The sequence below is a fragment of the Phaenicophaeus curvirostris genome, chromosome 8 (genome assembly GCF_032191515.1).
Source record: "Phaenicophaeus curvirostris isolate KB17595 chromosome 8, BPBGC_Pcur_1.0, whole genome shotgun sequence".
NCBI classification, from domain to species: Eukaryota; Metazoa; Chordata; class Aves; order Cuculiformes; family Cuculidae; genus Phaenicophaeus; species Phaenicophaeus curvirostris.
In genome coordinates, this window is record NC_091399.1 from 19,884,173 (window position 1) to 19,996,201 (window position 112,029).

General features: G+C 48.4%; 5 protein-coding genes across 9 annotated transcripts; 2 read left to right on the forward strand and 3 right to left on the reverse strand.

Moving 5' to 3' along the window:
* Positions 1-9,201: 9,201 nt before the first annotated feature.
* Positions 9,202-25,840, reverse strand: DARS2 (aspartyl-tRNA synthetase 2, mitochondrial). 2 transcript variants are annotated; one of them, XM_069862694.1, is made up of 19 exons: positions 25,753-25,840; positions 24,541-24,642; positions 23,803-23,902; positions 22,392-22,458; positions 22,008-22,109; positions 20,876-20,971; positions 20,503-20,626; positions 19,820-19,866; positions 18,321-18,427; positions 17,503-17,572; positions 16,771-16,950; positions 15,859-15,966; positions 14,585-14,647; positions 14,253-14,405; positions 13,211-13,429; positions 12,634-12,744; positions 12,338-12,413; positions 9,968-11,201; positions 9,202-9,296 (listed from the first exon to the last, which is right to left on the reverse strand). In XM_069862694.1, exons 2-18 carry the CDS (start codon positions 24,632-24,634, stop codon positions 11,014-11,016), a joined length of 1,905 nt encoding a protein of 634 aa, XP_069718795.1. In that variant the 5' UTR covers positions 24,635-24,642; positions 25,753-25,840; the 3' UTR covers positions 9,202-9,296; positions 9,968-11,013. The 2 variants fall into 2 exon arrangements, with proteins under 2 accessions (XP_069718795.1, XP_069718796.1); XM_069862695.1 differs by having other exon boundaries at positions 25,827-25,836.
* Positions 25,841-26,051: 211 nt separating this feature from the next.
* CENPL (centromere protein L) lies at positions 26,052-31,471 on the forward strand. The gene is made up of 4 exons (XM_069862701.1): positions 26,052-26,232; positions 26,813-27,070; positions 27,786-28,328; positions 29,673-31,471. The coding sequence occupies exons 1-4, from the start codon at positions 26,125-26,127 to the stop codon at positions 29,742-29,744; spliced, it is 981 nt and encodes a 326-aa protein (XP_069718802.1). The 5' UTR covers positions 26,052-26,124; the 3' UTR covers positions 29,745-31,471.
* A 93-nt stretch (positions 31,472-31,564) lies between these two features.
* KLHL20 (kelch like family member 20) lies at positions 31,565-56,649 on the reverse strand. Of its 4 annotated transcripts, XM_069862698.1 has the most exons (13): positions 56,468-56,649; positions 55,284-55,344; positions 47,481-48,054; positions 42,403-42,561; positions 41,192-41,286; positions 39,864-39,979; positions 39,303-39,486; positions 38,059-38,202; positions 37,727-37,860; positions 36,918-37,126; positions 35,496-35,602; positions 33,391-33,471; positions 31,565-33,306 (listed from the first exon to the last, which is right to left on the reverse strand). In XM_069862698.1, the coding sequence occupies exons 2-13, from the start codon at positions 55,304-55,306 to the stop codon at positions 33,276-33,278; spliced, it is 1,857 nt and encodes a 618-aa protein (XP_069718799.1). In that variant the 5' UTR covers positions 55,307-55,344; positions 56,468-56,649; the 3' UTR covers positions 31,565-33,275. The 4 variants fall into 4 exon arrangements, with proteins under 4 accessions (XP_069718799.1, XP_069718801.1, XP_069718800.1 ...); XM_069862700.1 differs by having other exon boundaries at positions 31,565-33,471; positions 56,468-56,648; XM_069862699.1 differs by lacking the exon at positions 56,468-56,649 and having other exon boundaries at positions 55,284-56,382.
* A 6,565-nt stretch (positions 56,650-63,214) lies between these two features.
* UCK2 (uridine-cytidine kinase 2) lies at positions 63,215-82,867 on the reverse strand. The gene is made up of 7 exons (XM_069862721.1): positions 82,758-82,867; positions 71,628-71,787; positions 70,584-70,680; positions 69,626-69,768; positions 65,082-65,179; positions 64,162-64,210; positions 63,215-63,615 (listed from the first exon to the last, which is right to left on the reverse strand). The coding sequence occupies exons 1-7, from the start codon at positions 82,854-82,856 to the stop codon at positions 63,476-63,478; spliced, it is 786 nt and encodes a 261-aa protein (XP_069718822.1). The 5' UTR covers positions 82,857-82,867; the 3' UTR covers positions 63,215-63,475.
* Positions 82,868-90,376: 7,509 nt separating this feature from the next.
* On the forward strand, positions 90,377-110,209 carry TMCO1 (transmembrane and coiled-coil domains 1). Its single transcript, XM_069862728.1, has 7 exons — positions 90,377-90,525; positions 93,056-93,133; positions 96,522-96,581; positions 100,255-100,301; positions 100,902-100,969; positions 104,504-104,648; positions 109,876-110,209. The coding sequence occupies exons 1-7, from the start codon at positions 90,456-90,458 to the stop codon at positions 109,972-109,974; spliced, it is 567 nt and encodes a 188-aa protein (XP_069718829.1). The 5' UTR covers positions 90,377-90,455; the 3' UTR covers positions 109,975-110,209.
* Positions 110,210-112,029: the final 1,820 nt, after the last annotated feature.

Here is a 112,029-nt window from a genome sequence, read left to right on the forward strand (position 1 = left end):
GGAGAACATCAACACCTACAAAACAAGACAGAGTGGTTAAATGTAGAACTAACTGTCAAAGCACAGCGTGTCAGGCCAGGAATTAAACCTTGGGAGAGCACACGTGGTCTCTGGCATAAGTCTCTGCTTTCCCTGCTCGCAGACAGGATGAAACAGCTTTTCTGTACCAGAGAGAACCATTCGACACTCGAGTCGTGAGGCAGCAGGCGGGCAGCGCTGCTTCTGGCTCATCCAGAGGCTGGGAATTAACGGCAGCACGCAGGTTCTCTCCAAGGGCTCAGCTCCAAGCCCAAGACTCAGTTATTGTAGCCGAGACCACGTCACGCTGAGTGGAACGAAGAGGCAGCAAGGCGTGTTTTGCTGCCTGCATGCCTGTTTACACCCCAGCATGCTATTTGCTTTCTCACAATAAGACAAGTTTGTTGACTCGTGTTTAGCTTGTGACCCAGCATAAACACCAGCAGTCACCTGCTGCTGTCTACAGAGCAGCTTCTTTCTCCTAAATACAGTAACTTGCATTTATCTGTATCGCACAGCATCCTAGTTTTTCCACAACCATTTCTCCATTTGTCAAGGTTTGAATCCCAGCCACATCCCTCTCCCAGTAGCCTACAGATTCTCCAAATTTGCACTCATTTGTTAATAAACATATGAAACTAAATTTTCTATTCATAATCCAAGCCTGAAATAAATTACCTTGGGACAAGCACATGGAAATATGGATTTAAATGTTTTTTTTTTTTTTCTAGGTAGCGTTATCCCAGCTTCATCTAGAGTCACACTAGGTATGGCTGTGCCAAAAAGACTTGGTATGTCATCATGTGCCACCTCTCCCCTAGAACAAGACCTTTTTATCTCATCATACAATGATATTACTTCAGTTTGAGATGACTTTCCTCCCCAAAACCCACATGGTTTACTTGTCTGGCATCTTCCAGAGTACTTCAGTTTGAGATTTTTTAATTCTGTAAATGAAAATCAAGCTGACCTGTAACTACTTAGGTCCTGTTATTATTTCTTCTAGAGGTAGGTACTGCAGGACTTTTACAGCAGGCAGGTGCCTTGCCTATCCACCACAATTTCAAGGCAGGTGATTGTCCCCCTCTACTCTGCTCGCATGAGACCCACCTGGAGCAACGTGTCCAGTTCTGGAATCCCTCACATAAGAAGGATATGGAACTGTGGAAATGGGTCCGGAGGAGGCTGTGAAGATGATCAGAGGGCTGGAGGTTGGATGGGGCCTTGGGCATCCTGGTCCAGTGGGAGGGTTGGAACTGGATGGGCTTTGAGGTCCCTTCCAACCCAAACCATTCCATGATTCTATGAGTCTATAATTTATCAACAACTGCCATAAATTTTTCTGGTCCTGAAATCACTTCAGCTAACATTTTAATAAGATTCCCAACATCCAGATATTTGGAGACCACCCAATTTCCCAAGAGCTCTCTTGAACGTTTGGTTTTCTTCTGCATTCTAAGGCAACATCTCACTATCTGCAATTATCACCAGCAGTGCTAGTCAGCATTTCTTTCTCTTGAACTTTCTAAGAATTACTAACATGAAAAAATAAAGCATTAAACATTTTGGCCTCCTTGACATTTTTTCCATCAGTCTTTCTGTGCCCACGATTATCCCACACTCGCATTAATAGAACGAGGAGGACCAAGGAAAATGCTGACCTGCCCATTTGTCGTGCTTACCGGGGCTGCTGAAAGGAGGGGTTGTCACAGTCATAACAAGTATTTCTTACATTAAGAGATCACGACAAAGCGAAAAAGCATCTGTCCTGCAGGCTCGGAGCTATAAATTAATCGCGTGGTTACAAAGGGAGAATTGTGGTTGCTCGCTCCCCTTGCTCAAGAGGCAAACTCCAAGTCAGGCAGCCTGGAAGAAGCCAATTGCAGTATTGAAATAGAAACCTAGGGGGAAAAATTAAGTCTCATTTAGCCACGCAGGCTATGCAGCGCAACACACCATCCACCAAATATTACAGTAAATGTGATAAATTACAAACGCCAAAAATTAAGTGGTAACCATTTGTATAGGCTCAGACTGCCCTGGAAACAGATTTGGGTGAACTCATGGCATTGAATCATAGAATCACCAGGTTGGAAGAGACCCACCGGATCATCGAGTCCAACCATTCCCATCAAACACTAACCCATGTCCCTCAGCACCTCGTCCACCCGTCCCTTAAACCCCTCCAGGGAAGGGGACTCAACCCCCTCCCTGGGCAGCCTCTGCCAGGGACCAATGACCCTTTCCATGAAAAATTTTTTCCTAATGTCCAGCCTGAACCTCCCCTGGCGGAGCTTGAGGCCATTCCCTCTCGTCCTGTCCCCTGTCCCTTGGGAGAAGAGCCCAGCTCCCTCCTCTCCACAACCTCCTTTCAGGGAGTTGGAGAGAGCAATGAGGTCTCCCCTCAGCCTCCTCTTCTCCAGGATAAACACCCCCAGCTCTCTCAGATGCTCCTCTTGTTCTCCAGCCCCTTCCTCAGCTTCGTTGCTCTTCTCTGGACTCGCTCCAGAGCCTCAACATCCTTCTTGTGGTGAGGGGCCCAGAACTGAACACAGGATTCGAGGAGCAGCCTCCTGTAGTCCCTGCCTGTGCCTGCAACAGGGACCACAGTGGCGAAGGGCACTGGGGGAGTCATCCAGAGACAGAGAAGAAACCTGAGACACTAGCACAAGCAATCCTAGCTCCAGGGAGGGGGGAAAAAACCCAACAAAACAAACCTACAGCAGTTCAAAAGCAAGGTCAAGTGAGACGCAAGAGCAGCCAAAGAGGTCATAAAAGTATTAAGCTCAATTAAAAGCATCCCCTTGCTCAGTGTCAGCGCGTCCAAGTCCTGAATGTGGAGAGCAAGGCAAGTTAGGCAACTCGCCCTCCTCGGCGCCCTCGTTGTTTCTTCTTCTGTGACACCAGGGTCTGCCTTTGGCAGACTTCAGTGACACTTCTCCTCCTCAATTTTACTTATTCTCCAAGTACGTTTAATAAGTAAATGAACACTATAAACTGACTTCCATGTTAAGTGACATTTTCTATTTATGAGTTTGTTAAAATGCATAAAAATGTCTATAACTGCGCGCTACGTGATGTCTGTGCTCCGTAACGAGATGTGCAGTGTCACAGAGGATAAACACACACCGTACGCCCCAGCTTTCAGTTCACACTCCTGTGAAAGGTTAAAGAATAAACCAACTCCCTACTTAGCGATTTCAAAAGGAACAGTAACCCCTAGGAAAACAACACACAAATCTTCTGCCCGCGTGCTATTTAAAGAACAGCTTCAGTATTTCCTGCTGTTGCATGATAGATTCTGACTATTTTGACACTTTTCAGTATTTTTAAGCCTTTCTAAGCAGGAGCCGCAGGGTGGAAGCAAGAATTAACTGCCCGTTATTTTATTTTGGAGCCAGCTCATTCCTGTATTCCCCAAACCTCAGTCGGTCATTCCTCCTCCTCTCCTGGGCTGCAGCAGCTGCTCACAAGGCTCTGCTGGACCCAAAACCCGGTCCTAGTCGAGATAATGAAGGGCTGCTCACCAGGCATCCTGCAAACGCTTTGATTGACACTGTCAAGGAAACAGCAAGGAGCAGAAAGCAGGGATGGAAATGACCTTAGCATGAAGGAAAAGGTCTGCAGGCTCATAACTCGGATTTAATCTATAATAAATCTTTATTCTGCTATAAACTTGCAGAAATTGCCTTTCAGAGAGAATCATTCCTGCTGAATGTCATCCTGACTACAAAGTACCTCTTTGTATATTAATTTAGTCAGCACAGTTATTTAATTGGTGAGTCTACATTTAACGGGTGTTTATATTCATTATTATTCATCTTATCTTCCACAAATGAAATTAGTAACAGCATGTCAGATATTTTCTTCATGTGGCTCCTGCAACTGCATTAAAACCAGCAAGCGATCTCCAAAGGCAGCTCTGAGCAGAGCTCGGTCCTGTGCATTTCTGTGCTAAAATTATGACGTTCCCATTAAAGAATCGTTTTCCCCCACCCTCTCACACATTTTCCACAGATTTTCTGTATCTGCCTTTAGTTATAGAACATTAACAGTGAAAATACGAAATGAGAATTCATGTCTTTATATGCTTTCACTTTAAATTCTATTTAAAACATTGTTGGGATTTTTACACGATGTCCTAAACACCCAAATCAAGCTCTTGCCTTTCATAACTGATTTTTAAGCTTTCAATATAAATACAACATAGTGATTTTTATTTAAACCCAAGCCTCTTCTCCTTGTAAAGAAGCGTAAGAGGTTAGAATGAGTTAGCTTTTGATGTGAGCTGTTAGTATTCCTGGGATGCTCCCTCTGGATCCATACCCAGTGTGACCTTGAGCTACGGAGCCTGCCATCCACCCACCTCTCCTATTTGTTCTCCGCTGGGTTTGTACAGAGCCTCAAGAAATGGGATTCCGCAATTAGCGGCTGCATCACCCAGGAGAAAGTTCGCTCCAGACCCTGTTGTTCTATCACATAAAGCAAAGTGATGCTGCTTGAAAGGATCCCAGTCGCTCGGTACCACCCCAGTCAGAGCCTGGGTACCGTAATTGCTGCCTCATCAGTCCTGTTCGTGCTACAAAGCAAACAAATATTTAAGGCTTTTCTCTTACCAAACCGTACTGGATGTGTTTTCCTTTATACACGAATAAAGATCTAATGACAAGGAAAATCGAACAGATGACAGATGAGGAGCCTGCATTTCAAGAGGCCCCATTAAAGAGCTGAAGTCTTCATTCTCTTCAAATTGCTAAGCAAACAAGTAAGATCCTTGGGACAGCATCTTAAAGCTATCGCTCTCCAAATAGAGGATAATACAAGAAAATCCAATAGAACACTGTGATCATTGTTCTGGAGAAAACTGCCACTGTATGTGCCCCTTGTACTAACTCTTCCCAGAAATGTTTTTATCTTTCACTTTGGAACACACCTGCTTCTTGGGAAAGCGCGAAGCGTTGACAGAGCTCGCTGCTTTCTTTTGCAGTACTTTGTGATCTTCCTGACAACACGTCTTTTATAAAAAAGTAATTGAAGGACGCGGTTAATGCCAGCTTTTGCACCAAAAAAGTTATCATAGAATCACCAGGTTGGAAGAGACCCACCAGATCATCGAGTCCAACCACTCCTATCAAACACTAAACCATGTCCCTCAGCACCTCGTCCACCCATCCCTTAAACACCTCCCTGGGCAGCCTCTGCCAGTGCCCAGTGACCCTTTCTGGGAAAAATTTTTTCCTAATGTCCATCCTAAACCTCCCCTGGCGGAGCTTGAGGCCATTCCCTCTCGTCCTGTCCCCTGTCACTCGGGAGAAGAGCCCAGCTCCCTCCTCTCCACAACCTCCTTTCAGGGAGTTGGAGAGAGCAATGAGGTCTCCCCTCAGACTCCTCTTCTCCAGGATAAACACCCCCAGCTCTCTCAGCCGCTCCTCTTCTTCTCCAGCCCCCTCACCAGCTTCGTTGCTCTTCTCTGGACTCGCTCCAGAGCCTCAACATCCTTCTTGTGGTGAGGGGCCAGAACTGAACCCAGGATTCGAGGAGCGGTCTCACCAGGGCCGAGTCCAGAGGGAGAAGAACCTCCCTGGACCTGCTGGCCACGTCGTTTCTGATCCAAGCCAAGATGCCATTGGCCTTCTTGGCCACCTGGGCCCCTGCTGGCTCATGGTCAGTCGCTGTCAACCAACACCCCCAGGTCCCTCTCCTCCAGGCAGCTTTCCAGCCAGACTTCTAGTCTGTAGCTGCTCAGGGTTGTTGTGCCCCAAGTGCAGGACCTTCACGCAGTAAAGAGCAGAGAGCGAAGGTTGATAAATACAAACAGTAACACACGGTGGGAGGAAAGGCTCCAACCAGCATCAGCTGCGACGGGTGCATGGAAGGTCAGTGCTGGAGGGGCAGGGGGTGCACAGCGATTTCCACAGGAAGGCAGATGAGATAGCTTAAAACTCTGCAGCTTAAAGTTCACATGACTGGAAAACAGAGGTCATGAGATCGTGAAATAATGAGCAAAATGGAAAACAGAGAAGGAATTTCAGTATTAATTCCTTCTAATAAATTGAATGGGAAGGTACCTCATGCAATGATCAGATGAGAGGTTTAAATTAAGCAAGAGGAAGTACTTTGTAGAATAACACATGATTTAACAGTAGAACTCATGGCTATGGAAGTACAAATGCATTTAAAATATGACCAAATTAATGGTAAAACAGTCCATAACGTTTTTCTTCCACACTGCTTTAGCATTACATTAAACACAAAGGCTATCAGAACATAACAAGAGAGCTGGAGCCTGCTGGATTATTAGAGGCAAATGTGACCAATTCATCTGGATGGATCTGTCACGGAGCTCTGTTTGCTATAAAATCGTGCAGCTGGTGACTGCATATAATCAACATTTTTTAATTATGTATAACAATGCTTTGGAAAAAAAAAAAACAACAAACCAACAAGCCTTGAATAAGAGCCCGAACATTTAGAGGTGAATTCATATGAAGCTTACACGGGGATTTCCATCCAGTGCCGCTTGGGCATCGCTCACCCCTCTGCTTTTTACCATTATAGATGCTTTTTCTGAGGGTGCCTGCATTCACCAGATGCAGATTCACCACTGCAGGGGCATCCAGCACCATCCCTGCTCCGTTCCTCCCAGTGGGAAAGACACTAGGGAAATACCGGGCAGCATAGTCATGCCTTTCTGGGGCTGGAGGGTCACACAGAGGTGTACAAAGCACCTCACCTCCTGCTCACATGCCCCATCACTGAGGCCAGAACACACTGTAGCTCCAGGAGTGGCTTTGCACCCCCAAGTAATGTCCATCCAAATCTCCATCCGGCAGGCTCAGGTTACAGGAGAGTGATAATACAGAGCAGTAGCTCCCCACTTTTCCCTGTGAGGTAAAATACCAGGTACAAATCAAGCTGCAGCTGAAATGCTTTGAAAATGTCTGCTGACTTGTTACAAATTATAGTATTTTCTTATAGCAGTGGCTTGTTTTCAATAGAATGGGAAATTAATCAGCACCCCAAACCTCTGGATAACTGCAGCGTGGGATTACACAAAGCTGCTGTGAAGTTCTATTGTCATTTAGCTAACTCTATAGAGACAGATATCAGCACCATGTAGGATTACGCTGCAGCTTAAGGTCTGAAAACAGTTCTGTTTTTATGGCAGTTCATACAAAACCCTCGTAATATTCTGGATAGGCTTGGAAATTTATCAGAGAAACCCACACCATGACTGCTGAGAATCCCACCGCATGCTAAATTCCTGTTCTGGAAGGCAGAAAAGTACTGAAACACACCAGAAACTCATCTCCGATGTTACAAAAGGGCAGGATGAACTTCATAGAGTGTTGTTCCGGCCTAATCCACTGAAAGACGCACAGAGCCAACCCCCAACAGGTGGGGAATAAGATGTTTCTCCATTTTACCACAGTTTTGTTCAGACCTAACGGAAGATCAGCAAGCTGGAGGGGCTAAAGGAGTAACAAGGCCTTACAGAGACTGTCTCCTGCAGGACCAATCCTCATAAAACCCTATCACCCACCCCAATGTTCACATCCCACGTACATTAGTCATTTAAGTTGTCTGGAGTAGAACTCACCCAACCACCAGAAGTTGATTTGTACCAGCAAAGATCCAAAACAAATCCTCAGGCAGCCGCTGTGTCCAGGCTGGTGATTTCATTCCCAAAAGCCAACTGCTCCGGGCAGAGCAGCCAGAGGATGGACAGTTCTCTTGTCCACCACACATACACATTGAAAAGAGGTTGAAGAAAGAACAGCGGAGTCACAATGACACATGGAAATCACTGCAGGAATCTGTAGACAGTTACGATGTGGGGTTTGTTAGTAACTTTATGTGCTGCGGAGCATGTCTGGTAACAGCCGATCATTGTCCCACACAGGGAGGGGTTCGCAAGCACTAATGGTATGGCTGCTTCCTCTTCGGACAGAAAGGAATCGTATAAAGGCACCCTCAAAGCCTTTGGACTCTTGTTAAGTTGATGAACAGATTTACACTGCTAGTTTGGCTTGGTCTTAGAGACCTGCGCCGTGTGGGGAAGGGAAAACAACCCAGCCACCCCAAACCATGCAGCAATACAGATTCACCAACCTTTTCTGACACACCACACCTCTAACAGAAGATTCCTCAAGGATTAACTCCTAATAGAGGAGATACTGGTCTGCAGTATGACCCTTATTTCCATGGGCTTCTCTGTAATGCCTGCCTACTCTTGCTTCTGCCAAAACATGCAGCTAAATAAGCCAATTAGATTGTGGTTCAGAAGTGCCTTCCTGAACATCAGGCTTCCACAAGCCCAAACGAAACCTTACACAATGCTCTATAATAAAACTATTGTGTGAATATTGCCACAGGGAAGACAATCACTAGCAAATTCATGCACTTGTACCAGAAGCCACCTTCATTCACAAATCCAAGCACAGATGGCTTGCATAAACTTGAGATACATCTTTTCCATTGAATTAATTGTGGCAGGACTGCAGCAGCTCAGATGACGTGTTTTGTTCCTCATTGTTCACTGTAGCTAATTGTAGCTGTGTCCCACACCTAGAACTGCAGCGAGTCCTTAATATAGCAGTAGGTAAACAAACATCACCCAACACAGCCTGCACAAGAGGGATGTGGATGCCTTGGAGACAGCTTGCTCACGTTTTTACGAGTGCTCCAACATTCTAGGCAGTGTTACATTTCTGCCTAAGCCTTTCAGAGCATCAGTTACCCTTTACACACTTGGTAATAATCCTAATTTAAAGTACTAGGTCTCTCCAGTTGTAGACAGCATTTGCAGTTGCTAACCAAATGATACAGTACCCCTGTTTTCACAATTAAAATTAGTTCAGCACATTATGTTTACAATTGTAAACAACAGTCTGGGGAGAGTGAAGAGCTGCTGAGAAGAACTGTCATTTTCTGTGATTTCACATCCTCAAACAAACTTCTGACCTCCCTGCTTTAGGAGCATACATGACCCTCAAAAGCAAATGCCAGTAAAGAAACTAAAAAACAAAGTCCAGCATCCTCTAAAAAAGCAGTCCAAATACAATATACAGCCTTGTAACGGCTGTATTCTGTATCAGCACTTACAAGTCAAGGGAACAAAAGTATCTGGTATAACAATCACAAGGTGACACCTCTCCTGTGCTGCAAAAACGACAACTAAAATTTAAAAACTGTTTTTAATATGGAACTGCTTAGGGATCCAGTTGTCAGCTCAGCTTCTCTCTGAAAACTGATCCTCACTCCATTAGTGACAGCTTCTGCTCACGGGGGAAAAAAAGAAGTAAAACAAAGGCGAGTTAATTGTGAAATTAAAACGAATAGCTCACACAAGGAATAAATTAAGGATTTCACAGTGTTTGAATACAAATCCAGGATTGTGTTTCTTTTTTTTTTTTAAATAGTATTTAACTATGCTCCAAGACCGATGATAACAATCATAACATGGGACAAGGATTTGAGTTCTTTTACATGCATAACTCCACCATCTCATAATTTGCAAAGCAGCAGCAAGTCAGCTCCACTGTCACTTGTATAAAGTACTCAAAAAACCAACCCTAAGGAGAAGAGCCATCTCCTCTACTGTTTCTTGTCATCGAGACAGCCCAGTATTTAAAAAGACCAACAGTATGTGCCACCCATGCAATGTTATCCCACAATGTGGAGACTGAACTAGCTGGCAGCACTTGGAGCAATCCAGAATCTGTTGGAATCTGCAAGACAGGATCTCCTGAAGAAGGCTGAGTTTGTACAAGAATTGCAGTCTTCCTTATGTCCTCATGCACCTCCTCTGGCAGGTGGCACATCCTACCCAGGTGAGACACAGTGGCCCTCCCTTTCCACCCTTTGCACCATCTTCCTAGCTTATTCAGGTAATCTCTTCCTTCTCTTTTCCCTCCCGTTCTCCCACCAGCTCTCCGCATTGCCTCACCTAAACACGTAGCTCAGACCTGCAGTGCCTTGGTCTGGTGGGATGCTGCCAGAGCCTGTACTCTCCTCAGCACGGCCGCTCCTGCGCTGGGGTTGTTCTCGGAGGGGACAGTTGCTTGCAAGGAACTTGCTGCTGCATCACTCACTGCTGCAGCAACAGGTTTGCAGGATTTGGAGAAGACAGGTTTTCCTGCTATGCTGTCACAGAATTCTTGTCATCTCCTAGAGGAATACGGGGTCATAAAGAAGAACCGGTGGCGCTTACTTCTTGTAGGGAAAGCCCAAAGCCAAGTCCAGTCAGAAACATTTTGTCAGATAAACTTTATTTACAGACATATAAACTTCAGTACTGCTGTGCTAATAAGCACTAGGACCACGGGCCCCAAAGACAGATCATCTCCTGTTTGACAAGTAGTATGAGGAAGGCTGTTGTAAATGATAAAACACATTTTTTCCCAGCCTTTGAAGAAAGAACACAGCCAAATATGAACTCACCGTGGCAAGTTATAGATGATCTTGTAACCTCCAAAATGAGAAAAGCTGGTGGCTGCACTGAAGTTTTGCTGTGAAGTGTCCAGAGCTCTCGGCCCAGCACATCACTGCTCCACTGGAACAGTCCTCAGCTAACGGATTCAATGACCATCGGGATACAGACCATCAGCCTGGGAAGCTGACACCACCCCCTCCAGATGCGAGGAGAAATACTTTACTAGGGACATGTAAAATGTGGGGAGTGGAAAAAAAGATCCCATCTTCACTCCAATACAATTTCCCAAAGCCACCATTCTCAATATCCTATGCTAAAATTACGGGGTTTTTTTCCTTTTGCTTTTCTACTTCTCCTTTCCATTACGGACCTGAAGGTGAATTCCTGTCAGGGAGCCCTCACATCTCTTTCCTGTTCAGTCCTGAACCTGCCACGGTACAGTGGGGTTGCACTGCCCTCCACCTTCCCATAACAGGGTCTGTGTTCTGAACAGAATTCTAGTATTTAGAAGCTGTAACCATCTCTGGTTAAACAGATCAGCTTACATTAATGGCTTTAAATCAATTTTTCTTTGCCTCCTTTTCTGCAAAAGGCCAGGAAACCTGAATGTGATACGGCTCTAGCTCTTCTGGAGTGACATAGTCTGGAGCATTGCCCATCAGGTCTCGTCCCCTGAAGGACTTGGGGAAAGCAATGACATCTCGGATACTCGGAGCATCAACGATGAGAGAGATCAGCCTGTCAAGACCTAGAAGAAGTAAACGGACTGGTGAGCTACCTGAGTTATGGCCCTATATTACTTCCTCTGATTCAGAAAAATCAGAAAAATTGAGTAGATAACATTACTGAGTCTGAAGAAGAAAACTAAAGCAAGTAAGGGGAAAAAATTAATCACAAAATCACAGCAGCAGAGAAACGGACTTGCCTGAGCAGCACAGGAATGCCTAGCAAAATAAAGGGTTTCAATATTACAGAAGGTTCTGCAACACACTAAGGACTGCAAGATAAAGAGTGTCTTCGCAAAAACAGCATAACAAAACCAGGGCAGTTACATCACAGGAACGCTGTCAGGGCACTGTTTACCTGCTCAGAACTCCTGATCAACCATTTCTGAATGATTACAACAACTAGGAAGAGTTTAAAAATAACAAGAACTTCTGGGTAATTGGATAGAGGGAAAACACACTGGAAGACCACTGGTTAAAATGCTATCTTTGTTTTTTCAGTAAAGTTTTGTTTGTTTGTTTTGGTCTACGTTTTGTTTATTTTGTTTTGATTCATTGGTTTTTAAACCCACAAACTTGCAGGGGTTTAGGAAAAAAAGAAAACCTGACACAGTCTGAATTAGCATACAAAACAGATGGGGAACAAGGGAAGTGAGACTGAAGCATTGAGAGCAAGGCTGTGGCAGGGTGTGAAGCACCAAGTCCCATACTGTCCCAGGCCTCTAGGGGTGCAGTAAAGGCTGCACAGGTATGACAATAAAGATGATCTGATCTTAATGAACACACTGCTAGTAGAAGAGCAGATAAGGATCATCCTTAGAGACGATATGTGATTTGGTCCTTGCCTAAGAACTATGCATAATCCTTGTGATTAAGTTCTTGCGTAATCACACTATGCCACTGGGGAGGAACGTTGAAACATCCTGCACTTGTTGACAAGACCTCTGTTTCCTTCTACCAAGCAGTTAAGAGATGGAAGCACTGTGCAAGCCCATGGTGCTACCACGCTGGTGTGCCAAACAGCAACACCAGAACAGCCATCTCTGTCAGGAGGAGACGAGACTTCTGTAACAAGCAGGAAGCTTGTTCCTGGGATCTAATATGCCCCAAAAAAAAAGGTCACAGGACACCTGCATCTGGAGAGCTACAGAGCACTTACCTAAAGCAATTCCTCCATGTGGTGGAGCTCCAAATTCCAAAGCCTCAAGGAGATGGGAAAGCACCTCAGAATCCTCCTGCAAAATCACATAAGAAGTGTCACTGGACAAGCAATGATCTTCCTTCTAGCAATGTAAAATGAAGGTTTGGTGAAGCTATCCATTACCCAGGACCAGGAGGTACGTTTCTTTATCTGAGAAACACAAAGACTGCTTCTTTCTGAATTTGAAATGAATAGTTAAATTAATTAGTCCTTTCAATCTCCAAGAGAATGTTAGAATCGTCTGTAGGTGTTACCTTCAGCACTTTCTCCAGCACAAAACGCTGCTGTTCCGCGCTATGAATTCTGATGGAACCACCTCCAACTTCATTGCCATTCAGCACAAGGTCATAGTGCTGGCTACGGACCTGCAGAAAGAAATGAACAAGCACCTCAGCAAGGCCAGGGCAAAGCTGCATCTAACAACCTGCACGCAGACAGCAGAGACACTAGGAATGAAACCACGACATACTACAACACTGGTATCTCATTGGCACCTTGCAGCTCAGGTACCAGTCCTGCCAGAGGCATGGACTGCTGCCGACAGAGGTGTGAGTAGTATAAACCCTTTTGCAAAGCTGATCACAACCTGAAGCAACATGGGATGGGTCAGAATACAAGACCTGAGGCAACAGTCTCCTCTAAGCCTTTTTGGTCAGGGGCACACATGGATGTTTGCTACTTAGAGTAATCTGGAAGCCATCTCTCCCAAACAGATACATACAACATGCAGACAACTCCATGAAACGACATCCTTTTTTATGGTAAAAACAGATGCTGTTTTCCCAGTTCTCCAGGACACACAGCTGGCATGGCAGGCATGAAGTTAGTTACCTTTGTAGGATCAGTATAGAGGAGGCTGGTATCCAAAGGATGAGGAGCAGTGAAAGGGTGATGAGCAGATTCCAGTTCAGTGGGATTCTCTTCCTTGGGGAGAAAAAGTGGAAAATCCACCACCCACAGAAAGTGAAAAGTTGTAGGATCACGGAGTACCAGCCCAGCCGCCTCAAGGAGGTCAGCACTCTTCAACCGCAGGCCTCCTAACGCAGAGCACTGCAAAGAAGAAGGCAGTGAATGAGAAACAGCAATTTCGCTTACAGGGACATTACTCAAACAATGACCAAGGAAAGAGTGTTTTCAAGTGCTAAGATTGTTGCCTCAAACACTTTTCCTGTGTCTCCTAAAAGACACCATCCTTCCACTGAGGAAGCAGCAGCTCCAAGGCTTGACAAAGAAAGGTGAGTAAGGAGCTGGAAAGCGCATTTTCTTCCAAATGTTCCATCCTCAAAGAACTCTGCTAGACTAACTTCAAGCTCTACGCAACTGTGGATTAACTGGGGGGGACACAGATAAGATCTGCACTTTGCAGACAGAGAAATGAAGGCACAGAAAGATAATGACAAAATTTTGGCTCTCAAGTAAAGCATGACACCTCCAGTACTTGGAAAGCAACATCTGCTGGCAAGAACACAGAAGGGTTGGGACAAAATCTCCCATCACTGCTGCTATTAATAATAAGCAGCTGTGCTTCACTAATCACCTGCTTATGGGAGACAAAATTACCTTTATGACTTTGTTGTCCAATCTCTGTTTGATGCTTTAAAAATTAAGTTAACGCAAGAGAAAAGGAAGCACTGATTTATATTCCAGCCTTCATTTCTGTTACAAGTTATTCCTAGAATTTGACTGGGGGAAATAAAAGCAATAGGTGTATTTCATGCATTATTTGCTGTTGCTATAGCTTCAGCTCCAGAGAAACACAGAATTAGATGATGACCTATTTTAATAATAAAAAGAATTAGACTAAAGTCAGATAACATCAAAGTCATCATCAGCAACATTCAACTCACACAGCCGCACACGAAATGCTTCCTACCACTTGCTTGTGTTCACCAGCTGCCAGCAGTACCACATCATCCACCTGCACGTTCAGCACTTGGATAAGCTCTGACTGCTGCTTCTCACCAAGAAACTTTGTAAGCAGAGACTTCAGGCTGCCATCAGGCCTGCAGATAATTTCCATGATTTCCTAAAGAAAGATAAGAGTATGTTCAGTCCAGTGCTGCCCTCTCTTGTCTTGATGCGTCACATGCTCAAGCACTGATTCTCAGCCATAAAAACTGTTTTCCTACCCTTCTCAGCCTGCAAGCACCTTTATACACACTTTGTCATTCCGTTTCCAATGCCTCTGTAGTATTTCTCTCTCACCTGGTTAAACTGGGATTTTGTGAACTCCTTTAATGACTCCAAATCTTTATTTTTAAGATATCTCTGGGAAAAGAGCAAAAGAAGACACATTAAACATCAGCAAAATCTACTGAAAGCCTGAACAAGATTCAGATCTACTAACTGAGCTCTTTCTAAACTTCTCAAGTTCTTTTGTTTCTAGTACAGGTTCTTATGAGGGCTGTGGAGCAGGACAGAGCCCACAGCATCAGGCTGCAGTTGGGTGTCTTCTCCAAGGGCTTCTTTCAGGGAGAGGCCCCTCTAGGTTGTACATCTGGTTGCAGTTTTTCTCCCCGCTCACAGATGAGATGCAGCTGGTCAGCAGAGTCAAATCATGCCAGCTAACTGCCTCCACCGTGCAGGAACAAGGCTACACCCACCACACTGTTGATGGGGAAGGTACAACTCAATTTAGAGGAACAAAAGCAAATCATCTGGGCTGACTCGCATGCGAAAACATGACGCAGGTCCTCACATCGCTGCAAGACCTTGATTTTATTCAGCTACTCTTAATGTTTAGGGGCTAAAGATTCCACTTTTGTTTCTCTTAAACACACGTTAGTGCCCTCTCGTGGGAAGCTGGTAACTTGCACTTTGTGCCAAACCCAAGGAATTCCAAGAGAAACCATGGTCAGATAGTCCCATTCCCTAAATAAAACTCAGTGTTTAGTGGATTTATTTTCCATACTGCCCAAGCTGCCAAGACAACCACAGCCAGAACTAAATCTGCTTCCCTGCTAAAATACATGGCTGTGTCAAATAATCTTCCATATCTACTGTAAGCCTTGGATTTGGTTCATGACACAAGACATGACTTGCGCCCACAAAACCAGACATGAGAAGGGGTTGTAACCACTTATCTTCCTCTCACTACTCCAGAACAGAGTTGTGCAATACCTGGCTCTGAATCAAACTGTTGCTACAGGGCACAATTTATTACTGAGATGCAGATCAGAAGCCATCCTTAACCAAAGCAAGCTGAAAGCCCAAGGTTTCCCTATCCTCAAGGGACCTTGCAGCTCTGTTTTCTCCTTCCCGAGGACAATATATTCTTCCCATCCCCTGATCATCTCCAATCCCCTCTTCTAACACCACTCAGCCCAATCTGACATCAATCACAAGCAATTCCAAGTTCCCTATAGGGTGCTACTCCCCCAGTAATAGCAAGGAATTTTTCCATACCAACAAAGGAATTCAAATCGGCATTGTATTTATTTCCACATAAACCACAGGCAGTACGTAGAAGCATCACTTACCACTCCCTGAGAGATACGAATGGCTTTGACAGCACCATGTGGGTAACTGAGAGCATTCTGCACAAATGGAATGTCTGATCTTCGTAAGAAATCACTGATATCCACAATCTGAGAATGGAGAGATCACAGGAAAAAGCACTGGAGGTAAGAACATGAACTAAAAATCCTGCACCTGCATCTTCACACTTTTCAATACCATCTCCTGGGATCTCATTTCTTTCCTGAGAAATCAAATGGTTCACAGAAAGAAGCGAATGGGGAATAACCATTAGGAAGCTGAGCACTGCCAGAAAGATAGCCAGGAAAATCTAAGTTTGAAATGGCAACATCCTATCACAGTGAAAAGAGCTGGGTACTGAAACAGAATGCCCCAAAATTAATTCCTGAAGAAAGAGAAGATGCTTGCTTGCTTTTCAGCACCACTCTTAATACATTTGTCAGTATCCTCATTTCATACTTTAATACACTTATTTCATCTACAAACAGTGTAAGCACACAACCGTAGCTCGTTATCTTGAAAATACCTTCAGGCTATTAAAAGGCTGGAAGAGCCCAGCTCATGAAGCATGATCACCAGGAGTTGCTTTGGAGGGCAGCAGAGAACAGTACTTACGGTATCTGTGGATGCCTCATGCACTTCTGTTCCTAAGACAGTCACGATACATTGCTTCCTGACACTCCATCATATTTAAAGAAAAATGTTCTAAAAACATATATTTTGCCACAACCAAATAACCAAACCCTTTCTTCTTGAAGAGTTGACTACCTGTACAAAACAGCAATGATGGGATAGACACCTTGGGCATATTACAGTGTTAGGAACTCCAAATGATCACGTGTATGAAACAAAGAATATTTTTAAAATACCACCAGAAAGGAGAAGCTGCAAGTTTCCAGTGAGCAAACCCTCACCTTCATCCCAAAACGGGTGTCTGGTTTATCAGTCCCATATCCAGCCAGTGCCTCCTCATATGTCATGGATGGGAAAGGAGTCGTAATGGAGCCTCTTTCCTCAGGCCAGGAATATTGCAGGAGGCCTTCTATCAATCTCTGGATCCCAGCTTGATCTACAAATGACATCTCTATATCTATCTTAAAAGAGGAAACAAGAGGGGGAATTCCACATTACCTATGGGTTTTGCCTTTTCACTACTACGCACGGAAGCCAGCATAAAAAGAAACAATATATTACATGAAATCATAGCATGACTCCATTACACAGAGTACGTGCTGTGATCTCACTACAGCCTGATGACTCAGGCAATAATCTCATCAGGGAGCAGAATGAGGTAATGACGACAAGGACAGAGGGAGAAACCTTGAATGAACCAGGTTAGCCCGGAAACTCAAGGCTGAGGAATCGGATGCCCAACCTAGCAGGACAGGAGGTTGCATCATCAAGAACAATTACAGCTGCAACACAATTCCCTCAACTACAGCACTTGGGACTGCACTGTCAGCCAAGGACGGTAACCACTCTGTGCACATCCCATGCCAACTTCAAGGGGCTGCGTCTGCGAAATACGCAGCAAACAACGTTGTATCCCCTGAGCAGCACAAGAAACTAGGCCTTCAGAAGGAAAAACAGCTACAAGCAGTCTAGGGTGAGGAGGAGGAGGGTAAAAGGCAGCGCTAGCTGGTTACCTGAGTGAATTCAGGCTGCCTGTCAGGCCGTGAACCTTCATCTCGGTAGCAGCGAGCAACCTGAAAGTACCTGCAATAGTACTTTTATTTAGACAAGAATTTAAATTACTCTAAATTAAACTGCAGCTATAGAATTCTTTATTTAAAAAAAAAAAAAGGAAAAAGAGAGGTCTGCCTCCTTTGCAGAAGATGATCATAGCCTGGTTATTCCCTTCCCCTCAAAGGCCATGTGGAGGCTGCCAGGTGAGCTGCGTCCCAACGGGGCCATACGCAACCCCTTTCCCACATTATGCTCCGAACCTGGACTCTACTAAGAGCCACATAATAATAATCAAGACTTGCCCTGCAATTCACTGCATGAACAACTTTCCCTCATCTTCAACTTGATTTAGAGGTACAAGCCCAGTTAAAAGCTTAATTTTCATGCACCCTGAGAACATGCTTTCCTTGTCTCCATCCTGCTCAGCAGCCCAGCCTCATCTCCATTAGTTCTACAGGTCAGCCTTGAAGAGGCTTTTATCAGATTTTCTGTTCCTTGGGCAGACTATGCCTAAATTTAAACAGAATCAAGTTTCCATTTAAAACAGCAGTGAAGACTCCAACCTTCAAACAGGACACATCTCCTCTTAATAAGAAGCATTACTCCTGAGAGGAAAAGGACCTGGCCTTGCTGGGAAGTCCCAAGTATTTAAGGATCCCTCTTCAAAGCACAAAAACCTTGGCAGTAAGTTTTGGGGGAAGTATCTAAAAACTCACAGAACAAAGCAAACAAACCCTGGATGGGACATGTGGAGAATAGGAGTCTAGTAAACTCTGACCTGTCCAGGCTTCCAACCATGAGGAGCTGTTTGAACTGCTGAGGACTCTGTGGCAGAGAGTAGAACTTGCCTGCTTCCCTCGAGGGCACAACGAACTCCTTTGCTCCCTGGCATCAAAAAGAACAGAAAATCTTACACACTTCAAGAAATAAGTGGTCTGAATTCAACAGAGAAAGTCTGTCAATGTTAACAAATGAATTTTAAATAAAAGTTCACCTGAACTTTTCATCTGAGCACATGCACTAGAGATAAGCTGTTTCCTACGACTGCCCCACCAGGCAATCAACATGAATTCTTCAAACAAATCACTCTATCGTGGGTTTCCTCCCATAGATTCTTTTGTGTTTGATCGCATGAGTTCACACCATAGCCTTTCCCTCCACTATAGAATTACAACGCTTTGGGTTTCCAAACCTTTGTCCCAAGCCTAACACAAAGGGATTTAAAAGTTTTTGAGAAGACCAATGGAATTGCTGCCTCATCACCACAGGCAGCCAAGCTAAATACTACAGAATTCAGCAGCTGGTGTTCCAAGTTCAGACCTCTGCCCTAGAAACTGCAGACAAGCTAGACACGAGGTTGAACTTGTTGGTCATTTTGTTGAAATCAGCTCCAACACAGGCTCTGCTCAACTGTTGAATACAATCCAGTATCAATATCTTGGACCTTTTTGCAGGAATTAAGCATGTACAGGACTTAAGTCTCGGATCACATCCAATGTAGAAACGGGGTGGATCATTACTGGGAGACTGGATCTGTGGCAGGCAATCACACAGCCTCAGACACAGCTATTTTGCAGAATTAAATCTACCAATTCTAAACTAACACCACGGCCTAGAAGTGCAAGAGGAAAGGGCCTGTTTTCCTCACGATGAAATCCCACTTGTGGTGTTCAAACAGCTATTCCCTCCCACTTAGAAAAAACTGTTAACCAGCTTGGTCCAAAATATCCCAAAGGATTCTCCACCTCCTGCTCCAAGAAACTAACGCATAACAGTACACTATCCAAGACAGGGGTTTCAAAGCAAGAACTCCATGTTTTAGCTCTCAAGGCTCTCTTCTACAGCTCTCTTCTCTGTGATTATTTTTGAAATGAAAAGAACATAAACTCAGAAATTAAAATGAGTTAATTAAATGAGTTAATTAAAATGAATCTTGAGTAGTGCCACTGCAGTAATCCACTAGCTAAGAGATAAAACCAGGTGAAAGAGTGCTTGGAGGAAGTTTCGGGGATTTTATAATCTGGCTGTCCCAGGACAGGACTCATGTTCAACGTGCACTCTACAGAAGCTTTACTCATCTGAAGGTTCAAAAATATACCCAAAACGCCATCTCTCCCCTTTCACACTCTCTACTTCTAAAAGGATCATATCAGAAATTTGTACATGAGCTGTTACTTAAGGAAGGAAGAGCAATGAAGGCAGAGAGGCAAGTGACAGTAATCCAGTCACGAACTGCAACCACAGGAGGCTAAAATGCATTACTAACAGAATACGTACCCCTGGGGTTCTCTTAAAGAGCGTTGGAGTTTCTACATCCACAAACCCTGGGGAACAAACACATGCTTCAGACACAGAATCTGCCACGAGCAGGAAGAATAAGTATGAAAAAGAGTGGGCCAGAGCAGGGCTAGTCAGCAAAATAAGTAATTTAGCACAGCACATAGCCTCTCCACAACAGATTTTGCTGCTTCCAAGAATAACTTGTGCCATGACAGAATGAAAGGCTGCAAGCTACCCCGATGTCCTGCCAGAACTGCTGATGACAGAGTACTTCATTTAAGCTGAAAAACTGTTTATTCTCTATCCATTTTGAAATAGGCTTTGCTTTTCCAAAAAGAAAATCCTGATTTTAAGATAAGCGTAAATCCCTACAAGAAATCTACCTCTTTGATATGTCTCAAGTTGGGGGGGGACTGAAAGAGGAAAACCACCTGCAAAAGGCCTTTTCTCACTGAATTTTCTGGATATAGCTCATTTGAAACAACTGGTTTGCAGCAGGCTAAGAAATTTCAACATACTTTGTTCTTTGGGCCTGCCAACATCCCCACTGCAAGCAGACATTACTAAGTGGGTCCAGTTTGGAGGTGCAAGCTGATCGGCAGCCTCTCCCAGCAATAGGAAACAGAAGAGAGGGCTAAAATATTGATTGCTGCAGACTGTTCTTCAAGCACTTTTCTTACCATGGAGGTTACACAGATATTCCCGCATCTTCATCACCATCTGTGATCTCAGCCGCAGGTTATACTGCAGCTGGAAGCTACGCAAGTCCAAATAGCGATACTGCATCCGTAAGGCCTCTGATTTCTGGAGATAAAAGGTAAATAGGATTAAGAGACAGAATTCAAATTGCATGTCCAATGGAGCTGCTCCTAAAGCCATAGGACAAAAGGAGGAAGCTAAAAAAGGGTGCCACTCTATTGCAAATACCACCACTTCCCAACGCAGAGCTGGGAGAACCAGACAAAATGCTAAGAAGTTTTGCCATCACCCTGGGCAAATTCCCAATTTATTGAAAAGTCATCATTTTGATAAAAAAATAAAAACCACCAATACCTTGACAAAATCCTTGATTTCAAAAGGTAGCTTCTTGCAGGAGTTTAGGATCTCTGCAGTCTCCACTTTCACTTCAATATCCCCTGTTGGCATTTTCTGGAGAAAAAAGGCAAGGAAAAAAATTAGATCCAAAACTGAGGGAAAGCAATTGGACAAAAGTATTTCACAGATCACTAGGGGGAAAAGAAATCCATGTGATTATCCTCCCTGCCTCCTAACACAGGATAACTCAGAGCACTACTCTCAAGGACAGATTTCTCTCAGATTTCCCTTCTGTTCAGAAAAACCCAAATCACCTCAAAGATGGCATGTTCTTTCCCAGCAGCATACTGATCTCTACAACAAATATAATTACATTTCCTTTGCCTTCTCCTTGAAGGACACCCTGAACACAGGGGAACAGTCAGGCACAGACCCTTCCAGGGCACATACATTTGCACAAAATACTTATTCCATTAGCTTCAATGAAACCACGCAGCACTCTTTTTAGTGCCCATTAGCAGCATCAACACAAGTCCTTAATGCAAGATATAAAAGGCATGTTGTGAGGAATTTCTCAGAACTTCCAGTTCCGAACACCAGTTCTCAGAATCAGTCTTCCTAGATCCTGAGGGAGAACAGACAGCTTCGCCAACTTAGAACTGTGCCATGTCAAATATCGCTTGATCCTACAGAACTCTCTCAATTTATGAGAGGAAAGTAAATATAACCTTCCAGCAAAACATAAAAGACTGAAAGAATAAAAGCATGGCTAGAAGCCTGCACTCTTTATGGACATATCTGAGTGGCCAGAGTGAAGAAAAATCACATTCCTAAATCCAGGTTCTGTTTTCAGGCCTGCCAGTGATGGGATACACACAATCCTGACAATCTCACCTCAACTCTGAACGCCTGAAAAAGCCAGCCATTATCCTTTCAAAGGGCTGGAATAAAATCTAATTTGTGGATGTCTGTAATGGGCTTTGAGGTTCTGCTAAGTCACATGTCTGAGCAGTATTTCACCTCATATTATCTGAGCTATCACACACCCAGGGCCCACAGCAAAGTTGTGGCACAAAACACACCAAGATCCCACTATCCAGTGTGCTTTGCCATAAGGAATAAAAACCCTGAGAGACCTCATCTTCCTCACCGGATTCTCCTGCCCTGGGGGCCGAGGGGACACAATTCCAGTCACTCGCACAACAGACTCCACTGGAGCGTCAGATAAGAGCTTCTTCACATGGGAATGTGCCTGCAAGAAGACAATGACTCAGAGAAATTCAAGGACAAGGACACATGGTGCTCAAGAGTCTCGTTTCATAACAGCCCATTTGAATCCAGTATCACTCCTCGTAACCCAGAGAAAACAGCATTAACGTCTCCTGCTGCAGTGTCAGAAAAGGGCTCTCAAAATCATGCTTAAATCTATTTGTGGGTCAGAGCACTCCATCTGATCAAATACCTCATTCTGTTCTCTGAGTCTGCTGGACTCAAGCTACGAAAAACAAATAATGGAGACGCAGGTAGCACTTACCTCATCCTGTGGAATGACGATCTGGGTAAGTCCCTGGAAATCCCTCAAAACCAGAAACAGACCTTGTCTGATCCACAAAAAACATAAAAAGAAAAACATTTTTTAAGCATTCAGTAGCCTTCTGCTTTTTAAGCCAAAGCATATGGCAACTAGCTATTTTCTGGACCTTCTGACTAATCTCAAAGCACTTTGAAGACATGCATTTACAGATACTTCTACCACATTAGAATCTAATCTCAACAATTTGCTTCACATTTTGCCGAGGCACAAACAAACAATGTGCAAATAACCAGGAGAGGCAGGATTTTGATCTAAAGACTAATCCATGTAGCAACAGGGATTTTGAACACATGCCATTTCCTGCTGGGAAACATCATTCAGACAAACACATTTAGATGACCAATAAAACTAAAGTTCATGTGGACAGAAAAAAAAAATCCAACCATAAAACAAGGAGAACACTGGTCCCATAAAAAGTTTCACATGAACAATCCACACTCCAGACACAGAATCATAAAACTTGATGTCTTCAGCTACATTAGAGACAGCTCCCTTTATACTTAACTCATTGAGAAGCTGCCAAATGGAACATGCTCTGGCGGTCTTTAAAAACAAGAATACAACGATCACATTGCAATAGTCCTAACTCTGTTTCCTGGAACTCCACCCACGCCTGCTCAAAGACGAGATGCTCGGAACCTCCTACAAAACCCTTCCACGCAGACCATTGCTGCAGAACAATGCTGGATACAAAGCACTGTGTTGTCCCTGAATAACAAAAAGCAAAAAGGCAATTTTTTTATACTAATTAACTTCAAAGTCACAGGACCTATCTCCATTCCACGAGCACCTACCCAGGATAAGAGTATTTTGGAGCATGGTCTATGGTCTTTGCAGAGAAGCTTTTCGCTGCATATTTACAAAATCTTCAACTCCTTTAGAAGTGGTGGCAGGCTGTTAGAATTAACAATTCATCCCCTGCTTACTACCTCTGCTTAACATTTCGTTTTTAAGCACAAGTTGCATACTTTAAAATTATATCGTTAGATGCTGTACTTGAAAAGATAAACAATGTTGTTTGCTTAAAATTTAGCGATGCTTATATAATAGAAATTACTTGCTCATAGCTGTTAAAATTGCTATATATGTGCTATTAGTGGCTTTCTCTCCTACACAACGAGGGTAATAACATGTAACTGCACGACAGTGTTGCAATGAGGATCAATTAACACTTGTATGAAACTGAAATTTTAAATACTGATCTAGCGCAGCTCCCAGCTGTTTTACTCCTTTCAGAAGTAACTGCTGCAGGATATGAGAAGACAACCTGAAGCATCAAGTGTTTGAATTCAGGCCTAGAGCCTGGATTCGGCAAATAAGCATCTCAATTTTCACCTTGCTTTGCCTTTACCTTTGATACTGAATCCATCCATACAGTGTGACCTGCTGTCCCACGTGAGCAGAACGCAGCTCCCCGCAAGTGTTGGTACGAGGGACAAAACTATTGAAATCTGGAATAAAAATAATAGTCTTTTGTGACTTTTGCAGACAAGCAAGACAGAACAGTTACAGAATTCCACACACACACCACTTTAAACATACACAAATAAATTATTCCATATAACCCCAATATGCAGTAAGACGTTACGAAATAAAAATCTGACATGAAATTATTCTAAAGAAAAGGTTGGAAAAGACCTTTAAAATCAAGTCCAACTGTAAACCCAACGCTGCCAGGTTCACCACTGAACATGTCAAGAGTTTCAGCTCGCAAGCAGAAGTTTGAAGGATGCTGTTACCCACAAGCATATGTATAATTATATGAATTAATCTCCCTTGCCGTCTCCATAACCGCCTTCATGAATGAAAAGAATAAAGAGCATGAAGGCTTGTTTTCCAACTATCACACCACGCATTCAGCTGCCCTGTGTTTAGCTTGCGTGCTACAGAAGGAAGAGGGTCAAAAAGTAAAGTAAAAGCTCAGGAAAAAATAAAATTTTAAATTCTTTGAACCATAATTCACTGTGAGAAGCCACACAGCAAACAGAAACACGATTTGGAGGTGACATTTAAAGAGTGGAGAGTGGGAAATGAGCTGTTGTGCATGCTTTTACTCTCCTGTGCAGATGACTCTGACCCAGACCCTCACCTGGAGCCAGAGGAGCATGGACGGTGGCCGCCCGGTGCAGAGCTCGCCCGCAGCCCGGCCGGGCCAGTGCCCGCAAAAGGCAGGAAAGGGCCATGGCAGAGCCTGGAGGGAGAACAGAGGGGACTGTCACACTCCTGCTGAAATAAACACACAGGAGTGGAACCACAAGCCACAGCCCCAAGTCCCTCGGGCCCCCGCCTGAGTCTGAGTCCCCAGCTCCTCAGACTCACAAATCCCTGAGGTCCCCCAAACCCCTCGGGCCCTCTCAAGCAGCAAACCCCAGAGCTCTCAGGCTACACCCCTAGTCCCTCAGGCTTCAAACACCTCAGGCCCACAAACACCTCGGCCCCCCAAGCAGCAAATTCCCAGCCCTTCGGACCACCAAATCCCTCCACCCTCCCAAAACTCCTCACCCCCCAAGCAGCAAACCTCAGGGCCCTCAGACACACCACCCCCACAGCCCCTTAGGCCTGAAATCCCTCAGTCCCCCAAACCCCTTGGTTCCCTAAGCAAAAAATCCCCAGCCCCTTAACCCTCCAGCCCCTTGGAATCCCCAAGCCCTGAGGCCCCCAAAACCCCTTCCCCCAGCAGTAAATCCCAAGGCCCTCAGAGTGCCCCCCCAGCTCCTCAGGCCTCAAACCTCTCGGGCTCCCAAACCCTTAAGGTCCCCCAACTCCCTCAGGCCCCCCAAAACCCATCAGCCCACTCTAGCAGTAAATCCCAAAGCCTTCAGACACCCCCCCAACCCTCAGACCTCAAACCCTTCAGGTCCCCAGCTCTTCGCCCCCCCCGCAAACCCCTCGATTCCCCCACAAGCAGCAAACCCCAAGGCCCTCAGAACCTCACTCAGCCCCTCAGGCCTCGAATCCCTCAGTCCCCCGAGCCCCTCAGGCCTCGAATCCCTCAGTCCCCCGAGCCCCTCAGGCCTCGAATCCCTCAGTCCCCCGAGCCCCTCAGGCCTCGAATCCCTCAGTCCCCCGAGCCCCTCAGGCCTCGAATCCCTCAGTCCCCCGAGCCCCTCAGGCCTCGAATCCCTCAGTCCCCCGAACCCCTCAGGCCTCAAACCCCTCAGTCCCCCGAGCCCCTCAGGTCTCAAACCCCTCAGTTCCCCGAATCCCTCAGGCCCCCGAGCCCCTCAAGGCCCCCGAGCCCCTCAAGGCCCCCGAGCCCCTCAGGTCTCAAATCCCTCAGACCCCCCAGCCCGAACTCCACCTTTCGGGAGCCTGGGGCCCCGGTATGGAGCCGGCAGATCCCCCGGCGGCGAGGCCCACGACCCTCGGGCTCACCCGGAGCTCCCCGAGCGCCTCAGGGGAACCGGATGCCCGCGGCCGCCGCCACTCCCGCCGGCTCCTCCTCCCACTTCCGCCCGACACCAACATGGCGGCGGCGGCGCCGCAGGGGCTGACGGGAAGGGGTTCAAAAAAACCCGCCCGGCCGTGAGCGGCGCCGCCATTGGCTCCCCGCGACCTTCTCCTCGCCGCGCTTCCGCCAGGCACCAACATGGCGGCGGCGGCGGCGCCCGGCGCGCCGCGAGGGGTGTCGGGAAGGGGTTCGAATGCCGCCCGGCGGGGCGCGGCGCCCGCCATGGAGTCGGCGGCGTGGAGCCTGCCGGGCACCGCGGGGCTGAGCCGGGGGCCGCCGCTCGCCAGGCTCGGCCTCAGCCACAGCCGCCTCTTCCCGCCGCCGCCACAGGTACGGGCGGCGCGGCCCGAGCCGCCACCTCGGGGCGGGGAAACCGGGGGGGGGGGTCACTGCCTCCCCGGGGACACTGGAGAAAGAGGGGGGCCCCTGCCTGTCCCCTCCCCCTGGGACACCGAGGGGTGTTTTTGTCTCCTCCCCCTGGGGACACTGAGGGGGGTGTGGGGGTGTCTTTGTCCTCTCCCCCTGGGGACACCGAGGGGTGCGGGGGGGGGGTGTCTTTGTCCCCTTCCTCTAGGGACACCGAGAGGTGTCGGGGGGTGTCTTTGTCCCCTTCCTCTGGGGACACTGAGGGGTGCAGGGGTTGTGTTTGTCCCCTCCCCCTGGGGACACCGGGGGGTGTCTTTGTCTCCTTCCTCTGGGGACACCGAGGGGTGCGGTGGGGGGGTGTCTTTGTCCCCTGGGGACACCGAGCGGGGGTGGTCCCTGCCCATCCCAGCTCCCTCCCCACCACCTGGCAAGAACACTGGTCCCAGTCAGGCACAGGGCCCAGGGTGCCTCTGCCAGCCCTAGAAGGAAACCATGCTTTTTTTTTTGAGGCATTATTGGGTTTCCTAATTTTTTTTCCACCCAGGAAATCGCAGACCCCCAGAGAACAGCGTTTCTCCTGCGCAAGCAGTGGACCTTATACAGCGTGACCCCTCTGTACAGGTTCTCCGACGCTCACCTCAAGGATTACGCTCAGCTGCTCAGCGTTTCCATTGCTGCTGAGAAGCAGAAGGGGTTGGCGGTGGAGGTCGGGCTTGAGCTGGACCTGGACGTCAAGGTGGATGTCTCCAGCATCCCAGACCTGACAGGCAGCAACCAGGATCAGGCTGCGATCCTGGTGCAGGTAGGGAGCCTTCCTAGCACTGCTGTAATGGTAATCAAGACTGTGTTGTACAAGTTGCCTTTGCTATTATAAAACACCCTGTCTCTTAAAAAAAAATCCAACAAAAAAACCCAAACTAAACCTTACCTGTATGGAATAACTCCCGCAGTAGCTGTTGAGGTTCAACAAAAGTGAATTCTGTCTGTTCTTAACTGGGACAGAACATCTCACATGCAATGTTTAAATTTAATTGCAATTTTGAGTTCAGCTCCGATAAGATCAGAGCAAGACCATAGGGAGCAATCTCTTCCTAATTTTTTAGTTCGGCAATTAATTTGCTGCAAGAACTTGGACAGGTTATTTAGCTTCCTGGGTAAAGCTAGTATCAGCCTACCTCCTGGCCCTTGCTCGAGTCTAATTAATGTTTTTGGACTGCTTTACCTCAACTGAAAGATGCCGCTGAGACACCAAGTTCAGTACGGAGGTGGTTATAGGATGTACTGTGGATTGGCTCTTCAGCATAAACTGATTTCAGGACTGCTCCTAATGAAGTAAAAAGTGCTTTTGCTGCTGTTTTCAATGGGATTTTAGGGATGTAATGGATAGACTGAATAATTTTGAACTTTACAGAGAAGGATGTTGCATATGAGGTCCAGACTTTACCAAGCACTGAAAATTATAAAAGAAAAAACATATTTGGCTAAAAATACTTAAATGCTTCCTTTCCCCATCCCAGCTTTCTTCACGGTCATCAGCCTTCCCCCAAACTTCAGAAAGGAAACTGGTATGGTCGGGCTGTTTCTGCTCTGTGTCTGGAGACGACCTTTCCAAGAACTTGCCAAAGGACTTCACTTATTTACCTCTGTTTCTTGCTAACGGGGCAGAGAAGTACACATCTATTATTGGAAGCTGGTTTCAGACGACTTTTGACTGCTGCTTCCGCCGTTTAGCTATCAGCCCTTTCAATCTCAGTTGGATGGCAGCGATGTGGGCTGGATGCAAAGTGGACCAAAGCGCATCTGCCACAGAACTTGTCTTCTCTGTCCCCAGCCTGCCCCAGCCTCTGGATATTTCCTACGCCATTCATCCAGAAGATGCAAAAGCTCTGTGGGACACAGTCCAAAAAACTCCAGGAGAGATCACTCAAGAAGAGGTGGATGTCTTTATGGACTGCCTTTACTCTCACTTCCACAGACACTTCAAGATCCACTTGTCAGCCACAAAACTGGTGAAAGTGTCGACAGCAATTGCTTCAGCACACTGCAATGGGACTATAAAGGTGAGGTGTTAAGTATTGTGTTGTTCTAAGTAATGCTAGACTAATAGAATAGTTGTACTTCACTAGAAATATTTTACTTTTAAAAATGAAGGTTTTGCGTTTCTTGTGCATTATTTCCTACAAGAAATTAGTTAAACCCTCAACTTCTATTAGTTCTGGTGCTGGAGCAACTATCGCCAGTCTTTTACTGCTGTATTGTAGTAGAAGCTCATAAGCCTTGTTTTGGTCTTTAAGGAAGCGTATTAGCTGTGAAACGATCAGGAGAGTGTCTTTGCCTGTTGGCCAAAACTTAGGCTTAAAAAAAAAAATCTCCAAAACCTTAAAACTAAGTTGATTCATTTTCTGGTATTGCAGCTGTTAAGATACAGACAGAAGGCACTTAGAATTAACCAACTATATAAAAACTTGGTGTGGTGAAGGTGAGAGACAACAGCTGACCTTAAGGGTCACAAGATCTTGCTTGAAGCTTCTTCACTTGTAACCCTTTTATGGATAGAGCTGGGCTCCCTACAAGAGGTATTAATAACATGCTTTAAAACCGTAGAGGATTAATCCTTCCTGAAGTTGCAATATGGTCTTCTGAGATAAAGAACAGTTGGTATAAATGCAATCACTTAAGATTAGTCAGTCTGTGATGCGCTGACCGTGTTGTTCGGGGTACAGAGGGAACGTTAGGGGCTACATCAGGGACCACCCCCCTCATGCACCTCTTGCCTCGTGTGTGAGTTCATCAAAGGAAAGAAAACGAGCTTTGCTGGGAAGCATCTCTTAACAACTTAGGCCATTGGTAGGACAACTGCAGACCACTAAATGTTATTATGTTGCCTAGTTCTACCTGTAGTCATTTAAAAGTGGCTGAAACAACTGTACCTTGCAGGTAAGTAAACTTAACAGACACTCAACTGAATAAGCTTTCTGCAGAGGGGTTCTCTTCTGGAAGGTTTGTTGTGTAAACTCAGTTATAGCTCTTCCATAAAAGGGACAATGAGTTCAAGTGAGACATTTTCAGTACAGGAAAATACAGGTATTTAAGGAAACCGGCACAGACACCTGCCTACAGAAGGAGGGAGATAGCCAAAGGAGCAAAATGCTAGGATTCTCACCTTCCAAAAATCTGGAGTAGGAGCAGGGCATTTCTTAAGTACCACGCTTCACACAGGGCTCTGAAAAGAGCACTGTGTAGGCATTTGAGTGTTTTCCATACCCAGGGCTGAAGAGCAACAAAGGTACCTTGTAAACAACCACAGAGAAGCTGACTTGGAACTTGGTTTCCAACCATTTAAGAGTGTGGAAATCTGGCAACTGCAATTTTTGTTTTACTGTACTTTTTTTTCTTTCTTACAGTTTCTACAAAGCAAACACCTAATAGGAGTGCTGATGCTACTGACTGAACTAGCAGTCTCTCAGATAGAGTGACAGTCATTTCAGCAAATCTTCATGCTGAAAAGGCTCAGTGCTGGAAAATGTACACTGAGAAAACAACTAGGAACTCGCTCCTGCAGCATCTTCTTTCCTTTTGTGCTGACTGTCCAAAGCTGGACTCCTGCTTCGTGCGCTCAGCTCCATAACTACCTGTAATTCAATGTCACACGCAGCAAAAATCAATGGACATTTTGCCCTAAAGAAGAACTGCAGTACAAACTCCTCTTAGCTTCTTAAGCACCTTTGTTTTTATCATAGTCATGCTGTTCATTTATGTGTAGATTATCAGCCAGCAGCTAAGACAGAAACTTTGCAAATATTTGGATGTGACTTATTGGCAGGTGCTTCTGCCATTCCAAACAGCAGGTTGGTTTTTACTTTACTGGGTAGCCTCAGCTGTACAGACAGTCCAGGTTCCACGCTTTCTTCTAGCTTCCCAAGGTCATAAACCATTTGTCTGTATCCTGTCTGGGCTAAGGCAAAGAGCATGAGACTGACAACTGCCTTGTGGCTGCAGCCTGTTGGCCCTCTCAGGCAATTTAATAAGAAGAAAGTGAGGTGTATGTGTACAAGCTAGATATTTACCATTTTTTGCCTGATGGTTGTTGTCTTGGATTGTAATTTTGTAGGCCAGAGAGCTCTTGGGGTTGGAGCTATGAGTGCTACAGTTCTGTATTAGATCTCTCCATTCTGTAGCAGATAGGAGTTCAGAGAGCTGGTGCACAGCACCTGGCTAAAGGGTAAATGAGCAGAAAGGATGGAGAGTGTACTTTGTGTTGGTTTTTGTATTATAGTACCAAATAAAGAAAATATTTGCCATCTTTTGCCAATAGAGCAGTGTTTAGCAAAGTCAAGACCACCTCTGCCTGATTAAATATATACTTGGGTGGTGCTTCTTTCCAACCATAGCTCACCTGACTAAACAACTAATTGTTACCTATTAATTAATTCTGTGATAGCAGAATTCAAAGTCTAGTTTCCTATACAGTTCACTTTAATAGCTTTGCATAGCATCTCTAAGGTCTGATGAGCTTGTGCTCTAACCTTCCCCCTCAGCAGGGATGCAAGTTTTAGGATTTGTCAGCTGTCACTAAAACCATTTGTTTTCTCCTCAGCACTGTGCAAACATTTAACTGCCTAACATGACATAAGTGTATGCTTAACTCCTATTTTAATAATCTATTTCCAGAACTATACAAGAAACATGTTTACTAGTTGAAGATGGATTATTTTTGTTGTAAAGGTTGCAGTCTGCAAAGTGTGAACTCCTACCCTGCTAGGAGCAGTGAAGCAACCTCCTGCAGGTCTCAACAGTGGAGCAGCTGTTTAAGCTGAGTTCTAGTGCTTTAGTTTCCTCTTATGAAACATCTTACACAAAGTTTGCTATCTCAACTCACAGGAACAGTGTGTAAAGCATAAAAAATCTCACAGAGCCCCTTCTAACCTTTTCCTTGTGCCCACGAAGCTCCAGTGGAGGAGGTGTATGAATGACAGCCCTACTCAACTTTCCAGGGTGGTGCTTTGCTATACACGTGTGCTGTGTAGGGTATTGCTGAAATGAAAAGCTACTCCCTCCTCTTTTTTCACATGCTTGTCTTCAAACAGGGGTAGGTCATGTATGGGTAACTGCAGTTAAGTCAGAGCTAGGTTCAGCCAGCTAGCACAGATGCTTTCTTCCAGAAAAAACAGAGATTTAAGCCAGTTTTACTTGGACTGGAGCTAACCGCGCCCCCCCCCCCCCCCCGCCAGCATCTCTGTCACACAAACTATACACATTTATAGTTCACTGCTTTCACCTAGAGGAACAAACAAAGAACAGCATAGAAGAAATTTATTAACATAGCACTATTTATACAAGTTACTCATGCTAGAAAAAAGCATAAATGATACATGTAAACATATGTTTACAGAATACTTGTCTTCCTTGTAAAGGTGCAAATGATCTTCATATGTAAACACAAGAATACCAACCTTTAGGGGAAAGGGGCTTTTAAAAAAGTATTAATAACCCATTTATTACTGTAGTGTAATTTTTACTATATTCAAGCACATTAAAATGCTGAGTTACATTAACCAAACTATGAAGTTAAAGAACTTAAGATGTCAGCACTGCCTTTTTCATCTCAAGAATTTACAGTCCTTTTTACTCTTTCAAAATCTGATTTAGTAAGGTCCAGAGTTTTATCAGGTGCAAAAGGTCATCCTTTCATACTAGACAGACATGAGATAGAAACATATCAGAACCTTTGAGTCAACTGGAGTTCCTCCTTCCTCTCCCTCCCCCATCCCGGGTGCCCCCGCAGCCTCCGGAGCTCAGCAGTTCCAGTGCCAGCAAACAGTCCCTGCCCTTCAAGCTCTGTGAGCACCTCACCTTTTCTTGTTCTAAACAAACACAGGCAAAGTGCACAAAAAGCCCTAGAAGAGAGGGTACCGTCTCACCATGGCTGGTGCTCTACAACGGGAGTTCTGGAGACACAGGCAGCTAAGGTGACCCTGGTCTAAGCTTTTTTCAGCAGGAGCTGACTGTGGGTCTGCCTTTCAGCCAGAACCTGAGAAGTGAGGGTCGATCCAGGCCAGCCAGAACTAACAGCCAAGACCTGCATCTCAGGTTCAGACAAGAACCAATACCTAGCAGGCTACGCAAGAAAAAGGTTTTTATAAGTAACAACAACTAGCTGGTTCTAGGTTCATATTGAGAGGAGGGGAGAAACCAAAGCTGAACTTTCGTACCATACACTGCACAGTAAAAAGGCATTGTTGGAAGCCCTTTTCACTCTCACACTTCTGGGGCACCATTCAGTCCGTAGATGAGTTCCAGTTCTACTTCTTGCCCCCAACAAGACTGAACAGATACTCAGGGCACCCCTCCTTACAGCTCTCCTGTACTCTGAGAGACCCTAAAACACTACGAGAGTTGGAATCACAATAGCTGGCAGGACACAGCCCTGCCCTACCCACCAGCTTCTCAGAACTCCAATCGCACACGCCCATATACATATATATAAAACATATATATATGCACACATATATATATGTATATAAAAAGCTGGAATTATCACCGTGAGCAATACAAAGAAAATACTTGATACAAATTAAATGAAAAAATAAATATACTCTGTGCACAGAAAAGCTCCTGTGCAAAGGTGGCACCTTGCAGGTCAAGTACTTTTTTTGAAGCTCTCTGTAAATAAGGCAAAAGCAAAGTTTTCTGTATCCCATCCCTCTTTCGCCCGCCACACAGCTGCCACATCCACTGCCCGCAGCAAGAGGGAAAGCAGGAAACTCTCCTCCTTGCCAGACTCCCAGTATAGCATATGGTCTCTACATCAGCATTGCTTACGGTACAGTAACTTTTACAGTTTTGTTTATTCAAAAAATGTAGACTATTTAGAAAAAATATGGACATAAGCCACACTTCTACTTTTGTCCAGTGGTTCCGCAGAGTCTGACAATGTGGTCTCCCATTGGGCAGGCTCTCACAGAAGTAATTTTTATAATTCCATAGAAAGAGTCACCGGCAAAGATTTACATTGGATCTAGACCGTTCATACTAGAGCTGCAAAGAGGTCCAGTGTCAACAAGTCTCTTCAGTTTTTCTAGGAATGAGAACTAAGGGGTCTCCCTCCCTCCGGATGCTTACCATATATGGGATTCACAGTGCGTCATTTTGATAACACCTACGCCTCCTCCCAGCCGCCGATAGTTCATCCCACCGTACAACCTGCAAGGACAAGGGTTGGGTGGTCACATCATCCACATCAAGTCCTTCGTGGAGTTACCGCAGGAAAGACTGAACCAGCCCTTGTAAGCACAGTTACACCATTGTTAACCTCTGGTTAAAGCAGACCACGACATCTCACATCCTTCCAAGGTGAACGCCTGTATCTGCTCATGCCTTTCTCCCTCAAAGCAGTAACCGCTTCTTGGTTTGACACCACAGGTTTCTGTTGCTTGAGTAACCACTTGCTTTCTCCCTCTCTGGTGATTTGCAAGATAGGAAAGAACTTTGCAGGCTGTTCCTGATCTTGGGTTACATTTGGGGTAACACAAGAGCACGGATAGGTTTGCTAGTTAAAATTCAACTATTTTTTTTTGTATTTATAATACCCTAAATTCATCTGATCCATTGAAGATGTAACACATCCCAAGCACCATCTGTTTCTCCAAAATGCTACTGAAATGGTGCCTGCATCTCATATGGGAATCTGATCCCTGCAGGCTCCAGCATCCTACTTGCTTCAGCTGCATATTCCCCTCTCCGCCCCCAGAGCCGGCTGGCAGAAAGAGGAGAGGCAAGTTCTTCAAACAGTTCCTACCAATGCCATTTGTTAAACTCAAATTGCATCGGAAGCATTTCTCAGTCAGGCTACACAAATAAAAATATCCTTCGTGGAGGAAGAAGTACAGCAAACAAAACAAGACCACCGCAGATATTCATCAGCTACATTGAATTCAGAGGAAGAAAAAAAACCCAAGGTAGTCCCTTGAATAACCTCTTAAACTTCTGTGAATGTGAGCCCAGGCCGAAAAACTCCTAATTCTAGGCATCTTGTATTGTATTTATGCCACTAGATGCAGCTGAAAGCATTTAGCTACAGAATGTGAAGTACGTATTACTCTCCCCTCAACTGGTTTTCTCAGCAGTTCAGAGGGCATTGTCCATAACTCCGCAAACAAGAGGAAGTTCCTCCACTGCTTCTTGACATCTCAGCAGGAAAGGGTTAATTCACTAGTACTACTAGGCAGGAAGAAATAAGGACATGAATTTCTTTCTGTTCTGCACCCTTGCCAGATCTCTAAAGAAGCAAGAATACAGACTGGACATGAAGTTTTCTACTGATTAGATTTGGAAATAAATAAACAGGCAGTTGCTTTCAAGTGTAGTTAAGATTAGAAAAGAAACAAGAAAAATAGTCTTTCTGCTCAGTGTGCATTTTTTGATTGGTAATTCCATATTATTTCTCTACGCTTGTCAGTCAGATGAAATCCTAATTGCTGTCTTGGAGGTTTAAAGGGGAAGAACATCATATGCTTAAAGCTCCTCCACAAGGATCTGGAAACCAGAGCCTCAGCTTGAAAACAAAAAAATTAGTAGGCTGAGTTCTACATCATGACCGTGAGCTCCTTCTGCTAAGGACAAGCTTAGTTTTATTGGGAAGCAGAAGAGACTGTGCCCAAAATAAACGGAAGGGAGGTATCTTGATACAGTCCCTTGTTACCATGTTCAAAAGCAGCACTTAAAAATCAAACCAGGCTTTGATGTGAGCCTTTACTCGCTACCCAACAAGCCTACCAAATCAGTTATTTTCTCTGTGTCTCAATAACTCACTCATACATGGTTTTCCTGCCTGGAAAAGATGCAATGAGACTTCATTCATTATTGGTTAAATCTGCTGGGATACTCGAATGAGAAAAAATATGAAAAACTCAGATTTTACTTAAAAAGGAGTCAGTGGCTGGAATTCAAACAGAAGTCTGCAAGGAAACGCTTCTTAACTGCCTACTACTGTCAGCTATAGACACGGGGATGCCGTAGGTAAATGGCATATTGTTTCTCAAGTGATTCACTTCCTTACACTTTCCTGCAAGCCAAGAAGCCACGATGTGAACGTTACGCTGGCTAACACATGCAAGTGCCTCACTGTGGTGTACAACACATTTCTAATTTGGCTGGGACAGCTCCAGCTGGGTGGCAGTAGCTACAGCTGGAAAGCACTACTGGATTGTTTCAGAAACTAAAATTACCTCCACGTGTTAGCATCTGGATCAAACACCTCAATGGTCTTCAAGTACGTCGTGCCATCAAAACCCCCCACTGCCATCAGCTGCCCATTCACCACTGCAAGGCCAACCTGCAAACAACCATCACAGACAGAAGCTGTTTATTGCGGATGTCCTGGAAAAAAGGGTTGAAAAGAAAATACTAATAGAAGGATTTAATAGTCATGTTTGGGAAAAGGCAGTCTGCAATAGAGGGCGGGGGGTAGGATAAATAAAATAGCCTAAAAAATAACAAGACATGAAAAATTAAATACCTGTCTCAAAATGGAGAGCAAAGAAAATAGAGAAACAGAAAAAGCAGGTTCCCTTACTGCCAGCTACAAGAACCAGAACTGTTCGCATGGTAACAGATACGTAAGACCTTAAGCCTTTATCAGCCAAAACTTATGTCCTGGACTGAAATTCTTCACCAAGGGTGACATGCATGCAGCAGAATATCTACCAGGCTACTGCCTGGAACGGTTGCTTAAACGAGGAGAACAATACGCAAGCTCCTCTCCTGCACCTCTTGGGCTGGTGCCTTGGACCACTGGGAAGCACTTTGGCCTCCAGCCTATTTGTCTTTCTGCTAAACCACAAAATCACTGAAATCTCAAACAGTTATGTGGTATAGGAAGATCACTTCCAGTGAAAACATCTCGTGGCATAAACAAAACGATGCCAAGAACGCAACATAAAATGGTTCTTGCTTCAGCTTTGAGGAAGTGAGAAAACTCAGAAGACTTGCAGATACCAATGTGTCTATTCAGTAGTTTCTACAGAAAGCAAATACAGAAGCTCATGAGAAATCAATGCCTAATCAGTATCGAAAAAGAGTGTTGGACAGCCCTTGAGGACGGATATAAATACGTATTCCCTGCCTCCAAAACCAGTAGTTGCTCAGGTTATAATTCATACCTGCATCATTGGACACTGAAATACTAACAAACAGACAGAATGAATCCACCCTTTACTATATAATGAAGTATCCAATAAATATTCTTAACATTTGTATCTGCCCAAGCACAATGACTCCCTAAAACACTATGTTAATCTTTTCTTCACATCTACACAAAGCAGGGAACTTTAGCAGTTGATGGGAACGTGCTGTTATATCCTGTACTCACAGGATTCAGTGCAGAGAGGCAACATCCCAAATGAAAGCCCAGAAACCTCAAATGACTCCATTTCCCCATCCTCAGGCACGTCAGCCAGCTGTCTACGGCACGACACTACTACTGCTTCACTCTCTAGTCTTGCTAAAGAGCTTGGACTTCTTGCAAACCCTTCCTCTCGCAGAAGACAGGTGAAAAGTATAGAGGAAGCAAGAGGAAAACCTCACAAAAAGAACCCTCTGGCTCTCACCACGTGGTTATGTAGAGTATAGGCAAACCAAGCCAAACTCACTCCGCTCCGGCGGGATGTCATGGCCACAACAGGAGACCACTGGTTGGTTCGAGGGTTGTATCTCTCAGCACTACTGAGCTCTGTCGTATCATCTCTGCCTCCCACAGCATATATCATGTCTTGGTAAACTGCACAGCCCAGGTGCTTCCTCCTCGTCCCCATGGGTGCGATTGTGTGCCAGCGGTTCTCCTGGGGATTGTAGCGTTCCACTGCAGAGGAAATGACACATCTTTGGACAACGGGGCTGGCAGGCAGTGGGGGTTAGTACCTGTGAACCTGCATCCAGAGTACTGCTCAATCTGTAAAGACACTGCAATTTCCACACACCAAAAGCAGGATGAACCAGTTTGTTTCTACTCACTCTAATGCTTTTCTTCTACAGAAGGCTTTCTGTTCTCCTGTACAAAGTCAATCGCATTCAGCACCTTAAGAGTGAGCTGGCAGTGCTACAAACTGACCTGCATCACCATCTTGCGGTAGTTTTACCTACAGCACCTTCCTTCCTACAGCAGAAAAGGGCTACTGCAGGAAGAAAAAGATGTGCTTGCAACTCTTATGCAAACGAACAAAGTATTGTATTCAGGACACTGTCAAATGCAGCTTTGAGAAAGAAGAAAAAGACACAGAACCTGGCGGCAGGGTCTCTCTACTATCCCGGAGAGTCAACTACTGTGTGGCAAAAATCATATTTAAAGAAGAAAAGACACCACAAGCTGACCACTAAGATATTCAACAGCCATCTGGGGACACTAAGGACAAACAGGCTCATGCCAAGTTCTGACTGCCACAAGGGACAGCAAAAAACATACCAGTATTAAGAGGAGAAGTCCCATCAGAGCCTCCCACAGCATAGAGGAACCCCCCTAGCACAGCCACCGCAACTCCCAGGCGCCTGGTGCTCATGGAAGCCACTCGAGTCCACTTGTTTTCTTTGGGATCATACCTGGCACAAGAACAAACACCGAAGCTTAGTGAAGCGTCAAAATCATCAAAGGGGCAGGAAGACTGACCTTATTCTCTCCAAACAAAAAATCCCCATAAGATTTTTACGGTACTTACCTCCTCTCCAGCTCATCTGCACCAGATGCCCTTCCCAAGACCCTCCTCTCCCTGCACCTCCCTTTTTTAAATTAAAGGGTACCTTTCCACAATGTTGAGACAAGAGACGCCATCCTGGCCACCCACAGCGTAGAGGTAGCCTCCAAGAACTGCTACTCCAACACTGGTCCTGCAGGTGCTGGTGGGGGCCACATCACTGCTCCACTGATTTGTCTTTGGATCATACCTAGAAAAACAAGAATTGCTTGTCTAGGAAAGCTTCAGGCTCTCCCGTGCTTGGGAACTACTAAGGCAGTGAAACTGGCCTAGGCTGAGCTTAAAATGCAACACAGCTATTTGTAAGCTGGATAAGCATCCGATACATCCTCAGAACAACACGTTCAAACTGCAAATCAAAGGTTCAGGTTCATAAGGCAGAGGGTTGCCAGGGACAGGCTGACATGTGGAAATTTGCATCTCTGCAAAAAGCAGCAGCCAGAGTTCTCTGCAGTTCACACAAGAACTCAGCCAGCATTGAGATCTGTACTTTGAGATAAAATATGAAGGAACCAGATGGACTTGGCAATCCGGAGACAAAGGAATATGGTGCACAGCAGAAAAGTGCAGGAGATAGGAGATGTAAGGCTAGTGTCACAATGTGGGAACTATGAAAGGATACGCGTGGGAAGGAAGGGGAAGCTCAAGGTAAGAGCAGATATTTGGATAGCTTGTTGAATTTGTTACAGGGCCAAGATTTAGGGTAGCAAGAGCGGCTTTTAGGCTTGAGGATTGCCATATGCAGCTCCCAGAAACAGGAAGCTTGGCAATGCCTGTTTGATTTTCAGCTTTCACAGGTCAATAGGACTGACCTATTTTCTTTCTTCAAAGTGCCAAGGCTCCTTAATTCTCTAGTCACCACTCCACAATAAAATTCCTGGATCTCTCCCTCGACATCTAAGAAATGCTTACTGCAACCTCACCTTCCACAACAATGCTAAAAACAAACCAGCAATTGCAGAGGTTAACCAACATCATCGCTCCTCCCATCAATTATACCCAGACCCATCTCTTACACATGCCTTCCTTACACCAAAGGCCATGTCTTCTCTCATTAAACTGGGGATAATGTGACACAAGCTGTTACGCATGAGGCCCTAGTTCAGCAGTAAACAAACACAATATTGAAGGGGTACGCAAGGGAGGAGGAAACGTAGATAACATGCAATATAAATTTCAGGTTTTCAGCAGAACAACACAGCCAGAGAAATGAACTCATTTTTAAGAGGCTACATCCAGGTTTGAAAAGTCAGAGTTAACATTTTGCACACTGGCCTTATGGAGACTTACCTTTCTACACTGTTAAGATAAGAGGAACCATCGTGACCTCCCACAGCGTAGAGGAGATCATCCAGAACACTGACTCCAACGCCACAGCGCCTTTTGCTCATGGATGCCACCATCCGCCACTCGTTGGTTTGAGGATCATAGCGTTCGACACTGGAAATCGCGTCTCCGCTACACCAGCCTCCCACTGTAGGAACCAACATAAGAAATAGTGTCACAACAACACACTGAGCTCAGGTAGTGTATGTGTGCCGGGCACAAAAAAAAAAAAACAAAACCCTCTGGTCTTTGTCAATCTTAATCCAGTAGCCCCATTTCCAAGTTAATCATTTTGGGGATTATAATTAGAAGACAGAATGCTATTTTCAAGAGGATTAGCATAAGTTTGGAAGTACTGTGGCACCAAAGAAATCACACAAGTAAGAAAGGGTAAGTTAAATCTCAAACTATTAATGCACAGGTCACTTCAGAAACACGTTGTAAAGACTAGCCTTAGGGAAGCACTCTCACCAGATAAACCTAGATGTGAATCCCCTGCTCTAAACCAGCAGGAGCTATACATACCTGCAAAGAGCACTTCTCCACAGCGTATGGGTTTGCGTGGTCTAGTTCTTGGTCCTTGCATCAGTGGCCGCTCTTGGGGCAACAGCAGGTAGTTTTTGGCTTCATCCACTAGATCCCTGTGCAAGACAGGAAAATATCAAGCCCCAAATTTCCCCCGGTATCAGACTTGGAAGAAGGTACAAATCAAAACTGATAGCAAGAGCAGCTTGCACCAGTCATGCACTTCAGGTATTCACAGATCCTAAGTGCATGAACAGTTCCAGTTAAAACGTACACTGTCACCTGAATACTCACTGACTGCTTACAAGTCATTTTCACAGTGACAGCAGGAGACCAGTATCAATACCTGGACAGAGTTAATAACAGATATTTTTTGCTACAAAGACTGATAGACTGTGACAATAGATTTGTCAAGCTTACTCTCCAGAAAAGAAAAATCCAGACTGCCTCAAGCTAAAACTTGACAATCGGTTGTTTTGTCTAGGAAAAAAATCAGGAGCTGAAAAGCACACAAATACATAATACACACACAACCAATAGATGGAGATAGTACCCTTCTGATGAATATTTTTTCCATCAGCTCTGGCCAGCTCACACTGTCCATCCATTCATGACTTGCCACCTGGACTAATCCTAATATTCCAAACCCTTGAATAAAACAAAAAAAAGAAAAAAAAAAAGTCCTCCTTCCCTCTACAAACGTGGAATTTCCCCCACTATGAATGCTTATTCAGAAAGATAACAGTTTAGCATACTCCCTGAACTTTGGTACATTAAGCACAACAAGAAAAAGTGTGCTTCACGGATGATACAGAACTCCTTAGAATTAGAAAGGTGAAATTCATACCATAAGAGAAGGAACTAACAGTTTCCTTGCACCAGCACAGTGGGAAATAGTGGACTAATCCCACAGTACAATTCAGTTATCATCAAAGTACAGATTTTTCACAAAGAGGAACTACCCTAAGTCACAATGAGATCATGAATGCCATGCAAGCAGTAAACTGTAATGAATGGCCGTGACTAAAGAAAAAAGGTGAAATGAGAAAGAATACACTGAAGGGTATTTTATTAGTGGTCAAACTGTGCACTCAGAGTCTGCTATTTCACTGAAAACTTGAAAGAATAAAAACATTTCCAGGGCACGCTGACTATGACACAAGGAGAACACAGGCTTTCTTGCATTTCTTCTCCTCCCAGTTGCAAAAATGGAAACTGAGCGATCATGCATTTACCACTGACAAATCGGCACCGTTTTAGAGAACAGATGCAAATAAGGCACCCAAATACAGCAAAATCCAATTCTGAATATCAGCGAGGAGATTTACCGGCATTCCTCATCGCTCTTAATAAGTGGATCAGAGCCCACTGTACCCACAAGGAACTTGGGACTGAGCAGAGGCAGACGGACGTGCTGCAGGACCTAGAACACAAGAGAGAACACGGATGGTAACCACACGCACCTACAGGGGCATCACAAGCCAAATGGAAAACAACGGTGGCTAACAAGCTTTGATAACGAGTTAACAATTCCTCTGGCAAACCTACACGGTCATTTACACATCCAAAACCTGGCATTTCAGTGAAAAGCAGCTCCTCTTACAGCACCTTTGCCTTTCCCATCTATCCAGTTAGACACCCAGCAGAAAACCAGTATCGGAAAGGGGACAATCCACTGGATCCACTAGCAGAGGAAAACAAGTCACGGTAGAAAATCTTTACAAAATTAGATGTCAATACATCTCCTTGAAGCACTCATTTAGTTACAGGTTTTAGCAACCATTTAGCTCCCTTAACTGGGACCGGTACATTGTGCTATAAATGAACAGTAACAAATAACAAGCCTTTCACAACAACTTAGATTCAGAGGTGCAGGCAGGCGTAGACAGAGGGGCCTATAAAAGCAAACAATTCTAAGAGCATTAAAAGCTACCTTGACAACAACAGGTTTTTCTGGTTTGGTTTGTTTATTTAAAACAGTTTTCAAAAGCTTTCTGCTAAATAAAGTTGCATTTAATGTCTATTTCCAAAGCAGAAACACTGAGGCAGGCAGACTCGCACCTCTTTTGATCAGAAAGCCTGAGACTTCAGAGGCTTTCTGCCTGACAGCTCTGTCAGAAGGGATGCTTCTCCGTGAAATGGTTTGGCTTAGATGAAGCATCATATTTCAACAAAACCATTCTGACAAGCTCCAGTACAAGATCATGAGGGCTGAGGCATAAATTAAACAGAAGAGCTTAAAGATACATCGCCAATGAAGACAAGCTTTTTCTACAACACTCAAAGCAATGCTGGCAGGTTTGTCTGAACAGAGGACTGGAATGATCTAGTTTGGCACATCCCACCTGGAAACAACTCAACAAAGTCCCTACTGAAAGCTCCAACACATTCGGGTCTGGGTGAAAGGAAACTGCAAGCACCTAACACAGGTGGAAGTCAGGTACCGTGGCTTTGCACACATTCCAAACTCTGACACTACCGTAACAGCCCTCGTTACTCTTGCTGTAGATAAAGCCACCTCAAATGTCACCATGCCCACCTGTGGCAGCTGGGGTCTTCTTTCCTGAATACTGTATTTCACCCAGGCCATAACCGCGTTGAACACCTGCTCTTCACTGCGAACGTTTAACTCGTCACTGGATATAATGTCTATGAGCTGATTGGCAGGGAGCAGCATGAACTCTTCACTCTCCATCACCTGGTTAAATGGAAAGAGAAGAAAAACGGAAAAGGTAAGGACAGTGGCCAAAGTACCAGAGCCATTGAGTGCTCCAGAGCAACTCTGAAGTGTATATAGTCATAGAATAACAGAGTGGTTTGGGTTGGAAGGGACCATGAAGGTCATCCAGTCCTACTCCCCTGCAGTGACCAGGCACATCTTCAACTCAATCAGGTCACTCAAAACCCCATCCAACCTGACCTTGAATGTTTCCAGGAGTGGGGCATCCAACACCTCCCTGGGCAACCTGTGCCAGCGTCTCCCAGGAAAACATTTCTTCCTAATATCTAGTCTAAACCTCTCCTCTTTTAGTTTAAAACCATTACGCCTTGTCCTACTGCTACAGGCCCTGCTAAAAAGCTTTTCCTCATCTTTCTTATAAGCCCCCTCTCAGTACTGAAAGGCCCCAATAAGGTCTCCTTGGAGTCTTCTCCAATCTGAACAACCGCAGCTCTCAGCCTCTCTTCACAGAGGAGGCGTTCCAGGCCTCTGATCACTTTTGTGGCCTCCTCTGGACTTGTTCCAAAAGATCCACGTCTTCCCCATGCCGAGGGCTCCAGAGCTGGACAGAGTCCTCCAGGTGGGGTCTCAAAATAGCGGAGTGGAGGGGCAGAATCACCTCTCTCAACCTGCTGGCCGTGCTTGTCTTCTGGGCTGCGAGCACACGCTGCCGGCTCACGTCCAACTTCTCATCCACCAGGGCCCACCAGTCCACTTGAATTAGCAACCGATCCAGTCAAGTGCCAAATACCTACTGCTGTTTTGCCACCAACGCATGTGAAGGGTCTGTGGCACAGAGCAGAACACGGTCCCTAGCAGCACCAGACCTCTTTAGATGAGGATAGAAGTGAAAGGGAGTTCTTTTGTAGAACGCTTTTAAAAGTTTAAACCATAGAACACACTGATCAGGTTTCAAAATACAAGGAAAAAAAGTCCTCCTTCAAAATCAGCCTCCTGTTTGCCAATAAAGCAGAAATAAAAATATTTCACAGGTGATAAATAAGTGACTGAAAAGCAGTATTGGAATAGTGAGGCTCTACTCACAGTAAATCCAAACCAGCATAAAAATTAAAGGCTCAGAAACAAGTTGCCAGAGGCATTGTAGAGAACACAGAAAGTCTTCTTGAATGCTGATTTGTGGCACAACAGAAAACATTTCAGGAGATGGGAGTCCTTTGATCCCACCTCTTTCATTTGCTTTGAATATATACGTTGAATTTGCACAAGCCCAGATGGACTTTAGAGGGAATCGGAGCCTCCTAAGGCCCCAAGGACTGATCCCTCTTGAAACTCAGGCTGCTGACAATCTGCAAACGTGTCCATTCCCTCAATACTCAAGCCAGTGACAGTTTCTCAAGAGGCTTTAGCCCACGTGTGAGCCAGGCTGCACTGCCTGGGGCGGATACAGAGCTCAGGCACAACCTCAGCACTGATACCAGGGAGACAGAAAAGATGCAAGAATAAAAATGAAGAGAACTGCAGGAATGGTTTGATTGATAACTGCCAGCTTGGCTTCCCAGTCTGCAGCCCAGAACCTCCTAGAGGCTCAGTGACGGAAAATAATTGCATACTAGGTCGTCCTTATCACTTGCGACCACATTAGAATTCCAGGGCTTATTTTATGATCTGCAGCATAAATGAAAGAAAAATACATTCTTTGGCACAAACACCACAACAGCAATCAGCTGCACAGCCCTTTTGATTTCCTAAGGACATCAGGTGGGATGAGGCTACGAGAAACCAGATCCAGTGGGAGGTGTCCCTGCTCAAAGCAGGAGGGGTGGAACTGGACGAGCTTTGAGGTCACCTCCAACCCAAACCACTCCGTGACTCTAAGATTAACTAAAAGCACTGAAAGAAAATACAAAAACTGCCAAGTACAGGCAATGGCAAACACAGTTAAAAGGAACCCAACGGATACCAAGACCCTGAGATCCGCTGTCAGGCTTTGGTGTTGGATCCTGTGGGCAGGAACAGGCACAGCAAAGCCCCCCCATGCTTCTTCAGCCTCAAAGTACAACGTGGGCTGCCCATCAAAGACCTTCATCGGCATTTTGCCACAGACTCCCTCCCTTCCACACAGACCAGCTTACACTTCACTCTGACAGTTTGTAAGTGCAGCCTCAGACTCTGAAAACAGAGGCTCTGGGAATATGAGTTGAAGATGGTCATCCAGATTCTCCCTCACAGCCCCAGAAAGTCCAGCTGCATCGATGTCAAACCAAGCCATTACTACTGTGTAACTTGTTAGTTTACATAGTAAAACAAATAATTATTTTAAATGCTTTGGCTTATTTTGGCTTAATTATCAGGACACTAATAATTATCTGACTAATATTAATGGTCTATGCGACTGACCTGCTTACTTAACAAGAATTGGATGGGCTTCATTTCCTTCACAGTATTCACGTGCATACTGGATTTACATTTACAGACAGAATAAATGCCAGAGCACACAATACCAAGCCCAATTTTTGTCTGGATACCGAGTACAAGTTGTTCATCCGTAAGTGTATTTTTCCCTTCGCACAGATGCCAGACACCAAACAAAACCACCAAGGCTGTTCTCGTACAGCAGAGTTGTTAATAGAGCCATTTCACTTTACATGCACACAAGAATCACAAGGGGTTTTAGGCAACAAATTCAATTGAGGGGAATGGAAAACTTGGAAAAACATTTTACCGAGGAGTTAACAACGTAATGCAGCAATACACATAAAAAATAATAGAACTAGTGGTTAGCATAGCAGAGGAGGTGAAGCAATTCAGCATTCAAAGTAACTTCATGGCTTGGCCTGCTGCCTGGTGCTTAGCATTCAGCATCACCACTCAGGAAATTCTCATCTCGCGTTTCTTTTTGCCAGCTGAGAGGAACGATGACCACACAATGATGATGCAGAGTAGGGCACATTTTTTAGCAATTCTCAGCCTCCACAGGGGAGGATGGTTAAGCAGCCAAGTCCCTGGCTTCCATCAGGGATTACCAATCCACTCCCACATGAAAATAATGGCTGAGCAGAATACAATCCCACTGCCATTAAGATTGTCTGTAGAGAAACAGTGGAAGCAGAAGTAACAACCATGAAAGATGAAGACCTGCAAGGGCACTGAAAGGCCCACCGCAATCTGTCCAGGCCAAAGAAACAGTGCTCTCATCCAAGCAATTTTCCAGAGGCCAGGATTCAGTTAAGTCGATTATAATTTACAGAACCATGAGGAAAGTGTTTTCTCAAGTCCAAACCTTTTGCCTTTACGTGCTTTAATAAGGATAAGGAAGACAGGAAGCTGCCTTCAAGGGACTGCAAAAGAAAAGAACCCACAGCAGGCAGCTCTTAAAAGCCAGCTGCACGTATTAATGCTAAAACGTTTAAAACCAAAATTGTTACGCTGCTAAAAAGTTATTTAGAGGGTTGTAAGCACGCCCTACTCATGTAATAACGAGAAGAGCACAGATCTAACCATTAAAACAACCAAGCACTGAAAATAAACGACCATCTGGTTACCATCCTGCTCCCAAGAAAAACACAGAAGAAAAGAAATGCAGAGCAAGCACAGAGCACATGAAACAGCTGGCTAAAATGTAGGGGTTTGGGGAAATCACTGTGCCCTACAAAAAACAAGCTCTCACGTTAAACAGCAAATTCTATTTCCTATCTTCATGGTTAGGAAATACATATTTAATTGTAATTTTTAGAGCAAGCTGATGTCACATGTCTACAGTTAAATATCAAGTTCTATCTTCAACGTGCCCAACAGTCAAGTTCAACTGCGTTTGCCTCTTCTCATAATTTTCTTAAATACTGCCTGACATTATATAATACAATTCCAATCTGTTTCTTGCAGGAAAAAAAAGTTGGCAAGCTGCAATCAATCACAGCTCTTACACCCTGCCACTTCTCCGGGCAAACTAAATGAGTTGACACTGGAGTTACTCCCTTTGGAAAGGATCCTGTGAAGCAGGTGGAAAGAGATTTCTCCATAGCTGTGTACCTGTTCCAAGGGATGGGAGAGTGCAGTTTCTGCAAAAGGCGAGAGACAAATCTCTCTGGCACAGAACAGACCTTCATGCTGAGCACACTCCAAGAGAGCAGCTGCTTCCAAAACACAAGCCAACTCTTGCCCCTCCAACCAGGGCACAGGGAAGACACCACTTCAAAGCGCTGGGCTCCTTTCTGCATCTGGGTCTAACAGTTTAGTAAAGACTCCCTCTTCTCAGACTACTGCTCACAAAATCCTTACTTATTATGCTGACCCCTCCTCGAACCAGTTGCCAGCAATTTTTCTTCCCCCCAAAAAAATCATCTAGGCAAAATTAACAGAAACTTAGCTGACCTTAGAAAAGGTCAGCTACAATATTATACATTCCAATTACTGTCAGACAACTTCTGCTGAATAACAGATGCAAAACCATAGCTCTGCTACAGCTAGGGAGTTGAAGACTCCACTGAGGCAGCTGTATGCTCCCCCATACACCCAATTCTCCAATCAGTAAACTCAACATCAAGTTTTTGGGGTTCTCTTGACGTACTGACCTTACTTTAATGCCCATTTCCCCTCCAGCCACGTAGAATCCAGAACGTTTCGGGAAGTGGAGCACAATGTCAAACCTTGCCCAGCCGTGTTGGCTCTAATCCGAAAGTCCAACTATGCCTGTGACCCTGCCTCCCGCGTAGCACTTGCCACACACGTCTAAGAAACACTGCAGATCATTACAAACCATCAATACAACGCAGTAAGTCTTCCCTCTTTCTTCCCCAACTAACATCTTGCACCCATCGCTACTAGGGCACAGAGTGGATGTAAATGCACAGTTTGGAAAGTATAACATGAGATGTCCAGGCTCTGAAGGGACATGTTGACATGTTTTATACCATCATTCCAGCACACCAGCTTCTTACCTCCTGGAAGTTATGCTGTGTGAACTTGTCAGCAATCCTCAGCAGCTCACGGCACGAGTGAGTGTCAGCAAAAGCCCGGATGCCCAGGCAATTGGAAGGGTCCAACTGTCTCTTAAGGAACTCGCAACAGGCCTCCTGGATCTCGGCCAGCTGGAGAAGGCAAGCAGCAGGCAACAAGGTCTGGACATTTCCCTCTTCCACAGTGATCTGAGAGGTGTACGCAAAGTCAATCAGCAGTTCCATGGCCCTTTCATCGATGTCTCTGATCACCACTTCTGTCTGCCGACTCTCTGCAAGCTCCCCGGTGAACATGGCTCGGAAGTAAGGGCTGCAGGCTGACAGAATCACCCTGTGGGCGTAGATCTTCTTCGCACCGACTACTAGCACCACATCGCACAACTCCCGGTGCTTCCGGAGGAGATTGATGACTTCTAAAGTTTGTCGAGGGTGCTTGTCGGAGATGTAGGGCATGCGAGCAGGCTGCGGCACCCCTTCAGGCAGTTTGTTAGGATCTCCGAGTGTGCAGCGGCTGGTCACGTCCATTCCGGTCTCTCCTGGTCGAGTACTGGTACACCTGTAGCGGAGGAAGCCGTAAGAAAGCACCATCATCATCTCACCCATCACCAGCTGCCAGCCAAAGCTCTACGACTTGCAGTGATTACAAGCACAAAGCCAGCAGGGCCCGTAGCTTCATGCTGGAACGTGGAAACAACCAAGTGTTCATGTGAGAGAGGAATCTGTCTCAAACCAAAGTCTACCTGGAAGTAAACAAATACCAACTTGCGACACGCTTATATTTACATCTATTTTTATGCGCTTTCTATGACACACCACTGCAATATCCAACTACACAAATATTTATTAAGTGAACCTCATCACAGCCCAGCGTGGTGGAGGAATATTAGCCCCATTTCACAGAGAGTGACTCAAAGCAGAGATCAGCTGACTTGACCATTCTCACTTTAGCTTTCTTTTGCAGAGATGGATTTCCACTGCAAAGAATTCCAGCTGCGCGATTTCACCAAAATTCTTTGTTCTTCTACCTACATTTTTGATAGGGTTGTTCATCACTGTGATATCAGAACACACTAAACTGTCACGCATGCTTCAATAACTCAGTGACCAGCAGCCTACCAGGAGCATGTCTCAGGTTCACAGAATATCCATTTAATCGTAAAACCTCTTCAGTTATTTTTGAATTATGGAGGCTTTTGATTCAATCCTCATTCCCTGACATGCTTCAAAAGAAGGTTAATCTTTCCCAGGAATGGCAGACTGAAAACTGAAGGAGGCAATGGAGATTATCAGACCAAACAGTAAAATGTCAAGACAATCAAAGTATCCACAAGTGAGGGCCTACCAATAAAGGAAGAAGATAAAGTCAAGATGGTGACTTTAGAGATGAGGAACCACTTGAGAATATATAAACAGAGTTTCTGGCACAGAGTAGGGAAAACACTATCCTCCCAGCTCCACATGCAACGTTCTGGCTATCTGGTGCCCTCCTTTATGGAAGTTCAGGTACCTTTCCTTTATCCCCCACATCCCTGAGCAGATGCCAGCTCTGCCACGGCTTACGTGCGATACTTCTCTGCACAGCAGCGCTGCCAGATCACGCTGCGCACACTGTATGCTCCTAACTTGAAAGAACGGGAATGAATATTGCCCTGAGCAACTACAGGGATGAACTGGGATGACACATCTCATACCTCACTTTGCAGCCTACACCCCAGGCTTCACTATCACATTATGACTGAGATCAGTGTTAAACAAGAAGAATTAAACCCAGCAGTCAGACTAAGCAGATCAGTGCACGCTAAAGACACCACACACATAAGCAAGATGCCATTTAGCATGGCTGGAATGTACTCGAATTTCTGCCACATACCATATGAACAGTTATTAAAAAGATGCATCAGCACCAGTGACAGATCAATTATTACAAAAAGCCAGCAAACACACAAAACTACTATTGCCTTTTCCCACTTCAGAGGGAAACCATCACTTAGAGCAATGAAAGCACTCTGAGCAAAACAGCAGAACACCGATGGCTATGGATTAACTGGCGAGTGCACTGGCTGCTGGAGGTACCCTGAAAGACCCAACACATCTTAGCCACTACCAGCTTCACTGCCACACCAACACTGCTGAGCTGTCGCTTTGGTCATGCCAAGAGTTAAACAGAAATCTAACTTCACTTTGCCACTGCTCAGTGCATTTTGCAGCATGCTTAAAGGCAAGAATTAAAAATATAGCCCACATCTTTTCTTCTCATTATTATGTCACATGCACTTTGTAACCACAGGGAGACCAGTCTCTGCAGCAGTTCAAATTATTCACTTGCCTCTGAGCCTGTTTTCCCATTCCCCCCACATCCTCTCCTTGATCATCGTATTCAGATGTTTCAGACCATTACCTCTTCCTCATATCTCAGTGACACAGATCCAGCTGGGTCTCCCCTCCAAGTTCTCCTGCTCAGCCTCTGCACCTTAAATGTCTTGGTTTTCTTTATCCCTGCTCCATCTTTTTTTATATCCACCGTCGTTTTCCTTTCCTGACACCTCCAACAAATCCTTCTCTCGCTCTCCTCCACCCACTCTTGTCCCTCACAACCCAATTTCACCTTGTGGGGTTTGACAATCATTTTTAAAGCTCTGCCGAGTCCCTCACCAACAAGGCAGCTAAGCTCTGCTCACAGCAGCGTACACACACCAAGTTTAATGGCACCCCTGCAAAAATCCCAAGAAACCTTGGCTAAAGACTAATTTACCTAACTGGCTTACTTTCATAGTCCTTCGCAGCTAAGGCCAGAGGGTAAGCAATTTAATCCCTCCACTGAGGGATGGGGAAAGATGGTGACAAACATCCCCCTGTAGGGTCCAGCTCTTGCTAAGCAAGCCAAATGGATTTTATTGTGCATTAGTGGTTTCGAGCTATGTCAAACCAATCTTAGGAGAAAAAAAGAAGAAAATAAAAGCCCTATTAACACACACACTACTGTAACAATTTTGGACAGTTTGTCTTGACCAGGCTGTCAGTCAAAGAACCTAGGCACAGAACAAGCGTTCTTAAAATAAAAAATCCATTGCACATAACTACAGATCACAAGAGAAGCTCTGACAGGGCCTTCTTTTGGAAAGCAGAACCCCTTTATTATCCCTGCAGGCTTTCCTCAAAGATGACTCACACTACAACGGCCCTAAAGCAGCTCTCAAAGAGCTTTTTGGGCCAGTACAGGTTCAAACTACAGAAAGATTAGGTCAAGGCTACGATGCCACAAGGAATACGGTGCCACCTTGTCAATCCCACCACCCATGACTCTCTGCCAACACAGAGTAGGGAGGTGGCACATCTTATGCCATGTCAGCAGCTGGCCAGATCTAGGCAGCAGTCCTAGTCATTCCTAGCCAGGACAGAGCAGGATTTTTCTGCTGAGACTCCACTGAACACAACTTTAAATGAACTGAAAAGGAGTCTGGTTGGTGAGAGCTGGAAACGTTCCTGCAAAACGTTCCCACCTACCTAAGTGCCCGCATTGGCATTGTGTCCAGCCTCCTTCCTCCAGGAAAGAAAGTGCTGGTTAATAATTAAAGAAAACTGAATGGAAGGAAAAAAGAGTAGTAAGGAGATTAGCACCCCTGATTCATCCCCAACTTATCTCTGGGTAACACATAAGCTAGTGATCAATGGGCTCGGGAATTTCCATCCTGGATGGAACCAGATGCTCGAAGTTAAAGCGCTGTGGGTTGCTGCCATACACAGGCACAGAAGCGTGAATTAAAAGGACACCGTCTGATGGCATGTGTCTCCACGAGGAGAATAATTTAACTGCATTATGTGTGCGTTATGCATATTTATGCATAGAGAACGAAATGATGAGTCAGTAGCTTAGAGGTGGGAAAGACAGAAGGCAGCACTTGACTCTCACGTGGCAGGCTAGCTGCCTCCCCCCTCGCAAGGCTAAGAGCTGCTCCTGAAGACTTGGGGTGATTAAGAAGGACTGAGAATCAGAAAGGAAATGTGTATGCAAGGATAAAAGATTCACACTCATCTACGCAGATATTCTGGGATTAGCTTCCATCAAAATGCAGGACTGGGGAAATCAGCAAATACAATGGGATTAATAAGGGGCTGACAAAGGATCAGGTTTTGTAGCATACTGCTGCAAAGCACAAGTGGGAACACAGGCAGTCTGCAACACTAAGTCAGCTAAATAAGTAGGCTGCTCTGCCTCCATTTTATTCAGCTATGCCAGTTCCCAAAACTTTGTTCATTAATAGAGGCATCTACAAGACACCCATCCTCACTCAGGGCTCGTAGCAGCTTCTTCCAAAGGTCAAAAAATACCCAGTAACATAGATCAAAGAAAAGTCTCTCTGATACAGTCATAAAGCTCCTTAACTTTCAAGTCAGAGCGGCTCGCATCTTTTTTATTGAAGATAATGTATGTTTTAACATGAGATTGCAAACAAGTTTTAACACAGTTCAACAGAAAACAACAAACTGACCTGGGGCCTATGAAACAGAATAAGTCTCAGACTGAAAACATCAACTGACACCCAAAATCATATATTCCCCTAATAGATTTCAGTGGCAAACAAAAATACACCAAACTGGTAGTGATCTCAGTCAATGCCTTGCTTTGAATTTAATGCATACGCAAAGCAAATATTTCCTTTACTCATCATGGAATTGCTTGAACAAAGTTATTTGATTTGGTCCAGCTAAAGGTGACACCCTCAGCAATAAAAGTGGCCATCACAACACTGCTGACTAAGTAAATGGAACTGCTTTATTGTGGCAATCAATACTCCAAGAATAAGTTAACTGAAAGTCTGCTTATTAGTATTTATTAGCTATTTATCAGTAAAATACCATCTATTCCTTTTCTTACCTAGGTTTACATTCTCAATGAGGCTGAACTATGCAGACAAGCAAATAAACCCATTATTTTATGCAATACGTTATTCTAGATTACTGAGAAGAAGAACAGCAAGGATGTGGTGCCTAGGTCCCTATTTATATCATTTACTTTGATTTTCACTGACCAAGCCCAGAAAACCCAATTTCACCAAGGAGGATGTCCCTCCTCTGAAAGATGAGGTCATTACCAGAGTCTTCCAAAACCTTTCGAAGCCTTTTGCATTTTGTCTTAGGCAGGAACTACGTCCAAGGAATTGGTTACCTTCCTGAGGGTATGTGAAGGCCCCAAGCGACCGAGGACCCCAAGGACCAGGACAGAGAAGGAGCTGAGAAGGCCTCCCTGCTTTGCCTGGGAGCCGCTCAAGCCCCTAAGCCACGTTAAATGCATGTTGGCACCTCACCACATACCCCACGACTTGTGGGGCTGTGTTCCTGGCCAAGGAGCCCTTCCACATCACTACAGACTTGCCTGATGAGCATCTTACTCTTCAGTTGGCCTTGGTCATCAGATCTGCCCTGTCCTCTTTGCTTGGGTACCATGGGACTCTGCCCTTCACTGGATAAGTCCCCTCTGCCTGGTTTTGACCTTCAGCTAAACAAAGTTCTCGTGCTGCTCCCTGACAGCGAGAAAGAACAGCCTGCCCCAACTTCCACTTCATTCCTCATGCAAGATAAATCCTGTTTGACTATCAGTGTACTTCCTCCACTCTCATCTTTACCGGAATAGCTGCGAAGCGTTTTCTATTCAAATCGTGCTTCTCATCCTCTGAACGCTGCACACATTTGATACCACTCGCCACGCTTATTAACACAGCCCTGACCGAGGCTCACGCCCCTCTCCTTGCGGAACCTAATGGGATCTCGCTGTGGTATTAAATAGCTGCAGAGCCCTGAGTAAGAGGATAAAAGGAACGGCTCCACCACCTGTTTAGCTGGACCTCATAGGAAGCTCTGTCAGCCTGAAATCCAACCAGGAGTCTTTCAGTATTTTCTGCTAAGACACGCAGCAGAATAACAAACAGAAATGTTAATAATCCCCACCGAGCCCTTAACACACGCAAGCACGTTCAAGAACTGAAGTCCACAGCCTGACAGAACTGAGCTTGTCAGGCAAGGCTGCAGCAATACCACATACCCAGGCTCAGAGAGCAGCTGAGAGGCGAGTTCAAAAGCAAAGCCACATAAATACATCAAAATGTGTTTTCCAAAATGTGTTTTCCATGCCCTACCCTGGCCTGCCAGAGAGGAAGGGAACCCAAAAGCTACTGAAAGGTCTCATCTGCATCCATTATCTAAATAAAATTAAAAACATAAAAAGCCTGAAGTGCCAGGACCAGCAGCACAACAGAAAACCTCTACTTCTGCAGCCCCGTGCTGCTGCCCATCACTAAAACGGCCCAGCTGAGCAGCAGATAGAACTTCCATGAGAGCAAGTCCAGCCCACAAGAGACACTCAGGATGTTGAATTGTCTGCCTCAACACCACACAGAGAAGACAACAGAAACAGCAGGCATAAAAGTAAATTTAGAACCTCAATTTTTCCATTAGGAGCACACAAAAAAAAAAAATCAAGCAGAGAGAAAACAAGAACACAAGCCAAGCTGGTCACCAATTTTATGTCATTTTCCAAAAATACTTTGATAAACGGAGGACAACGTAAGAACCTGAAAAGCTGTGGGTTTACACTGGTTGAGATTTAAACAGCCTCCATTGTAGAAGTCTAAGAGAGAAAACAGCTCAACCGCTACTTTATCCATCTTGGAGGAAAAAGAACTCACTATAAAAGTCAAACAGTTCCACATTGTCTAAACCACATTTCTTATCTTGGCCAAAATGTTGAGCAACACGCAGCCCCCGTGATGCCCAGGCCACATCCCAGGGTTTACTCATTAGCTTAACTGAAGCAGCAGTACAGTCATCTTTTCTGTCTCGCTTGAGGAGTTCGTTTAATTAAACAATGTAGTGTCACTCCTCAAGGGCTTAAACCACTATTTATTCCTTACCTCCTTCCACAACACAGGGCCCTGCCTAATGGTTTCTGCAAATGTTGTAGCTAGAAATGCTCTACACATTATTCTATGGTTAAAATTCCTTGCTTTCTTTTACGTGACTCAGACCAAGCAATTTGCACGAGTTCTCTTGACTTCATTTAGAGGTGTAGAACTGCAGGCAACTTTGCTTCCACACAGCCTGTACCACCTACAGAAAATATATCAGCTGTTGAGTTCTGCCGCGGGATTGCCATTGCAGAGCAAAAAGCCACCAGAATGAGCAGACAAGCCCCATTTGCCAAGTTGTCACGGTGCTGATTTACTGGGACAATTTTTTCTCTATGTAGCAGATACTCTTTCTGACATAACCACAGCAAGAACTCCCCAGAATTAAGCTTCAGCTGCATCTTCAGCTCATTAGAACAGAGGCAGCTGGCATCCGTAATTAGAAAAGGAAATCTCTTCGCCGAAAACCTCACTTCTTCAAAGGGACTAAACTCTTTCAGTTACAGGAAAAATAATGCCCCTTAGAAATCAAGCTTAAACTTATTCCCAGGCAGTTTTTTTTCCACACAATTTGAATACTTAAGTAATTAAATACTGATTTTAAATACGATAGTAAATGGGAGAAGTATGGAGGGGTGATAGAGAATAACTTGCCTTCCATAATCTTCCTAGCAGTATCTTCATTTAAAGACATCTGGTTTTGTAAGGATTGGAAACTAAATACATTCAAGGAAGAACTAAAGATGAATAACTTGCATTCTATTTCTCCTAGCGAGGTCTTTAAAAACACAAAAATATATTTTATCATCTAGGCACTTGGAAACCAAGTCCCATGACTTACGACATTACGATTAAAAAAGGACAACTGCTTTTCATATCTTACCTGCGCATTGGCTTTCCGTCCATGCACCGTTAAGAGAAACCGTCACCCTGTGCTTCAAGACCTGATCGAAAAGAAAAAAGGGAAAAAAAAAAAAATGGGGATTTCTTGATATTCTGAAGCAAGAAAATCTTCGTTCCTCTCCTCAGTCTGGCTCTTGAATAACAGAACTGACCACATCCACGTACTGATACGCCGCCTTCAAGCTCTTATCCAGCTATAAAATTCACTGCCTAGATTAACCATGTCTGGATTGCAAAGAATAAAGCAGAAGAAAGTACAGTCATCATTAAAAGTAATTTCACCACAGCTGCATCATGATTATTTAGGCAAATGGAACACATACATCACCAAGTCAGTAAACTCTCTGCCTTCCCAAATCCTTAAAATTGTTCTTTCAATGGAAAATATCTCTCAAATAACAGGGTGCTCGCTCTCCCTCCTCGCTCAGAGCCAGGAGGAATCTCTCACTCATGCGTTAACCAGAGATTTAAGGCAGGCTGGCACCTAACAAACAGCGCAGCGCAGGCCAACAGCTACACTGCAGAGGAGAATCTGATAGCAGATGAAACTTGTGTCTGGAAATTGAAGATAACCGTGTGCCCCAGAGGGAAGGGGGATGCTAATAATGGTACTACAGCCGCAAAGATTAATGATGCTACACAATGCTCACTACACTTCCACTCCAAATATTCATTTTCTGAAAGGAATAACAGTAGCAAATTGCACATGCCTTCCAAAATCAACCACCAACTTCTAACACAGATTAACCCCTTTTACAAGGGCATCACCCACTCCCATTTCATTTTTAATGACTATTCAATTAAGAACAAATTTAATTCAATCATTATTTAAAGCAGTAAGCCTAACTTTTATTCATGCCTTAAAAGAACAGAAGGGTGTCTGCTTCCATAACGATACTCACACTTCTTCCCACCCAGAAATGGAGTGAGAAATGGGAAACCAGTGAAACTATAGGAAAAGCAATGACAGAGCCAGACTGAAAAGCTCTTAAAATAAACAGAAGCAGCATTTAAAATAGAAAAACTTAAACAGAGGAAGAATAAACCCATTTTCGGAAGACTGAGATTGTCAGATTGGAGCCTGCGTCCAAAGATAACACAATATTTTTGGCACAGTTTCAGTTAAAAATGGCTGTAGCTTTATTTGGCTACGTGAACAAGCACCTTGTCTGATCCGCGACCTTCTCTGGGTGCATTATCCCACAGGCACAAACGGGGCAGGCTGTAGTCAGTGAAGAACCAGCTCGGACTTGCTGACTTCCACAGCTCCAAAAGACTCCGGTCTGGACTTTCCTGCAAATCAAGGAAGCTGATTCCCCCCAGGTCAGGGCATCCCAGTGTCAGGCCAAGCCGTGGCCGCCCAACTTCTGCTCCCACTCATCCCACCCGTGTCCAGGGGCTCCCTCGAACTGGCAACCTGCAGCCCCACGCACCCACACCTGGAGCTCACAGCCCTGCCATATGGAACCCCACAGCCCCACACACCCACACCCAGAACTCGCAGCCCCACAACCTCGAGCCCTGCAGCCCCACACACCCACACCTGGAGTTTGCAGCTCCACACCTGGAGCTTGCAGCCCTGCAATCCCGCAGCCCCATGCAGCCCCCCACACCCACAACTGGAGCTCACAGCCCCACAACGTGGAAACCCACAGCCCCACACACCCACACCTGGAGCTCACAGCCCCAAGCCCTGCAGCCCCATGAACACAAACCTTGAGCTTGCCACCCCGCAGCCCCCTGCACCCACACCTGGAGCTCGCAGCTCCATAACCCGGAGCCCTACAGCCCCACACAACCCCACCTGGAGCTCGCAGCCCCACACCTGGAGCTCGCAGCCCTACAATCCCGAGCCCTGCAGGCCCACACACCTACACCTGGAGCTCACAGCCCCTTGCAACCCCACCTGGAGCCCACAGCCCCACACCTGGAGCCCCGCAGTCCCCCGCATCCACACCCAGAGCTTGCAGCCCCACAACCCACAGCCCCACACACCCACATCTGGAACTTGCAGCCCCTCACAACCCCACCTGGAGCTCACAGTCCTGCAATATGGAACCCCACAGCCCCCCGCACCCCCACCTGGAGCTCGCAGCCCCTCGCAACCCTGAGCCCCGCAGCCCCCCGCATCCACACACGGAGCTTGCAGCCCCACAACCCGCAGCCCCACACCTGGAGCCCCACGTACCCACACCCGGAGCTTGCAGCCCCACAACCCCGAGCTCCACAGCCCCCCGCATCTACACCTGCAGCTCTACGCCCCCCAACTTGGAGCCCCGCAGCCCCATGCACGAACACCTGGAGCCCCCCGCACCCACATCTGGAGTCCCGCAGCCCCCCGCACCCACACCTGGAGCCCTGCAGCCCCATTCACCCAGACATGGAGCCCCGCAGCCCCCCGCACCCACACCTGGAGCCCCGCAGCCCCCCACACCCACACCTGGAGCCCCATGCACCCACACCTTGAGCCCCCGCACCCACACCTGGAGCCCCCCGCACCCACACCTGGAGCCCCGCAGCCCCCTGCACCCACGCCTGGAGCCCCGCAGCCATCCCTCACGCACACCTGGAGCCCCACAGCCCCACACACCACCACCTGGAGCCCCCCGCACCCACACCTGGAGCCCCCTGCACCCACACCTGGAGCCCCGCAGCCCCCCACACCCACACCTTGAGCCCCCGCACCCACACCTGGAGCCCCGCAGCCCCCCACACCCACACCTGGAGCGCCATGCACCCACACCTTGAGCCCCCGCCCCCGCACCCACGCCTGGAGCCCCGCAGCCCCCTCGGCCCCGCACTCACCCTCCCTCCCTCCTCCCTCCGCGCTCGCCCCGCTCCTCGCGGCAGGAAGCGCGCGGGCCCGGCCCCGCCCCTTCCGCCCGGCGCGAAAACCCGGCGCGGATCGCGGCGCCGCGCGGGATCGGGGGCGCGGCCGGAGCCGCTCCTTCCGGCCGGCGCTAAAACCCGGAGCGGATCGCGGCGCCGCGGAGAGGCGTCACTGCCACAAAAAAAAGTGGAATATTGGGATTTGAGCTGAAGTCGAGTGCATCTAAGTAGCTGTGCTTGCTGAAAGCCAGAGAGAGAACGTCCCTGAGAGCGCGGGATTTATAGCATCTTGATACAAAAACTCATTACCGCTACAAAAGGTGATTTCAGCTCAAGTAGAATTCACCCAAAAACCAGTATTTTTTAAAAATTAGACAGCATGTCCCTCTGAGAGCAGGATTTTTTAATACCACATAGATATAAAAATTTAGTCTTACGAAAAGCAGAGTTCTGGGATATGAACTCAAGTTCCAACCTGGTGATTCCGTGATTCTATGAAAGTCAAATTCATCCAAGAAGCTGTATTTTTTGAAAGTTAAAGAGAATGACCCTCTAAGAGCATGGGGTTTTTTACACCACGTTGACACAAAAATTATTGCTATTACAAAAAGTGGAACGTTGTGATTTAAGCTAAAGTAGAGTTACGTTCATCCAGGCGATACATAAAGTAGTTACTATCACAAAAAGTGGAATATTGTGATTTAAGCCAAAGTAGAATTCACCCAACAAACTGTATTTTTTGAAATTTGGACAGAATGTCCCTCTGAGAGCATGCTTTTTTTTACAGTATGTTGATACAAAAAGTCATCACTATTACAGAAAATGGAATATTTTTATTTAAGCTAAAGAAGAGTTAAGTTCATCCAAGCGATACAAGAGTAGTTCCTATTACAAAAAGTGGAATATTGTGATTTAAGCTAAAGTCAAGTTCATTCACGTAGCTGTGTTTGTGCAAAGCCAGGCAGAAGGTCCCTGAGAGCATGGGGCTTTATAGCACCTTGAGACAAAAAGTCATTACTGTCACAAAAAGTGGAATATTGTGATTTAAGCAAAAGGAAAATTCACCCAAGAAACTCCACTTTTTAAAAATTAGACAGCGCATCCCTTTGAGAGCAGGTTTTTTTAATACCACGTTGATATAGAAGTTATTACAATTACAAAACGTGGAATATTATGATTTAAGCTAAAGTAAATTTCCTCCAAGTAGCCGTATTTTTAGTCAGACAGAATGTCCCTCAGAGGGCACGTTTTCTTTCAAACAGCATTTTTCCAGACCCTGTTCATCCTCTGTTTGCCGTCTCTCCGTATCCCAAAGGCAAGGTTAGGCAGGGCTGAACCCAGCTCCAAATTAGCAAGAATATTTTGATTTAAGCTACAGCAAACTTCACCCAGGTAGCTGTATTTTTGAAAAGTTAGACAGAATGTCCCTCTGAGCGTGATTTTTTTTATACTGTGTTGATACAAAAAGGAGTTACTCTTACAAAAAGTGGAATATTACGATTTAAGCTAAAGTCGAGTTGATCCGAAGAACTGTATTTTTTGAACGTTAGGCAGGATGTCCCTCTGAGAGCATTTTTTTAACAGGATGTTTTTTGAAATGGTGTTTTCCCACACACTGTTACATCTTGTGTTCGGTGTGATCTGTGCTGAAGAGATGCCTCTGGTTCTATAATCCCCTCTGTTTGCAGCGTTTCCCCATCTCAAGGCAAGGTGAGGCAGAGCTGGAGCCAAAGCTCCAAATTAGCGAGAGATTTGTCCATAATAACATTAAAATTAGACCTTAGAAAGCAGCAGAATATGCATAAGATTCCTAGGAAAATTTAAACACGCGTGTAAGCGGGAAATCCATCCTGCCCCAGCTCTTGTCTCGCTGCACGTCATCGATGGAGGTCACTGCCTCGTGATGCCCAGGCTTTAAGGACGCTTATTTTCTAAAAGTCCAAAATGAGTCTTAGAGAGTTTATTTGCCAGAATTTTCGGTACCACAGGGCGCAAAGCGTGATCAGCATAAAAGCCCAAATTCTAGAATGCTCTGTGAAATCAAGTTTTACTCAACTTATTGCAGCAAGAAAGGTAACAAATGATCAGTAGGTATCGACAGCAAGTTCACAGCAACAGCTTTAAAGGCGACGCGTCTAATAATTAGTAGAAAAGAGTAATGAGGAGCAGCTGAAGTCACTTCTGTTCAGCCTTAGAAGAGACTAAAGGGAGACTTCATCACCGTTTACTGCTTCCTCACAAGGGGAGGAGTAAGAGCAGGCACAGATCTCTCCTTTCTGGTGAGCATCTCACGATGCGAGAGAATGCGAGGAAGATGTGCCAGGCAGGGTTAGGTTGGATATTAGGAAAAGGTTCTTCATCCAGATGATGGTGGAAAACTGGAACAGCATCCCCAGGGAAGCAGTTACAGTGCCAAGGCAAACAATATTTGGACAATGATTTCAGACACGTGGGGTGAGTGGGCACCAGTCCTTCTTGGTGACAAGTTCAGGGCACAGACAAAACCATGTGGGGCTCAGTCCCGCTCCACAGCTGGGATCCGTGTGCTCTGCTGGGCACAGCAGTGGCCAGAGAAGGCTTCAAAATCTGCCTACAAAGGTCCTCCCTGGCTCCACCTCAGGCTTCGTGGTCTGCACCGTGGGCGGAGAAAGGTCTTGTGACATCACAGAGCCTTGTGGGACATCAGCCCATGGTCTGTCAGACCAACAGCCCCTGCAAGCGCACTCAGTGCAGGCACTTGGTCCAGGTGGTCACTGCCTGAACTCTGCTCAGGTGGCAGCGCACACCAGCTCGGGAATCAAGACATCTCCCTCGACAAACACCACCATGAGGCTCACTCCCCTTCTCATCCTCTCTCCCTGCCTGCTCTCTCTGTGCACCTTAGACGCCAACATCGACAGCCTCCACAACAGGGTCGCTGTCACCATATACATCCACGGCTACTGGGACACCCTGAGCGCAAAAATTCATTGCTACTGGGTCACACGCACAACATCTCCTCATCCAGAAGATGGAAGAGAGACGCCCTTTGAAGCCAGGAGCCCGTTCTCCAACTGGCCCGGCAGCGCTGGCCTTCACAGCCCCCACGGCCGGGTCAGGGTCCGCATGGGAGTCGCTCCGGAGAGCCTGAAACAACGGCCGGTTGAGCAGCATGAGAGCACGGCCACTGACCTAGCCTTCCACCTCAGCTGCCTCTGGCGCTGCCTTGCCCAGGTGGACATGACCTGCCTCCTCTGCGGGGCTGGGCAAACCCTCTGGCTCTTCTGCATCGCATGGATAGTAACTGGGCCCTGCAGAAATGGGAAGACACCCCAGAGACAGGTGAGCAAGGAGACGAGCCGTGCAGGGAGCGGCCAGGTTGTGGGCAGCAGGGAACCACAGTGGCCTTGGCCAAGAAGGCCGGCAATGAAAACCCAAAACCCAGCGCAAGCAAGGAATCCTCAGAGGGCCCCGAGGGTTCTTCTGTCCCTTCCCCAGGGACATGCCAAGACGCAGGGCTGAAGCCCTCTGGGAGCCACCAGCACAGCCTGGAGCCTGCCAGAGGTTTCCTCAGCGCAGCGTGCTGCCTGTGACAGTCCTGCCGGGCTGGAGTTCTTCCAGAGGAAGCCAAGCCCAGCAGGACAGTTCTCAGCCCCACAAGCCCCTGCTCGCCTCACCATCCCCCTGTCCTTTGCAGGCAAGGCAACGGATGGCCTCATCTTCCCTGGGGACAGACGCCTGGAGAAAGGACATCCTCTGGAAAACAGACCTGCTCTGCCGAACACAGGTCAACGCTGCCCTGCTGGCCAGGAGCCTCAGGCGTGAATACTCCATGTACCGGAAAGCGCTCTGGCAGCAGCACCCCAAGAGGAAGGCTCCAGAATCAGGCAAGAAGAGGAGAGCCTTCTCCAGCCCCCCAGGCAACTCCAGCCACAGCGTTCTTCCACTTGCAGACCAGCACAGTGACCACGTTCCTGCACAGCAGCCACGGCAAAGTTGGGAAGTGAGTGTTCGTCTCTTCTCCGAAGTAACAAGTGGTGCTGGACAAGCACTGTCAGAGGCAGATGGCTCTCGCCCTGGGCAAGGCAGGGCACTCCCTGGGCAGCCCTGGGGACAGCGTGCTGCAGGGACACTGTCCCCCACCAGGATGCAAAGAAAGGGACGCAGGCCAGGCAAGAGCTTCTCTGAATAAAGGGAAGCAAAGGATTCCCGGTTGCCCAGTTTCCTGCTGGGACCTGTGGATGCCCTGCACAGGGCAGCTCGGCAGCCATGGGCTCACAACACACTGTTGCGCCGCCTCACACAGGCTCCTCAGCCTTTCATCATCCATTCCCCCTTCTTGCAGAAGAGGTCGGTTCTCCCTTAACTGTATCTTGCAGACCCAAAATCCCCCACCCAAGAGCAAAACCGCCCCACGTGAGGAATGAGACACCGCTCCGACCTTCTGCAAGGCACCCACCAGGCTCTGGGTTGAGCCCACGGCTCAGTGAGTTGTCCCACCACACGCCAAGGCCACAAGCTCCAGAGGGGCTGAAGGTCTTGATGTCCTGTCCCCACCCAAGCCAGGCAGTGATAGCGCTACAGACACAAGCTGCCTTGTTGAGATGATCACATACCAGCATCACTACCAGGGCCTTGCTGGAGGGTGTGACAGCAGAGCCACCTCTGTGGTGGGAAGGGGTGTCAGACACGGGAAGGGATGCTCTTGAGGGACTGAGACCTGGCGGTGCAGAGTTAATTAGGGGAGGGATTACACATCATTCTCCCAACTCCCCGGAGCATTGTGTAGTGCCTGCCAGCCAAAACCAGGCTACTCAGACCTGAACAGCAACAGCAGGAGACGACAACCCCAGTCCAGTCACAAAATCCATGCCACATGCAAGCTGCCGGCTCCTCCACCACAGCCCATCCCTTCCCCAGCATGGAGATCACTGTGGTGCTAAAGCAGCTGTCGAATGCTCTTCCATCCTTACCGCCTTTGAGATGAAGATCCTGACACCGTCATCTCCCAGAACCCTCTTCCCAGCCCCGCTCCCAGCAACACCCAGCCTGGCAGATACCTTATGGCAAGTAATTTTACGTTATTCTGCATTTACACAAAAATAGAACAATTCTATATTTATAGAGATTTATAGCCGATTCCGTGCTGGAGGAGTTATTGAGCAAGGCCAGGAGCTGTGGGCGGTCCAGGCTCCCGAGCAGCTGGCTGCTACTCGTTCGGCATTTCCAACATAGAAAATTAAAGGCATTCGTCTCCGTCTGGTTTCTTAAATAGATAAGGGGGAGCGAAGGGACAGTATGTACAGAGGGGCAGTGGCAGGGCCCGAGCGCCCTCCACCCCCAGCCCCACGCCTGCCGCCGGGGTCAGTGCGGCCGGCTGCTGGACTCTGAGGGCTGCCGCTGGCGCGGAGGAGTGTAGCCGTTCAGGTAGCCATTGCTCTGGCGTTTGCTGAGTCCTCCATTAAGAATGTCCTGGATGTGCTGCACTATCAGGTTTATGGCCACTGTGAGCAAAAGGAAGGGAAAGACACAGGGGAGAGACTGCATTAGGATCACTGCAAATAAAATAAAGCCAAGCTAGAAATGACCCAGCTGCCTGCCCTGCTCCTACCACCTCCTATCACACCATGGGGAGCTGCGGCTCTCCAGGGAGCCACTGCCCTGTGGGGACTTCATCCCTAGGACCTGGATGAACCCACCAACTCAGGCCAGTATGGTCAGACTGACTCCAGCCAGGACCTGGCTGTCCTAGCTGCAGCTCTGGCCTTGGAGAAGCACATTTTCCCTTTGTGTGGGATGAACCAGGAGTTTGCCTGGAGGCTCTATACATAGATTGGCTCCCCGGCTTGATCAGAGGAGCATAGACTCCCAGTCACTAATGCTCCAGGTGGGAGCAAACGGGAGAGGCTGATCTCAGCGGGTGTGAGAACTCTCTCAGGCAGCAGCGGGCCGAGTCATCTTCATGGCAGGACTCCTACCTAACTCCACCACCACAACAGAACCAACTCAAAGCCTGCTGCCAGGACGTAACAGGGTCCGAGTCCACTCACCTTCATTATCTGCTCCTCTAGGAATGATCACATCAGCATATTTCTTGGTCTGTGAAGAGAGAGAGCACTGTTACAGGGAAAGTGGATGGACACCAGGCTGGGGCACTGTCCCGCTCCTGGGGTAGGTCCTTCCCGTTCCCTTGCCAAACCCAAGCCCACTGGCAGGTGTATCATTGCTGATAATACATTTTGGATGCTCTTATTTGTCTTCTGCTCTGTGTTGAGAGCCACACTTTGCGCCTTGACTCCATTTTCATGAGGTCATACAGATTCCAGTAAGTTGTAGCGAGAGGCACCCTAACAGAACCTGAACTTAAAAAGCCCTCAAGACTCCAGGAGCTGATGCTTTTGGGCATCAAGCACCCCCTGAATCCAGCCAGACTTCATTCAAGAGCAAAAGCTGGCCTGCCTGGGCCATGTGAAGAATTTTCTACCAGCATCACTTGGAAAAAATGTCTGATTCAGGACACTTGTCCTGACCTATTTTCACCTACAGGTGCCAGGCTCAGTTTCCTCCCGTCTGTGTCAGTTTTTTCACAGCTGGTCAGCTTCCTGACAGCCAAGCTCTACCAGCAGTAAACAAACCAGCCTGCTGAGCTATAGGTGCCTCTGACAGCTCCCGGTGCTTCCAGCCACATCAAAAATCACCAGGAGATGCTGGAGCATTTCAGTGCTGGACAACTGGGCTGAGAGCTGGTTTAAGAGTCAAGTAAGCGCAACAGTGGCTGTATAAATGGTCCCCATCTTCCCTTGCTCTGGCCAGCACTGGGTCTCCATTTTCACCAGTGCCTGCAAGGAGGGAGAAAGGCGAGGCAGCCTAACCTGAGCTGTGGAGCACAAAATGCTCCTGTCTGAGGAGCTGGAAAGAGTATGAGGCATTTTTGGCAGACTCCCGTGGGTGTCACGCCCCTTTTACTTACTGGCAAACAGAACTCCTCGAAGGCAGGCTTGACAAAGGTGATGTACTGAGATAAGATCTGCTCGAGGTCCCTGCCTCGCTCACTGATGTCTCGTAGCACTGCAGGGAAGATGAAAGGCACAGTCAGGAGCCGAGAGACAAATCACTCTGTCCTCCTTCCCTCCAGTACCTGGGTATTCCGCCCGAGGTCTCTGTTCCTGGAAGCTGCTGCCCACGTGTCTCAGCACACCCCAGCTCAGCTACATGCTTTTAACCTGCTTGCAAGCTCTCCTGGGAGCCAAGGGCTGGCTGACCTGACCGAGGGCTTTTCTTGGCCTGTCTCCCTCCCTCCTCAGCTTTGCAAGCACATTCCAGCTGTAACCAGTGCCACCCTGGTCCTGACTGTTCCCAGCCTCAGCCCTTGCATCCTACCTGTCACTCTGCCCCCCGCTTGGAGGAGGATGCTTGAGGACGGGGCATTCTCCCAGCCATCCCAGTGCAGAGCTGCCCCAAGGACAGAGAAGCAGCGTGGGTCACCCTTACGCACGTTATGGCACAGATCAACCCAGATCTGCAGAGGGGAGGAGAGTGCAACTCGCTCACCTAGCCAGCTCTGCCAGGCTCCTCGTGCTGAGTCGGGTGGGAAGGCGAAGCAGGCTCCCACAAACAAAGGATGAGGGGGTACTTGGAGGAGATCAGCTCAGGAAGAAGCCAGGAGAGCGTGCTGGCCTCCTGTTCTTTCAGCCATTTGGGCCTTACGCCCTTGTTTGCACGTGGTATTTGGGCCACTGCCATCTCCAGCCTGAAGCCACTTCAGCATTGACAAGTGCCCCAGTTCAGTGGGAATTTAATCCACGAGTAAGAGCCAGAACAGCCCTGTGGCTGAGCAGACGGCTCTTGGCTCTTCCCAAGGGGCTGGCTGGCTTCTCCCCAGCACGCTAGCGTCTGGCACTGGGTTCAGAATGAGCCTTCGCCGCGTGCCGTGGCACTGCCAGCCTGTGTGACCCGCTCAGCAGCCACTGCCCCTGTGTTTGCAGGGCCAGGCCAGTGCTGGGGCTGGTTTGGCATCGTCCCCGTGGCTTTGTTTGCCCTCAGCCAGCAGCTCTGCAGCGTGGCCTTTCGCAGCCCTGCACAGGGAGGTGATGCGGGGAAGAAAGAGCTGGCAGCGAGATGCGTGCCAACTCCCTGCCTGCTCCAGGCACGGCTCAGCCCAGCTGAGGCTGCTCTCTCCAGCTCCTCGCCTTCTCCGGGGAGAGGGAGCAAGCCCCAGCTCAAACAATACAGAAAAACAAGCAAGGAAAATAAAACAGAGAGGCTTTGTTTCCCAGGTCCCACACCCTGTTTGTTGGCTGCGCTGGGGCCGGGAAGGAGCACAGCGAGGGTGTATTTGCAGCAAACCCAGCCTGGGCCAGAGTCTGGGAGGCCTGTGAGCTGCATGGGGCGAGTGCCCAGGCTGCAGCGACTGGTCCTGACGCTGCAAAACTCTCCTGCCCACTCTCAGTGCAGCCCAGAGCAGGGCATCACCCCCTCACACGCCAACGGGAGTCAAGCGAGGGGTCCCAGCAACCCAGGCTGGGACCTCACGCCCTGTCTGGGGGTATCGCTCTCTACTTGTGGGGCAGGCCAACACCCCAAGGTGATCGGCGCCCGTCCAGAGCCAGCAGACAAGCATTGCTCAAATGCACGTGACACCTGACTTGGTCTTTGTTTTACAGAAGCTGGCAAAGGACAGGGCAGTGAGGGCCCTCAGCCAGAATCGGCTTTGCATGGATCAGGCTGTTGGAGGCACCTGACAGACCTTGCCCCTTGCACTCTGGTAGCACCGTTTTTCTCGGGAGAGGTGCTGAGATGAGGACAGTGCGAACTGCACGTACTGAACCCCGGCGCTATTAATTAACTGAGCTGCCAGCTGTGTTTCCAGGAACATCACCTCATCTCCCACTGCTGCCCAGCCAAAAAGGCCATTGCAGCAACTCTTCGGGACTACTGGGAGAGCAAGATGACTCAGAGCCATGTCGCAATGCACGGCCTCTTGCTGCAAGCTGTCTCCAGCTAAGTTCCAGGGACATGATTAGACCTTCAGCACCTCACACAAAGGCTCTCCTTCCCCTGAAATGCCAGGGGGACACAGAAGAAGCAGACTTGCTGCTGCAGGAGACTGCCAGACGGTCAGCTCCCTGTCAGGAGGCTGACGAGTTGCCCTAATTAGGAGACACGAGCCTAGCTGCCCCTTTGCAAGGCTTTAGTGATGGATGGCAGGTGGGAGAAACACCCCAAGAATGGCCTGTGCCCACATGGCTCAGGACACCGTCCAACAGCAGCAGCACAGCTGGGTTTAGTTCTGCATTGAGGTCAACAGCTGGACGCTCTCAGTTCTTGGTCAATGGGGTCTCAACCAGGTCTCCAGCCCTGAAGTCAGGGTTCTGTACCAAGTCCAAACTGACGGAAACACACACTCCAGCGTATGACTGGGCTGCTCACAGACACGTGGCACTGCAAATGCACAAGGCAACACTTTGCCTTCACAGAATCATAGAATCACTGTTGGAAAAGTCCTTTGAGATCATCAAGCCCAACCATACCTGTCCACTACTAAAACATATCCCTAAGCCCTCCATCTACCCATCTTTTAAATCCCTCCAGGGATGGAGACTCAATCACCTCATTGGGCAGCCTGCTCCCATGATTTATAACCCTTTCGGTTAAGAAATTTTTCCTCATGTCCAATCTGAACCTGCCCTGGCACATCTTGAGGCCATTCCCTCTCGCCTGTCACTTGGGAGAAGAGACCAACACCCTCCTCTCCACAACCTCCTTTCAGGTAGTTGGAGAGAGCAATGAGGTCTCCCCTCAGCCTCCTCTTCTCCAGGCTACACAGCCCCACGTCCCTCAGCCGCGCCTCATAAGACTTCTCCAGCCCCTTCACCAGTCTTGTTGCCCTTCTCTGGACTCGCTCCAGGACCTCAATTACGTTCCTGTAGTGAGGGGCCCAAAACCAAACACGCATTCGACGTGTGTATTCAGATAGCTGATAGAGGGCACTGCCCAAAGCGTGTGCTCCCCTGTGGCTGGGTGCAAACCCAAGTTCCTGCACAGCACAGTCTGTGAAGGGATAAGGCTCACACTGGGGGATCTCGCCAATGCGCATCTGTGCCCTGCTGATACATCTCCTGCGATGACTGTGCTGACACCTCCCTGGATGAGTCATGCCAGAACAGCGGGCAGGGTCAAGAAGGGTGTGTGGAAAGCAGCTTTTAATCAGCACTGATGACATCCCAACAGCAGAGGAAGCTGTGCATCTGTCTGGCAGCAGGAGGGCAGGCAAGACCAGTTCTGTCGCAGAGTGGAACAGTCCCAGGCTGACGCACTGAGACGCGCTCTTTCGTCACAGCACAGAAGTCTGGATGGGACCTCTCCTCTAAGTCATCTCCTGCGTCCCCAGAAACCCTGGGGAGGCTGTCAGAGCCAGGCAGGGGTAGGGACAGTTCAGGCAGAAATGAATTCTGCCCCAAGAATCCCTAAAGGCTGCCTTAGTCACCCAGGAGACTACAAGTGCTACATCAGTGACACCACTCCTAAAAGCTGGGCTCTTCTCCCGAGTGACAGGGGACAGGAGAGGGAATGGCCTCAAGCTCCACCACGGGAGGGTCAGGCTGGACATTAGGAAAAAAATTTTTCACGGAAAGGGTCATTGGTCCCTGGCAGAGGCTGCCCAGGGAGGGGGTTGAGTCCCCTTCCCTGGAGGGGTTTAAGGGACGGGTGGACGAGGTGCTGAGGGACATGGGTTAGTGTTTGATGGGAATGGTTGGACTTGATGATCCGGTGGGTCTTTTCCAACCTGGTGATTCTATAAAATGAAAGGTATCTCAAACCATGCAGACCCTGCAGAGCTGGAGTCTCTCCTGTGTCATTTGGCAACCGCCAAGCAAGCCAGCTAGGCGGGGGGGAGGTCCTAGAGAGGGATATTCTGATTTCTAGGGCTCTTTGCCCCCAAAGCCATCACCCCAGTGCTGAGTATCACAGAGAGGTTTTACGCTAAGCCAGCTCTGCTTGTACAAGATGTACAACCAGCCTCCCTATCTGCATCACCCACAAAGGGCACCCTCACACCCAAACGCACCCGCAGAGCACGCCCAGAGCCACGTCTGGAGCGGATCCACCAGGCGCTGCCTTCTGACCGAACCGTGAAGATCTGCCTGGCCCATCGCACCCTTCCCTGCTCGCACCTGCTGACCAGCAGTAGCTGCCATTGAGCTGCTGGGACAGGGCCATGTGAGGACACGGCACACTTGGAAGTCACACTGCTGCACGCATCAAAGGAGGAATCCCAGACAAGGCAGCAAAACCCCCACTGAATCCTAAGAGACACGGAACGAGCTGCTCTGCGCTGTCCTAAGCTGCCCTGTGTGACATTCTGCACTGGGAGGAAAAGCTCCCTGGTTCTGTGCTCGCAGCAGTGCAGCTTTGTGCCAATGTGTCAGCGTCCCCTGCCCCTGTGACAAGCCACCCAGATCACAGTTAGGGGACATTGCTGTCCCTGCGACGCAAGGCATGCTCAGGTCTCACCTCTGCGGGACAGCCGGGTGTCCGCGTCCGTGTCCACAAAGAGTTTCATGCGGAAGAGATCCCGCACCTCCTGGCTGTAGAAGGCCAGGATGCCTTCGAAGAGCACCACGTCGGCAGGGTAGACGGTCACCGTCTCCTCTTTCCTAGCAGAGGGAAGGAGAGTCAAAACATGCTGGTGGAGAAAAACAAGCCAAGAGAGACGGGAGGAAACAGCAGTGCTCCTAGACACTGCTCCAACCCTGTGATAGCACTGCGGCACCAGAGGGGCGACTGAGGAGACCTACCCCATCGCAGTGAAGAGAATCCAAGCTATATGTGTGTTTCCTAGGAGAACAAATGGCAAAGCAAGAAGCAGACTAGTCCTTCTCCCCCCACCCTGGCCAGCTGCTGCTTCCAAGTGTTAGGTGTCAAGCTGTGAAAGCCCAGAAAGCCTGTGAAAGCTTGACCCGTGGGAACCCGCAAGGGCCAGCTCTGCTCCTCTGCCACTGCAGCACTTTCGTGGGAAATGGAGCGGGGTCACACCATCCACTGCCAACACAGGCATGTAAAAACAAGCTCAACACACGAAGGCAAGAGATACAGGAGCAGAACTGTCACCCCCCTCCTTCCTTGGCAATGCCAGACTCTTTGAGCCTGGAATACTTGTTAAAGCTGCAAACGCAGAGTTTATGGGAAGAGAAGTGAGGATGGGGTAAGAAAAAGAGGGGCCATGATCCCCTCCACTGACGCTTGGATCTTGCTGGATGCCACCGCACCGCTGTGCAGCTTTCCAGACCCGCAGACTGTGCTGGTATCTACCCTGGATTCTCTAACCAAAGGGAAATGGATAGAAACTTTTGGTTGGCACGTTAGGCGCCTGTGGGCAAGTGCGAGCAGAGGGCAGCGTGGGCTGGCAGGGCCGCGAGCTGCGCCGCAGGGCGGTAGCAGAGGCACAGCAAGGCAGGAGCGGCTTTTAGACCTGGAGTGGGAGACAAAGTCATAGACAGGAATCTGGACCGTCTTCCCTTCCGTGATCTCTTTGAGTGTTTTCACGATCAGCTCGTTGTCAAAGGCATCTGAGGAGAGAGGAAACGTTACCAGAGGCAGCTTTGCAACCTCTCCCACCCACCAGATGCTGTGCTTAGCCTAGCCAGAGCCACTGGCACCCCGCACCGGGGTCAGGCACACAGGCTTGGGAGGAAAGCCCCACACATCCCCATGGGCAGGCAGAGCAAGGCCCAGCTCTTCAAGAGCTCCTCGGGCTTCACTGCTTTGCACCAGCCTGGGATCTGACCCGCAGAGATCAATACCAGCCTTGTATGGTGGCACTGACAGCCCAGGCTTGGGAAAGCATCTCCCCTCCAGGGCTCCAGCCCTCGGAGAGACTGAAGCAGTGTTTCAGCCTCGAGCTGCCAGACAGACAGGGGTCTGTTTCCTCGGCGCTGGCTGCCTCCAGCCATTGTCCACGTGGGGACGAAAGGACAGCAGTTCTGAGATTTCCCCACCAAGCCTGGAGACGGTTCAAAGAGCCCCTGGTGCAGCAACAGGGCACAGCCCCCTCAGTATAGAGGGGTTTGCAGAGCAGCTGCACAAGACGGTTCCCTCCTCGAAGTGGGGACACGGAGCTGCAGGCTGCAGGGGGCTGTGCCAGGCCACATCTCCCTGGTCCCGTCCCAGCTGTACCAGAAAGGTTTTCAAACTGGGTGATGTTTTTGCAGGGAGGAGTGTCTTGAGGCGTCTGAGGATTCCCAACCTGCCCTTTCTCATTCCAAACACTCCACCCCAGAGGCAATTTCTTTCCCAAGAGAGACAGAGGTTGTATTGCAGGGGACATAGGTGGCCCCCAGCCACCCTGCCAGGGATTCACCCGGCTCCAGAAGAGCTTAACTAAGTCACCCACTTCTGCCCCATGCAGACACAGCCCCAGTGTCCATGTGAGGCTTTTTGCCGGTGGAACGGAGGGTCCCGCTCCAGCCCTTGTCCCCCACTGCACGGCAGAGTCACGGTGCTGTTCTCCATTCACCTGGGTGGTCAAAATTGAACTGGCCTTTGAGTGCTTTGGATTTCTGCTCTGAGGTAAGGACCCGGTAGAAGCTGTCTTGACTCACGATCACCACCTGCTTCTGGCGGTAGTCCACCTCATTCTGGCCCAGCAGCTGAACGATCTTGGAGCATACCGAGGACTGGGAAAGGAACAAGAAAGGAGGCAAAGTCAGTGGCAAGCAGTGTCTGAGCCGCGCAGGGGGGATGTCCCTGGGTAGCAGCCGTTCCTGGGCGCACGGGGCACTGCCTGCTGGACCTCCAGCCAGAAGTCCACGGTCCCCGCAAAGGCACAGCCCAAAGCCACTAAGGGAAAAGTGCTGCAGGGACATCACCGCTGGGCCCTTCAGTGCAAAAGCAGCGCTCCCTGCCTCCGTCACCCCCATAGCCTGCCCACAGCTCCTATTCTGGGCACAAACAGCAGCAGGAAACCGGTTGGCTGCTGCCTGGGTTCAGCTGCAGCTCCAGGGCCTCCACAGCCAGCTCCAGCCTGCCCAGCAGCTCCCCAGAGAGCAGAGTCGTGCCTGGCACCAGGGCTGAGCCTCCTCCCTGGGAGGCAGCCCCGGCGCCTTGGTTCTCTCAGCCCTGCTTCAGCTCAGAAACTCCACTGCCGCACGGTCAGTGGGGAGACAGCCCTCCAAGAGGGGGAGCCAGGTTGTTTTCATACCTTAAACAAACTCTAGGATCAAAAGGCAGCAGGAAGAGAGCCCTAGCGTGTTTTATCAGCCACCTCTGCCACAGCTGCCAGGGCTGGGACGAGCAGCCGTGAGCGTATCCCGGTGTGTCTTGGCACAGCACGGCTAAGGGCACCGCAGAGCTAGTGGCCGCAGCGCCACGTGGCTCTGGCTGCCGGTACAAATTCCCCACGAGCGCTGCTGGCACACGGAGCGGCACCTCGCGCACCGCTGGGTGCTGGTAGCCGGCATCGACTCTCTGCTGGCGCTGCGGTAGCACTGGCCGCGTGGCCAAGGGGCAGCCAGACCGCGCCATCACGACACAAATCAGAGCACGGCGTGGGGGACAAACCCCAAAGCCGGCTTCAGCCCCTTCTCCTTGGTCACACGAGTCCTTGGCCGCTGCACAACACAGCAGCGTTGACTGCATCACTTACTGGCAGCCGGCACGCCTGCCCCGGCCAGTGAAAGCCAAGGTCAGGCCAGCAGGGAACTGCTCTGCGGCGGCAGGAGCCCCGCGCGACAACCCTGCTCCTACCCCACAGCACCCACTGCTTGGAGAGAAGCAGCTGCTCCTGGTGCCAAACTGAGCTGCTTCACCTCCTGCGAATCACGTTTGCTGCAGACGCCCAGCTGAGCTGCTCCTGGCCTCAGCTACCGAAAGGCTCTCTGCAAAGGGCTCTGCTGCTTTGCAAAGACAGGTTTGCTTGTCCCAGCCTGCCTCCCTCCGCCTGCCCATGGCTCTTTCCACGCTCCCACCTTCCTGCTGGCTCAAGCATCCGCTCCGTACCTGGCTGGCAACCTCCAGGTGCAGAGCTGAAGCCAGCAGTGGTGAGAAGGAACAGGGAGGGGAAGGCACGCCTGGCAGAAGGTTACCCCAGCAGGCAGAGGGCAAGGCTGTTTGCTTGAGAAGCTGGAAGATTTGACGGCATTCCTGTCCCCAGAGACCATCTCCTCCCCTCCAGGCCACGCTGACCTGACTTGGCTGTGGCCGCTGTGCTGTGAGTCAGCCCCAGCGCGGCTGAGGAGCCTCCGCGCACAGCGCTGCTGCAGAGCCAACCGGCTCAGGCTGCCCCACAGCAGCCCTTGTGGGGTTTGGGTTGAGGATGAGGTCTCCCCGAGCATCCCACCTTGTTCTCCCACCTCTCATGGCTGGCAAGTCGTGCTTCCCGAGCCACGCTGGCAGCCCTGCCTTGCAGCAAGCTGCTACCACGCAGAACAAAGCACTGCAAGGCAGTGCCAGTCACTCGCCCTTCGGCACACGCAGAAACAAAGCTGGAGTCCATTCTCCGTTTCCCCTGCTTTACCACTCCCAATACCCTTCTCCAGCCCGCGACAGCCCTACTGCTTATCCAGCTGCATCCCATAGGTTTTGCAAAAACAGGGCACGCGCAGCGCCTCGCCTCCACTTCTCCTCCCTTGCTCTCTCCTCAGGACGCTGCTGCCTTTCTGTGCTGCCCACACCATGAGGAGACACAGCGCAGCAGGGTTCAGCCTTGGCTACAGATGCCAAGGACACCAAACTTCCCAGGCCCTTCGCAATTAGGAATAAACCACTCTCGAGCTCAGCCACCCAGGCAGATCCCCAGCCTGCAGATCAGCAGGCTCCGTAAGAGTCTGCAACAGAGTCTGCTTTCCCCAGCCCAGATGACTTTGGATCAGTGAAAGCAACACACCAGCTGCACTCACGCTCTCCCCCCATGGACCTCAGCACACAGGTGGAAAATAAAACCATTTCAGGGCATCATACAGTTCTGGCCAAGTTTTCTTCTGCCTTATGCACACAAATCCCTGGTCTCCAGATCCTGGAAAGTGGGGAAAAAGAGTCCCCATCAGCTCTGAAAATCACCTTCCTCTTCCATATGCCACAACTCAAGGCATCCAATGGTGACAAAAATACAAGGAAAAAGTAGCCCTAGGCAGGTGGAGACAGGAACAGAAGTCTTGGCTTACGCATACGTCCTCCCACAGGGGCCCAGGACAAAGATTGGAGGGTATCCTGGATGCTTTTTATCATCCAGCATTCTGGGGTGGCAACTGCATCTTGCAGAAGCACCCAGACAGAAGCCAAGGACCCTTCCCTTTCCCCCGGTGGGATCTAGAGAGCTATCAGGAGTGGTGGAGAGAGGATGTCTCGTCCTCAGGACAGAGTTCATGTCCAGTGGAGCAGCAAACCTCGGTGAGGAGTCCTGCAGCTTTCTCTTTGGGGCTGGTAAGAAATAACGCCCGCTTCAGGGCTAAGTGAAAAAGGATTTTCCTTTCCCCGCGATCGCTTGTGGTGGAAACAAGAACAGTTCATGAGGGGCATTCCCTGATGCCAGTCTGAACACCTCCTACAGCTGGACAGGCAGATTTTCCCCTCGGTTGATAAACACCCTATGGTAAGGGGGAAGAAAAACCAGAAATGCAGAGGTTACAAATTCCCCTACGCAGTGGGAACAGAAACTTTCAGCCTCAGGAAGCATCTCTCCTAATGAATGACGCACATCCCCTGCTTAAACCCCCCTCCCAAACCAGCACTGCATACGTCCCTGCCACTAATGTTAATCAGAAGTGGGAAAAATCCACTGATAACTGGGATTGATAATGGTTAGGCTCTGGGAAGGTCTGCAGATGCCCAGGAAGACCGAAGCACGACTGCTAAATACAGTGCCGGGCTGCAGCTGGCCTGGATGCACGGCGACCCAGGGAACATGCGGTGCTGATGCCTACACGGAGGGACAACCTGAGCTCCAATTCCTTGCCTCGCCAACTCCTAACCACCTGGCTCCTACCAGCAAAAGCTTCTCCCAAGGGTGAAGACAATTGTTTCTTTCCTGAGAAGGCGAGGACTGCAGAGGCAAGTAGAAGATGACACGATCATAGAATCACTGAATTGTTTGGTTGGAAAAAACCTTTGAGATCATCGAGTCCAACTGCACCTGCCCACTACCAGTACCTGAAGGGGCTACAAGAAAGCTGGGGAGGGACTTTTTACAAAGTGATCAGATGAGGGGCAATGGGTGTAAACTGGAGAGGGGCAGATTTAGACTAGACAGAAGGAGGAATTTCTTCACTATGAGGGCGATGAGGCCCTGGCCCAGGTTGCCCAGGGAAGCTGTGGCTGCCCCATCCCTGGAGGGGTTCAAGGCCAGGCTGGATGGGGCTTGGAGCCCCGATCCAGTGGGAGGTGTCCCTGCCCATGGCAGGGGGTGGAACTAGATGGACTTTGAGGTCCCTTCCAGCCCAAACTATTCTATGGCATATCCCCAGCACCTTGTCTACCCAGCTTTCACATAATGAAGCCACAGATGAATCCCAATGCAAAAATTCTGAGATTTGAGCCCCACCCCTAGCTCTGCCCTGCATAACACATCCCATCTGCAGGAAGATGAGAGGCACAACAGAGCTCCTCATGTCCTCTCAGACCCTTCTCCAGATCTACATTGTCCATGCACACCTCGCCACGACCCAAAGCAAATGTTGGTGGCAATTCAGCCACAGCTCACTCCTAGCAACAGGATGCTTTCTCAAGAAAAAAGCCTTTCCCTCCCCCAGAACTGGTTTAAAACTAAATAAAAACAGGACACAGCAGCCTCTGAGCCTCCGTGGTTAGCCACCTAAAACCAATGCAGGAATTTCCAAGCGTGCAGGCAGGGAACCCCAGCCTCTCTGCCGTCGCTCATGACCTTCCACACGCTGCAGCGAGGGGAACTCGGCTCCAGGTTCAAGCAAAGCGACTGCAACCCACTGAGCTGCGTTCCCGCAGGCTTTGTGCTTGAGCTGCTCCCTGGAAAAGCCGCGCAAACCCACCCCCAGCGCACACGCGGCGGCGAGCGAGGCCTCTACACACCAAGAGAGCTCAGCGAGACGCTGTTACCGTACAGAAACAGCTGTGGCTCCTCTTGCAGGATTCCTCCTCCAAACCGAGCACACAAATAACCAGTGTTTAAGGAAGAAGCACAGCTTTATTCTGCTGGGAGGGGAAGATGCAGAGGGCATGTGGGGAAGAACTCCTGCATGTTTTTCCAAAAGAACAGAGGTGGTGGACAGGGGAAGAAACTCAGGTTATAGAAGCCCTACCCCTGACGTTTCTTTGAAAGAAATTAATAGTATTTCATATTTAATTCATATTTATTCATGGCCTATAGCCAGCTGCTCAGCTATTTTTCAGGAGCTGACGAATTCCCCAGTACTATTACGCAGATTAACCCACAATCCCTTTGGGTGGCTCTGATCAGCCAGTGAATTACAACTTCAGATGGGTATTAGAGAGAAAGCTGATGGACAGGGCTACGGTTAACCACCATGTGAAGGTACCAGGCAGGAGCCAGCTGATGCTTTCAGCCCTGGATTTGCTGCAGCAGACAGGGCCGTGCGGGCACTTCGGCCCCTGACTAGCAAGGTCTGTCCTGGGCTAGGAGGAATAGGAGTGTTTGATAGGAATGGCTGGACTCGATGATCCGGTGGGTCTCTTCCAACCTGGTTATTCTATGATTCTATATATCCACAAGCCCAGGGCATATGGATATGCTGGCCCCAGGGCAATCAATCCATCCCCAGGGAGCGCGGCACTGCAGAGGAACGTCTACAACAAGATGCTCACAAGGTTCCCACTACAGCAGCAGAGAGGACCTCCCATCCTCCCAAAGACTCTAGACTAGACACCTAGCAAGAGTGACTGATGCCAGATACAGTGACTCTGGCTCCAAAGAAATGCTGAAACTGCCAGTCCCCTTGGAAGCAAGACTGAGCAGGAGAGGCACGCGCTGAGCTCCCCTGTGGAAGGAAGAGAAGGACAGCCTCCTGCCACCTCTGCAGGCTGCTCGCCCCGAGCCAAGATGCTGCTCACCACAAGGACAGTCGTCCCCAGCAGAGCGATGCCCACAGGGAACGCCTTGGCCAGGAGCAACGACAGGTTGCACCCACCAAGGAGAAAAGCCCAGAGGTTACATCTACAGGCACCACTGCCACAACCTCCTTCCTGCAGGATCTGGATGTGAACAGGCTTGTTGATAACTTTGCACCCGCAGGACACCTGGCTAGGGTGTCCTCATCGCATGCTTGTAGATAAAATAGTCCCCAGTTTTGGGATCTGGCAGGATTTTCCCTAGGAGCACATCAGGGACCACTGGGATTACTTGCTGCATTTCTCTGATGGTTCCCTTTCCAGGCATCACGGGAGACTCTTATTCCATTGGGTTCTTGAAATAAGGAGCTGTGATAATGCTGCCCAGCTTATCTTCTGCAGCACACTAGCTAGATATTTTGGTTTCTTCTTGTAAGGTTATAGAATCATAGAATCACCAGGTTGGAAAAGACCCACTGGATCATCAAGTCCAACCATTCCTATCAAACACTAACCCATGTCCCTCAGCACCTCATCCACCCATCCCTTAAACCCCTCCAGGGAAGGTGACTCAACCCCCTCCCTGGGCAGCCTCTGCCAGGGACCAATGACCCTTTCTGTGAAGAATTTTTTCCTAATGTCCAGCCTAAACCTCCCCTGGTGGAGCTTGAGGTCATTCCCTCTCGTCCTGTCCCCTGTCACTTGGGAGAAGAGCCCAGCTCCCTCCTCTCCACAACCTCCTCTCAGGTAGTTGGAGAGAGCAATGAGGTCTCCCCTCAGCCTCCTCTTCTCCAGGCTAAACAACCCCAGCTCTCTCAGCCGTTCCTCGTAAGGCCTGTTCTCCAGCCCCTTCACCTTAATTATAGAGTATTTAGGAAGCGCTTGGTGGACTGGGGTGACACACAGAATAGACACCAAACTGGGAAGGGTCCCAGAGCATCTATTAAAGATCTGCCTGTGACTGCAGGGAGCTAGTTCACGACCCTCTCCAGTTCATGATCCTCTCCAGTCCTAATGGAGCACATCCGCATGGCAGCACCGGGACTGGAAACTTGCTATTCTCGTACCAGAAGCTCAGGCCTCCACCCAGAGCTTTCCCAGGCAGGTTCACCATTCCTTCCTTTTCCCTTTGTGAGCCACAAGCCAACCAGTTTGGGGCAGGGACAGCCAGGTTTCTGTTTGCTCACCCTCGGATGCTGCACGTGTGATCAGCAGCCCTGGGCCGGAGCATAAACAGGCACACATCAACATAGATTACACACCGAGGGAAAAACAACCCCCAGCACAATCCCTCCCAATCCACCGGTGTTGGATGCGGGATATTTTTCTCGAGCCCCTGCCGCAAACTCCATAGCCCGGAGGTGGCTGAGCCCACGGGACCACGGTGAGCCAGCTCCATAACAAACTCGCACATATTCAGTCACTCACAGGAAAGGGCTGAGCCATCAAAACGTCCTGTGTATCAGTCTGATCAGGGGCTGGCACAGGGTAACGTTCTACTAGAAAGTTTGACGAGTCTCTAGCTCGCATCGACACCAGCGTTCAGCAAGTCAGACCCTGTGACTCAGGGCTCCTGCCAGCCACGGAACGTCACCAGTTAATGGTGCTGAAGCCACGCAGGATTCCTGCGACCCCTGCTACCCCCTCCCGTGGCTCCCCCGGGGTCTCCCCTGTGCTTCTTTGCCTGGCATCCAGGTGGTGAAACAGCAACGATGATCCCCAGGCTGCTGCGATCGACCTCAGCGCCCGCTGGGGCAGGAGACCGGGTCAGTCACGCGAAGAAGCCTGCATGGAGATGGAATCGCCTCACGCGGAGCAGCCGGGGCCACCGCATCCCCAGGGACCAGCATGCTGGTTGTCCCACCCCAGCCTCCTTCAGCCTTCTGGCTAGCTCGCTCTTCCAGGCAGCCTGCTCAGCCCCAGACAGTGGTTTTGGTGTTTAAAGCAACCGTGCCTCATGGATTAACAGCAAAGAATACACTTGGCTGAACACACACTGCAATTCTGGTGCTCTGCAGTCTGGAAAGACTCGGGCTGCATGTTCTAAGAGACATTTCCAACTTTCTGTGCTAATTAAAGATCCAAACAGCGCAGCCACCAGACCACAGTGACACTCACATTCAGCTCTCACTAGTTTGAAGGCCAGACAGCCAAGGAAAGCGTTCACACCTTTAGAAATACGCCTTTTCTTACAGGCTCCTGATGGAAGGCAGCGATCAGCACCTCGCTTTCATAGAATCATAGAATAACCAGGTTGGAAGAGACCCACCGGATCATCGAGTCCAACCATTCCTATCAACCTATCAACCACTCCTACCATCCTATCCTTTGCAGCATGTGGGGACAAGCAATTAATGCTTTAGCCTGAGTTCGAAGAGCTCTGCCCATCCCTGCAACCACCCCAGCACCAGATGCTCCCACTGCTGCTGCTGCAGAGCTGCAGGCTTCCAAGAGCTAAGTAAGGACAAGTGAAGAGCTTAAGAAGGTATCCCACCACGTTCCAGCTCATCCCAGCAGTCAATGTGCTGAACTCTCCTCCAGCCCGCAGCCTGGCTGCCTGCCCTGCACGCTGCAGTCCTTGGTCGCCGGGAATCTCTTGCAGGAGGGAGGGATGTAGCTGTTAGCACAAATACCATGGGTATAACGAGGAAACGAGCTTTAGCGGAGCACTTGAAAGCATTACAGGATGAAAGAAAATGCTACGACCAGCACTGGGAATGCCTCTGAGGAAATGAGGCGGTTGCAGCGCTCTGGCACGGGAGGAGGTCTCAATGTCATCTCCTCCACATGGGAGGATGGAGCAAGCTTTGCCCGGCCAGCACAGTGCTCGGACTTTGGGGACAGTGGGAGAAATTGGTGCCTCCCAGCAAGTTTTTGAAGAGCCTGTCCCCATTAAGCCAACACGAAACAGCCACCACGCGGCCGGCGCTGCCCTCCTGGAGGGCTGCAGCATCCCAGCTTCACCCAGGACCTCCACGCATCCCCGCTTTTTCTCCCAACACAGTCCAGATTGCTTTCAAGAGCCAAAACCAGGAGAGCACTTAGGTTTCTACCTCCTGTTTGAGTACCCAAAGTTGCACAAGCTTCTTCTGCTCGCTAGGGAACAGCAGTCGGCCTTTGAATCCCGAGTTCTCACCAATTTGCCTTTAAGAAACCCCAGCCAAACACTCCCCCATCCCTCTGGAGAAGGCTGGATGCTTCAGTGCCAGTTTCCCCAGGGCGCCACGCAACAACAAGTTGTGGCAAACTCCAAACAGGATCCTCTCCCCCCACAGCCTGACCGCGCTGGTACATCAGGAGGGATGGGGGGGACCGTGAAGCCTTTTTCCCCCCCATCCTAGACTCAACAAAAGCAGCAGCGGGAGGGGCTGGAGGAGGGCTTGGGAGGCAAATGCCCTCCGTTATCTTTGGGCTGGTGCGGTGCCAAAGGAGCTCGTTAGGACAACAACCCTCGACTGGTGTGAAGGCGAAGCGGATTTGCCGCTTTTCCCAGTGGGAAAGGCACCTGCTTCACTTTCCCTCTAGGAGTATTTTGTTTCCACCCAGAGCCAGCGCACCAGCACAATTCGAGCTGCAGGCAAGCCCTTCGCTGGGCAAACTGCCCCAGCCCCACGGCTGCTTCCCCGGCACACGCTGCGGCTCTCGGCATCGCCCGGCACAGGGCGCTGTCACTAGCCAGATGGGGGACACCCCGCTGACCCCCTGCCTTGGGGCTGCATCAAATGCACATTTAAGAATCTGCATGCCCAAGCGCTAGGTCTTGGTTTTCCCCCCCGTTTCTTCTCCTCGAGAAGGCTTTTCTTTGCCAGAATATTTCTTGCAGCCTTTCCCACCAACTCTGTGCTGATCTGCAGGGTCTCCTTCAATGAGCCGCACTGCACAGGGGTTTTTAGCAGCCACCTATCACTGGAGTGGGGGAAATCAAAGCTAAGAGACAGGAAAAGCCAGTTAGTACATCTCCTTTGCTAGAAAGAACCATTTCCCTATTTTTTTTTCCTAAGGCAGCCTGCTACTCAGCATTTTTACTTTGAAGACGAGAACAACTGTGGCACGTTCTACCGTAATCACCGCTTTTACCTTGTGGGCCAGAGACACTGCGTTCAGAGACATGAACAGCTCAGCAGTGCCAGATTTTATTGGGATGGCTACGGAGAGAGCAGACAAACCCAGCGCCTTTGAGTCACCGGGAGCTGCTCCGCAGGAACAATCCAGCTCGGGTTCCCAGTGGAGGAGGTTGCATCCTCCCTCACCATCCCTCCCCTGCTGGATCTGGATTTTTCCCCACTGCAGCAGCGACACCAGCCCAAGAATCAAAAGGGTGCTTGGAGACGCATGGTTAAGACACCTTCTTATTATGGGCTGGGGTGCCACAGATGGGTTATGGCATCCTTCAAGGGGAAAAGGGGTAAAGCACGAATTGAGGCAGGGATAGCAGGGATTTAAGGCTCCGTTCTTCCTCAAAAAAGGGTAAAACACGAATTGAGGCAGGGATAGCAGGGATATAAGGCTCCATTCTTCCTCGAAAAGGGGTAAAACATGAATTGAGGCAAGGATAGCAGGGATTTAAGGCTCCGTTCTTCCTTGAAAAAGGGTAAAACACGAATTGAGGCAGGGATAGCAGGGATATAAGGCTCTGTTCTTCCTTGGAAAAGGGTAAAACACGAATTGAGGCAGGGATAGCAGGGATATAAGGCTCCGTTCTTCCCTCCGTGACACCTCACATTCAGTTTACTTTTCAAGGCCAGGTTGGAAGGAGCTTTGGGCAGCCTGGGCCGGGGTGGGGGGTGTCCCTGCCCATATCAGGGGGGTTGGAACTGGATGGGCTTTGGGGTCCCTTCCAATTCAAACCATTCTGTGATTCCTTAGGCATCGCTACTCCCAAAATTATTATTATTATAAACGATGCGGGGGGGGGGGATGTCTGGTAGCAGCGGATCTGGCTTTACTGCTGTTAAATAGGGCAAAAAATACAAAAAAAAAGATTTTTGCATCCCAAGGTGGGGCTGGAGGCAGAGAGCACAGACACAAAGCCGCCCCGGGAGGGTCGCCGTGAGTCAGCACCTGGGGACACGGGGACCCCCCGGCCCCGGGAACCGGCCCCGCCGCCTCCTCCAGCCCCGTGATCGGTACCGGTGCCCCATTCATTCCCCGGTACCCGGTGTCTCCTTCTCCTCCTCCATCCCCGGCAGCCGCCTCCGGTGCCTCCTTCTCCCCCGGTTAATCGGTACCGGTGCCTCCTCCTCGCCCTTCTCCCCGGTAACCGGTGCCTTTACCTCCTCCTCCACCCCGGTGATCGGTACCGGCGCCTCCTTCTCCCCCGGTAATCGGTACTGATGCCTCCCCGCTCACTCCCGACCCCGGTAATCGGTACCGGTGCCTCCTCCTCGCCCTTCTCCCCGGTAACCGGCTCCTTCTCCTCCTCCATCCCCGGCAGCCGCCTCCGGTGCCTCCTTCTCCCCCGGTAACCGGTACCGCTGCCTCCTCCCTCTCTCCCGGCCCCGGTGCCTCCTTCCCCGCTCCCTTCGCTGCCTTCTCTCCCGGTTCCCCCCCACTCCCGGCCCCCGCGGGCGGCGCACGTGGCGCTGGAGCCCCGGAGCCCCGTTCCCCGCACCTTGCCGCTGGCCGTGCCGCCGCTGACCCCGATGAGGAAGGGCTCGGTGCCGCTGGGCTGCCCCTGCTCCTCCAGCCGCTGCTCGCTGTCCCCCGCCATCCCGGCCCCGGCCCCGCCGCCTCCCCCGCGCGGCGCCGCCTCCCGCCGACCGGGCCCCGCCGCACGTGCTCCCGCGCGGCCCCGCCCCTCAGGGCCCCGGGGACCCGGCCCCGTCCGCCCCCCGCCCCTCACGGCCCCGGGAACCCGGCCCCATCCATCCAGCTGCCCCACCGACCCACTAACCCATTGATCCCACTGCCCCATCCATCCACTGCCCCATTGATCCACTGCCCCATCAATCCCTCTGCCCCATCGATCCACTGCCCCATCGATCCACTGCCCCATCCATCCACTGCCCCATCGATCCACTGCCCCATTGATCCACTGCTCCATCGATCCAGCTACCCCACTGATCTGCTGCTCCACTGACCTGCTACCCCACTGAACCCACAGCCTCACCAATCTGCTGCCCCATTGATCCACTGCCCCATCGATCCAGCTGCCCTACCGACCCACTACCCCATCGATCCGCTGCCCGATCGATCCACTGCCCCATCAATCCAGCTACCCCATCAATCCACTGACCCACTGATCCGCTGCCCCATCGATCCACTGCCCCATCAATCCAGCTACCCCATCAATCCACTGACCCACTGATCCGCTGCCCCATCAATCCACTGCTCCATCAATCCAGCTACCCCACTGATCTGCTGTTCCACTGACCTGCTACCCCATCGAACCCACAGCCTCACCGATCCGCTGCCCCAGCGATCTGCTGCCCCATTGATCCACTGCCCCACTGATCCACTGCCCCAGCAATCCCTCTGCCCCACTGTTCCCACTGCCCCATCGATCCACTGACCCATCAATCCAGCTACCCCACCGATCCACTGCCCCATCGATCCATTGCCCCATTGATCCCGCTGCCCCATCGATCCCCCTCTCCCACTGATCCCTCTGGCCCATCAATTCCTCTGTCCCACTGATCCCACTGCCCCACCGATCCACTGCCTCATCGATCCCACTGTCCCATCAGTCCAGTTACCCCATCACTACTGCTGCCCCATCAATCCCACTGCCCCATTGATCCTGCTGCCCCATCATTTCCAATGCTCCATCAATCCCATTCCCCCACCCATCCCACTCTCCCACTGTTCCCACTCTCCCATTGTTGCCACTCTCCCATCAATCACTCAGCCCCATGAACCCTGCTGCCCCATCAATCCCATCAATCCCATTCCCCCATCGATCCCACTGCCCCATCAATCCCACTGCCCCATCGATCCCACTGCCCCATTGATCCCACTGCCCCATCGATCCCGCTATCTCATCAATCCCACTCTCCCGTCAATCCCGCTGCCTGCTCCCCATCAGCCTCCGCGAGCAGCTGGGACCACACCGAAGGGTCTCTATGGGGATCAGCCCCCATTCCGTGTCCTCCCCCTGGCTTCTCCCATCACACTTCTTCCCCCCCACCCAGACCCTGGTCCCACCCGCACTTAGGAATGCTTATTAACGACCCGGGGATAAAAATTATCCTTATGTCTTTTGCAAATGGGACCCATCTTGGAGGAGCCGTGAGCACTCTGGGGGCCGGGATGCGAGGTCAAAATGCTCCTCACAAAATGGAAGATGTCTTGGCAAAACAAAGGGTGCAAGCCCATGCCGGCAGGTTCCAAGCACTGCACTGAGGTGGGAATAATCACTGGTGAAAATGCAAAATGGGAACCTGCTACTGACCCAGCCCTTTTACAGGTACCTGGGAGTACAGGGCATCGAAAAGTCCATGCCGTGCTTCTGCGGAAAAGGCCGGTGTCCCGCGGGGATGCAGAAATGTGGTGGTTGACCCTGTGCTGGGGAGCGATGCTGCCAGGTACCATGTTTGGAGAAGGAGGAGGCCTCACAGAGAGGTTCCAGCAGGGTCTCAGGAACAGCCAGTTTTGCAGAAGGAGCATGGGGTCCGTGCATGTTTATTCTGGTGAGGAGGTGGCTGTGGGAACACACGATCACCATCTCCAAATACATGGAAAAGTGCCACAAACCAGAGGGAATCTCTTTCCCTTACCCATGGGGACTGGAACAAAATTGCCAGCTCAGATTGCAAGAAGGCCAATTGAGGGCAGACATTCAGGGACGTTTTCTGTGTGTGAGGATGGTTAAGTCCTGGGGTAGGTTGTTTAGGGGCAGCAAAGACTCTCCATCACTGAAGGTGTTTAAAAAATGCACGAGGTAAGCTCCGACATAGGAAGTTTTTAGTAGAGTGGATCCCACATCAGGACAGGGGATGGTTTAAGCAATGCCATCAAGTTCCTGCTGCCTCTCTCCATAGCACCTCGAGTTCCAGCAAGGTTTTCAGCTTCCCGCTGCAATGCGGTGGAGCAGGTGTGGGAATGTTTGCCAGACAGGGTCCCGTGTCCCAGCCCTCATCACGCAGGATGGGAGAGAGGATCTCACACAGCTCCTCTCTGCCCACCCCTCCCAGTTCCCCTCCCGCTGTTCCCCCACGGACTTGTAGCACGGAAGGATGGCACCGTGCGTGGCTGGTGCCAGGGGAGGAAATGCTGTATGCGGACCAGAACTTCCTGAGGGGACGGATTCCAGTGGGTTCCCATGGCCCCACGCCAGTTTCCAAGCACCGACTTGAGGCATGGGACCATCAGGCCCCAGGAAATACTCACAGTTCCTTTCTTACCCCCACACCAAGGCGCCCATATCTGAATGGCAAAACCCCCTCAGCGTGTCGTGACATCGGGGTTGTTTGGTTCTCCTGGTGCCCGTGCTCCCCTGCTGCCCTGCCTGGGGACAGATCAAATCCTCTGCTCTTCCGAGGCCGTTCCAGACTGTGCTGCCCACCCAGCTCGGAGCTGAGCATCTCCACAGGATGCCTATTGCAGCATTTCAGCTCCAGTTCCCCTTCTAAACCAGATGCTTGACATGTGGCAGGAGCAGACACACTTGCAGAGGGAAAGATATGTAAATGTCTCTTGATGGGCCCTCTAGGGGTACCAGCTCAGGATATTCTTTATAGAGAACACAAGGAGAAACTGCAAAGATTAACGACTCATTCAAAACCAGGACAGGGCTGTACACTGGAAGTGAATCAAATCCAAGTCCCAGTTAGTTTTACATGGCATCTTTCCTCAAAACTCACCTGGGAGCTTTACACAATCTTCTGTGTAAAAAAGTATTCATGAGGTTCAACAAGGCCACGTGCAAGGTCCTACACCTGGGTTGGGGCAATCCCCAGTTTCAGTACAGGATGGGGGATGATGTGATTGAGAGCTGCCCTGCGGAGAACAACTTGCGGGTGCTGGTCGATGAGAAGCTCGACATGAGCCAGCAATGTGTGCACACAGCCCAGAAAGCCAACTGTGTCCTGGGCTGCATCAAAAGCAGCGTGGCCAGCAGGTCAAGGGAGGGGATTCTGCCCCACTGTTCCTCTCTTGTGAGACCTCATTTGGAGTATTGTGTCCAGTTCTGGAATCCTCAACATAAGAAAGAGATGGAACTGGTTGAACGGGTCCAGAGGAGGCTACAGAGATGATCCGAGGGCTGCAGCACCTCCCATACGAGGACAGGCTGAGAGAGCTGGGCTTGTTCAGCCTGGAGAAGAGAAGGCTCCGAGGAGATCTTATAGAGACATTCCAATACCTGAAGGGGCTACAAGAAGGCTGGGGAGGAACTTTTTACAAAGGTATGGAGTGATAGGATAAGGGGCAACGGGTATAAACTGGAAAGGGGCAGATTTAAGCTACAGATAAGAAGGAATTTCTTGTCCATGAGAGTGGTGAGACACTGGCCCAGGTTGCCCAGGGAAGCTGTGGCTGCCCCATCCCTGGAGGGGTTCAAGGCCAGGCTGGATGGGGCTTGGAGCCCCTGATCCAGCAGGAGGTGTCCCTGCCCATGGCATGGAAGCTGGAATTGAATGATCTTTAAGGTCCATTTCAACCCAAACCATTGTATGATTCTATCATTCTTTATTCCTAGCTGCTGGTCACTAACATATCATGCAAAGCAACTTCATCTTTTGTTTTGTTTAAGCCTGGAGGCTTCAGTATATGAATTGTTTTCGGACACGTCTATCTCTAGTTTCAAGGTTGCCTCTATAAATACCACCTCTGCTGTATCGAGAACGGCTGCAGGCTGCACTGGCCGCTAACTCCTGCGTCCGGAGCTGTGTGTTACCCACATGCTTTCCTTTCTCTCACATCCCAGGCTTGTCAGAGCAGATCAAACTGCACCCAACTCTTCATCTGTCCTTTACGCGCTGATCAAAGCACAGAATGCTGTTTTAAAAAGGAAATGCCATTGAGACTAATATACCTTCTGTTGTCTGAAAAAAAACCCTGCTGATAAGGATCCTGGTGTGATTCAAAATGACAGGATGAAATTACAAAGACCCCGTGTCACCTCTGCCTCCCGTTCAAAGCAGGGCACTAGGGAGAAAAGAAGTTTCTGAGATGTTCGTGTTGTTGATCACCTCCTCCTGGCCTGGCTTCTGCTGCACAAGGGCTCTATGAAAGACCATGTTCGGTAACGACAATGGTTACCATGTGAATAATTTCCCACAGCAGCACAAGAGAAACCTCTCCCAAATACTGCTGTGATTGATACGGACCTGTCTCACGTCCCGGAAAGCCGGGGAGCTGTAAGGAGAGGGAGGGTGGGTGGAGGAGGGTGTACAGCACAGCCGAGCGCGTGAGGTGGCACACAGCAGGGCACAAACTATCGTCAGGGGTCCTGCCACATCATCAGCAGTTAATATCTTCCAGCTGCTCTCCCTAAACGGAAACGTCCACCCCTAGGTTTGCCCCTTCTCCCCAATGGGTCCCTCTCGCTGGACCCCGTCGCTGCTCTCTGATCCCCCTCTACCTGGCAGAAAGCTCCTGGTGCCTGGAGGCAGCTCCAGGACTTTCCCTGGGGCACAGAGGGTGCTTAGCTGCAACTTTCAGCAACAGGGCCTGACTCATTGCTGAGCCGCTTGCACACGTGGGGCTTTCATGTTTCCTTGTATGCAAATGTTGCTGAGCTCCAGAGGATTTGTTTGCTGTCTGATCTCACACCCTCACTTACTCCTTGCGTTGCCCTTCTTTGAACTACGGCTTTGCCGCCATCGTTCTGAATGGAGTGTTTAATTTAAGGGCGATGGTGAGGCTTTTTACCTTCCTTATTTTCCACTCACCTCTGCGCGTGTAATCCCAGAGTGCATCGCTCATCATTGACGGCAAACTCCTCGTTACGCAAGGGCAGGCACAAACCTGCCCTTCCCTGCCTGCCCTGTTCCCTTTTCTGTGTTTCTGCTTTCTAGGTCTCCTTACCCCATCACCACTCCTGGATTTGGTCTAGTTCTGTTGCTGCCAGAGCCTCAATAAAAGTCAATTAGTCTCCCTGCTAAATCCTTGCTGTCCTCATAAGTGGTGTTCGTAGCCTCGTCCCATTTGCAAATATTTTACGCACACGCAGCAATCTGAGGTTTACTTCCAGCCCTTTCCCAGAGCTTGGTGCTTGGCTACCAGCTCTACATGGAGCGCGCGTATCGGCAACAAGCCCCGGGAAAGGGCAGGCAACAGCATTTGTAAATATTTGATGCCAGAAAAGGCCGCTCGCCGCTTTGCACTAAAAGGATACTCATGCCATTGGCAAATCACCCCAAGGCCAATTTTAGAAACCAGCAAGGCTGCTCCAAGCCATCCTCTTCATGATTGCAGCTCTAAGTTTACCGCTGGAATTCTATGCATCTTACAATAGAGGATGATTGAAAGCATTACAGGATATATGGACTTCAGATGGGATTTTGAAAGGAGGATGGAAAAGAAAGAGAAAACTGTATGTAGAAATATTGAATTATAGAGAAGTTTAGATCAAAAGGGGCTTCTGGACATCATCTGTTGCAAGCAGGGCTTAGATTAGGTTATCTAGAGCAACGTCAAGCTTACTCTTTAATATTTCCTGTGAGGTAGATTCCATCATGTCTCTGGGTAATCTCATCCAATATTTAATTGTTCTCATTGTGAAGAACTTTTTTTCCATACATTGAGGACGTGTCTGGATGTGCAGGTAGCGAATGTGGATAAATTAATTTGTAATTAACCTGGGAGGGTCCCTTGTGGGATTTTTTTAAATGGTGTCCAATCTAACTACAATGCTTGGAATAACATGGTGATAAGGTGTGGATGTTTATTAGGTTTTGTCATCCAAAAGGCTCATTTTTCCTCTGTGGTGATGGCAGTGAGTAAAGCATGGAGCGAACTTCTTGCTTTATTTGCTGCATCTATGGAAGCTGATAAAGCTCATCACCTGATTCAGTGGAAGGTGTCCCTGCCCGTGGCAGTAGGGGTGGATCTGGGTGGGCTTTAAGGTGTCTTCTCATCCGAACCATTCTATGCTTCTCTGCTGGCCCCACTGTGAGCCTGGGCACCTCCAGAACCAGGGGTGGGGGCACCGTGGGCAACACTGGCCCCTACAGAAACAGGTGTGGGGGCACTGTGGGTGCTGTTGGCCCCACCAGAACCAGGTGTGGGCCAGCGTGGATGACACGGGCACCACCAGAACTGGATGTGGGGGCACTACAGGTGCTGCTGGCCCCTCCAGAACCAGGTGTGGGGCCACGTTGGACCCCTGAGAACTGGGTGTGAGGGCACCATGGGTGATGCCAGCCCTGTCTGAATGTGACCAGCAGGTCCAAGGAGGTTATTCTCGATGATCTGGTGGGTCTCTTCCAACCTGGTGATACTATGATTCTAGGTTTGGGGGCACTGTGGGCGTTCTTGGCCCCACCAGAACCGGGTGTGAATCACAAGGTTGGAAAAGACCCACCGGATCATCGAGTCCAACCATTCCCATCAAACACTAACCCATGTCCTTCAACACCTCATCCACCCGTCCCTTAAACCCCTCCAGGGAAGGTGACTCAACCCCCTCCCTGGGCAGCCTCTGCCAGGGACCAATGACCCTTTCTGGGAAAAATTTTTTCCTGATGTCCAGCCTGAACCTCCCCTGGTGGAGCTTGAGGCCATTCCCTCTCGTCCTGTCCCCTGTCCCTTGGGAGAAGAGCCCAGCTCCCTCCTCTCCACAACCTCCTTTCAGGGAGTTGCAGAGAGCAATGAGGTCTCCCCTCAGCCTCCTCTTCTCCAGGCTAAACACCCCCAGCTCTCTCAGCTGCTCCTCTTGTTCTCCAGCCCCTTCCCCAGCTTCGTTGCTCTTCTCTGGACTCGCTCCAGAGCCTCAACATCCTTCTTGTGGTGAGGGGCCAGAACTGAACCCAGGATTCGAGGAGCGGTCTCACCAGTGCCGAGTACAGAGGGAGAAGAACCTCCCTGGCCCTGCTGGCCACGCCGTCTCTGATCCAAGCCAAGATGCCATTGGCCTTCTTGGCCCCCTGGGCCCCTGCTGGCTCCTGGTCAGTCCCTGTCACCCAGCACCCCCAGGTCCCTCTCCCCCAGGCTGCTCTCCAGCCCCTCCCGCTCCCCCTCCCATCACTGGCCCCGCCCCTCGCTTTTCCCGCCATTTCGCCCCCCCCGCGTCGCCCCCGTTGCCTGGCCCCGCCCCGCCGGAAGCGCGGGCGCTCGACTTCCGGCGCCCCCTGCGGGAAGTTCCGGGGGCGGCGGGGTCAGCTTCCGGCGCGGCGGCGGGGCAGGGGGAGGGGGCGGCGGGGCCATCATGAGCACCATGTTCGCCGACACGCTCCTCATCGTGTTCATCTCGGTGTGCACCGCGCTGCTGGCCGAGGGTGAGTGCCGGGGCCGGGGAGGGCGGCGTGCGAGGAGGCGCCGGCCGGTTCCGGAGGGGCCAGTGTCACCCACGGTGCCCCCACACGCGGTTCTGGTGAGGCCAGCGTCGCTCAAGGCTCCCCACGCGGCCCTGGCAGGGCTGGCAGCGGCCAGGGTGCCCCCCAGGCGGCTCTGGTGGGGCTGGCATCACCCGCGGTGCCCCCACGCCCGGTTCTGCAGGGGCCAACAGCAGTTGGGATGCTCTCTCACCCGGTTCTGGCGGTGCCAGCGTCACCCGCGGTGTCCCCACGCCTGGTTCTGGAAGGGTTAACCTCACCCGCAGTGTCCCCATGGCTGCTGGTGGCGTAGGCTGCTGAAAAATGTGTTTAAATAGTTGTGATACAAGAAATATTGAAGGGCTGGCTTTATTTGGGAGGGGTCAAGTTATAGACTTAGACATTAGGAAGAAATTCTTCTCAATGAGAGCAGAGTGGCCCTGGCCCAGGTTGCTCAGAGCTGTCGTGGCTGCCCCATCCCTGGAGGGGTTCAAGGCCAGGTTGGATGGGGCTTGGAGCAGCCTGAGCCAGTGCGAGGTGCCCCTGCCCAGGGCAGGAGGGTGGAACTGGATGATCTTCAAGGTCCCTTCCAACCTAACACATTCTTTGATTCTGTGATTATACTACAAAAAAAGTGGAATATTTTTATTTAAGCTAAAATAGAATCAAATCGATCCAAGTAACTATATTCTTTGAAAGTTAGGCAGAATGCCCCTCTGATAGCATGCTATTTTTTATGGCATGCTTTTTAAATATTATTTTTCCAGACACTCTTATGTCTTGTGTTCAGTGTGATCTGTGCTGAACAGAGGTATCTGCTTCTGTAATCACCTCTGTTTGCAGTTTCTCCCTATTTGAAAGGCAAGGTCAGACAGAGCTGGAGGTGAAGCTCTAAATTAGCAAGAGATCTGGCTGTTTTGAAGTTCATAATAACATTAAAATTAGACTTTTGAAAGTAATAGAATATGCATAAGATTCTTGGGAAAATTTATACACGTGCATGTAAGTGGGAAGTACAATCTGTATCAGCTCTCGTCTCACTGCTCACGATTGATGGAGATCTCTGCCTCGTGTTGCCCAGGCCTGATAAAGGGTGCTTGCTTTGGAAAACTCCACAAGGAGTCTTAGGGAGTTTATTTAAGAGAGTTTTTGGTACCAGGTGGAGCTTTTTAAGGACAAGTTGAATAGGTGCCTTTTGCTTGATCATAGGCAGGCTCTGTTACCTCTTCCTTCCACTGGGCTGTATCCCAAAATCCCTTTCATACCAGAACTGTGGTATCGGTTTGGGGTTAGGTAGTGTATGAACCTGTTGCCTTTCACAGCACAAAGCTCTGTTTACCTTTGAGGCATCCTCATGGATTGTTCAACGTGGAGAAGAGAAGGCTCCAGGGAGGCCTTAAAGCTGCCTTCCAGTACCTGAAGGGGCTGCAAGAAAGCTGGGAAGGGGCTTTTGACAAGGGCCTGTGGTGAGAGGATGAGGGGGAATGACTATGAGTTGGAAGGGGGAAGATTTGGATTAGACATTAGGAAGAAATTCTTCATAATGAGGGTGGTGAGTCACTGGAGCAGGTCGCCCAGGGAAGTCGTGAATGCCTCATCCCTGGAGGTGTTCAAGACTAGGTTGGATGGAGCCTTGAGCCACCTGGTCCAGTAGGAGGTGTCCCTGCCCACGGCAGGTTGGGTTTCCACACAGTTCTGCTATCAAAGCAAACCCCCAAAAAGGGCCAAAAGCTTTGTGTAGGAGCCGAGACCAAACTATTCAGAAAGCACATTTCTTTACTGAAAGAGGGGGAAGCACTAGAACAGGTTACCCAAGGCAGTGATGGGGTCTGTGTCCTTGGAGGGATTAAAAAAACACGTGGCTGTGGCATTTAGGGACTTGGATTAGTAGGCATGGTGGTGTTGGGCTGATGGTTGGTCTGGAAGAGCTTAGAGGTCTTTTACAGCCTTAATGCTGCTACAATTCTATGTCTTGTTTTGTTCCTGTTTGAGTGCAAGGAGTTAGACTGGAGAGTCTCCTGAGGTCTCTTCTACCTAATGTCTCTATTTGCCTTTTCAAAACGTGCCACTGCTAACAAGCAGGTCCTGGTAGAAGCAGGAATTATTCCTTGGGCCTTAACTCACTACTGTCAAATTCAGAACACAAAGATGTTTGTTCTCCTAATCAGCTCCCGTTTTTAAGGTGAGCAACAGCTGATAAATATGGGCATGAGGGAACTGAGTGAGTCTCATGAAACAAGAGCACTCAGTGAGGCAGCCGGTAAATTCTGACGAGTTTTATTTCATTAGCACCACTGCTATGTGGAACTTGAGAAGGGGATTTGAAAAAGAGTGATGATAAAGACTTCTGGTGATCTGTGGTACCTTTGCCATATTATTTTGTGGATTTGTACGCGTGACCCATGTTTTTTTGCGCGTGTGTTGGCTAACCTTGTACCTCTGTTATTGCAAGAGGTCTTTACCTACCTAGTTACTTGCAATGTATTTGTTTCAGGTATAACTTGGGTGCTGGTGTACCGAACAGACAAATACAAGAGATTAAAGGCAGAAGTGGAAAAACAGAGCAAGAAACGTAAGTACTCTACAGACACTGGAGAACGTGTCTTGCTGCTCCTGTTGCACCCTGCTGTAGCAGAGGTCAAATCAAACAGAGTCTGGGCTCTGAGAAATTCCTGCTGCCCCCTCTGCTAAATGAGAGAACTTCCTTCAACTTGTGTTTCATAGGGGCCTAGGTTTGCAAGGTACACAAATCCATACTGAGAGAACTGATTTCTGTCCTTAATTCTTGTCTTTTGCTGGAGGAAAGTTTAGTGAAGAGACCAGCTGCGTTGTCTGAATTGCCGCCCCGCGGAATGGAGGAGCAGGAGGTCAGCACCAATGCCTTCTAAACACAAGTAGCCAGTGTCCATATATGTAAGATGCCTGAAATAAGTTCAAATATGCAGTTTCTGCTTTTCAAGGGCAGTAGAGAATTTGGGCTCTGTAGTAAGAATAAACTAGGATTGAATAATAAATACTATGAGAGGAGAGCATTTTACGGAAAGAGTAAAAGCAGTGGTTAATGATGGGGGGTGAGTAAAGACTAAGTCATGATAGAAATGTCTGAGCTGTCAGCTGATGTAAAAATAAATGATACCAGTGTGAATTAGTAACTAATAGAATTGATGAGGAAAAGAAGTCCCAGGTTGCTCCCCTAGAGAGGAGAATGGAGAAGCTTGGTTAAACAAAAAGGATGAGGGAAAGAAGGGAAAAGGGAGCTGAGGGTGAGCGGTCAGAAGATGTGCGTTGAGTGTTAAGAGGAAAGGTAAATGAGAAAGTCTGAGCATGGAGCGTTCAGTGGATGTGTTGGAGGCCAAAAAGGAGAGGAGAAATTCAGCTGACCTTTCCAACTCTGTTGTATGTGCCCTACACAAGTTGCAGCAATAAGATAGGGCACACAGCTGGGACCAAACCTGACTTTGTTTTACCTTAAAAATACTTCACCATGATGTCAGTGCTCTTGGTACTTGGGAGAACAACATTATCAAAGCATGCTCTTTCCAGTGTAGCTTATTCCAGCCTTCCCTTGGGCAAAATAAGTTGAAGAGCTGAAGTATAGTCATCCTTGTGTCACTGCCCCTGAATTAGGGCTGTTGTCATCACAGCAGTGTTGGATGGGGATTGCATCTCTGCCTGCCTCACTTCAATCCCACTCAGCTGACAAAAATGTGTAGGTTAGAATTAGCCCTGGAAGAGCAAGTTGGAGAAGTACTTGAAGCCCAGCTGAAAACTTAGAGTTAATATCCCGGGTTGTTTGTGCTGTGGAACTCCAAAAGCAGTTAGCAGGGCTGAATCTCTGGGGCTTATTGATGGCTGTAACAGTTTAATGCTGTCTGGTTTTATAGCTCTCCTGGTATCTAGGCTATAATCTGTGAAGGGAAAGATATGAGGCTCATGCATCTCAGTTTCTAACCTCTTTGTTTGATTTCCCTACCTCCACAACAAAATATAAAGCCGGATAAGGAATCACTAAAAATCCAGCTTTGTTGTATTTTGGGGTTTTTTTTCTCCCCTTGTGTCCTAAGGACAGTTGGCTGACCTGGTGGCTTGTGGATAATTTGCAGAGTAGACCATTTGAGCCACACCTTTCAGCTATTATCTAACACATCTGAAACAGGAAAAAACACATTTGAGATCTTTCAGCTCTCCCATGAGAGTCCTAACAATCCTTAGGATTTCTAAAAACAAGTGGGCCAAGCGATGTGCCTGAGCAGACCTTGTCCTTTGCAGTCCTTAGTTTCACCTCCTCTCCTTTCTGTTGAGAGGCATGGTGTTTGCTGCTGCTGCTGAGGTTACAGTAAGAGTTCGGAGGTAAATTCGGAAGGCTGGAGGCTGTCTCTAGAGCTGCAGCTGTGTTGTCATGCATGTTTCCACAGACAGGCTTGCGAGGCTGCCTTACACTTGTTCTGCTCGAACTGGAAGGGAATCAGGGCTGTGGAGTTTCTCTGGGTTGGCACAGAGCTCAGTAGTGCTGTCTGGAGTGAAGCTGGATCAGGAGGAGCCCTCTTGTTAGGCCTGGCAGCAATAGCTACATCTAAAAAGAGTCAGAGTGTTCTCTAACTGGGTTTAGAGTTCAAGGTCATGTAGGCTAGGGTTGGGATGGAAAGACTGGAATCCTCCAGCTGGATTTGGCGTAAGGAATGTTATGGAGAGAGTGTCTGAGTGCTGGGTGTGTTGTGTCATCTGGCACCTTTCTCCAGCATTCCCTCAGGGCAGAACTCCCAGCTTTTTTCCCCCTTTTGCCAGCCTGTCCATCAGAGACACGTTTATTCTTTGGAAAAACACAGTTGTGTCTTGCTCTGTTACTACAGAAGAGGTGACGTTTCAGTGTTTTGCCTGGGCTAGTGTGGTTCTCTTAGCAAGCTGTGACTCACTTGCATATCGCAAGAATCTTGGAAGGCACCGCTATAAATCCTTGTGTGACTTGGAAGGCTGGCTGTCTTTGTTTCACCTGTGCTTTGAAATCAAGGCTAAATATCTGTGCTGAGCTAGTACTTAAATGGGATAAGAGTCCTGATACTCAGGTCTCTAAGCTGATTCTATGAGCTAATGAGGAGCCAAGTCCGTTCATTGGTAGAGTAGGTACGGTGCGGGTAGAGTTTAGAGAAAAAAAGGGCTGCTATCAGCTCTTAGGCCATAGCTATGCTCTGTCTTCCTCACTTCTTGCTATAGGTCTTAAACGAAAATGTCCCTTACTTCCTGGAGAAGCTGCTTTTGCTGCCAGCGGCAGAGCATTTGCGGATGAGTAGCCCATTCGCTGCCTTACGAGTTCTTTGTGCTGGCTTTATGTTAGCCTTTTTGCTGCAGTGGTACTTGTTGGCAGATGCTTAGCGAGTGTCTGATTTGGGGGTTTTAGTAACTTTGAGCTTCTGCTCCTACTTTGAAATATTTGAAGTGCTTCAGCACTGATTAATTTAAGAATGGAGAGGCTGTGGCTGACTGCTTGGACAGCATTTCCCCTGAGAACGCCTGCCTGTGAAGAAGGGATGTATGAGAACACAGGCTTTCCTGTATTCTGCTTCCCACTGCAGATAACTGGGAGCAGAGCTTGCCACAAAGCTCTTTTCACTACACTTGCTGAATCAAAAGTACTGTCTAGTGCTGACAAATCAGCAAGGGTCATTTGAGCCAAAATTGTCCCCAGACTGCTCAGTTAACAACGTAATGGGCTCTTAATGGAGTTTAAAATTAACCCTGTTCTGATATCTCACCTGGGGGGTTGGTGATGATCATGATGATGATTATTATTATTATTATTTCTAAGTGTTTGGTGGAGTCAGCCTTGGTGGTTTAAACCTTGTGGATTCTGAATATATTCTCAATTTTGTGACCCTGTTCTCTAAGGCCATAAAATGTTTTGTCTGACGTGTGGTGGTGTCTGTAGGCAGAAATGATGGAATATCTTTCGTTTCACTTGGCAGTGGAAAAGAAGAAGGAAACAATAACTGAATCAGCAGGCCGACAGCAGAAAAAGAAAATAGGTAAGTGTGGGAGAGCAGTGTGGTGCCCCAAGAGTAGGGGCAAGCTGAGAAACTTATGGAAGTGATTATCCCTTTCCTTCCTTACAAAACTGTTTATTTAAAGTGGCACTAGAGCTGATTCTTGGTCTGTTGACTGGAACATGAGTGCTTTTGCTTTACTATTCCAAGACAGGAGAATTCTACCCTCCTGATGATTTTAATCAAAAGAGGAGAAGGGCAGCATCACTGAGAGGAGCAGCACTTCTTGCTGAACTGGCTGCCTTTCTTTCCATTTTGAGCATTTATACAGAATGGTTTGGTTTGGAAGTGATCTCAAAGCCCATTCAGTTCCAACCCTCCTGCCAAGGCCAGGGACACCTCCCACTGGCCCAGGCTGCTGCAAGCCCCATCCAGCCTGGCCTTGAACACCTCCAGGGTTGGGGCAGCCACAGCTTCCCTGGGCAACCTGGGCCAGTGCCACCCTCATCATGAAGAATTTCTTCCCAATCTCTAGTCTAAGTCTTCCCTCTTCCTATTTAAAGCCGTTCCCCCTTTTTCTGTCACTCTATGCCCTTGTAAAAAGTCCCTCCCCAGCTTTTCTGTAGCCCCTTCAGGTACTGGATGCTACTCTAAGGTCTCCCTGGAGCTTTCTCTTCTTCAGGCTGAACAGCCCCAAATCTCTCAGCCTGTCCTCATAGCAGAGGTGCTACAGCCCTCGGATCATCTTTTTTGCCTCCTCTGGACTTGTTCCAGCAGTTCCATATCCCTCTTATCTTACGTCCATGATGGTTATTAACCTCTAGTGTCAAAGTTCTTTACTGCAGTGCGCTGTCAGCTTGCAGTAGCTGCCTGATTATTGTTTTGAGGTATTTTATTCTTTTCTTACGAAACACTTCAGAGCTGAAGGTATTTGCATGTTGACTGTAACTGCGCTTAGATTCCAGTTTGATCAATTAATTTTGCTCAATTTTAGGTAGTGATTTTTCCATTTTTTTCATTGTCAATGAACTTAAGTTTTTCTGGGTAAAAGTAACTCTTGAAGTACTAAACAGTGCAAGAACAATGTGGTAGATGTTTAATGGATGTGAGCTTTAGAAAGTTCTGTTACCTGCAGGAGTCTGAAATCAAATGTGCAGCAAAACTCTGTTAAATTATTACAGAAATTGTTGCAAGAACACTTCTGAGAGCTCCTGGGAGTTGGTTTCCTCATTCCTCTGCAACACCAGGTAGCTGGATTAGTCATTTGATCTGTACAAAGCTGGGGAATAATTATAAACATATCTTCAAACAGTTCTTCCTAGGTATAAAGCCTGTTATCACTAGACTTCTGAAAGGACAGGAGCCAAAATTCTTCCTCTGGTGCATTTTCAATTCTTAATCTTGAATAATCCATTCATGGGGTGAATACAGCTTGGTGGCTGAGGCAGATTTTAATGTGACGTGCCATTGTTGCAGATGGCCACTTCTGAATGTGCAATGACAGCTTTTTTTGCAAGGCACCATCCAAGCTGTGCTCCTAGCAGAGAACACTTCACTTGTGCTTGGACTAAACTAATAAACAGTAGCATCTGAGGAATTCAGATGCCTTACCAATTTTTTTTATACACTGAAATAATCTTGTTTTGCAAATGAAAAACAAAGTACAAAGGGACTAAGAACAGAACTTAGGAAACGACCACTGATTTTGTTTGCTGTGATGCTGGCCGGCCAAGCCTACGAGACAGAGACTGGTATTTTTTTTATAACTTCAATGTCTCGTTTGTTTCAGGAGAAGCTGAATTTTTAAGTGTTTCTGAAAGGCAGTCCCGAAATGTCAAGCTGGACATCCAGAAAATGACTCACAGCTGTTAGCTGCTTTTGAAATCTCTGGTCCCAGTAACGTGCTGGGTGTCAAATCATTCTGCAAGATGCAGCATTGTTGTAACAGAAAATTTACTTGTACTGGAGTTCTTTTGAATTCTACCATTCCAGTTCAAAAAGAGCTGAGGCTTTGCAGATAAGTGACAGCTGTGGTGCAGGCCTGCCTCAGTTGCCATCTGTTTTGCACACAGAATAAGGCCGGAGGTGTGTGTGTATTACTTGGTTACGTAAGGAATGAATCATGCGTATGCACAAGGGGGTAGGGTGAAAGTTGCCTGGGGAGGTTTAATTTAGTGTTTCCCACTTATCAAACTCCTTATTTTTAAGCATAAAGGGAACCAGCTTCAGTCACCTTTCACACTGCTGGAACAGGACACCTTTAACATCTCGGTGCAGTGCTCTGCCGTTTCAGCTTAAGGGAGTGCATATGTTACCTTAAACTTTGCTACGACTTTCTGCATCCGTGTACCTCTAGAAGAAAACACAATGATGTTGCCAGGAGTCCACATGAGTGCTGGATAGACGGCAAAACCAAACCAAAAATACCCAATGCTGCCAAATAAGTTATTGCTCTATCCCTGTATCCTCATGGTTTGTGTTCCAGTGAGCAGAGAAACAACTTTTTGGACTCCAGGGTGCTGCTTGTTGACCCAGTCCCCTTTCTCTGTGCCTGTACCCAGCTGTACAGCAAGGGACTTAAAAGCTGCTTATGTGTGACTTGGGCAGGAACAGACAATTTATGTAAGGTGGTAGGATACCTCGAGCTGATACCTGTAGAAATCCAGTATTTATAGAAATGGGTGAGAAACCAGTCAGGTATATTGAGGGATCAGGGCTGTATTTGTTATCCCAATGTAACCTTTACCCTATCTAAATAGATGGTTAGTTATGTAGAAGAGGGAAAAAACAAGTATTTGTGCCAAATGCGGTTCCTAAAGAGCTGGCCTCTGGTTGCTGAAATGTCCCAGAACAAAACTATCCACCTGGGTCAGGAAGCAGGTGTCTGGAAAGTTCCTGCCAGAGTGGATGGTTTGTAGTTAGGAAGAGTTGAAAATTGCAGTCGGGATTTTAAGGAGTTGTATAGTGGGTAATGCTGAAGGCCAGAGTGGTCTTCCAGTGAGGGACGTGGAAAATGCTCTCTCAGAAAACTGTGCATCTGTGGAGTTTGTGGTGATATAAGGACAGATTAAATTTCCAAAGTGGCATTGTGAAGTATTCTCTGCGAAGCCTAGTCACACACGTGTTACTGGAATTGATGTAGAAAATATCTTTCCTCTTTGGAGGATCTTCTAGGTGTGACAAGAGTCCAAAATTCATGGCTAAGATGACCATCCTATTTGCCTTGCTGAAGTGTGGCTGCTGGCTCTGTGTACGGTTTCAGAGTCCCTTCCGACACCTCCAAAATTAAATTCTTACTTCTCTAATGTATTTATAATGATGAGCCTGGTGTGTAGCAAGTTGAGAGTATTCTCTTTCAGAAGCATGACGTAGAGGCGCTGTCTGTGTTTGCTGGCAGCCGTTGTTCATGCTACTGTGTTAGCTGGTTGAGTTAGCAAATCTGCCATTCTGTGCATTTCTTCCCAAAGTGCTGACTGCGTGGTTCCTGCTGCCTCCTCTTTTGTGCCTGCTTCGCTGTACGGTTCTGCGGTGGAGAAGCAGTCGGCTATGTACTGTTTTTTCACTTTATACTGTCTGGCACAGAGAGCTCGTGTTGGTTTTGGAAGTGTTATTTGTTTGGAGAGACAAGGGGTTTAAGTCTTCCTGGAAATGAAAACACTCTGGTTTCTAGGTTGCTATAACTGATTATAACTGTTGTTGGGTTTTATCTTCCCAGAAAGACAAGAAGAGAAACTGAAGAATAACAACAGGGACTTGTCAATGGTAAGAAAATTAACGCCAGTTCCCGACTGCTGAAGGTTTCAACCCGCTTCCCAACAGAAAGACTTTGTTCCATGGGCAGACATAGCAACTGTTCTTCCTGAAAGATCCTTCTGGATTATCTCTAATAGCTGCAGATTTTAGTATCATGCAGAGTTCTTCAGCATTTACTGCCTCATCTCATGCCCAACCTTGGCTGCTTTCATCTATAAGTCTTCATGATGTTTTCAAAGTAAAATTAATTTACGTGACTTCCTCTTGGCTTCTATAATGATTCCCTGCTGACTGGTTGTATAGGCTTAAGAGAAAAAAACCTGCAACCTGTGTAAGGTAACAGGACAATTCTTGAGTGTGTGTCCCCCCAGTGCAACTCTTCAAACCAGTGGCCATCTTTGTGGCCATCCTTGTGCTCAGCTGTTGACCAAACTTCTCTTTGGGAGTTCTCCAGTCACTTTTATAATCCCTCTGACCTTCTGATTCATCTTTTTTTTTTCCCTTCAAGATTCCACCGATGCTGTACAAAGCCTGTTTTTAGGGGCGTGAGCCCATAATCCTTCAGGGTAGGCCTGTTTTTTTTATCATCTCTGCCCTTTCTGCTTGCAGGTCCGGATGAAATCCATGTTTGCCATTGGCTTCTGCTTCACTGCCTTGATGGGAATGTTTAACTCCATGTAAGTATCAACTTTCTGGATTTTTCTTAGGTTTTCATAGCGAATATGTTCTCCACCTTTCTTGTATTACCTGAAGTGTTACAGTGGCAGAGGCCATCCAAGAACCATAACTAATCTGTACGAAATGGATCGATACTTCATGTGAAGATGCGGTTGTTAGGTCACCACGCGCGTGTTCTGCTCAGGAGGGAGCACTGCATGCTGAATGCAATCAAACTGAACAAATCGCGCTCATTTAGACACAGCTCTAAGAGCCTTGCTGCTCAGGAACATCTTGATAAGAGCAAGTTAGGTAGATGTTGGGCAAGCAGCTCCAGTCTCAGCCTCTTTGGCTTTGCTACGATAGTGTGATCAAACAATGCTATCGTTAGCAAAACTGGGTCAGCTCCCTTGCCCGTAGAAATGAGCTGTTACTGCAGAGTTCATTGTTGCCCTACTTAAAGGTGATCAGAGTCATGATCTAACAGGTCCAGGCATGGATTCTAATTTTCCTTTGCTTTCAAAATGACCTGGGATAGGCCTAGTTTAAGGAAAAAAAAAACCACAAGGACATAAAAAGCTCTAACTGGTTTGCATGGTTATAGACAGTTTTGTTCAGGTGTGCAAAGCTGAAAGACTGCTTGACTTTGAAAACTTGATTCGGCCTTGAAATGCGAGGTTCGCATTGGCTGCTAAATCTGACAATAACATAAATCTGGTCGGTATTGCCTCTGGAGGCTGCTTAGTATTGGGCAATATACCTGTCCTGTAAATGGGATTTTACGTTTTTGGGCACCAGAACCTTGTCCCTGTGCTGGAGTCCTGAGGATCCAGTCTGTTGTTTTACTGCAGATCTGTGGGTGGATAAATTACAAACGGGGCGTAGCATGATATCACAAGTGCCATTGTGTGGGATCTATTCAGCTTAGTCAGACTTCTGTATCTAGCATTCCATGGAGTGCTGTGAAGCTGAGCAGAGAAGCACAGCACTAAAGGACTTCAAAATCTGGGTACAGTCTTGAGCCATTGATGTCTCATTGAACTGCAGCCCTGATGGGGGATGGAGGTGCATCCTTGAGTCATGCCCAGTGACATAGAGTTTTTTGCAGGATTTACAGTGCTGCACCTGGGGTGTTCAGGTGCTTGCCTAGCTACTTGGGTGCAGTGCAAACACCACCACCCCCCCTGCCCCTGAAACAAGCTGAAAAACAGACTAAAAAACCCACCCTACTCTGCCTGTTTTCCTAGAGCAGGAAGAGGCGGTTCAGAGTTTGCTGTGACTGACGAGTGTTACAGGACTATAAGCTCATTAAGAACTTCAGGCAGGAATCAATTTTGGTTAAATCCTGTGTGGCTCATCCTTCCACAGACATTAACGTGAAAAAACAGTTTATTGGTTTCTTTTCCTGCAAGACCACCAAGTTTATTTGTCTTATTCCTCTTCTGAGGATTCCTGCCCAGGGACACCATGCTATAAGCCACAGAGTCAGCGTGAAGGTTTTGGGCATATCTTTCCTTTAACTCTCTTCCTTTAGAGGGAACATGAACGTGAACAGCAGGAGTATCCAGGGAGCTCACTGATTGTTTGAACTGAAATAGCTTTTTTTGCTAATAGCTGAGGCTATTCAATTAAAATGTAAAGATTTGGCTGGTTTGCCTCTGGGGCTAGATAGTTAAATTTTTGCTCCTGGTGTCAGCACAAGGTAGCGAGAGCCTTTGTATGTGAATAAAAGCGTTGGTGGGTTTTACTTGCACTGTTTGAAGCTGATAGAGTGCTTTGATGGGTCTCGCATACTGTCATTCGCTTGATGTAGCTTAAAGAGCAGCTGGTTGTCTCGGGAGGAGAATACTTCAGTTTTGAACTGAAGAGGCTCTTCGGCTCCCTCAGGGGAGCTACTACCGTCAGGTCATCCACGGAGGTGCTGTGGGTGTGATATGAAAAGGAGGAAAAGCGTGGCTGACACCTGCAGCGGCCGTAACCTCGTTTGCTTGCCTTTCCTCTTCTTGAATGAGTTGATTGCTGTGGGGGACAAAAGGAGGAGGAATTGCATAGAAGTAGCAAGATATGCCGCCCTTTGGACAAGTTCTCTGCAAATATTGCTGCTCTGTGGCTGGGCACCTCACCTTTGCCAAGTGCCAGCTCGGCCCACATGGAGATGACTGTGATGACTGGCTCTCTTCCTTCGAGCGTCAGTAGTAATGAGGCAGCAGGGTGGGCTGTGCTGGAAGGATGTGTGTTAAGAAGGCTGGTTTAAACCCAAAGAGAAGAATATCGTGCTGAAGATGAGCAGCTGAATGAGGTCTGTAGCGGTGGTGGGCCTCCAAGCAGATGGGGTTTCTCCTGCGAGAAAAATCAGGTTTTATGTCTCCGTTTTCTCTTGTCAGAAATCTTTTAATGCAGTGGGTTCTCAGTATAACACAAAGCTGTGCATTTCAGTATCCCTTTGTGATAATTGTGAAAACCTGCTGGAATTAAAAGCAGGTGCCTTGGGGTGCTACTGCTGAAATACTTGTCATTCTCACAGCAGGAATAACGCAGAATTTTAAGCCACTGGGGGATGTTACAGGGAGATAAACATCCGTTCCTAGCTCTTTTGCCAAACTGCCTGTGAGATGTAAACAAAGTTGGCATGTGTTTGAGCTGTAGCTGTGTGAACGCATCTCCACAGGAAGGAACGCTCATTTAGGATCTCTTGAAACAAGAAACACCTGTTAGAAAATCAGCACATGCAGAGAGAATAACATCCAGATATGCACACGCTGATGAGGCATCGTGTACACTTACTTCAAAAGATTGAGTCGATGGTCTGGGCTGGGAGAAATCTTTGCGAACTGGCCAGAATTCACACTCTGCCTGATGCTCTGGAATGTGGACCTGGAGGAGTTCCAGGAGCAGGACAGGCCGCTTGGAATAGGCGGTATCATCCTGCCTCGGCACTGCCTTCGTGTTTAGAGCTAACGCAGAGAAGACTGGTATTAAGAAGCACAGTGATGATGTCTGTCTTATGCGTTGTTCTTGTGTGGAGAAGCATAGCTGCACTAGGAATGGAAGAGATGTCTTTGGTTTAAGCTGTACTTAAAAAAACCCACTTTTGCTTAAAGCAAAGAGTCCATCTTCTTGCAGTGACTGCAGTACAGCAGGGTGATGGCTATCAGTCTTCTATTCAAATGTCGACTGTGTTCTGGGAAACAATCTGCTAAATTTGATTTTTAAAGAAAACGCACCAGTAAACTCCAAAACACCGACCACGGTTTTATGAGCAGTAGGGTGTCCAGCTGATCACTTAAATCATTGTGAAACAATGTGGCTCTGACTATGGCAAAACTTACTGAGGGAAACCTGCTTAGGGTGTGGGTAATTGGATGTGCAGGGCTCTGAGAGAGGCGTGTTTAGCCTCATTGGTGCAGTGTATGCAAAGGTGGGCTGGGGAAGGCAGCGTGGCATTTTAGCCTTCCTTATCTGCTCAGGTGGCCTGTTGAAGATGCTTGCTTGTTCTTTCTATACGCAGATATTCTTTACTGTCCCCAGCTATGATCTGGTGCTCTCTTTTCCAGATTTGATGGCCGAGTGGTGGCAAAGCTTCCATTTATTCCCCTCTCGTACATCCAAGGTCTGTCCCACCGCAACCTTCTGGGTGAGGATTACACTGACTGCTCCTTCATCTTCCTCTACATTCTCTGCACGATGTCGATCAGACAAGTGAGTACATTGCTGTGCCTCTTGCGTGCCTGGAGCAGGAAAAGCAGATCTCCACCTCTAAGGAGGAATATGTTACTGCTGTCTAGTTTTGCGTGTATAACCTTTGATTTCTTTGTGGTTTTGGTGTTTGCCTTCATTCTTGTGTCTCATATTTAAATCAGTTCTGGGTCAGGATCATAAAAGCAGCCACATCCTGGACCAGTGTAGAAGACGTGAGTGGAGACTTGCACCAGAGCACTAGGACGGAGTTGGCAGAAACTGATTTCCTCCATATGTGTCTGTCTGATAACTTTGTGGATTGCCGTACCAAGAGACTGTCTCCATCAAAAGCCAGTCTAAGTACTGCTTTTACAGTAATATGAGAAAAGAGAAGCGTAGCATCATCAAGGGAAACTTTTTTGGTGGCTTGAGGTTCTATAAAGGTTCAATCAGTCCATAGGTTTGCTACAAAAGTGAGGAGAGAGTTAAACCTGTTCTTTTGGGTTTGTCCTTCCTGTTTTCACTGACTGCTTGATTTTTTTTTTTTTTTTTAGAGTCTTAAGAACTTTACCTTTGGTGTCCTGTCCTCCCAGGGTGAGGGACGTGACACATGAAGGGGGTCTGGTATGATAAGCCAAGAGTAGGCTACACGTGGACATCCAGCAAAGCTGGTTAATCCCATCTTCTGAAAAGAAAAGCATCAGTGAGAATAAGGGAAATGCCTGTGTAGGAAGGTTCAGTAGCAGTTTAGGTGTCAGAACGGCCGCTGAGGACAAGCGGCCCTTCTCAGCGCATCCGGAAGTCTACTTTGTTTCCCAAGTTTCCCCAGAGAGTGCTGGGGATAAATTAGTGGACCCTGGGGGCTGGATGAATGCTGGCGCAACTAGCTGTGAATTATCTGCTCTTCTGTATTTACATTTCCTTTTTCTTTGATTCGCTTCCTGAATTCTTGCTGCTTTACTCCTTGACCAACTTGTTGCTTTTCCTCGGAGAGTGCCAGGGGACTTAGAGTGACTTAGAGCAGATCAGCGAAGGGAAGTGGTGCGTTATGCCAGCTGCTGTCAGAAGTTTGGATCAGCTTGATGGAGCAGCTAAATAATCGAGTTCCTTTAGTCACAAAGCACATGCTAGTGAATTGAATTCTCCATAGCCTTCCATATCGGCTGCTTGTATTGAAATAAATCCATCTGGTCCTATACAAAAGCGGGTACAGAAATGTAGAACAATTTATGTGGAAAGGGCCATCTGGGGCCCACCCTTCACTCCAGGCAGGGCCAGTTTCAGGGTGCCAAAGGCCAAGGGCTTCTACATTCTCTTTGCTGCAAGACAAATCTTGTTTCATTTCCCAGTAACTGAAAGAAATTAGACCTTTTTAGCTCTTAGGTTTGTCTTCCTGAATTCCTGGGATGCTGTGGTGTTCCTTCAGGCAGCCTTGTCTGATGCTGCTCTGTGTTACTCACCTGTTCCATTGGAAATCCCTACTTTCCAAGACTGCAGGTTATGATGTGAAACTAAATAGCACTGTCTGCAAGATTTTTCTGCATCTCTTGGCCTGATCGGGGAATTCCCTTGCTGAAAAATCCCCCATGGATAATTTTTTTTGTCCAAAAATATAATTACTGTGATTGGTTCTACACCTGGGGCTTTCCTTATGTTTCTTACTGTGAAGTCAGCAGGCTATGTGACCTGAGTCCAGGCTGGTTCTGGACAGAAATGCTGAGCTGCTTGTGGTGGGTTGGCCTTTCAAGAGAAACTCTGGGGGAAAAAAAAAATTGCCCTTGGCTTGAGAGTTCATGCTGATGGCCCTGAGGAGGATAGAAATCACTTTATTGCTTTGGAGAAGGGTGGTTTTGCTCTGAAGCATTAGATAGCAGTCTTCATAGTGCTGCCTTGTCTACGTGATTGTGGTCACCTGTACCTGCAGTTCTCCAGCTGTTAGACAGCTCATTTTCTTCCTCCTTGCTATTTGGAGGGAAGGGCAGAGACCGGCCACATTAATTTGTGTTTAAGCTGGGAACTGAAGCTGTGATTGCTGACATCCTGCTCTTGGCTTTATTGCTATTTTAATAAACTTAAGTGATAACAGCGTTGGGAAGAGGACTTTGAAGGGATTTGAAAGGCTGGGGATCGGGGAAGAAAGTAATTAAGGGCTTAAAAAATAGTGCCGAAGACTTGCTTTTGTTGCTTTCAGTGACCTTCCAGGTGAAAGCTTTGTGACCCTTTGTGTTTCTCTGTGTGCAAAAGGGAGAATCTGGCCAGGTCAGCTTCAAACCAGCTGTTTGCCCAAGGGAGGAGAACTGGTGTGGGAGTTGGTGTCTGGCTTGGTGCTGCTGACACGAGAGAGGAGGGAATACCAAAAGGTCAGGGAACAGGTTGCGAACAGACTAAGGAGACCATACATCCCTCAGCCTTCCTTTAAATCTTGGAGCTGCCTTTGAGGGGAATCAAAGGCAGGGAAGAGAGATGTCCCTGCGGAGCTCAGGGGTGGAGGAGCTTGTGTGTGTGAAAAAAGTGACCTGGAGGGAAATGCAGGGGAGTACATGAGGGTGGGGAGAGTAACTGGACGGCAATTAAACTGACATTAGTGGGAGGGGCAGTAGAAGCATCAGGCAGTCTCTTCATGTGGTCCTCAGGCATGTGGAGGTGATAAACTCTTCAAACACTGACTGGGAAACTTTCTGCCTGTGACCTGGCCAGCATCTCCTAAAATAGTCACCTCGCAGTGAGTAACTTCCCTTGCGCTGTTCCCAGCTTTCCCTGGCACGTAAATCCTGTCCCCTAGTTCCTCCTGCCTTCCTGTTTGGAGAGAGGAGGGTTGCTGGGAGAGGCCTTCCAAGGGTCCTTGAGCTGTTGGGTTTCAGCTGGGAAAGTCTGCTGCTGGGCTGGGTGGGAGGTGGAATGTCAGGGTTACATCCTCTGTCCCTGCTCCTGTTTCTCAGCTCCCAGCCTTCACCTGTGCTCTTTGTGAAGAAGAATATGTTGCTCTTCCTCAAGCATTTGCTGATCTTAATTTCCTTTTTTCACACGCCTGAACTGTAGATTAGGCTGCTTTTCTCTGAAATGTGTTCCCAGTGGGAATGGGAGCCAGCAATTATCCCTGCTGCAGGAGTGCGCTTTCCCACAGGCCCTGATCTTGGAGCAGCGAGCCACTCACTGCTGTTGTCTTTGAGGCTCCTTCTGGATTTGAAAACAGAAGCAGCTCCTGTCTTTTCTGCAGTCATCTGAGGGAAGTTCAGGAGAGCTCAGATGAGGAATTTGGATCCTTAGATCTTAGTCTTCCCTCCCTGTTCCTGAAGAGGGTGGTCTTGTTTGCATTGGAAGTAGACTCTACAGACTTCCCTGTGCAGTGTTGGAGAGAGGACAGGTTTCTGATGGACTTTGCTGTTGACTTCAGGACTGGTGGCCAGCAAAATGTGCTTTGTGGCTGGTGCAGGAGGCTAACTGCCTTCCACAGCGAGGATGGAGACACTGTGGAAGGATGATGCTGGAGAGTGACTGTAGTCTGGAATCCACACACAGACAAGCTGTCGTTTCTCTTCCTCATGGACTGTTGGAGCAGGTGGAGTACACTTTAGCATTACAGTTCTCCTCCCTTCACCAAGGAAAAGGGAGGAGGCAGTGCACGCTTCCTTGGTTCCAGAGGCTGGGATCTCTGCTCCACCGACCCATGCAGAGCTGGTAGGGTCCTGGTCCTGCCTGTTGCTGACTCCGCAGCACCCTCTGCTGTTGCTCCATCTGTCTCTTAGCTGATTTCTTCTCCTTTCTGTCCATCTCTTGACTAAGAAGGCTCTGAGAAGAACCACCACAGGAGTCTCCTGGAGGGAAATGTTCTTGTATATATTCAGTTGCTGAATATCAAACAGTGCTGACTTATGTAAACCATGAACTAAACCTGATGTAATTTCTTTTCAAGAGTTCCCATCCTTTTGCCTTCATGCTTGTGTGTGGGCTGAAACCTCCCTTTCCATAGTCTCCACCTGGAACGATTCCTGATTTTTTAAATCCGTTTTAAATTTAGCTACTGTGGAATTATGAAGCTCTGTCTATCTTTTGCTTTTTTTTTAGTTTGTTCTCCTTCTGTGATCAAAATGTTCAAGAACTCAGTGACCTTGCTATCTGACCTATCCTGACAGTTGTTTTAGAGAGGACACTGGTTTGAAGAGAATCCTCCTTCCTCCTTTTGTTGTTTGCATAGCCAGGACTCAGCTGGTGACATGAGGAGGACACAGTTGTTTTCTCCTTTCCCTTGCATCAGATGTTCCTGTTTTGCCAGTGCTGTGTGAGCAGCATCTTGAGCTGCAGTTACTTACAGTGAAGAATGAAACAAAGAACTGGGAGCTCTTTAGTTGCGCTGTTGCAAAATTTGAAAGGAATTTCACAAAAATCAAGAAAACCATCAAGTTTAAGTATTCTGCTGTGAACTTCTAGTTAATGCCTGGCTTTGCTACTTAATTCTTCCCTTGTTTTTTGTTTTCCACTGAAATGCCCCGCTCAGATGCAGATGAGGTCATCTCGATAGTCAGTTTTTGGGTTTTGCTACATACGTCCTGTTACACTGCGTGTCTCCACCGAACCATTGTTCTCTCTGCATCACTAGCATTCGTGTTAATTCTGTGCCTAAGCTCCTGACTTGAACTTGGCACCCACTCTGGTTGCTGTGTTGCTGACCCAGATTCTGGCTGCATTAGGAGAGAGCCTTCCTCGCCAGCTTGCAGACCCTCAGGCTCTGATGGCAGCCATCAACAGGAGTTTCTGGAACTCGAGAAGGCTGAGGGCTGCTTTGCCTGTGAGCAGATGTTAGGAGCCTGCTTCTGTGTCTGCACTATAGTTAAATTGCAAAGATAACTACTGTAGGTTGATTTTAAACCAACTGGTGTTTAAAGGCATTAAGGAGGTACCTGCCAGCTGGCTGTGTGGTTGCAGCTGGAGATGGAGAAAAACCCTCAACCAAAATGTGGGTTTAGTGATCAGAAGGGTTTTGTTGGGGTTGAGGAGAGTGGCCCAGCTCTAATTGTAGCCTTTGTGGGTGGTTGTCTGGCTCTGTACTAAGCATTTTTGATGTGTATGGGTAGAGGTTCAATATAGTAGCCAGGCTGGTACAGCTGTGTGGGTGAGAATCTGAATCTGTTGAAACTAGTGGGAAGGTTGTACTTATAAGCAGAGTTAGGATTTCTTCCTCTTCTGGCATCTCCCTCGTTACAATCTAACATCGTCTTGCTCTTCTGTTCTTTTTTTTTTTTTTTTGCAGAACATCCAGAAGATGCTCGGTCTTGCTCCTTCCCGGGCTGCCACCAAGCAAGCAGGGGGCTTCCTTGGCCCACCACCTCAGGCAGGGAAGTTCTCCTGAAGCACAGTTACAGCCTTCATGGAAGGTCTGACCAGTGCACAAGACTGACTTAGGGAGGTACTAAGATGAGATTCTGCACCAGGCTTCACGTGCCCCAAACCAGCCTATGCAATATTTGCCACAATCTTCCATTTGGAAGTTGTTTGCTCATCACACCGAGAAAGTTCTCAGAAGATAACTCGACCTTTTGTTTCTGGTGTTTCTGAGAAATAAATGGCATGGGCATGTTGGTTTAGATGTCTCTTAATTGTGCATGAAGCAATAGGATAAGGAGGAATGGCTTGAAATTGGAAGGGGGAAGATTTGGAGTAGGCATTGGGAAGAAATTCTTCATGCTGAGGGTGGTGAGGCCCTGGCATGGGTTACTCAGGTAAGTTGTGGCTGTCCCATCCCTGGAAGTGCTTAAGACCAGGTTGGGTGGAGTTTTGAGCAACCTGATCCAGTGGGAGGTGTCTTTGCCTATCATTGGGGGTTGGAAATAGGTGCACTTTGAGGTCCCTTCTAACCCAAACCGTTCTATGATTCTGTGATTCTCTGTCCTGTCAGCCTGTGCCTTTTGGCAGGGTACAGCCCCACAGAGTTTCTGTGGCATTATACAGCTTCTGTGAAAGTTACTTGCTTAGGCAGAATCTGCTCGATTAGAGGAACAGACCTGGCCTTCAGACTTGAGTAAACTGTTAAATTGTGTCAATACCAGCCATGCTGCACAACCCTTTCGTGCCTGAGCAGCTATGACAGCAGCACCTTTATTTGTGCTCCTTAGTTTGCTGCTAAGCAGCCTGATGAGCAGCACACGTGGTAAAAGGCTGCCTTAGTAGGCCAGAAAACTCTTTACTGTCTTCTGCTTTGCCAAATAAATCTCTGGCTTGATTTTGTTGGCTCGAGCCCACCCACCTGCTTAAAAGGGTTAATAGATGTTGCTGCTGCTGGGGTTATCCTGGTCATTCCCTGAAGCGTGCAGTGCCCACAAGGCCTATTGATTTCTTGGCTTAATGACCAGAGGTTTGTCCTGCGGTGCCTTTTACTGGGAGATTTTTCCTACATGCGTAGCATGGGGATAAATCTGAAATGCCTTATGGTGGGCAGTGTGGAGCATGTGTGATACCATATTAAATGTTGGATTAACTCCAATTAATGACTAAGGAGCACTTCTATAGAATGATTGAAAGATAAATCAAGAGTGCGGGACCTCTGTTCAATGCTCTGTCTCTCAAAGCCGAGTCTGTGGCAGGTAAAGGAAAGCATCCAGTGGATACTGATGCTGCCTGGCTCTCAGACTGCAGTTTTGACTGGCCCCTGTGTCTGGTGTAGCTACAGGCATCTGCAGGAAGCAGTCCTGGCTGTGTAATTCTTGTTTCTCTTGTGAAGGCTCTCGTAGTTCAAGGGCCCGATCCCACAGCAAAGCCAGAAACAGACTGGCTCGTTACCTGTATGGAAGCTTATTCTGCAGCATACGGTTGTCAGATCCAGCTAAGACAGCCAAATCTGGTCCGGCGTAATGACAGACTGCACCTCGACAGCTTCAGAAAGGTTGTGTGCAGTCCAATAACCTTCCTGGACTCCATAAACTCTGCCCTCAGCCAGGTTGCGTCACACCACGGTTTTATCACTTTAGAGAGGGAAGAATTTGCACATCTAAAGATCGCCTGAAAACTATTGATCTGTGGCTCAGTTCTGGTGGCTTTCTGCTGCCGTTTGTGTGATGCAGTTGTTCCCTGGGGGTGGAAAATCATTGTGATGAACTGAGAACGGCTTTCTTAGCCTTTTTTGAGACCTCACCTGGAGGCCACGAGGTGGCATGAGGTTTAACAAGGGTAAAGGCGAGGTCCTGCACTTGGGGCACAACAACCCTGAGCAGCTCCAGGCTAGGAGAAGTCTGGCTGGAAACTGCCTGGAGGAGAAGGACCTGGGGGGTGTTGGTTGAACAGGAGCCAGCAGGGGCCCAGGGGGCCAAGAAGGCCAATGGCATCTTGGCTTGGATCAGAAACGGTGTGACCAGCAGGTCCAGGGAGGTTCTTCTCCCTCTGGACTCGGCACTGGTGAGACCGCTCCTCG

What these genes read in the sequence shown, in the direction of transcription:
- CENPL (XM_069862701.1), top strand. Translation starts at nt 26,125, where the DNA reads ATGGAGTCGGCGGCGTGGAGCCTGCCGGGCACCGCGGGGCTGAGCCGG. An exon ending in TCTTCCCGCCGCCGCCACAG is followed by an intron (nt 26,233 to 26,812) that starts GTACGGGCGGCG and finishes TTTTCCACCCAG; the next exon opens with GAAATCGCAGACCCCCAGAG. An exon ending in AGGCTGCGATCCTGGTGCAG is followed by an intron (nt 27,071 to 27,785) that starts GTAGGGAGCCTT and finishes TCCCCATCCCAG; the next exon opens with CTTTCTTCACGGTCATCAGC.
- DARS2 (XM_069862694.1), bottom strand. Translation starts at nt 24,634, where the DNA reads ATGGCCCTTTCCTGCCTTTTGCGGGCACTGGCCCGGCCGGGCTGCGGG. An exon ending in CCCCAGGGCAGGAGAATCCG is followed by an intron (nt 20,972 to 22,007) that starts GTGAGGAAGATG and finishes TTTTTTCTCCAG; the next exon opens with AAAATGCCAACAGGGGATAT. An exon ending in ATATCTGTGTAACCTCCATG is followed by an intron (nt 19,867 to 20,502) that starts GTAAGAAAAGTG and finishes TTTGTTCCCCAG; the next exon opens with GGTTTGTGGATGTAGAAACT.
- TMCO1 (XM_069862728.1), top strand. Translation starts at nt 90,456, where the DNA reads ATGAGCACCATGTTCGCCGACACGCTCCTCATCGTGTTCATCTCGGTG. An exon ending in CACCGCGCTGCTGGCCGAGG is followed by an intron (nt 90,526 to 93,055) that starts GTGAGTGCCGGG and finishes TATTTGTTTCAG; the next exon opens with GTATAACTTGGGTGCTGGTG. An exon ending in GGAAAAACAGAGCAAGAAAC is followed by an intron (nt 93,134 to 96,521) that starts GTAAGTACTCTA and finishes TTCACTTGGCAG; the next exon opens with TGGAAAAGAAGAAGGAAACA.
- UCK2 (XM_069862721.1), bottom strand. Translation starts at nt 82,856, where the DNA reads ATGGCGGGGGACAGCGAGCAGCGGCTGGAGGAGCAGGGGCAGCCCAGC. An exon ending in CACCCGGCTGTCCCGCAGAG is followed by an intron (nt 65,180 to 69,625) that starts GTGAGACCTGAG and finishes TCTTCCCTGCAG; the next exon opens with TGCTACGAGACATCAGTGAG. An exon ending in TCGAGGAGTTCTGTTTGCCA is followed by an intron (nt 64,211 to 65,081) that starts GTAAGTAAAAGG and finishes CTCTCTTCACAG; the next exon opens with ACCAAGAAATATGCTGATGT.
- KLHL20 (XM_069862696.1), bottom strand. Translation starts at nt 48,101, where the DNA reads ATGGGTGAGATGATGATGGTGCTTTCTTACGGCTTCCTCCGCTACAGG. An exon ending in CACAGCATAACTTCCAGGAG is followed by an intron (nt 42,562 to 47,480) that starts GTAAGAAGCTGG and finishes CCATTTAACCAG; the next exon opens with GTGATGGAGAGTGAAGAGTT. An exon ending in CCAGATGCTAACACGTGGAG is followed by an intron (nt 33,472 to 35,495) that starts GTAATTTTAGTT and finishes TTGTCCTTGCAG; the next exon opens with GTTGTACGGTGGGATGAACT.